We start from the raw sequence: 111,590 nt of genomic DNA, 5'->3' as shown, positions 1-111,590 counted from the left end.
TTGGTTAGATATTTTTCAAGTATAAACCAAGTGTATGATTAGTACATAGAATTCTTCAAAGTATTTAGAGCTACACATTAAGGAAGCTACACATTAAACCTGCATGTAAAATCTCGGGTTTTATTTATACTATGCTAGGGAGAAAGAGTGACATTGTTATACTAACATCTACAAAGCAACAAAATGAAACTCCAAAAGATGAAGATATTGTTAGGACCTAAAAAATACAGATGTACATCTAATGACTATATGCTTTGGCATGCACAAATGTCCTTTCAAGAACTTAGAGCCACATTATTTGAGTTACAAGTGGCAAGTTTCTTGTTAATGCTATACTATATACTATTCTATACTTTACTTATTTCAACTAAAGAGTTTAGTGCATGTTTTACAAAATGAATATTTTTCTGTAAGTAGCAGAGAAATGATTTGAAGAAGTAACTCAGCGTTTCATGTATAATTATTCATCACACATCATCATCATTACTGTGATAGCACCAGTCAACCTAGCACTTTATAGAATTAGCATGGAGCCGCACCCTACCTTCCTGGCCATTCATAACACAGCAAATGGCAAGCCAAAAATAACATTCCCATAAGACCCAGAATTCTCTCTCACGGACAGCTCTAGTGACCAGTTTACGGCCGTTGTTAACCAGTGAAGAACATCTCAACTGGCTCACACACTTTGCAAAGTGGTCAAAGGATTCTCCTACCTTTACGTTTTCAGAAAATAATAGAAACGGCATTTTTACAGGACTCTATGATTCATTCTTTCTAATGTGAGGATCTCAATGGAAGACAAGGGTCAAGCCCTTCGAACTCAGAATGCGGGGGTGAAGGAAAGGCAGATGGAGTTTGAAAACAAAGCAGTTTAATAAGCTTGACTCTGAAATTTGTGGTAAACAAGCCAACTCAGTGCTCACCTTGACATCACACAAAACAAAAATGTAATATATTCTAAGGCCAAAATAAACTTTTTTCTTCTAAAATTACCTTTGGTTTTACTTTTGTTAGTCACAACTTTTTAACTTACAATAAAATTTCAAAAGCATTAAAGACTCTTTAAAGAAGTTTATGGTTGTAAAAGAAGGTGTGCATAGTTATTTAGCTACTTTAGATGGAAATATTACTACTTCATGCTGAAATTATCAAGTCATTCATTCCACTGTTATCTGATTTAAATCTAGAGTTTTCATAACTTCCCTAATGTTTTCTTCTTGGGATTAGGATTATACAGGGGAGAATAAACCAATTCAGTGTTGTTAATTATACTACTGGCATATATTTGCACATGCTTTACATTTTTCAAACACTTTCACAAATAACTGGATACCAAAAAAAAAAAAAAAAATCCAGTGACAAGGGAAGAATGATTAATCCTATATCGCAAGTGATGAAACTTACATTTACAGATGTCAAGTGACTTGGTGCATAGATATTCGGTGGCAGGGCTAAGACTATAGTTTAAATACCATCTCTTAGTTTGGTACTCGTATCAATCAGGATGCGCTAGGTAATGCTGTAGTGACAAACAATCCCCAGATCCAGAGGCTCAAAACAACAAAGATGTATTTCTTGCTCCTAATATATGTCCATCAATAGATGTCTGTGGGTTCTCCAGTTCTCTCACTCCGAAACCCAGGATTTTGTACCATCCACTATCTTTTAGGTTGCCTGTCACTGGGACAGAGGGAAAGAAAATTATAGCAAATCACATACTTTCTCTTAAAGCTGCTGCACAGACACTTCTGCTCATGGTTCATCAGCCAAAGCATGGCTCATAGGCACAGTTAACTGCAAACAGGCAAACCTAGGAGCAAGGGAACCAAACCAAAAATATTTTGTGAATGTCACTGATTACAACAGTCAGTCCTGTTAGGCACTAAACATTCAATTCACTCTTCTTCCTATAGGCAATATGTACTCACCTGTCCCTGAAGGAGAAAACCCAGAAGTGCCTTTCAATGAGAACATCAAGTTCAAAGAGCAGAATCTATGGGTGATACAGTGTAGTCCCTACGTCAGGAAGAAACATGCTTCATGTCTGAGTGTGGCTCTGCTTGATCCAAAAAACTTATGAACTAAAAAGGCAAGTCATCAGTTCCCTAAACATCCAGTATACACTGGTAAACTTGTGTTCAGGGTAACCTCAATAACTATTCCCTGGAGAAAAATAGGAGACACAGCAGTTGCTGGTGTGTAGCAGGTGTGAAATCCCAGTAGGCAGATATTGTAAGGATCCTTTATCCCAAGACGAGAGAAATGTTCCTTGATTAGACCCGGAAGGGGCTTCCCAGTCCATTTATTCTCCATGGCTCTCTGTTCTAACCTTTGAAAAATGCTGTCTTTTCCATTTTCCGTTTTGGACACATTCAAAGTGAGCATCAGAATATGACCTTGTTAGGACACTGAGCAGCTTCTTCAGGTGGCTACATGTGCAGAAGGAGAAAAGCAAAGATAATATGGTGAGTTTTCCTTAAAATCAAGTATGTGCAATTTGACTGCTTTTTATTCTGTAATTATTTACTTCTTATATTTGTGGTGTTCAAATACACTTTCTTGTGGACTTCTATATCAGCAGCATGGTGGACTTCATGAATAATGGTTCCTCTCACTATTAAGTTTGCATGAAACATAAATTTTGCATAAAATATAACTTTTGTAGCATTGCTGAGATCTCCAGAAAGAAGAAAAATCTCTAAGGGACTAAAATTAGAATAACAACAAAAATAACCAACCAAACAAAAAAACCTTGAGTTGAAACCAGAGCTGTAAGCTATACGTGCACACATGCATATGCACACACACACAAAGGGTTTTGCTTTGTCACTGGCAAGTAGAAGGACCTGTACCTGAGAACCTTATATTAAACTTAAGAATCTGGCCTGACTGGTCTTAGGTACCTAGAGCCTTTTGGCTCCAAGCAGAAGCATAGGCAAATCCTCTCTGGAAAAAAGTCGAGATTAGCTGAATTTGAACACAATAAATACGACGATGGAATAAGGTTTAACCTCTGTCTAATTGTGGTCCCTGAATGACAGAATAGAGAGAACAGAGGAAAGGCAATTTTTGAAGAGTTAATGCTTAAGAATGGAGAAAATAAATCCAAAGTTACAAGCTGAACAATGTATACTTAGTGAGATAAAGAGTTAAACGTTTGAAACATTTCCTTTAAAATCGTGAAGAAAACAAATATGCCCACTATCACATCATTTAACACTATAATGGCTGCCTGTCTCAGCCACTGCACTAAGTCAGATAAAAAGAATAAGGAAAATTAGAAAACAAAGAAACAAAATTGTTATTATTCACAATGAGTCATTTACATAGAATACCCCCCCAAAACCTACAGACAATTTATTGGAAATAATAAGAGAATTTAGCAAGGCATCTGGATATAAAACCAGAAGATGAAAATCGGTTTTATTTCTATATACTAACCACAAATCGAAGACATATTTTTAAAGCATTATTTCCAATAGCAAGAAGAGATACATGGAATCCAGAAATGGAACAAAAGATATGCGAGGCCTATGTGGAAAAAACTGTAAAACTTTAGTGAAAGACATTAAAGAATCTAAATTTGCAACATATGTGATGTTCACGGATAGGAATGCCCAATAACCTAAATATATCATTTCCTTCTAAATTCAGTGCAATTCTAATAAAAATTCCAGTAGGCTTCTTTTTTATTTCTTTGGAACTTGAAAAGCTGATTCAAAATGTTTTGTGAGAGAGCACAGGCCTAGTATGTTGGCTGGATACTCTTGAGACGGAGAAAACAATGGTGCATATCCAGAAAGAGAACCTTAAAAGAACCAAAGCAGGAAGAGAAGGGTTTGTCTTTAACCTAACTGATGGCATTAATGCGCCTAAAGAAAATAGTTACCTAGAGAAGGAGCTGGGTTTGTTTTGGAAACTAGGGGTGCATATGAGAGACTGTGAGGGGAGGTGGGGAGTGGAAGAAGCAGAATTAGAAAAATTTGAGGAGGTGAGTCTGCAGGTATGCCCTCTGTTAAACATAGATGGGTCTGAGTATTGTAGCGTGATGCTATTAGATATGTAAGTCAGCAGTTTTCAAACATTTTCGTGCAAAACACGTAAAAGAATTTTTAAAAACTTTTTACCCCTTACATATTTTTTAAGGCGGCATCTGTTATGTTTTAGCATACATCTAAATAGTTACAAAAGATGTAATTGCTGATGTATTGAAAAAAATATAATTTAAAATTTAAAACATATTTATTTAGTGTATCCAGTGGAATCCAAAATGTCAAAGACCCAGCCACCATTTAAATATATGAACAACTTAATCTATAAGTTGGAAGTTTTAGTGTTCCTTTTCCTACTTGAACTTGTATTTTTATTCCACTTCCTCCACAGAATTTTATGCTCGTATAAAATATTTTTATGCTTGAGGGGTCTTTATTGCTCATCCTATCATGTTTCTCTGCAGCAAACATATGCATGTTAATTGGAATTTTATACATTTTTACATTTCATGTAAAAATAAGATTTAACTGTCAAGAGTTTTCTTTTGGGTTGCATTATTAAAATTATTAGTAGTACACAATTGATAAAAACAAAATAAGTATATTACAAATTATAATGGATCAATATTAAACATCAAAAGTGAAATTTTCCTGGCAATGAACCTCATAATGAGATGGATGAGCCTCTTCTTCCCTCCAATTAGTTTATGTATCCATGGGTGAATATTAAATAATGCTAGAGTGAGCCAGCTTTCAACATCAAGTCCACATCTGGTTTTCATTTTTATAAACGTAAGCCCTAAGCCTGTGGTTCATTGCTTATAGCAACATCAATACCAATAAATTTAATTGTCCCTTTGGCTCCCAGATGGCTTTTATACCCTGGGGCATGCAGTAGGAATGGGTAAAAGTGATGCCTTTCTTTTGTCAAGTGGGAACAGGTGGCTGTGAAAAGGGGCCTTATGTGAAGCCTAGAGAGCAGGCAGGTCGTTAGGATGGGGAACATAAGTTGAAGATGATGATGATGATTCCTTTAAAACTGCCCAAGCCTATATAAACCCTGAAAAGGTCTTTGTGTGCTATAGTTTGTGGTTCACTGATTCAAGTCCTAAAACCAATTCCTCTGGCTGATTTGCTTGCTCAGTATGGAGCCCTCTGATTTTAACGCCATTCGAATGTCCTTAGGCCTGTGTGTAATATGCATGTCACGTTAACAGTAATAACTCAAATTGCACCTAATTTCGTCCCCATCTGCTGACAGAACCTCTCATCCTTTGCACATTCCACCCACCCAACCCCCCACTCAAGCTCCTAAACAGCGGCTCTTAAGTGTTCACAGATAAATCCACATGGCCAGTTCTTGTCTCTCACTGGGCATGGGCACCAATGCGTTACGGTTGTACTTCTAACTTTCACGTAGTATAAAATGTACTGGAAATGAATTAAATGTAAATTAAATTTTGTAAGCCAAAAAATGTATTATTATTTTGTCAAGTAAGTATCTTTTAAAATACCATACATTATCACCATTGTTTAACTTGTACAAGAATATTTTAAATGTTTTAGAAGTATTTCTTATTATGAAATGTTTAAGACACACAAAAGAATATATGTAACATTTAGGTAAGTTACCAGGTAAACCTTAAAATGAATACATGTGAACCCATCACCCAACATAAGAATTAAAGCACTACCATTACTAAAGCATGCTCTGTTTCCATCCCATCCCACTGCCTTTCTCCCAGAGATAGTCACTATCCTGAGTTTTGTTTTTAGCACTCTCTTCCTTTTTAAATATAAACTTTAAATACATACATAACTATATGTATGTATTCCTAAACAATGTATTGTTTAGATTCTCTTATTCATCTTTATAAAAATTATGTATTTTATGTACTCTTCTTCAACTTGCTTTCTTCATTCAGTATTTCTAAGATTCAGCCATGTTGTTACATGTATCTATGGTTCATTCATTTTTGTTGATATATAATATTCCATTGGGTAAATCACCACAATTTTTTTACCCATTCTCCTGAAATGAGCATTCGGATTGTCTTAATATTTTTGTTATTACAAGCAGTGTTGCTGGTGCACATTTGCAAGAGTTTATCTAAGGATATATAGACCTAAGAGTGGAATTGCTGGGTATTCACATTTTCAACTCTGTAAGATAGTTCTGAATTTTTTTCCAAAGTGATTGAACAAAGTTACATCCCCTCTACCAGTGATAATATCTTCTTGATTTTCATTTTCACCAATCCTTAGTATTATCAAACTTATTATTTACCAATCTAGTGACTATAAAATATTATCTCAATTTTACAGATTAAAACTAATGATAAAGTTGAGCAACTTTTCACATTTTATTCGCCATTTGGATTTACTGTCCTGTAATATATGCCTACCATAACTTTTGATCATTTTCCACTTGGACTGTTTTTGATTTGTAGGAATTCTCCCTATATAATCTAGGTATTATTTTTCAGTGGTGGGTAATATATCTTGAATATATCCAACCCTATTCACATAAGCTTTTCTCATTCAGTTCTCAGTGTTCCTCAGGTCCTGTACATTTGCTCATAGGTACTGATGTTTTCTTCCTGCAGTAGCAATGCCTCATGTTTATGTGGGATAACCAGTTTACAAAGCACTCTCACAAATCTTATCTCATTTGAGTCTCTCAACAACTTCTAAAAGAGAAGTTGGGTATTATTATACTTGTTTTATAGATAAGGACACTGAGTGGCTTGCCCAAGGTCATAGGGCTAATAAGTCCTCAGACTCTGTACTCCATATCCTCCTTATGATTATATGATGCTTCAGCTGTTTATAGATTATGGCTTATTCATTTAAGCAAATACTGCACTTCTGCTTAGCATCTTTACTTCAGTTCCTTCTTTTTTATGTTTATAATTCAAGATACAGCTCTAGTCTTTGAAGTTCATTCTAAATTCATTACCTACAAGATAATGTCGGTATCCAGATGAGTAAAGGAAGCACCAAGATGATTTTTCAATAGGGTTTTTAAAAAAAGAATGTCCAGGAGGATACTAGAAACCACGACAGTTACCTGTTCTGGGGCAAATCACATTTTTGAAAGTAATGGGTCTATTATGTAAGAAAGCTGATTTCAAATTCAGTATTTTTCTTTCTTTTGGCCTTTTAGAGAGTTAAAAAGAGGAATACAGTGAATAAAGAGAAGAAAAATATACTTTAATATTTATTAGTATTATCTAAATTGGCTGTCCTATTTATGTCAAGTACTGATTTTCTATTTATTTATTAATTACTAAATACTATTTATTTGTTGTATTAGCTATAACTAATACTTATAATTAGTATTAAATGTTGAACTTCTAATGGGAAGTGATATTGATAGGATAGTAATTCCATCACTCAAGCTCTGGCTGAAGCTCCTACACCTGGGCAGTTGAGTGAGAATCCACCTACTGTGGGAGCCCAAGAGGGTGGGATGTTAGCTCTCAAAAGAGAGATGCCCAAGTGTTACCTGTCAAACATTTGAGATGGTGAAATGTAGTACTTCTTACTTTCTGGGAGTTGTTAAATTTGTTCATTCATTCACCCTCAAGCTGATCAAACTACTGCATGTGAAACCTTTAATCATTTGGTAGTTTTCATAGATTTTTCAATTTTTATGTACATCACATACACCAGAGAAAACTATGTTTGATGAAATTAGCAGTAATAAGAAAGGACCTGAGTATAAATAAAGAAATAGCATTCCTACTCTGAGGTATTTTAATCACCATATAATAGTTGTATCTTAAGCACTTCCTGGGTACATCCCTTGATGAATAATAGAGATAGAACCTCATTGTATCTTCTTCTCCAAAGAGAAAAGTTTTAATAGCAACTGTCTGTTCTACAGATAATGACTAAATATGACCTTTCCTAGGTCTCTTTTTTCTAGTGTAAATGCATCTCCAATTATATACCTAGTATTTACTCATCAAATATTCCTACATCAGTGTCCAATTTAAAATTTGTTGGCTTGCTATTTTATTTTTGATTAGTGGCATTTTTGCTACTTTAATTAGGGTACTGAGCATCACCGTCAGTACTAAGGTTCTTGTTTTTGTTTTTCTTGGGTCTTGCTTTTTTGGCACATGTGAATTTTGTTTCGTATAAAACAAAATGACTTTCTCGTGGTCTCTGATGATGGTCTCCTTTAAAATTAAAGGAGCATCTGGTTTTGGTGTGGGGATGATCCACGATTACGTTGTGACTGATCTATATTAGTTACTTGTACATTCTTTTTATTTTTTTTTTTGGAATTTCACAAGGGGAAAACTACAAGTAAGGAGTTTTATATAATTAAATTTGTTACAGATTTTCATGTTCAGGATAAACGATTTTTCAACCTTGGGTGAAAATACTTGCATCAGTTTAATGTGACTGTGTTTTACCTTAGGACAACTGTTGCATGCCAATTTGCGCGTGCACGCGCCTTTGTGTGTGTGTGTGTGTGTGTGCGTAAACACAGTTAAAACTGAGTTAAAAGATGTAAATTTAAAATTGGTTGTGTATCTAATCTGCCCCAGGTTCAGTAAATAAACAATTCTATAAAAACAAACAAACAAAAAAATGGTTGGCTTGGTCCTGTTTCCATGAAGTGATGGTTTCTCTAAGTATTTTGTTCTGAGTCTGAGAGCTGTGTATATGAGAAATAATATATGGCTGATAATGAGTACCCTGTGTGTATTTGAGTCAGGTACTATACTAGGCTCATAAGGCTCACTTTGAATAGGGGATAATTATACCACAAAGTGGTAAGCATAAGAGAAAGGTGTGCATAAGGGGAGAAGGGTACCTAATGACTCTAGAATTCAGATCTGTGTTTGGAGAGAATGAGTTGAACTCTGTATTGGTAGTTTTGAACTCTACATATTTTATAGTTGTGTGTAAGGATATGGGTCATCCCTAATGACCCATACATTCCCAATGTAAGGGGAGAGCCATTCTTAGATGGGCAGCTTCTAGTGTCACCTGGTCCAGGGCCTTGAAGAGGCAAATTACCCTTTTGAGAGAAAGGGCATTCTTTACATTTTCACAAGTTCATCGCCAAACTAACTGGTTTAAAAAAGCCTTGTGGATAATGTGACCACATAACTTAATATCCACTTTGCCTAGGACAAGACAAGATTTGTGGGACATTGGGACGACAGACCCAAACAAGGACTGTCTCAGGCAAATAAACAATCACTTTATATATGGAATGAAAAGTGACCTAGGCCTTTATGAGGTGAGCTGGGAGGGTTGATTTAATAGATTCTACCCTCAGGAGAAAAAAATGTCAGAAGCCAAAGAGATTTCTGTTGCCTTTTCAAGGGAAGGACTGTGGATTTTTTTGTTGTTGTTTTTAATAAATTTGTTTATTTATTTATTTTTGGCTGTGTCGGGTCTTTGTTGCTGTGCACGGGCTTTTTCTAGTTGCGGCGAGCAGGGGCTACTCTTCGTTGTGGTGCGTGGTCTTCTCATTGCAGTGGCTTGTCTTGTGGAGCAGAGGCTCCAGGCTTGTGGGCTTCAGTAGTTGTGGCACACGGGCTCAGTAGTTGTGGCTCATGGGCTCTAGAGCACAGGCTCAGCAGTTGTGGCGCACAGGTGTAGTTCCTCTGCAGCATGTGGGATTTTCCCTGACCAGGGCTCGAACCCGTGTCCCCTGCATTGGCAGGCAGATTCTTAACCACTGCGCCACCAGGGAAGTCCAGGACTGTGGATTTTTAAAGAGCTTACAAAGGCCTGAAATCTTTGGCACTTCAATTTTGATTTTTAAAGATTCCATGCTTTGCCATTATATTTAATTCCCAATAATTAGTTTCCCAATATGATTAAAAGGGTCTTTATATTGGTCTTTAGGGACAGCAAGAAATGGGACTCTGGGGAAATGATACCTCATTCAGCTGTCACTTTGGACGTTGGTGGGGAAAGAGTAATGAAAGAGGTTTTTTGCAAGAAATAACAGACAACCCGGCTGGGGGGAGGGGCATCTGGAATTACAAAGAAACACTGTGGACAAAAGAAAAGGGCTTGTGAAATGCCTGACACGGTGTCTCACCAGCCTGATTAATTAATAAGGCCATGATCTCTAAGTGACCCCGGGTGACAATCTGCGCTGTGTGTTAGAGTGATCGCTGAGGGCAGTGTCATTTGGTTCTCTGGGAGTGAGACCACGAGTTGTCTGTGGGAGTCCAGGGACTGCAGCCTTGGGTCAGCCCACCCCGAGCGCTTTGGAGGGCCTACGGTGGGATGCAGGCCGAAAGCTCCCCGCGCAAAAGGCTGGCCTTGAAAACCAGCAGCCGAAATCGTGCACCAGGTCAGGTGCGCTCAGTGACCAGTTCTTTCCCCACGACCCCGCCCACTCCTGTCCCAGGCCCGCCCACACCCCAAGCATTGCCTTAAGTCGGCCCACCGCTCCCTATTGTCCAGCGGGCACTGAGAACTCGGGTCTCTGCAACCTTCAGGCGTGGGCGGCGCGGAGCGCGCCCACTGCGCGTGCGCGCGCCGGCTCGCAGGCCCCCCCCCCCCCTCGCCCCCTCCCCTGCGCCGGGACTTGGTACGGCCGGGACGTCCCGGCGGTTGGCGTCCTCCGCTGTTCCAGCCAGGGGCGGGCTTTTCAAATCTTACCTTTGGAAGAGTGGCGGCGGCCCTGGCTGTGGCGCTGGTGATGGAGGGGCAGATCCTGAGGGGACCTGAGCTCCGCCCGGCGGGGCTTCCCGCCCAGCAGGTGAGTGAGGAAGGGAGCCGGCTTCAGGTCCTCAAGCGTTCGTTTTGCCTGGACGACGGGAAAACCCCCCCTTCGCGTCTCGTATTCCGCCGTGGCCAGGAACAAAGGACTAGGCGACTGCACTTTTGAGGCCCTAATGGAGCTTGGAAATCTCCCCGTTCCCGTCTCCCCACCCCCGCCCCCAATTTTCTTAGGGAGGAAACAGGCCTGGAATGGGGAAGCGACGCCGGAGTCTCGCAGCGCGTTTTGGGGCGCGCCTGTCCGCCGCCCCTCCTCCCAGGATTGGGACGCTTGTCTTTTTGCACGGGTGGGTGACGCAGGGGGAATGGGAGCCCCGGGATTTCCCGGAAGCCCACCCGAGCCCCGTGGAGGACACTTTGCTTATTACTAGATTCGATGCAAAGCACAATCACAGTAGGAGCTTTGTCTACACACAGTATAAACTTGGTGGAGCGGGGTGGAGAAGTAAACTGCAACCCCTGAACTTGAGAAAAAGTTGGTCTTATAGTGGATTCTTTTTGAATTGGATAGGAGAGAAGTTTGGTGTGTGGTATTTATCCGTGTAAAATGTGTGTTAGGAACCTTTCTACTTAATATAGTCCAACATTATTTCTTGGCAGTTATTAAAAGTTTATACTTTCCACTCTTAACCTTTAAAGAAAACTTAAAAGATGGGACTTCGAACTCTGATGTCTTTGAGCTGGATCTCCACTTCCAGTTTACTCTCCACCTTGTTTTACCTATTTTTAAAGTAGATTAAACCATATGAAATTCCGAGTTTTGTAGGTCAAAATTGGTAGAATATTAGCAATTTTGTATGGTCCCACCTATTATCTTTGCTTAGCAACCCATTTTCTTTTCTGTAAACCTTAGAACCCTCAGCAGATGCCAGACTGTTAGGAAGTCTCCATAATGCTGTGAAAAGGAAAGCAAGACCTTGAGTCGTTATGCAAAGAGGGCAGTAACTTTATCAGTAATTTATGCTGTGTTATGCCAGTATTTTCAAAAATTTCAAACATTTCGATGCAGAGTGTTTCTTTTCTGTTCTATCCTGTTATGTACTTTTGTTACCGAAATTGGGGCCCGGCTGCTGGCTGCCCAAAAGCCAATAAAGAGGCAAGACTGGTGGAAAGGAAAGTTTGCTTTGTTTTGGATGCCGGCAAAGGCCGGGGTGGGGTGGTGGGGTGCGGTGTTGGACGCCTGTCCAAAGGCTGACTCTCCCGCACTGACAACCGCTGGACATGAGCTTCTGTAGACAGAGGGAGGGGCCACATGTGGAAACGGCACAGCCAGCTCTGACAGCCGTCTTGAAATTGGTCTTGCAGTGGTCTGACCAGCGTCGTCGTGATTATTTTAAGCACAGTTAATCTTCAGTTCCAGGGTTGGTTGGTTCCCATTTCTTTGAGGCCAGTTCTCGGATTCTGGCAGCTTATGTCACGGCCGCAGTCTGGTCGCCATGTAGTTAACGGCCACCTGCTGAGGCTTTCAGTACCTATCAGACAGCTCCCAGGATGTGGCTCAGAATATTACCTATAGCCCTTGAGCAGGAACTGAAGGCCCGTGACTTGGCTTACTGACTAAATTATTATTGTTTTGTCCCGTTTGACTGCTTTTCTTTGCTTCTGCATATTCTCACTTCTCTGATTAAACTTATCGTTTGACTCAAGTTTTTCCACAGGCAAAAAGGCAGGCTGAGGACATGGGGGGCAAGGACCACAGGGTCCTGCTCCGTTTCCCTTTGATTGTACTAATTATTTTTTTAAATTTGGTTTCTAGTGAATTGGTGATCTTGAGGTTCTTGCACTTACCATGTAGGTGTTGGTGAGGCCGATGAAGTCTATTTCTTGAGCTGTGTGCACCAGTAAATGTTTTTGTATGGTACAAAAGAGATAAGAGGATAAGGTCATAAAAGAAGTTTAGCTACATGGAATGAAAAGAAATATTTAAATATACATAACTGCTGGATTATTTACATGTAGGAAAGTACATTACTTAAAGATTCTTAGGCAGCAACAAATTAAAATAATTGAGTTGTGGAATTCTTTCTGTTTGGATCTTGGAGAAAAATTGCAAACTAGTAATAGGTTTTAACCTAACAGGAATATTGAGGGTCAGTAAGAGAATTTTATACTTGACTAACACTGACTTTTTATTTGTGTTTCCTTTGATCCTAATGAACCTGCCATCAGATAGGGATAGCACCAAAGATTTTGAGATGGTCACTCACTAGTGTAACACCTCTACTCAAACCTTAGAGTCATCTGTGACTACTCACAGCATAGAATATTGGCTTTGGAGTCAGATTAAGGTAAAATCCAACTCTGTTTGTTGTGCAACCTTGAATAAGTTACCTGTCTTTTCTAAGTTGCAGTTTCTGCAGTTGTAGAATGGTAAACTGCTTATCACAGAAATTTGTCGGAATTTGAGAACCTCTTTAAAGTACTTACCACAGTACCTAGCACTCATACATGCTTGAGAGATGACTGTTTTTGTTATTATCTTTTGTCCCATTCATCTGAATGGTTGGGGCAGCCACCTACCTTTTCTTACAAATGTTTAAGCTTTTGAAATCTTTATAAAAATAAAATTCGAGAAATAATATTTTCTCATTGCAGAAAAGTAAACATAGAAACATGAATTTAAGAATTCTTTCTCCAGTTCCATTCCCCAGAATGAGCACTGTTAACAACGTCTAGACTTTTCTCTGTATGTAGACAATTCTTAAAATACACAAAATTTCTTTTGGAAAGAATGTATACTGTATATACTCTTCTGCAGTCTTTTTCATCTTGGTCTCTTAGCTAACATGGTTTAACTATACCCATTAGGTGGGTGATAGTTTCTATCTGGATTACTACAGTTTTCTTACCAGCAGCCCAACTTCTTTTTTTTTTTCTTCTTTTTTTTAGTCAGTGCTTAATTCCAACACTAAAGCCATTTTCTTCGTACTTCCTTTGTGCCATTCTAGCTCTTAAAATCTAGTATATTTCCATTTTCTACATTATCTAAGTTTGCACGTTTAAGTCATCTGTTTCATTCTTAGTCTTGCCCTATCCATTTATTTTTACCAGCCTGACTTTAAATACCTACGAGATAAGGCTTCTGTTTGACCTGATAGCAAGCCCTTATTTAGAAAATTGAAGAAGAAATAACAAAAGGAAGGCTCTCTCCCCATTCTCCACTCTTCTTGGAGGCTTGAATTCACACACTTCTAAGAGGGATGCATACAGGGAAGCATGCTTTTGTCACGGGCCCTAGTCAGTCTTGACTCTGCCATTATATGGTTGAGGCAGTGATGATTTTCGCTCCCTGCTCTTCCTCTTTGAGGTCAGTAAGCATCACCATTGAGTACCAGCCTCATTACATGATCACTGTTCTCACTGTGGTTCGCGCTAGACATCATCACTCCTAGCCTAGGAGCACTTTGTACCCCTTTTTAACTTAAAACAAGTCCTTTGACTCCATTATGTTTTTCTTGGTTAGAGTAGTTTGCTTGACCAGAGATGTTTTCTCTGCATGTAAAGTATAGATGTGTACTATATATTATAGTATATACTATACTAAAAGAACTTGTATGGGGGCTTCCCTGGTGGCGCAGTGGTTGAGAATCTGCCTGCCAATGCAGGGCACACGGGTTCGAGCCCTGGTCTGGGAAGATCCCACATGCCGCGGAGCAACTAGGCCCGTGAGCCACAATTACTGAGCCTGCGCATCTGGAGCCTGTGCTCCGCAACAAGAGAGTCCGCGATAATGAGAGGCCCGCGCGCCGCGATGAAAAGTGGCCCCCACTTGCCGCAACTAGAGAAAGCCCTCGCACAGAAACGAAGACCCAACACAGCCATAAATAAATAAATTAATTAATTAAAAAAAAAAAAAAAAAGAACTTGTATGGAGAACACAAAACTGGCTAATACAATGGTCTTTTTTTTCACCCTGAATGCGTTAAAAAAAGAAACTAGCACATTTTAAATCAACTATACTCCAATTAAAAAAAAAATGCATACACTTAATTTATCCCTCTTCTGTCAGCCCTCCCAGATCCACATCCACTCAGTGTAGAGCAGGGGAGGTAAGGTCATAGTTTACTAAGTATGTTCATTTGGCTGGGTTAGGGATCAGCAAACCACTTCTGTAAAAGGACAAATAGTAAATATTTTCAGCTTTGTGGGCCACAGTCTCTTTTGAAATTATTCAGCTCTGCCTTTGTAGCTTGAAAGTAGCCATAGACAATACAAATGGGCGTGACTGTGCTCCAGTACAACTTTATTTACAAAAACAGGCACTGGCCAGGCTATAGTTTGCTGCCCCCTGCTCTAAAGGACAGAATTCTAATATAATATGTGCTAGCTATAGCTCATTTCCTTACTGAATATTTAATCTTAAAAATACTGTAATTTTTTTTAAACCCTGACTTTACATTTCCTTTCTCCACTATATCCCAAACCTCTCTACTTTTATGAAGTCTTTATCAATAAGGGATGAAGAAAGACGATCTTCATTTACCAGATGGAAACCTTAGAAGTCCAAACTGATTCGTTAGTGTTGTCTCTGGCCACCTACTGGTTTCTACAGGTTGTTGCAACTTTCCAGATGGCTGGCGAATTTCAAGTAGTGCAGCCCTGGTTCTCTGCGGTGGCTGTGTACTGAATCACCAGAGGAACTTAAAAAAAAAGAGCAGGTTCCACCTCCAGAGATCCTAATTGTTTTGGGGGTAGGTCATAAGCTTAGGTACTTTTGTAAGGCCCTTCCTCTCTGCCTGAGGTGATTCTAATGTGCAGCCAGCTTTAAGAAGGACTGTGCTAGTCCTTCAACTGGCTGCCTGACTGTAGTATTTGAACTGGCTGCCTGACTAGTATTTAAAAAGCAAACTTGAATTTAATGGCACCAGATGGTATTCGTTTATATTTGAGTTGTGGGGTAAAGTTATTCATCCCACTTTCAAGTTTCTCCCTAAGTAGACTCTCCAGTACTAACCCGCCTGCCAGAGTTTATTTCTATAGACATATGGGTCACATAGATAATTCGTATAATTGATTACTAATTACATTAAAGAAGAATTTACTTTGGGACTGACAAGTCATAAAAAGATGAGATGGAGTTGTTGAAATTCAGTCGTGTAAAGAAGGAAAAGCAGCAAATGACTACATTTATATAGTACATGTTTTGAGTTATACTACAAAAGAAGGTTTTTATGTGGCGATTACATGATGTAATTACAGAAGGTAATTAAACAGATCTGTTTTCTGCGTGTGAATAGTACATTTGATTGATTTGGATAATCAAGTTAAATCATCTGCAGTTTTTCTTTTTGGGTAATCATAGACAATTGCTCTAACTTTCAGCTTTTCTTTTTGAAAAGATTGTCCTTTCAATATCTGGAAATTTTGTTATTAGATTCATTCAGATTTTTGATATAAATTTTATTCCAGTTAAAAGGTAAACTATAGCATTCATTTTTTTTTTTTAACTGCAGAAGCTAGGATGATCTCTTCATTTTTAGAAATAGACATACTGAAGCATTATTAGATGTTTGTAGTATATTGAAGAGTATCTAGTGATTTATAATTTTTAAAAAGTCACTGAATTTAAATCAGAACAGTACATTTCAGTTTATAGAATTTTGATGTTACATATGAAACTTGTTTATAGAGCCAGGCCATTTTAAGATCATTGTACAGAATGAAAGACTTTCAGAACTAAAATGATTTAGTAGTTTCATGGTGACTCTTAAAACTAAAATAAATATATCCAAAACTGTGTTCTAAATCTCTGTTCCAGGTAGCTAAAGCTTCTGACATTTTCTTAGCATAGTTCTTTCACTCTCTTGCTTCTGAGATTTTATTTACATTGCTAACCCTAACAAATAGCCTGTTACCTCTCTGCTGTTAAACCTTAGTTCCTTTATTCAGCATCTGTTCTTTGAGAAAGTTTTTCCTTGGTTAATTTAGTGTCATCAGTTACATCTTGCCATCTCACAGTGCAACGTACATAATACATGCATGTGCTGTATTGTTCACATTGGTTATTATATTCTTGTATTAGTTTCCTGAGGCTGCCATAACAAATTACCCAAACTGAGTGGCTTAAAACAACAGAAATTTGTTCTCTCAGAGTTTTGGAGTCCAGAAGTCTGAAATCAGGGTACCTGCAGGGCCATGTTCCTGCTGAAGGGACTAGAGAAGTATCTGACCTTGCCTTTTCCAGCTTCTGGTGGTTGCTAGCAATACTTGGTGTTCCGTGACTTGTAGGCTCATTACTCCAGTCTCTGCCTCCATCTTCACATGGAGTTCTCTGTGTGTCCCTCTGTGTCTTCACTTGGCTTTCCTATGAGGCCAGCAGTCATTGGATTTAGGGCCCACACTAATCCAGTATGACCTCATCTTAACTAATTACACCTGCAGAACTATGTCCAAATAAGGTTACATTCTACGGTTCTGGGAGGACAGGAATATGTGGGGGACACTATTCAACCTTGTACAGTTACAGTAAGAATATATAGTATTTCTCACGTTTGTTTCTGTTCTGTTTATCCAGTAGATTGTAAAGACTTCCTAATAAAGCAAGAAATTAAGATTTTGCACAGAGCCTTTAAAAGATTTTATACCATCATACACTAAAACTTTGTTACTTTCCCAATATGTTATAAAATTATAATACTAGATAGTACATTTGCCATCTATTAGGGGTAAAAAGAAATGTTATAATTTTGGGTTTTGCTACCTTTTAAAAATGCTTTTTCTCTCTCTTTTTTTTTAAGGACTGCAGCATTCAAGAAAAAATAGATTTAGAAATTCGAATACGAGAAGGGGTATGGAAACTCCTTTCTCTGAGCACTCAGAAAGACCAGATTTTGCATGCAGTTAAGAATCTCATGGTGTGCAATGCTCGAATAATGGCTTACACATTGGAGCTGCAGAAATTAGAAGAGCAGATTGCAAATCAAACTGGAAGATGGTTAGTGACATTGTTTACCTATGGCTTTTAATGTGCTTAAATATTTGCATTAAAAACACCATATAATTTAATCTTAAATTTAACCTGAAATGTCAAATCACCAAAGCTTTTAAAAAATACACTGAAGTAGCCTCTGATATCATAAACATTTTGACAGTAGGGCTCAGAGTAAACTTACTATTAAGGCAGTTTACTATTAAACTTACTATTAAGGCCAGTTTTGTTGTGTTCAGTACTTCCAGATTATAAAATGAAGTGGTTAAGAAGCAAGGAGTGAGGAAATATTTTAAGAAGAAGGACCAAGACTGATACCTGAGTGTATAGAAATGTAAATTAAAAAAAAAAAAAACTAATTGCTTACAAATAAGCTGATAGAAAGGTACTAGCTGAGAGTAATGGAAACTTAGAAATTGAAATGAGTGGGCAGCAAAATTAAAGATATAAATGGAATTAAAGCTATGAATGGGATGAAAGCTATGAATAGAATTAAAGATATGAATGGAAGGGAACTTAAAAATCTGCTAACACATTCCTTTCATATGTTGAGTGTAAGTTCCAGAGAAGCAAGTGACTTACTCAAGGACACTTGAGTGACACTAGTGACGCTAGAACACTAGTGAGTGTTCTAACTAGTGACAGAAGCTAATGAGAGGTTACTTACCATTTGCTAAGTAACTTCTGGTCCTTGTTCTCTCTGTCACTACATGCTGCCTTTTTGGATCAGGTCTAGATTTTGTGTATGAAATTTACATCCTATCCTATTTACAATGCCAAGTCTTATTTGAACCTTAGGATTGACTCAATTTAGTGGCTAGATATTGGTTTCCTTTTTAATATAAATGGTTTCACATTATCCATTGTTGATCAGTCTTAAAGCTGTAACACTAATTAAAAGTTTCTTTTTAGACATTAGTAGCCATTGATTGGGCTGTTCATGGTACACCTCCATGAAATTCTTGAAAAGTAAGGTAAAAACACAGGTCAGAGAAAGAGATTTTTGTAAAAATAGAATATTGATGAAATCGTATAATAAACACTTATGTACGAAGTGGCTAATATTTATTAGCTTTATTCCCTTGGGATAGCTATTTAATCTCTGTGCCTTATTTCCTTCATTACAGTTGACATAATAATATTTACATTTTGAAAATTAAGATGATATATATTAAAAACCTAATAATACCTTTTATGTAATTAGTACTCAACATATGTCAAACAATTTTCACTATTGTTTATCCCTGGCATTATAAAATGAAATTATTCCAGTATCATAATCCAGGAAAATATTTTTCAGATACACATACACTGGATTAAGTCAGTGCTTCACCAACTGTGTCAAATATATTACTTAGAGTAGATGATTTTGTATCACAAGATATGCAAAGCCAAAGAATAAATATAGCATATCTTTTTATAGCATGAATTTTTAAGATAAAGCATGAGAAATTTAGAATTGTGGCATGGTTTTGGATTATGCTACTTATCGGGATACATGTTCCTTCTCCCCAGCCTTTATAACAATATTTTGTCAAGGGGTGGGACTGTTTAAGTGGAAGAGTTTGAGAAGCACTGGTTTAAGTACAGTGTGGGATTAAACACTCAATATTATATCATTTCTCACAGTTATATGGAATGTTCCTCTGGGAATCATGTCTACCCTTCATATTAATGTTCTTTAAGTATTTATAATGAATTGTGAACTGGCCATTTTCTTTAACAACTTTCCTGCAACTTTCCTGAAGTTGCTGATTTAGAAAAATGTTAAATAAGCTTACTTCCTGTTGGATTTATATAACAAAGATAAGAAAAAATATCTGGGACTCTCAACTGAAGATGTGTACAATTTTCAGTTTCTTTACTGATTATCTTTGATAGATGAACATAGCTTTGACACTATATTTGTTTTATATTTGAACATTTATATTTGTTCATCATTCATTGCCTCCGTTAATTATTGAATTATTTCTTTAAAAAATCTGAATATTCTATATGAATTATTTTGTTTACAACTTCATTTTCTTATGTGCAGATATAACCTGAGGTTACTGATCAAACGTAACTGGAAATTACAGTACTTTCCTCTTACTACATAAAAATGATCTAAAGATAAAAGAGAATTCCATGATAGTTTTTTTAGTTCCTTGAAGAAAGTTAGGTAAATTATGCCATTTGATTAGTCAATCCAATATTTATTGAATATCTACTACTTGTAGAACACTTATTTAGTATTGTGCTACTGTATCCAAATTCAAAGAACAGAATTTGTCAAAATGTGAGTATATTTGTATATTCAGCAGTCAAATACCTTACCTTTAGAGACTCAGTAGTCTGTTCCTTAGCTTGGTTTTGATGGTCTTTAAGATAGAAAAGTGCTCCATTTTTACTTTGCTACCAGAATTAAAATAGCATTTTAACGAGTCTACTGCCTACCACTAGTCTACCTTCTCTAAAATTTTATGATAAAATGTAAAAAAAATTAATACAGACGATACATCTAGACTCTTTCAAAGAAGAATCAAATCAGTATGAAAAGGTAGAATCGAGGAAGGTCTAATGGAAGAATTGGGTCTGAATCTTCCAGATCATAAAGGATGGGTAGAGTTTGGTTTGCTGAGTAGAAAGAAAGCAGATTAAAAGTCAGAAAAATAGCAAAATAAAAGCTTAGGGTGAAAAATGAGCATGAATTCAAGAACATTGAAGAGATGTGTTTGGTTGAGGCTGAAGATCAAGCCAAAGTTGAAAAGGAAGTGGGTACCAAAATTCAAGGAAGTTTACAATGACATCAGGTTAACTGGTATTAACTGACAGCCTTTCCAGGTGCCAGATACTGTGCTAGGGTTTCACAAATACCACATCACAAACTGAGAGAGGTACAAACCTCTTTATTAAAGATTTGGGAACAGGAACTTAGAAAATATTAGATAACTGTTTCAAAGGGCACCCAGTGACTCTGTGGCTAGGATGTGAACCCAAATGACTTAAAAGCCTGAGCCTCACTTAACCCTCCCCAAAGAAGCCCATGTACTTTGTACTACCCCAGGCTGCCCTGGTAAGTTGTTATAGGGCTTTACATTTATTTCATTGTTTATCTTTTACCATTTTATTTTCAGTAAGAAAGAGGCATGATAAAATGGGTGTTTAGGAAGGTTATCTGGCAGTAGAGTATTGAAAAGGATGGTGAGACAAAATAATTGAAATAATAAATTTTTAAGGAAAATATTTAAGAACAGGCAGATGGAGAAGTGATCAAATAAGTAACTTTTGATGAGATAAATGAGATAAAAACTAGTGCATGAGTTTTGGGTTTTTCTAATAGATATTTACTCAAGGTCCTCTTGATACAGTAACAACCATTCTGCAAACAGTTTCACTTATTTCTCAATTTATTAGGAGTTTATTAAAGTAAGCAAATAGTGTTACTTCATTTTACAGCCTGTTTAAACTGGGGTTCCAGGAAAGAGTTAAGCCCTAATGCCCCAAGACATGCATTGTATACAATGACTTAACTTCCGTGTATTTAGAATAGTGCTAGTTTGGTACCATTCTTGGGGGAATTGAGAAAATAGTCATTCTCTGGTTTAGTTGAGGAACCCCACTTGAGAAATCAGTGATATAGTCATATCATTTATTCTTTTTTTAACCACCTATCTGAGAATATTGGTAATTGGTTAAATGTTCCATTACCATAATGTTCTAATAATGTAACAGAAGCTTTGTTCTCCTTAAATGTATGTAATTATGAAACACCTTCTGGTATACTATCTATTTTTTACATCTAAATATGTGAAAGATACCCAGGTTTGTGTAAAATTCATAATAGAGTTGTGTAAAATTCATAATTATGAAACACCTTCTGGTATACTATCTATTTTTTACATCTAAATATGCGAAAGATACCCAGGTTTGTGTAAAATTCATAATAGAGTCAGGGTGACTCAAAAAAAAAGTGGAATATGGAAAGTTTTCTGGGTTGAGTAGACAGTAGCTAGTGAGGGTACGGAGTGGAGCACGGACAGCTTACTGCCTTATTAGTTCAAAGGGTAGGATTGCTTGGTTACAGCAGTCTGTCAATATGCTAGTCTTCTAACTGGTAAACGAGACTATCTCCCTACCTTTTTCCTGCATGTTATAGCCATATATACCTACTTAAAAGACTTGCTTATATTGGTCCACTTCTTAAAAAACAGCTAATGGTTTCCGTTTACTAAAATTCCTTAGGTAGGCATCGCATTCCAGGATCTTCGTGGTCTGATCTCAAACTACTTTCATAGTAGTTTACAAATTAGTTCTTAACTTTCTACTTTACAGATTTATTTCAGCCAAATGCTTGATCTGTATCCCCAGAACAGTTCTTGAATTTTTCTGTCTCCAGTGCTTTTGCTTATACTGAAGTGCCCTATCTTCCATCCCCATTTCATAAGACCTCTTTTGTTCTGCAATACCCTACTTGCATCATCAAAGTTTCCTTTGAAATTGTATTCAGAAAAAGATCATTTCTTCCTTTATGCTCATAGTAAAGACTCAGAAAATGATTATTTGCCTCCTTTTAGTTCTAGTAGCATCTGAACCATGAATATCTCACTGTAGTATACTATATTCTAATATTCTATATTCCATTTATGAACATGTATTATCAATTAAATTATAAACTTTTAGGGGCAGGGACAATATTGGTTCTTACTTATTAGATGAAGAAATAGAGATGATATCACCACTCATTTCATAGGGTTATTTTTGAGGATTTAGTGCCTGGAGCTTGGAGGCAACTCAACTAATGCTGATTCTTTTCTCTTTCTTCTTTGTCTCCCCAGAACACCTAACAGTGCTGTATAACTATTTAAGAACAATTTAACTTGTGCTTCATAACGTTTTGCCTCATCCTCCCTTCCATGTGTATGATGAGCAAATAGGGCTTATAATTTAATAACAGTTAATTATGTGGCAGTTACTCATTTTTCTTCTTGTTACTTTCTTCCATGTTCTTAGGTTCTTCCTGTTTTTGTTGGCCTCTGTGCTTGACATGTTCCAGATTATCATTTATTATTCTCTACTTCGTTCACTTTTTTAAAACCAACTTTTTATTATGAAATTTCATATGTAAAAAGTTTAAGAATAGTATAGACATCATGTATATTCTCCACCTGGAAGGACCAGTTAATAGTTTGCCATATATGTTCATCCACTCTCCTTCTCTATCTTGGTACTCATACACACAGACACATGCTCACACACATATGCATGCATGCATGTACACACATACACATTTTTCTTTCTCTGTGTTGAACCATTTGAAAATAAGTTGCAGACAACATGGCATGTATATCTCAGTTCAGCGTATATCTTCTAAAAACAAGAACATTCTCCTACATAACCAAAATATGATTATCATATATAAAATACTGACAGTAACTCCATAATAGTCCACTAATATTCAGTCCATATTCAATTTTACCTAGTTGTCAAAGGAAAATTCTTTATAGTTGCTTTTCCAAAACCAGAATTCAGTCAAGATTCATTTGTTATGTTTCTTTAGTTTCTTTAATCATTTTACCTTTTTCTAAAAACTCCTTGCCATTGATGCTTTGAAGAGTATAGACTTTAAAAAATATCCTTTAAAAATATTCTGCACTGTATATTTGTCTATTTAGGGGAGGGAAGAATTTCTGCTCTACCCCTCTTGGTTCTTTTGACTGGTCTAATAATTAAATAGATACAAGACAGATTAATAGGAGAAAAACAAACAAATTTAATTTCGTACATATGGTGGTCCCATAGGTATAAGACTCAAGAGGTGACCAAAGCATGTTGTTTATATACCTTTTTAGACAAAGAGTAAGTTATTTGTGAAGATTTGACAAAACAAAAGGGTTTGGGCTTGGAGTAGTAAATTAATGAAGAAGTAATGAAGTTTGTTTATACAGCTTCCTCTGCCCCAAACTCTGTATCTCTGGTAATAAGGATGCCCTCCATCCTCCAGCATAGGGAGGATATCTTCCCATGGGAGCTTTGTTTCCTGCTTTCAGGGGAACAAAGGAGGGTTAGGGTGTTCTTCTTGCATGGGCTGTTTCTCAAGTGACTTTATTTCATTTTATTTTTAATAAATTTATTTATTTATTTTTGGCTGCATTGGGTCTTTGTTGCTGCACGTGGGCTTTCTCTAGTTGCGGCGAGCAGGGGCTATTCTTCATTGTGGTGCACAGGCTTCTCATTGCGGTGGCTTCTCTTGTTGTGGAGCACAGGCTGCAGGCACATGGGCTTCAGTAGTTGTGGCACACGGGCTCAGTAGTTGTGGCTCACAGGCTTAGTTGCACCATGGCATGTGGGATCTTTCCAGACCAGGGCTCGAACCCGTGTCCCCTGCATTGGCAGGCGGATTCTTAACCACTGCACCACCAGGGAAGTCTTTTCAAGTGACTTTAATTCAAAATAGTCAACATTCCACTTTGGCATATTTTGGGGTGGCCTCCCACAAGCCCCATCATCTAATTGTTTCTTTTGGTATTACTGAACCTTTTCTCATATTCCCTGTTTTTGCTGTAACTGGAAGTTGGATCAGACTTAATCAGACTCAGGTTAAACATTTTTTTGCAAGAATTTTTCTTGGTTAGGTTGGGTACTGTATACGCTGCCAATGTGGTACGATGTGATATTTGTTTTTACCGCTCTAAATGATGCTGAGTTTGATCCCTTGGTTTAGATGGCAATTGCCACATTTCTCCTCTGTGATATAATGGTTTTCCCTTTGCAATTCATAAGTAACCTTTGGGCTATTATACTGGGGCTGGGAGGATATTCTGTTATCCAACAAGCTTTCATTTAATGATTGTATCCATTTATGATCCTTGCCTAAATTATTAGGGCTTTACAAGACAGTGATTATCTAATTCTATTATTTTTTCTATACTTTTTAGCTAATATTCTTCTGTAAGGAAGGCCATTCCTCTTCTTTCTCTCTCCATAGATTTGTGGATTTTTATTTATTCAATGTGTTATCATTTATAGTCTTTAATCTTTTTGATAGATTAAATTTTCCCAATTGTGTTCAATGGAAGTTCCATCAAACTGGCTTCTTTTTTCTTTTGACCTGCTTCTATATAAGTCTTTAAGAACTTTCTTACTTTCTGGCACAAAAAGATGACCCAGGCTTGCCTTGTATTTTCTGTGCCTTAGACCTAGAGTCAGCCATTTCTCTAATGACTCCTGATTCCCTTTAATGGTGAATAGTACTTTGAAACCAAGATGTGGGCACTAGGTGTGCTCATTGCTATTGGGGATCACTTCTTTTAGGCCTTGAAAAGGACATAGCTATGGGAAAGACTTTTTTAAAAATCATGAGTTTATATTGATATTTATAGGCTTTGTTTTCTTGAATTACTTTATATTGTATCTCTTTTTCTTATGCTGAAAATCTTAATTGCTAACCAACAGTAATACATTTCCTTGTTTTATATGTTTCTTATTTGTTTTATACTATGATTATATAAAATAGTTTCATAATTATAGTACCAATATGATTGCTGACATAAACCTACCTGGGCAAGTTCAAGATGTCCTTTTCCAACGTACAGAAGTTATGAAAACTTTCCAATATACAGAAAAGTTGAAAGAATTGTACAGTGAAGACTGATATATCCATCACCTAGAGTCTGCAATTAATATTTTACTATATTTACTTTATCCTATATCTATCCTTTTATTTATCTGTCAATTCATCTTATTTTTTATGATGCAGTTCAAAGAAAGTTCCTTTTTGTGAGTGTGTATGTGTGTATACATACAAATATACATACATTCTTGTGGATAAAGGGTTAGGAGACTATGTTTAAAAGTTACTTAAAATGATCTTTTTCTCTCTGTATGGTTATGCTATCAGTTTCATAAACAGTCATTTGTAACTTGTGTCAGTTTGGGGTTGCCTTTTTTTCCCCTCTTTGAATAAATCATGCTTTCTGGATATGTTGTATTTCTTTTTCCCCAAAGCTGGATTAGTAGGACCTGCTTCTGTCCCCACTTCAAGAGGCAACCACTGTTCTGCTTTTCCCCCCCCAACTATATGTTTTGCCTGTTCTAGAACTTAATACAAATGGAATTGTCTAGTGTGTACCCTATCCTTTTCATCAGCATAATACTTTTGAGATTCTTCAGGTAGCTAGCATGTATCAGTGATTTGTTCCTCTTTATTGATAAGTAGTATTTCACTGTATGAATATACCATGGTGCCACTTCTTTCCTTTGGGGCTGACTTTTCTCTAATTTCTTCCTGGTTTTGGTTGCTTGCCAGTCCCTTCAGGTAGTTGTTTTTTAATAGTTTTTCCATATTTTATATTGTTTCCTATGGGAGAATTTCTCTGATATGAGCTATTCCAACATTACCAGAAGATAAATTCATTTTGTTGCATCTTGAGCAAATAAATTTTTAGTTTTTTCTACTTTATGAAATATTTTGAAATTTTCTTTCTGACTTAATATGGTCAATTTTCATGACTGTCATGGGCTTTTGAAGTTATATTTCTTTTTTCAGAGTATAAAGTTCGATATGTATATATATATTTATATATATGCAAAAGATCTATGTTATTGATTATGTTTTTATTTTTTGACCACTTGAACTATCTTGGACTGAAAGAGATAGGTTATGATTTTTGTTATTCAGGTTTTGCTGTCTTACCCTTGTATACCCTGTACTTAATGTTTTATGAAACATTTGGTACTTTAGTTCTTGTTATATATTTATTGCCAATTGTAGCCTTCAGCATTATAAAAGTGTCCTTTTGTTGTTGTTGTCCTATAATGCTTTTGGATCTGAGTTCTACAGTTTCCTGATAACAAGATCATATACCCTGATTTCTTATTGTTTGCATTTGTTTGGCATATCTTTGCCCATCTGTTTAGTTTATTAACCTTTATGAATTGTTTGGTTGAAGGTGTGTTTCTTGTATTCATCCCAGAGTTGGGTTTTACATTATGAGCCTATCTGAAAATCCTTTTACTAGAGGAGTTAAGCATACTTACTTATATATTACTGATATATTTGGTTTCAGCTTTGTCATATGTTCTTTTATGTTATGTTAACTTACGTGTATTATAATTATAGCTTGTCTTTTACCATGTGGTCTGTTTTCTTTTTTTTTCCTTTTTTTAAAATATTAATTAATTAATTTATTTTTGGCTGTGTTGGGTCTTCGTTGCTGTGTGCGGGCTTTCTGTAGTTGCGGCGAGCGGGGGTACTCTTTGTTGCGGTGCGTGGGCTTCTCATTGCGGTGGCTTCTCTTGTTGCGGAGCATGGGCTCTATCTAGGCGCATGGGCTTCAGTAGGTGTGGCTCGCAGGCTCTAGAGCGCAGGCTCAGTAGCTGTGACGCATGGGCTTAGTTGCTCCGCGGCGTGTGGGATCTTCCCGGACCAGGGCTCAAACCTGTGTCCCCTGCATTGGCAGGCGGATTCTTAATCACTGCGCCACCAGGGAAGCCCGCTCTGTTTTCTTTATTTAATTTAAGAAGAGTTTTATTGGTCATAGAAGTTACTAGAACTTTATATTTAAAAACTATATACTGATAACTTTATAATGACCTTAGTTCTTTTTTTCTTAGGCTTCTCCTATTTTGTTTTTCTGCTTTAAATGATATCATTTTGTTTCCACTTACTATTTTCTGTGTAAAAATCAATGAACTTATTCTATTTTCCCATTTCTTCCTTCTCTACCTTTCTATCTTTTTTTTTTTAGGGTGTATTTCTCCTTTGGTAGGTGGATAGTGTTTACATGCTAATCTTGTACTTGTAACTTCACCTTTGTTTTAGTCTTTGATCTGCAATTAAATATATATAATGTTCACTCCCTGTCCTTTTGTTGTACTTTCCAAAATTATCTCTTGTTTAGAGGAAACTCATGAGCTAGTAGATTCCACAACCTGAGTAGAGTTTTCTTCACATTCTTGCATGTTTAAAGTGCTTTCCTTTAGTGTTGGTACCTAAAGTGCAGCTTGGCTGGATACAAAATCCTTGGCCAACACTTTCTTTCCTTGAGCTTCTTGAATACCTTGCTCCATTGTTGTCGTGTTATCAACAAATCTAATGTCTAATTTTTTTTTCCTTTGTGGACTGATTTTTTTCCTTTGTAAATGACTTGGTCTTTTTATCTGGAAGCTGAAAGATGTTTTCTTTATCTTAAAGGCTGGTAATTTTACTGGAATGTGACTACGGCTGAGCATTTTAGCTCATTTAGTGCCTTTTAAATATGTAGATTCAGTTCTTTTATTTTCAGGTTTTCCTGGAGTTAAAGCCTCCAGAAAAAAAGCATTAATTCTATCCTATCTCATTATTTTATTTTTCTTATTTAAGGACTCCAGTTGCACACAAGTTGGATCTTCTTTGCCTGTCTTCTATGTCTTTCAGTTTTTCTTTGATGTTTTTAAACTCTTTATTTTATTTTTGTTCTTTTGGTTCTTTTGGTTCTCATCCACTGTGTTCCTTACTGTACTTTCAGTTTTATATTTTTGTCCTTGGGCACCTTGTATTTACTCTTCATTTTAGAGATGATTTTATTTTTTCCAGCTTCTTTCCTTGTTCTCTTATTTTTTTTTCTTCTTTTTGCATTATTTACCTGCTGTTTATCCTTTACTAATGTGAGGTGTTAGATTTCAGATTCATGGTTTCTCTTATATTTGCAATAGCTTATTTAGCTACACTTAATTCATTTTGGAGTATCATGTTACCTTTTTTGTTATTCTATATTTTTTGGAAAGTTTTTGGTGGGGTATTTTTATCAGCTGAAGCATTCTGATTCTTTCTACTTTCACTTTATAATAGCTTTCTATGAGTGTTTGGATCCTTTTTTTTTTGTTCCTAATGAAGCAAAATGAAATATGTAGGATGTAGCATTTTCCTGGGCCAAGTGATGGTGGTGGGGAGGGGGTTGGGTAAAAAGGCTTACTTGGTCTTAGTTCAAAAGTGTTTTCTATTATTGGAACTATGAAAAGTAGTTTCTTTAATAAATAGTTCCTTTTGGGATGTTGGTTGGTTGGTTTTCTGATACTTTGTTACTGTTTTGTTTCTTAGGGTTTTTAACTTCAGCTGCTTTCTTCTTCTTCTCCTCTTCCTCCTCCCCCTCCTTGGCCCTCCCCCCTTTTCCTCCTCCTCCCTTTTTTTTTTTTTCATGGCCAAGCCTTCAAAGGATACCTCCCCTATTGCATGTCTGTCTTCTCCACAAGACTAACAACTTCTGAACCAGAATTATTTTGGAGCCCCTACCAGTGCCATGGTAGCACTGGTTTTATATCCATTCTCTTTTCTTATGATCTTCTAGAGGACATCATAAGTTGATCTTATTTGCGTTTTGCAATACCTGACTCTTTACTTGGGTAAGGCCTCCAGGAACTGGTTTTGATGTTTTCAGTTGTTAATTTCCTCTCTTACATGTAAATTGAAGTTTGTGATAGTCTCTTTTCTAGTTATGCTGTTGCTGTGGGCTGTAGATGATTTTGCTTTCCTTGTTGACGTGAAACCTTTTGTAGGATTTCCTGAAGAGATTCCAATTTAGGCGGCTACCATTATTTTACACAAACTGGAAAGTCATACTCTGATCACTTTAACAAATGATTTAGTGCCTCTTCCACATAAGCTCCAAGTTAATACTGAAGCCAAAAATACAAACACTCACAAAGTAATCCTAGTATTTGTGTAGCATTTCTAAGAATGATGCAGAATACATTAAAAATATTATTTCATTCAGTAGCTGTGAGGTAAATAGATACTTCCCACATTTTACAGATGAGGTTGCTGAGGCTAAGAGGTTAACAGCAACTCATTAACTAGTTATTGATGGGTAAGAGTCATACCTAAGACTTTAGTCTAAATCTACTGCTTGCTCCACCAAAAAGACCATATCCTATTTTACTTCATTTAGTATTCACTAAGTCTCTACTGAGTGCCTTAGAATGTACTGAGCTGTATACCAGGCACTGGTGATTGAGCAGTGAACAGAATAGACCAAAAAATCCCTATTCTTGCAGAGCTTACATTTTAGCAATAATATTCTCCTCTGCCCCAATCCACTCGTCTTTCTCTTGCCTTAACTTCTTAAAACTGTATTTGGCTTTGTGAAAATAATACTAGTCAAAGACATTTATAGTACCTAATTTTAGGTATCATTCAACATAATTCTGATTTTAATAATGCCACAAAAACTAGTTTCTCATACTCCAATTGCCTAGTTTAATTGCTTATATACTATAACATAAACAAAAATAAAAATGTAGATTGCCAGTGAAAATTATGTACTCCTGGTATTTCTACAATAAAACATGGTATAGTTAAGACGTTACTGATTTTATTTTTTTAAACTTTATATTGTTTGGTGTCTGTTGAAAAGAGGTTGTTGTCTCAAGGTTTGAAATAGAAAACTCATCTTCCCAGCTTAACATACTTATATGAAGGTATTAATTTTATACCACATAGTTTTAGGATGGTTTAAAAGTCCACATTAAGCATGTCTGTGTGTTTTAGTTTTCACTTATTTGCACAAGAGGTGAAGAATTTTATAACCTGCTTTCAAATAATAGAATAGTATTTAGAATTCTTCTAAATGCTTTGTTAAGATAATATAAAATACTTTCATCATTGTGTTATTTCTCATTGTATCTTGTTAATTCTGGAAAAGAAATGCTATTTTAACTTCCCATATGGAACAACATAAAATAGGATAATCTGTATTTACTTGGCCAATTTTAATACAGAGTTTTGAGCAACAAAGTGGCTGATTGGCACCCTCTGTTGGTCATTTTATTTACCTACAGGCAGAAATATAAGTTAATAAAACAAAGTTAAAAGTTTGTATTTTATATTTTTATCTCTATCTTTTAAATTAGCTTTTACAAGTCTTACCAAAATAATGCTCTAAACCGGGTTCATAAGAATAAGGTACAAAAAAAAAAAAAGAATAAGGTACACTATTATTTAGCTGTGCTTTTGTTTGAATGATTTTGTGGTTATTTGCTTTTTCCTCAGACTGGCTCTCTAACTGTAGCATTTTGAATTGGCATTAACATTGCAGATTTTAAAACAACTCTTTATTTAACTGTAGCAAACTATTAGCTACAGTAGCACATTATTAAACAGATAATGTTTAACAATTTATTGTCAGTTTGGATTAATTAGAAAAACATCACATTTTAGCACCCTAAAAAGCAGTTGAAGAGTTACTTGAATTGAAAATAATTTAGGCTTCTGAAACATGAGTCTGGATTACTTTAGTTCATCTCTCAATTTTTTAAAGACAGAATCATTCTGTAAGATTATATGGTTAATTGGATTTATATTATAATTTGATAATATTTGTATATAATAAGTTTGTTGACAGGTCCTGAAAATGCCTATGCAAGTAATTTTATACTTATAGGGAAGAAAGCTGTACTCTGCCAGGTGGTTGAATAGTTTGGAGGGGAAAAATTTTTTTGGTAAATATTTAGCAAGTTTGCTTTTGGTGATTCTAGTATTTTAGAATTTCACTTGTCTGCCAAAGCCTCAAGTTTAATCCAATTTAATAATGCCTAATGGATTTCAATTTTAACATAATTTATGACCTATTCCATAATACTCAAGTTACTCACTGTATTAGAGCTTCCTTGTATTTTTTCACTGAAATAAATATTTTAAGAATTTATATTATGCATTGCTCATATAGAACGTGTTTTTAGAAGTATTACTTACAAATGCCAACCAACTGTATTTATATTGTATTTCTTGTACCAATTTGAGGAAATTGAGATTTGTGTTTGGTTTCTAGTGAGCCTTTCAGTATATTATTTTCACCACAACATAGTAGACTATTCAATTGAATTTTTCACTCTGATGAACTAATAAGCCAGCTAAAATTCTCCAACGTGACAAACTGAACTTGAGTATAAAATACTGAACTTGACTCTTTTTAAAATTTATGATTCAACCAAACATTATTTTGAAATAATGAGTACTTTTATTTTTCACTGAGTGAATTTCCTATTTTAACTTAAATACCAGTGTGACCATAAGGTAATTAGATAGGATCCTGAAAATTTATGGCTTTAAGTCTACTACATTACTTTAGTTACACCTAGTGCTTGATTCTGTAAATACCATATAAATGTCCCATATAAGCTTATCGACTTCAATACATCAGTAAATTCTTTTTGCTCCTTTGGAATATATTTCACCTGTAATACTTATGTGCTTAATCCACTAAGAGAGTAAAAAAAAGTGGGATGATATATTTTGTTTTCAAATTTGGATGCATGATAATGAATATATATGCAATCTTTTTAACAAGGCTACTGAAATGTGTTAAGGTGTGTCATACTCTCCTGAAACTTAGTTAGATACACTTCAAACTCCCACCCAGTCTTTCTCCAAAAGCCCTTATAGAATCAAAACAGTATTCAAATGAAAAGTTTCTATCTTACCACGTATTTGAAGTACCTAGTTAAATTAACTGGCAGTTAATTGGCTAACCAAATTAAACAGAGGCCAAAAAAGAGTGCAAAGAAGAATACTCCTGGATACATTGCTCTAGAAACGGAATGCTAATCTCTAAATGCAGGTTATTAGGAAGTAGGATATTGGATAACTATTCAGAGATGGGATTGATTTGGTCTAATAGAAGATAACTATTTTGAAAAAAAATGTTTTTTAATATTTAAGTACTTATTTATTTATTTGGTTGTGTTGGGTCTTAGTTGCAGCTCGTGGGATCCTTAGTTGCAGCTCGTGGGCTCCTTAGTTGCGGCTCACCAGCTTCTTAGTTGTGGTACGTGGGCTCCTTAGTTGTGGCATGCAAACTCTTAGTTGTGGCATGCACGTGGGATCCAGTTCCCATACCAGGGGTCGAACCCAGGCCCCCTGCATTGAGAGTGTGGAGTGTTAACCACTGCACCACCAGGGAAGTCCCTGAAAAAAATTTTTATGATAATAGTATAGTCTACAGTCAGACCTGGAAGTGTCTTATATCCCAAGAATTTCCTTTGAGACCTTTTCTATTGTCATGATAATGTTTTCCTCTCCACATTTTATTCTCTCTAGAGGGCTACTCCCTTCCTTTGCCAACTTAGTTCATTTATTGTTTCAGTGTATGCTTAGCTTTTTAGAACTTTAAGGAAATGAAATATGATATTACCACACATGAATATGTAGCAGAGAGTAATTTTTTAAATATTTGTTAGATTTTATAAGGATAAGATACTCTTGGGCAGCATGTTCATGGTTGGGAAGTTCATTAACTTTTTCAGGCAACTATAATCTGGTAAGCTAGAAATGTAATTTATGAAATGGTGACGCAAGGTATTATACTTCCTAGGACCTGTACAAATATTCCACATCTTGTTTTTAAATGTAAGAGGTCACAAAAGCCTTTCATTGTAGAGTAAGCCATTATATAATCATCAGGGAATGTAAAGCTTGTATGAAAAAATCAAAGAGAATGGCTCTATATATTTCTTTTAAAGCCAGCTAACTGTTGACTAAACATCATAAAGTTTGAGTCAAATAGTTTATGTTAACCGGAAGTCATTATTATTCAAGGATGTGTTTATTTTTAATATTTAGGCATTTGTGAAAGTTCGTTAAAACAATTGCTTATTAGAGAAGGTCTATTTTTCATTAGGGTGTTTTTTCTTTTGACAGTGATGTGAATTTTGAAAGTAAAGCACGAACAGCATGTAAGGGAAAGATTGCCATATCAGGTATGCTGTAATGGATCATTTTTCTATTGCTGAATAAATTCTATAAAGTAACTTCCTAGAGTTAGTGGGGCTTTTTAATTCCCTATGTCCATTTTCTTTTTTCATTTTATTTTGCATACCTCTATCAGAATATTTGTTCTAAAACACTGTTTTCATCATTATGCTCTACATTTGTGTAGAATTTTACAATTTGAGAAAACTGTTTCATGTATATTACATATATTATGAAGTTTTCTCCTCACTGCAACACTGTGTAATAGGTAGGGTAGTTCCCGTTTTCTATAGACAGAGGTTAAATGACTTTGGTTGAGCTGGGCTGCAAACTCAAGTCTTTTGACTCCCCATTCCTTTTTTGCTCAGAAGTTTCAGTACTGTGTTTAATGTTTGTCTACTCTAGAATTTCCATGAGGGTTGGAACCCTGTTTGCTTTGTTCATCACTATATACCCAGGAGCTAACACAGTGCTTGTACGTAGTTATTACTCAGTGAGTATTGATTGGATGGATGACTACACTCCATTACCCATAGGATAGAGACTAGACTTCCCCTTAGAGTTTTCTCTTCTGACCCAAATATTTTTCTAGTCATATCTTCCACTACTCCTACACATAAGCTGTCTGCTTTAGCCAGACATTTCTCTCCCTGTTCTGTCAACACACCCCATGTTCCTAATACCCAGTTAGCTCTAGAAATAACTATATTATCTTCAGGATCTATTTGCTCATCTATAAAGCCTTCCCTGTTCCCTGCTAGAAATATTTTTCCCTTCTCTGAATTCTTAATGCAGTTAGGAGACACTTTACCACTAGATGGCACTTATGCTGTGTTGTCTCAGTTTCTCCAAAGTGTTAAGGAAGCTAAAGACAATGGCTTGGAGATGCCACAGATTGAAGTGAATAAATACATGGCTGACTCATGTGTATGCTAGTTAGATAATGTACCTTTTATAAATATTATCTCATTGGTACGCTTTGGAAACAACAGACCTCCAGCGGTCCTTAAGTAATAACTAGTTTGTTTCATTGGCTAAAAGCCTTGTTCTCTTAGCTCCAGGGAGCCTGCTGCTGTATTTCAGGCCCTCTTACCCAAGGAACTGTTTGGTTGTTGTTTTTTTCCCAAGGAACTGTTTTTAAAAATGTCTTCATGTTAAAAATTCTCCTACAGGAAGGATATACCTGAATTTTACATATGACATAATTGTCCTAAACCAGAGGGATTACCCTCAGCAAAAATTCTTCAGAAAAATAACTGAGCTATATATAAAAATCCATTGCTTGTTTTATGTTATTTATATTTGTTTTCATCTTTCCAATTATGAATGGAATAAAACATGTTTTATATCTTATTTATCCTTTTGATGCCAAACATAGCACTTTTACATATTAGTTGTTCACTATGTTCAATACATTTTAATGTGAAAAAACAAAATATTATAGATCTTTAAAGGGGATTTTCTAAAAATACTTAAACATAATCCTCCATTCCTTGCTTCTGATGTAGTGCCACTCAGTACACAAATGAGATAAATTGCTGTTGAAGACTGAATGCCATGATAAAGTTAGCCTCTACTGTCATTTCATAATAGTTTATTGACTGCAGGAATCATGAAATTAGCATTAACTCTCCATTTAGAAGAGTGTTTAAATAAAAGCATTTAAAGTAGAGAAAAAACTATTTTCTTGACCATAAATACTCGAGTATAGAAATTAAACTTATTTCTGCATGTGTTTCTTCTTTTTAAAAGATAATTTTAAATTAAATTAAGGAGCCAAAATTCTCAGAAAATGGGATACATAGGTAATTTCTTTACATCTTTGCTTAGACTTAATTATATCTTGTCTGTAATGTTTGCGAAAGATAAAAACAAAGAACATTAAAAACTAATTCACCTTTATAAATCCATTTTCTTTTGACATGGGAATGAAAACGTGACTTTTGTTTTGATCAAAATGAATATTTGCAACAAAGTTTTATAATGTTTCTGAGATTACGTTGATTCCCAGGAGATACCTGGGATTTCTACTTCTAGCTTCACCACTCACTGGCCAGATCTTTATAAAAGTAAAAAGAATAATTGAGGTTTATCCCGATTGTTTCTGCTCAACACCAAATAATTGCATATGGTAATTGTCTCAGCCTATTCGCTAACTACTAATTCGATGACTAAAGCCAAATCAGTTCACAAAGTACCTCGGTTTTCGCTTTTGAAAATGATAGACTTCTAGGACCTGATAGCATCAAGTTAGCTATCCTATTATGGCTCTTTCACTTTACCATTAAAGTGTCAATTAAGACATTTTAAAAAAGACAAAGGTAAGAGTACTGTAAATTAAAACTGAGTCAACCATTTGCAAGAAGCTGGAAGGAATTTCTACTCTTTGAGACTGAATTTTAAAATTTAGCTAATGAGTTACACATCTTTTGCCATCTAAACAGTACATGACCACCTGGGAAATAGATAAGAAATGTCCATCTTCTCCTCTTGAGGATCTGACATAGCTAGGCATGGGAAAGGGCAAGACTGACCAATAGGCCATGGTTGTACAGCAAAGGAAGTAAGGGTCCATGTTCCTTCCAAGATAGTGTAAATAGTTAATACCACCCTACTAGAAAAAGAATAGTTGTGAAAAAGAACAGTTGTGAAATGCAGTGAGTCAGCAATTCTGGTCAAGCAAGAAGCAGGCCCTTTGACAGGACATCAGCCAAGTCATAATTATAAAACAATAAAGGTGATCCCATTAAAATCAAGAACAAAATAGCAATGTCTATTATATTAATATTACAACAGAGTTTTAGAAATTTTAGCTAAAATAGTAAGAATGAAAGATGAAACTACTGAAAAGAAATAGATAAATTGAGTACTATTTGAAGATAATAGATTGCAGACCTAGAAAATATAAGGAAATTTACTGAAACATTGTTTGAATTAATAAAGAATTCAGTAAAAGTGTCTAGATTCAAGATATATACATAAAAAGTTGTAGCTGCTCTCAACACCAGCAAGAACTAGTTACAATAAAAGCAGCAAAAAACAAAAACATTAAATACCCCATGAATAACCTTAATAAAAATATAAGGGTAACTGTATTACGCTACTCTATGTAAATAGTGTATTGTAAAGTTAACAGTTCCCAAGTTACTTTGGATACTAGAGTTCTAATAAAACATTGGAGGGGGAATTTTGACACATTATTTCTAAGATTTACTTAAAAAAATTAGCAAGAGAGAATAAGATGTTTTTGGAAGGATATATTTCTAACAGATGGTAAAGTATATTATAAAGTTTCAATGGTTATGATGGTATGGTATTGGTATCAGGATAGATAACGATTCAATTAGATCTATAAAGCATATAGCCAAGGAAAGGACACTTACTCAGAATGGCATATATGATAAAGATGGCATCATTCAATCAGTGAAGAAGAGAAGGCCTATTAAATATATAAATGGAGCTGGAACTGTTTTTATAAGAAGAATATTTATATGTTTACCTCACATACTCAAAAATCTTACAAAGATTAAATAATTAATTTTTTAAGATTCATTCATTCATTCATTTATTCATTTATTTGGGCTGCATTGGGTCTTCATTGCCGCGTGGGTTTTCTTTAGTTGCGGCGAGCGGGGGTTATTTGTTGTTGCCGTGCATGGGCTTCTCATTGCAGTGGCTTCTCTTGTTGCAGAGCATGGGCTCTAGGCTCACGGGCTTCAGTAGTTGTGGCACACAGGCTCAGTAGTTGTGGTTCACAGGCTCTAGAGCACGGGCTCAGTAGTTGTGGCTCACAGGCTCTAGAGTGCAGGCTCAGTAGTTGTGGCGCCTGGGCTTAGTTGCTCTACGGCATGTGGGATCTTCCTAGACCAGGGCTCCAACCCATGTCCCCTGCCTCTGCAGGCAGATTCTTAATCACTGCGCCACCAGAGAAGTCCCTAAATAATTAATTTTTAAAAGTACAAACCATAAATATGTTTTTAAAAAGAAAAAGAAAAATGGGCCATGGATACAAACATATTTACTGAACTGGCCAGTAAGTTTATTAACATTTTTCTTAGTCAAGAAAATGCAAATGTCCAGTGGCTAAGACTCCATGTTCCCAATACAGGGGGCCTGCCTTTGATCCCTGGTCAGGGAACTAGATCCCACATGCCACAACTAAAGATCCCACATGCAGCAATGAAGATCCCGCATGCTGCAACTAAGATCCAGTGCAGCCAAATAAATAAATAAATATTTTTAAAAAAGGAAAGAAAATGCAAATGTAAACAAATCCTGTCACTTGACTATTAAATTAGTAAATATATGTATATTTAATTGAAGTACAGTCAGTTTACAATGTTGTGTTACTTTCTGGCATACAGCAAAGTGATTCAGTTATACATATATGTGTGTGTATGTATATATATTCTATTTCATATTCTTCTCTATTATAGGTTATTACAAGATATGAATATAGTTCCCTGTGCTAAACAGTAGGACCTGTTATTTTATATATAGTAGCTTGTATCTGCTAATCCCAAACTCCTAATTTATCCCTCGCCCACCCCCTTTCCCCTTTGGTAACCGTAAGTTTGTTCTCTATGTCTGTGAGTCTATTTCTGTTTTGTAAATAAGTTCGTGTCAATTTTAGATCCCACATATAAATGATACCATGTGGTGTTTGTCTTTCTCTTTCTGACTTGCCTCACAGTATGATAATATCTAGGTCCATTCATATTGCTGCAAATGGCATTATTTCATTTTTTATGGTAGAGTAGTATTCCATTGTATTTATGTACCACATCTTTTTTATTCATTCATCTCTCAATGGACATTTAGGTTGCTTCCATGTCTTGGCTGTTGTAAATAGTGCTGCTATGAACATAGGTGTGCATGTATTTTTTCAAATTATGGTTTCATCCGGATATATGCCTGGGGTGGGATTGCTGGATCACATGGCAACTCTATTTTTAGCTTTTTGAGGAACTTCCATACTGTTCTCCACAGTGGCTGCACCAATTTACATTCCCACCAACAGTGTAGGAGGGTTCCCTTTTTTCCATACCCGCTCCAGCATTTGTTATTTGTAGACTTTTTAATGATGGCCATCCTGACCAGCATGAGATGGTACCTCACTGGTCAGGTAATTTTTGTAGTTTTGATTTGCATTTCTCTAAAAAATAGTGATGTTGAGCATCTTTATGTGCCTGTTGGCCATCTGTATGTCTTCTTTGGAGAAATGTCTATTTAGGATTTCTGCCCTTTTTTTTTTTTTTTTAAATTTATTTATTTAATTTATTTATTATTTTTGGCTGCGTTGAGTCTTTGTTGCTGTGCACGGGCTTTCTCTACTTGCGGTGAGTGGGGGCTACTCTTCGTTGCGGTGCGCGGGCTTCCCACTGCAGTGGCTTCTCTTGTTGCGGAGCACGGACTCTAGGCACGTGGGCTTCAGTAGTTGTGACTCGCGGGCTCTAGAGCGCAGGCTCAGTAGTTGTGCCTCGTGGGCTCTAGAGTGCAGGCTCAGTAGTTGTGGCGCACGGGCTTAGTTGCTCCGCGGCATGTGGGATCTTCCCGGACCAGGGCTCGAACCCGTGTCCCCTGCATTGGCAGGCGGATTCTTAACCACTGTGCCACCAGGGAAGCCCCACTGCCCATTTTTTGATTGACTTGTTTGTTTTTTTTGTTACTGAGTTGTATGAGCTGTTTATATGTTTTGGAAATTAAGGCCTCGTGGATCTCATCGTTTACAAATATCAATACTTTCTCCCAGTCCGTAGATTGTCTTTTCGCTTCGTTTATGATTTCCTTTGCTGTGCAAAAGCTTTTAAGTTTGATTAGGTCCCATTTGTTTGTTTTTGCTTTTATTTCTATTGCCTTGGGAGGCTGACCTAAGAAAACATTGGTATGATTTATGTCAGAGAATGTTTTGCCTGTGGTCTCTTCTAGGAGTTTTATGGTATCCTGTTTTATATTTAAGTCTTTAAGCCATTTTGAGTTTTTGTGTATGGTGTTGAGGGAGTGTTCTAACTTCACTGATTTACATGTAGCTGTCCAGCTTTCCCAACATCACTTGCCAAAGAGATTGTCTTTTTTCCATTGTATATTCTTGCCTCCTTTGTTGACAATTAATTGACCATTTGTGTGTGGGTTTATTTCTGGGCTCTTTTTTCTGTTCTGTTGATCCATATGTCTGTTTTTGTGCCAGTCCACGCTGTTTTGATTACTGTAGCTTTGAGGTATTGTCTGAAGTCTGGGAGAATTATGCCTCTAGCTTTGTTCTTTTTCCTCAGGATTGCTTTGGCAATTCTGGGTCTTTTATGGTTCTGTATAAATTTTAGGATTATTCAAGTTTGGTATAAAGTGACAGGGGTTAATGTGACAGGGATTGCATTAATTCTGTAGATTGCTTTGGGTAGTATGGCCATTTTAACAATATTAATTCTTCCAATCCAAGAGCATGGTATATCTTTCCATTTCTTTAAATCATCTTTAATTTCCTTTATCAGTGTTTTTATAGTTCTCAGCATATGTCACCTCCTTGGTCAGGTTTATTCCTAAACATTTTATTTTTTTGATGTGATTTTAAAAGTGATTTTTTTTTTAACTTTCCCTTTCTGGTATTTCATTGTTATCATAAATAAATGCAACAGATTTCTGTATGTTAATCTTGTATCCTGCTACCTTGCTGAATTTGTTTATCAGTTCTAATAGTTTTTGTGTGGAGTCTTTAGGGTTCTTTCTATGTACTATCATGTCGTCTGCATATAATGACAATGTAACCTATTGCCTTCCAATTTGGATACATTTTATTTCTTTTTTTCTTGTTTGATTGCTGTGGCTAGACTTCCAATGCTACGTTGAATAGAAGTGGTGAAGGAATTCCCTGGTGGTCCAGTGGTTAAGACTTTGTGCTTTCACTGCCGTGGGCCTGGGTTCAGTCCCTGGTTGGGGAACTAAGATCCCACAAACTATGTGGTGCGACCAAAAAAAAAAAAAAAAGTGGTTAGATTGGGCATCCTTGTCTTGTTCCAGAATTTAGTGAGAAGGCTTTCAACTTCTCACCATTGAGTATTATGTCAGCTGTAGGTTTGCCATAAATAGCTTTTATTATGTTGAGATATGTTCCCTCTATACTCACTTTGGTAAGAGTTTTTATCATGAATGGATGTTGAATTTTATCAAGTGCTGTTTTTGCATGATTGAGATAATCATGTGGTTTTTGTCCTTTCTTTTGTTGATGTGGTGTATCACATTGATTGATTTGCATATGTTGAACCATCCTTGTGACCCTGGGATAAATCCAACTTGATCATGGCATATGATCTTTTTTATGTGTTGTTGGATTTGGTTTGCTAATATTTTGTTGAGAATTTTTGCATCTGTATTCATCAAAGATATTGGCCTGTAATTTTCTTTTTTGGTAGTGCTTTTGTCTGATTTTGGTATCAGGGTGATGGTGGCTTCATAGAATAACTTTGGGAGTGTTCCCTCCTCTTCAGTGTTTTGGTATAGTTTGAGAAGGATTGGTCTGAGTTCTTTGTATGTTTGGTAGAATTCCACAGTGAAGCCATCCAGTCCTGGACTTTGTTTTGCAGGGAGTTTTTGTTTTCTTGTTTGTTTGTTTAATTAATTATTTTTTTGTTAAATTTTTGGCTGCGTTGGGTCTTTGTTGCTGGGCGCAGGCTTTCTCTAGTTGAGGCCAGCGGGGGCTACTCTTCGTTGTGGTGCGCAGGCTTCTCATTGCGGTGGCTTCTCTTGTCACGGAACACGGGCTCTAGGCATGTGGGCTTCAGTAGTTGTGGCACACAGGCTCAGTAGTTGTGGCTTGTGGGCTGTAGAGCACAGGTTCAGTAGTTGTGGCGCACGGGCTTAGTTGCTCCGCAGCATGTTGGATCTTCCCGGACCAGGGCTTGAACCCGTGTCCCCTGCGTTGGCAGGCGGATTCTCAACCACTGTACCACCAGGGAAGCCCCTGGAGTTTTTGTTTTTGTTTTTGGTTTTTTTTGGAGACTCTATTTCACTTCTAGTGATTGGTCTGTTCAAATTATCCATTTCTTCTTGATTCTTGATTCAATTTTGGTGGGCTGTATGTTTTTAGAAACTTGTCCATTTCTTTTAGGTTGTTCAGTTTGTTGGCATATAATTGTTCATAGTGTTCTCTTATGGTTTTTTGTATTTCTGCAGTATCCATTCTTACTTCTCCTCTTTCATTTCTCATTTTGTTTATTTGGGTCCTCTCTCTTCTAGCCTGTCTAGAGGTTTGTCCATTTTGTTTACCCTTGCAAAAAACCAGCTCTTGTTTTTATTGGTTTTTTAAAATAGTTTTTAAATCTCTATTTTATTTATTTCCTCTTTGATCTTTATTGTTTTCTTCCTTCTGCTGACTTTAGGTTTAGTTTGTTCTTTTTTTCCCTAATTCTTTCAGGTGGTAGGTTAGGTTGTTTATTTGAGATTTTTCTTGTTTTTTGAGGAAGGCCTGTATTGCTATGAACTTCCCTCTCAGGACTGCCTTTGCTGCATGCCACAGATTTTGAATGGTTGTATTTTGACAGTCATTTAAACTTAATTGATATTTTCAGGACATTATATCCAAAAAATCCAGAATATACATTCTTTTCAAGTGCACATGGAACACTCTCTAGGATAGACCCACATACTAGGACACAAAACAAGCCTCAGCAAATTTAAGAGGATAGAAAGTTTTTCAAGCATCTTTTCTGTGTACAACGGCATGAAACTGAAAATAAACCACACAAAGAGAAACAAGAAAAAACAATTACATGGAGACTAAACAACATGGTACTAAAAAACCAATGGGTCGGTGATGAAATCGAAGAGGGAATTAAAAAATACTTTGAGACAAATGACAATGAAAACACAACCATAAATTAGTAAATATATTTTAAAAATTATTGTTGGATGAAATGTATGTAAAGTGTTTAGCTTGGCACATGGGGAGAGCTCAATAAGTCATATTTTTATCAAAAGTGCTGAGGCAGCAGTGGGAAGAGCACTCATATATTTCTACCTGGTTGGGCAGGGTAGGGATGGAGTAATACAAAGATGTTCTAGAAAGGAAATTGGAAATAGGCACTAAGAACCTTAGAATTCTAAACAAATAAAAATGTAGACAAAAGATCATGGGATCTAAAAGTGAAGCACATCATAAAGGTAGCCAAATAGCTTATGTTCAGAAAGATTTATAATTATTTGAAAGTGGCATAATTAATAGGTATGAAAAATATGCAAATAAACTTCCTAAGTGTAATAAGGAAATGTCTTAAACAGAAATTTTCCAGAAAGGTTTGATATCGTTTTTGTACTGAGTACAAAATTAAAAATTAAAACTAACTTCACTTTATCATTGAGATTTCTACTGTGCTGTGTTATGCTGTAATCACACATCTTAATCTATTTGGTAATACCTTAATCCTCTAACTTTGAAACTATGCAGATAGCATAAGAATGTCAGAGGAAAATTGTTACTACATAATGTTAACCTAGTATTAAAAGTAAAGGGAAGAATGGAGAAAACTAGGAAGGCAAAATTTTGACTGTGTCAAAGCTCTAGATTAATTTCCGGAATAAAGATTGTTAACACAGTCACTTTGGAGTTTGAAGAATGTGTGAATGAGAGAAATATGTTTAGCTCACTTTTAGAACGTAGGCCCTTTTCTTGGCCTGAAAGAAGTAATACATTCCTCTTTTTAGTTTTCTTAAGGAAAATGCTACAGTTTGTAACATGAATATACAAAGATCTGCAAATTCTTTTGTAGACAAGTTAAATCTTCTTAATGGAGAGATCTTGGATTTGTTTGTCAAGAGCTGGGTCTCTCCCAGAAACCAATGATCTCAGACAAGTCAATCTTAGACAACTTAATTTTCTTCATCTTTAAAGTTTGCATAGTGGACAGAAGTTCTAAAGTCATTTCTACCTCTACTATTCTATGATTTTGAAATGTATTTAACTACATTTGCTGCTACTGCTTACCCAAAATAGAAATTGAGCACTAGGTTACCCAAATTTCACCTATTTCAAAAACATAAATCATGAAAAGAAAATTTTATGGCATAAGCTTATTACAGACCTGTCTTAATTAATTTCTTGAGTAGTAGTTGGTGGGGTTTTTTCGTAAAATAAATATAACAGATTTTATATTCCTAGTCTAAGCTGTTTTTAAGAGAAAACATTATTGTGTTTGAATATTTAAATAATAAATAAATATTGGCTTTAATGGTCAGAATCCATTATGGAATTCAGAGGTTTATTTCACTCTAAGAAATGAAATTTACCAAAATTATTACCTGTCATTTCTTTTCCCCCTCCTCTATAGATATTCGTATACCACTAATGTGGAAAGACTCTGATCACTTCAGCAATAAAGAACGTATGTATGATTTTAATTGTAATTGAAATATTTTCTGTAATATGTAGTAAATTTGAGATTATTAGGAGAAAAAACTGCTTCCCCACTGAAATAAATGGATGTCATTTGACAGAATAAGCAGAATCTTGTTGATAGGAACCTGTGCAAGGATGGTGAGTAACAGGTAATAGAGAAGGGAATTGTGCAATAAAAGGAAATATTTAAGGAGTCATGGTAAAGGCAACATTATTTGACCAGAGATCTTGGAGATCTTTCTGCTTTTTCTTACTTCAGATTATTTAACAGGATGTAAGAGGAAAAGATTTTTAGCTTGATCTGATTGTTTTCCCCTTCAGCATTTTATTGCTTCATATAGTCTTAACAAATCCATGCATTGTGGGTCATGGAAATTAACCTCAAATGATTTCTAGCTGTTAGAGGCAAAGCAGAAAAGATATGATAATCCTTTATCTTTCTTGTCTATTGTGATAGCTTTGTTCCTCATACTTTAAAAACTGAACCACACTGGGCACAATTAGTTTTATATGAAAAATTCAAAATCAGGTTAGTATATTTGTTATTCAATTAGGAAATATAAATTACTTTACAAAGGAATACATGCAGGTATTAAGTACATCTTTCTGATTACAGTAGAGAGTTAAGTTTTTCTGAAGAGGTACATTTTCTCAGTAATGAGGTTTCAGTCCTTTAATCACCTAATACTTTTTAAAAACATCATCAAATTAGAAGGCCCAGCAGCTATGGTTTTTGTGTTCACATGTCTACTTTTTATTGTTTTTGTGGTTTCCTCCCTTTCAGTTTGGTGGAAAATGTTTTGCTGTTAACGTGCTTGCTCCTAACCTCTCATAATAGAAAACTTATTTTTCTTAAAATATACTTGGAAACCAAATGACAGGGGTAATAGTATATACATAAAATAATAAATTTGCTATTAATTAAAGCTTAAAGAGTTTTCTAGGAATAAAATTTTTGAGTTTGGTGGTTACTTTAAGCTGCTGAGAGGCCTATATTTTTAACTTTATTTTTTGATACTCCCTACTTTAATTGTTGTGCTTTAGTTGGGCAAGCTATTAATATATATTGGCAAAACAGTCTCTATAAAAAGTTAAACGATTACAGTGTACAATGTATGAAAATAAGAATATTAGCAAATATTTAGGCTAATTATTTTCATTTTCAAGCAGATTTTAACATAATATAGGCATGATTCATCACATGAATCATAGTGTTATGTTGTTTTTCTTCTCTAGGATCACAGCACTATGCCATTTTTTGTTTATTCAAAATGGGAGCTGAAGTTTTTGATACTGACATGGTGATTGTGGATAAAACAATCACAGATATATGTTTTGAAAATGTGACCATATTGTAAGTATTTTTTAATCTTCATTGAATGAAAATAATCTAAAATTCTACCTTTTTCAAAGGAAGGCAAATTTATTGGATTATTTTTGAAGCATTAAAATCTTTAAATGTTTAAATTGATCTTGAACATTGTATTATTCAAAATAAGCCCATTTCTGCATTTGAGATTTTTCCATTATAAAATACAGTGGAAATCATGTAATATTAGTAGTAACACTATGAATACAATGGAATCTCATTATAACATTATTTTATGTAGAGTGAATTTGGGCATAAAAGAGGTTCTTACATCTCATATAGGAGATTTGGTTACAGAAATACCAAAATAGTATAACAACTTTATAAGACAGTTCTGAAATATGTACCATAGGCAAAGTACTTTAGTAAAATTTTGAGATGTTCTTTGTCTTATGGTGCACTTCTTTCATGTTTTCACTCCAAAACAATAAAACATTAGTTGATCCTCAGGGCTGTTTTTATTGCCCCTGCTCTTTTACAGGCTCATTTTATTGTGGTCATAATATAGAACCAGAAAGAACTCCTCAGGTAGCCATAGAAATCATTTTTAACTAACATAAGTTTTTCCTGGCCTTTTTTTCTATTGGCCTAAATCAGTATGTGATTTGTATTTCTTACAGGGTTTCAAAGACAGTATCTTTGTATCCAAATATTAATAACTACTTAGCTATTAAAATAAATATATATGTTTTTTCCATCTTTAGCTATGGAACTATATACAGTTGAGATTGAAAGTACTAGTTTTGCCACTCATGTAGCATTAAAAAAACTATTGCAAACCATGTTTTGTGGCTTTGGTTCAGTGTCCCATAAGTAATTGTACAGCACAGAAAAATATAATACATTTTTCTGAGTTATCAGCAGTAGTGCAGGCCATCTTATAAGCTCTATTGAACCAAAGGAATTTATTTAGGATGCCCCAAATATTGCCAAATGTTTACATAATTGAGACTTAAAAATAAATATTTATTATGTATCTAAATATACTTATTTCCATTATCAACTATTACTTGTGCATCTTTTCCTGCCAAAATCATCCTGTTAATGGACTCTTTTCTTCACATCACTTTGCTATTGTTTGTTTTTACCACAAAGACAAAAATCATAATTTTTTTCACAGAAAGAACAATGCAAGTTACTTGGGAAGACAACTCATGATTTATAATTTTTTTTAAATTCTGTAAATATTTTAAATTGTTCTAAAAATAACTGCTCACAGATGTTCTAAATGTTATTTTAAAATGTGCTTTTTGTTATGATTGTTTTAATAAGTATTCAATATTTATGAATCTCTGGTTTTTCTCTAAATATTGACATTTGTTAGTCATTACCAGGAGTACTGTATGTTTCAGAGTTGCCAAGTAATAAACTATAAAAATATTTGGAAGTTATTCCTTGGATTTATTCAAACTATAGTTTGGCTATTTAAATCTTAAAAAGTCTATGCTGCATTTTTAAAATCTCTGAGGCTGATGGATTGTCCTCTACAGACAACATCTACTGCTGATGGACCTCCTTTGCAATTTGAAGTATATTTTACTGTTAGTAACATCACCACAATCGTTTATAGTAAAGATAGTTCACTGTGTCTGAGAAAGAGCAAAGCCAATCTTGGCATTGCAGATTTTCTACATATTGGTTTAATAAATACATACTGAATATCTTTTATGCTAGATTAAGAATACAAAGATTACCAAGACATCACTCCCCCTCAAGGAGTTCACGCCTTGAAATATCTCTCTTTATATTCATTTTTTTTGTTTGTTTTCTCCTGTACAACTAAATAGTGGAATGTTATTTTAGAGCTATTAGGTACAAAGGTGGAGTGGGGAGGAGGGGCACGGTGCTGAGTGGACTGTGACTCTTCGTGAAAAAGGCATGAAAACTAAAGGTTTCAGCAGAAGAAACCTTCTGTTTCTTTTAATTTTCTTTGCATTTTTCGTTTTCAAATCTTTTTCCTTTGGAGGAATCGTGATTTCAGGAAATCATACATATAATGTAAATACCTTAAAAACAGCTATATTATAGGAATGAAAAGGAGAAATAGCATTGGCAACAAAATGACCAGGGCATTTTATTCTTTTCCTTTAAATAATTTGCCCGTAAATATTGGTTAAATTGAGTTAAGATTGCCCTACTTTAGAAGCTGGAAGCTCTAGAAGTTGCAGTGACTCTCTCAGGTCATTTAGATACTAAATAAACACAGGGATATTCTATCTCATTAACATAGATTAACATAATCCTGTTCCAAATGCTGCTTTTAAATGTTATGAAAACATCACAGGATGTTATTTTATTTTCTACTGAGTTAAATTTCTAACATTATGATTGTCTTTGTTTTTAGTAATGAAGCAGGGCCAGACTTTCAGATAAAGGTGGAAGTATATAGTTGCTGTACAGAAGACTCTTCTATAACCAACACACCAAAAAAATTAGCTAAGAAACTGAAGACCTCTATAAGCAAAGCTACAGGGAAGAAAATAAGTTCAGTGCTTCAAGAAGATCATGAAATGTGCTTGTCCTTCAGTTCTGCTATTTAGTAAGTTTTCTAATACGATATTTACAGCGATACAGTATAATTATGTATTTGTGACATTTTAAAGTATTGTATATGGAGAATATCTTTACATTTTAAATGGGAAAAAACATCCTGAGGCAGGAATATAACTTGGTTGTCTGACATTTACCCAGCTGAGTTATCCTTAATACCTTCCTTTGAACGTAGAAAGTTGGGGCTTCCCTGGTGGTGCAGTGGTTAAGAATCTGCCTGCCAATGCAGGGAACACGGGTTCGAGCTCTGGTCCCGGGAAGATCCCACATGCCGCGGAGCAACTAAGCCCATGTGCCACAACTACTGAGGCTGCGCTTTAGAGCCCACAAGCCAAAACTACTGAAGCCCGTGCATCTAGAACCTGTGCTCTGAAGCAAGAGAAGCCACCGCAATGAGAAGCCCCCTCACCGCAACAAGGAGTAGCCCCTGCTCGCCGCAACTAGAGAAAGCCCGCGTGCAGCAACGAAGACCCAATGCAGCCAAAAATAAATAAATAAATTAATTAATTAAAAAAAAGAAAGTAGAAAGTTGGGTGACAGTGTGCTTTTAGTGATTTGGAATTCCAGTATCTAGCAGAAAGATGAATTATATTTCTTGAAAAGGGACTATCTACATGTTAAGGTGTTTGCTACATATCAGTCTACTAATTGGATTTCTGCATATGTCATGCATTAGTCTTAAAGATTTTTTAAAATATTTTATTTCTTTATAACAAAACCACATTACCATTATCACATCTAACAAAATAAAAAATAAGTTCTGAATATCATCTGATGTCCAGTCTGTGTTCAAATTGCCCCAATTCTGAGGAAGTTCTCTTCTGATCTGTGCAAGTCAAGATGCAAACAAGGTCTACAACATTGCATTTAGGTGAGTCTTTTAAGTTTCTTTTAATCTTTAACAATTTCCCATCTACTTTTTTCCTTGCCATTATTTATTGAAGAAGCCAGATCTTTCAGATTTCCCATATTTTGAATTTATCTGATTACATCTTTGTGGTCTTTTTAAACATCTTTTTCTATCCCCTGTGTTTCCTACAACTTGTAGTCAGATCTAGAGGACTGATTAGTTTCAGGTTCTCTTTTAGGACAGTGTACTTTCTACTGTATCCCATTTGGAGGTCTTGTCTCACTTTTACTCATGTTAAAACTGATCAGTGGGTTCAGGTGTTGTCAGCCTGATCCATCCATTATAAAATTCCCTATCAATCTTTTATCTAACGGTGTTAGCAGCTATTGCAGGTCATTGCAGGTCATTCATTATATCATTAGGGGTTATAATTTGGTGACTTTCTAAATTTGTCCTTTATTTATTTATTTATTTATATTTTATCTTGATTCTTTTCTCTCTTTTTTTAAAAAAATTATTTATTTATTTATTTTTGGCTGCGCTGGGTCTTTGTTGTTGCGCACAGGCTTTCTCTAGTTGCAGAGAGCAGGGGCTACTCTTCGTTGCGGTGCATGGGCTTCTCATTGCGGTGGCTTCTCTTGTTGCGGAGCACGGGCTCTAGGTGCGCGCGCTTCAGTAGTTGTGGCTCGTGGGCTCTAGAGCACAGGCTCAGTAGTTGTGGCGCGTGGGCTTAGTTGCTCCACGGCATGTGGGATCTTCCCGGACCAGGGCTCTAACCCATGTCTCCTGCATTGGCAGGCGGATTCTTAACCACTGCGCCACCAGGGAAGTTCTGCATTTATTTTTAAACCTAGAATTCTCTCAAAGAAGAACTTTCTTTCGTTAACTCTCTGGATATAAATGCAAAAAAGTTGGTGGAGGATAAGGAGGAAAAAAATACTTGGTTCTTTTATTTCCCCAATTTTAGAATAATAAGTTGATGTTCTAGCATGGAAGTGATCAGTGTTTTATTTGAACTCTTGTATTTTTATATATTTGTGTTTCAGTCTATTACAGTTATTCTCTTTGAAGCCAGTTTGTCCCATCTTTGATCAGTGGAAAACCTTTAAGCTGACTCTGCGTCCTTTTGACACAACCTAATCTCTGATTAGCTTCTTTGCTTTCTGGCCAGGGAACATGTTCCATGTTCATCTTTTGTTTTTCTGCCCACACTTGGAATCACCATCTCTTCAAGGAGCCCTGGTTTCTTTCAGATACTTTCTTTAAACACTGTGTTTGTTTCTTTACAAGTATTTTTATCTTTATGTTTCTTGGGAAAACTGTTGTACAGGCTGCATTCCTAGAATTTCTTTTCATGTCTTGGTAGGGTTGGCTCTTCAGCATGTAAGTAATTTTACTGTAATTACAAAAAGCAAAATATTTCAGGTGTAGATCCTGGAAATATCAATCATCAAAATGTAACTAGGGCTTCCCTGGTGGCACAGTGGTTGAGAATCTGCCTGCCAATGCAGGGGACACGGGCTCGAGCCCTGGTCTGGGAAGATCCCACATGCCGCGGAGCAACTGGGCCCGTGAGCCACAAATACTGAGCCTGCGCGTCTGGAGCCTGTGCTCCGCAACAAGAGAGGCCGCGATAGTGAGAGGCCCGCGCACTGCGATGAAGAGTGGCCCCCGCTTGCCACAACTAGAGAAAGCCCTTGCACAGAAATGAAGACCCAACACAGCCATAAATAAATAAATAAATATCAAAAGTGATTGTTTAAAAAAAAAAAAAAAAAAATTTAAAAAAAAAAGAAAAAAAAAGGAACCGTGTGCTAAAAAAAAAAAAATGTAACTAAATAACTCTTCATATCAGATATATTACATGTGAAAGTGACTTGGGACTCTAGCATTGTGGCTTTCAGTTTATTTTGATTGAGACCCACAGTAAGAAATACATTTAAATTATTACTGAATGCACAGTAACATAAGCAGACAGATTTCGTGAAGCAATACTTAGCCCTTGCTATTTATAGTATAGTCACTTGACTTTTTTTATTCTAGTTATTTTCAGTTTCTTTTAATTCCGTTTATGAATCATTAAATTGATTTCATGATTGTTGAATGGGTCCCATCCACTGAAAGAAAGAAGGCATAGAAGATGTAAATCTTTGCTAATATAAATGTCGTTAAAAAGGAGGAAGGGAGACCCTTTAATTTTCTTCCTTTAGAATTAAGACCATCTTAAAACTTTCCTAGATTAAGATGATATCAAGTATTTGCTGGAAAATGCTTTAATTCAACTATAAGGTAATGGAACTCTGTCTTTTTGATGATTGAATGAACAATTGTATTTCTAGTTTGAAGCATAGATTTTAGAACTGAAAGAGATAATCACCAAGTTTAGTAGTTTTAAAACGTTTTTAAGCAGCAAAATTCTTTACTTAAAAAAAAAAAACAGGACCAACATAGGCAGAACACTCTATGACATAAATCACAGCAAGATCCTTTTTGACCCACCTCCTAGAGAAATGGAAACAAAAACAAAAATAAACAAATGGGACCTAATGAAACTTAAAAGCTTTTGCACAGCAAAGGAAAACATAAACAAGACAAAAAGATAACCCTCAGAATGGGAGAAAATATTTGCAACTGAAGCAACTGACAAAGGATTAATCTCCAGAATTTACAAGCAGCTCATGCAGCTCAATATCAAAAGAAACAAACAACCCAATCCAAAAATGGGCAGAAGACCTAAATAGACATTTCTCCAAAGAAGATATACAGATTGCCAACAAACACATGAAAGGATGCTCAACATCACTAATCATTAGAGAAATACAAGTCAAAACTACAATGAGGTATCACTTCACACTGATCATCAAAATATCTACAAACAGTAAATGCTGGAGAGGGTGTGGAGGAAAGGGAACCCTCTTGCACTGTTGGTGGGAATGTAAATTGATACAGCCACTATGGAGAACAGTATGGAGGTTCCTTAAAAAACTACAAATAGAACTACCATACGACCCAGCAATCCCACTACTGGGCATATACCCTGAGAAAACCATAATTCAAAAAGAGTCATGTACCACAATGTTCACTGCAGCTCTGTTTACAATAGCCAGGACATGGAAGCAACCTAAGTGTCCATCGACAGGTGAATGGATAAACAAGATGTGACACATATATACAATGGAATATCACTCAGCCATAAAAAGGAACGAAATTGAGTTATTTGTAGTGAGGTGGATGCACCTAGAGTCTGTCAGAGTGAAGTAAGTCAGAAAGAGAAAAACAAATACCGTATGCTAACACATATATATGGAATCTAAAAAAAAAGGTTCTGAAGAACCTAGGGGCAGGACAGGAATAAAGACGCAGACGTAGAGAATGGACTTGAGCACACGGGGAGGGGGAAGGGTAAGCTGGGACGAAGAGAGTGGCATGGACATATATACACTAACAAATGTAAAATAGCTAGTGGGAAGCAGCCACATAGACAGGGAGATCAGCTCGGTGCTTTGTGACCACCTAGAGGGGTGGGATAGGGAAGAGGCAAGAGGGAGGAGATATGGGGATATATGTATATGTATAGCTGATTCACTTTGTTATAAAGCAGAAACTAACACACCATTGTAAAGCAATTATACTCCAATAAAGATGTTAAAAAAAAAAAAAAAACAGGACCAGTAGTGTCCTGAACAAGTTACGTTATTTCCTGGGCCTCAGTTTTCTCATGAAAGGTAAGGATGCTTAGACATAATCATCTATTTTTAGAAGGCTCCTTAGAGACATTTTAGGGTTTTATATACCTTTCAAGCATATAAAAACAATGAGTGGGCTTCTCAAACAGTTTAAAATTTCATTGTTTGGCAGGGAATACTTGATTTTTTTATCCTGTCATTTATTATTTGTGTGACCCAAGACAGATTAATTTACTCTGGGTTTTTATTTTTCCCTCTGTAAAATGGGAATAATAATAATGTAATAATATCTAACTCCATTGGATTATTATGAGATTCAAAAAGGTAATTCATGAACTTGGTATGTAGTAAGCATTTAATAAATGTAGTTGTTACTATTATTGTTACTATTTTTACTGTTCTGAGACCAGTGCTTTTTCTGAAATTCTTTTTCAAATTCATGCTGAAGCACTTCAGTTTAGAAACCTTCATAGGATTATAAAATGTAGACAGATATTTTAAAACTGAAAAACCAATGTTTATCATTTCATAGAAGATACTCTAAGTGATGTTGGAACTTGTGTTTAACCTATACTCCTCTTCAAAGCCTAGAGGTGTTTTTGAGAATAACATTATTGCTATTAAGCTCTTTGTAATAGGGACTGACATATTTGTCTTGAAGTGTTCATTCTCCTATTCAGATTTGTCATTCTATTTGGTTTATTCCTGAATCCAAACACCAATTTTCCTTATCAACATTTCCCATGAAACTTGCATGCCATTTGCTTATTTATACCATTAAAGCTGATCAAAAGATAGGGTAAAACCTTTTATAACATTTCACTAAATTATATTCTTCTAATACCAGCATTCTTTTGAGCTTCTGGTGTGAATGCCAAGTATACTAGGTTAAACTCATAGCCCAGGACTACTCTTACCTGATACTTCCTTAACTGACCACTTCAGCACCCTGATAGGAGTTTGAGAATAGCATTAGTAATCACAATGCATAAGAGGATCAATTTTTATTTCTTTAATAGTGATCTAGTTCAATGAGAAGATTCCTAATATAGCTTTTAATTTTTAACCAAAATGGGCAAACTATATCTTCTCTAATAATATGGCATGTGCCCAAATATAGCTGTTCTTCCTGACAAAAGAGTGCATTTTTTTCAGACTACCGTTTAAGGTAGTCATTTATTTTTTCATAACATTTTTGGAACCCCCGCTCCATCAAATGTTACAACAATTGGCCTATTTGTTTTAAAAAAAATGTAGCTGATTAAACTTTTGGGAACTCAATATTAGGGTTGGCTAAGAAGAATGAGAGTAATGTTTTAGTAAGAAAACGTTATCCTGGCAAGAATGTTTTAAAACTGAGATCATTGTTGATTTTGGAAGCATTGGCATTGTAATTAGTCATGGTTTAAAAATGAAGTAACTTGAAATATCATCATAAAGTATTGTTTGATCTGAAAGAAGACAGTGAACATTTTTGGTAATTTTTAGCATGCTCCCTGGTGTGATTCATTTACTCATTTTATTTGTGGAATTTAGCTTACTGAAATTCCTGTAGCTAGATTTTCCCAGTGTTTCTAATAGCTGAATTAACTATTTTATGCTCCTTGAGAACCATTTAGTACATTATTCTTCATTGTATAAATTGTAATTTTAAACAATTGTGAAAACTAGTAAAATTGAGAGTGATTATTTACTGGACAAAAATGTGTATTAAAAAAAATAAGCCACTATACTACATTTTAAATTAGGTTGAAGTTACAAAGCAAATATCCTTGTGCAGAATAAGTGGATTATTTATGTTTTGAGGAACAGTGGTGTTAATGGTTTGGTAGTGTGAAAGATAATGCAGTGTTCAAAAATAACTAAGGAATTACTCACCTATTGGGTATAATTTTGTTTATTCATTCATTTAATCATCTTAGAAATGATAATTCAGCAGTTATGTCACGTGGTACTTTGGATTTAAACGTTAGTAAGTCATGTTTCCTGCACTCAAAATTCTTAAGGAAGTATGAAGGTAGTAAGTAAAGTATAGTGGGATTCTGTTTCCAGTGTACCACTTGCTAGTTACAGGCAAGTCAATTACATTCTCTGAACTTCAGTTTCATCATTTGAAAATATGGACCGAAATATCTGCCCTGCCTACCTTAAGTAGTTATTGTGAACTGTTAAAGATATTGCTTGTTAAAGCGCCTTAAACTGCACGTAGGTAGATGTAGTATTACAAAGCTTTGCATGTCTCTGATTTTGGGGGGAGGTTTTCATCCTACTACCACTTCACAAATCCTACGGCATTTATTATTTCATTACAAAAGTAATATAAACTTGAGTAATAGAATCTAGAAGAGAAAAAAATGTATTCATAGTTCACCCTAAATCAAATACTTTTTATAATTTTGAACTGATATTTTTCCTCCAGGTTTTAAAATTCCTAGCTTTGGGGGATAGATATTCATAATTACACTACACATTCATATACATGCATATATATACACACACACATTTTCTTCTTGAGTTATTACAGAGTCTTCACATGATCATTTTAATGACCACTATCTACCAACTGTCTCTCTCGTAGCTTATTCTTAGGGGAGGTTATCAATAATTTTTTTTGTATTGTTATTTTAAGATGTGTAATTCATTGGAAATAGAGGCAAATGTATTACATGTTTACCGTAAAGTAGTTGAGGAAAAGATGTCTTAGTTACAATTACTTTTTAAGGCCTGAGAAAAAAATTAAACATATACTTGGGTCATCACATAATTTTAGCCTCTTCTGCCACACAGGTTGTCACCTCTCCAGCGCACTCAGTGCAAATGAACAGCCTGTAACATAGCTACTTCCTGTGTGCACTAAAAGCAGTATTTCATACTGTACTGTGTATGGAAATGATGCTATTCCTGAAGTGACGCATACTCTAATGTTTTTAGTGGTCAGCGAGAATAAATTACATCACTGCTAAATATAAAACACAAAGTATCTTCATTCTCTTTCTCTCCCAGTCTCTGCCTCTCACTATTTCAGGTATTTTTCTTGTTGGATTTAAAATACATATAGACTGTCCATCTAATACCTTGACCTCTAAGTTTGATGACCTCCTTGCCTCCATTGATCTTGTTCTCGTACCTATTTTAGCCATCCACCCCACAATTGTACCCTAGATCTTGTCTGGTCTCTGTAGTAGTGTCCCACACTATCTACCACCTCCCACCTTTCCAGCTTTCTCCTTTCAGTACTCTGACTCCAACTTAGCTGAAGTTCCATGATTTACCATTTTGTTCTTTCCTAGCATTTCTCTCCTTTTGTCATACTTACCTTGGAAAAACTTCCACCTTGGTAAAATCCTGCCTTTAGCTCTTCTACCCCTGCACTCACAAGGAGTAGATGAGGAACCTGGAGAAAACAGTCATACTGACTGGTCTCACTTTAGAGGGATCACTAACCTTAAGTGAGTTCCAGTATGCGCAATCCTACTAAGTGTCTGTAGCCCTCCACTTTACCTCTCGTCAGAGTATTTCACATTGTGTCACTCTCTCTTATGAAACCTCCAATACCCACTCCTCTCCACTCATTATTCAAAGCTGATGACTTCATTTCCTATATCACTGATTCTGCTGAAGTAATCAGAAGAGAACTTGCATGTCCTCCATCAACCAAATCCATCAGCCTACCTGCATCTGTATCTTTATTTGCTGCTTTCCTTCCTTGTAACTGCCTTTGCTCCATCTGAGGCCACCTACCTGTACACTAGATCCCATCTTCTCAAGTACGCAGAAGTAGGCTCCTGCACGTCCCCCCCTCCTACTACATCTTCAGTTTTTCTTCTCCTGCATCATTTCCAAAAACATACAAACATGCTGAAATACCTCACATTTCTTCTGCCCCATTTCACAGCTATCCTTCACAGAAAAGTTTTTTATATTCTCTATCTCCACTTTTTGTCCTCCCATTCTCTCTTGAACCATTTCAGTCAAGTTTCATCCATCGTTCAGAAACTGCTCTTGCCAAGGTCAGCAGTGATCTACATGTTGCCAAATACCATGGTCATTTATCATTATTCCTCCTCCTGGACCTTTCAGCATTATTCAACACAACTGATCACTCTCCTGAAACACTTTTTGAACTTGGCTTCCAGGATACCACTTTCGGGGTTTCTCTTCTGCCTCAGTGACTGTCCCTTGCCTGTCTCCTTTGTTCATTGCTCTTCAACTTAATCTGAAATGATGGAGTACTTGTGTCCCAATATTCAGTTCACACATTTTATTTAACTAACTTTCATTAAATTTCATCTATATACTGGTAACTCCCAAATTTAATTTCTTGAATAGTTTTTCCTCTCCTAACTGCAGATTCATATATCCACCTGCCTACCCTACAGCCCATTCTCAAACTTAATCTGTTCAAAACTAAATTCTTACTTCCCATATCCGTTCTCTCAGTCAGCCTCCTTGCAGTTAATGACAATTCGCTTTTTCTAGTTGCTCAGGCCAAAAGCCTTGGAGTTGTCCTTGACTCTGTCCTTTCTTTGACCTCCCATGACCACATTGGGTCAACTTTAAGACTATATCAGGAATCTTACCACTTCTCACCACCCCATCAACTACCACCCTGTTCCGGGCCTGCATCAGCTCTGGACTGGTGAGGTGCAGTAGCTTTCTAGTTGGCATTACCATTTTCACTCTTGGCCTCTGTGGTCTGTTCTCAACATGGCAGCCAGAGGGATCATTTAAAAATACAAGTCATATCATAGCATATGCCTCTGCTCCAAATCTACCACTTGCTTCCCATCTCACTCAGAATAAAATCCAGGGTCCTTATCGTGCTCTACAGGGCATGCCCTACTGCAGTGTAGAGTGTCTGCCCCTTCTTACCTTTTAGACATCTTGTCTTACTCTCCCTCACTGTACTCCAGCCACACAGCCGTCTTGTTGTTTGTCAGATACACCTAGCATCACTTATCCACTTACTGTCAATAATCTGTTCCTGAAAATAACATATTTTGCACTAAAATGCTGATAGGGAGTCTATTTACCATTATTTTAAGTAGGAAAAATTGTAATGTAGTTGCATAAAACCTATGTATCAGTGACAAATTATCATGTTGAGATCATGTTTAACACATTGTGCCCTGATCACCAAACAACTCATATGATTGTTAATAGGCAGTTTTGTGTGTAGTAATATTTACTCTTCCATTCTAATTGCTGTTCTCAATTGCTCCTATTCTTTCTCCACAGTTTTTTAAAATACTTCCTCCACTTTGGGGGGGCACTTTTTATGTAACAGTAGGGAAAAATAAGAGCTAATTATGGAAGGCACTATAGAAATTTGTTCAGGATAAGTGAAAATAGCAGAGAATGGCCCACACTGAGAATGAGGCTAGTGCCTCTTAGCTCTAGCAACAGTGGAGATTTGTTGATACTTAGTGGACTTCCCCAGTAATCTACATAGGAGTCTGAATTATACCAATCATATTCAGAATGTAACTTAAAATTCTACTCATGCATTGTTTTGTTAAAATTTTTTTGTTGAGTTTTGGAGAAAGAAACATAAATTTTCCTGTGTAAACACTGACAAAAAACATTGGCTGGTGAGAGATATCTCTGGTCTATGTTGGTTGTATATTAAAAACTAAGATAAATCAAACCAATAAATCAAATGCTTTAAGCCTTAAACTTATACAGTAATGTATGGCAATTATTTCTCAATAAAACTGAAAAAAATACCCAAAACCAAGAGGCATTCTCCCAGGGAACAACATTCCGTCCGGTATAACATTGTTTATTAAAGAAGTGCGTGCATGCATTGCATTCTTGCTACATGTATATATATTTTTTGTGATAGAGATTTTATTACATATTTAGTAAGAGACAAAGAAGGTTAATGAAACATATCACCTGGCCCAATTAATAAAAATTCTCATCAGACTTTACATGGTAATTCTATTTTTAATTTTTTGAAGAATGACCACACTGTTTTCCATAGTGGTTGTACCATTTTACGTTTCCATCAGCAGTGCACAATGGTTCCAGTTTGTCCACATCCTGGCCAACACTCGTTGCTTTGTTTCTTTTTATTTATTTATTTTAATAATGGCCATCCTAATGGGTGTGAAGTGGTTTCTCACTGTGGTTTTGATTAGTGTTTTCCTAAGGATTAATGATCTTGAGTACCTCTTCATGTTTTTATTGGCCATTTGTATATTTTCTTTGGAGAAATGTCTGTTTAAGACCTTTGCCCGTTTTTTAATCGGGTTGTTTATTTTGTTGTTGTTGAACATCTAAATATTTTATGTAGTGGAAAATATACTAAAATACTTAAAACATGTCTTTTTTCTCACTATTAGTGGTGCAAAGTACAGTTTGCTAGCTCATACTACACTGAGCTTGGAAAGTGCTGAGAATAGCTTCAAGACCCATAATCTGTCTATTAATGGGGATGGTAAGTACAGTCTATATTTTACTTATTATACATGTTATGTCAATATGTGTGTGGTGACAGTAATAATTTCTAATTTTAATATGTTCCCCTGAAGTGGTTATTGGCTTAAATAATGTAGGCACGAGTGACTCTGTGGATTCTTGAAAATATGTCTGTCCCTTTTCCCCAAAAGCAGAAAGTTTATTTTTCTCTTTCTACTGTTTGCTAGAGATTTGTTTGTGAGGCTTGCTTGGAGAGAACAGAAAGGTTTTGCATATTCTGAATCCTTGTCTTTGACTTGAAATTGGTGACTTTACCACTCTTCTAGTTGTCAAAGATGTATCTTATTTTTAAATTTGAAATTGAGGAAGTCAGTAAAAGCATGAAGAGGTACTCAAGATCATTAATCCTTAGGAAAACACAAATCAAAACCACAATGAGAAACCACTTCACACCCATTAGGATGGCCATTATTAAAAATAAATAAATAAAAAGAAACAAAGCAACGAGTGTTGGCCAGGATGTGGACAAACTGGAACCATTGTGCACTGCTGATGGAAACGTAAAATGGTACAACCACTATGGAAAACAGTGTGGTCATTCTTCAAAAAATTAAAAATAGAATTACCATGTAAAGTCTGATGAGAATTTTTATTAATTGGGCCAGGTGATATGTTTCATTAACCTTCTTTGTCTCTTACTAAATATGTAATAAAATCTCTATCACAAAAAATATGTATACATGTAGCAAGAATGCAATGCATGCACGCACTTCTTTAATAAACAATGGCATACCGGACGGAATGTTGTTCCCTGGGAGAATGCCTCTTGGTTTTGGGTATTTTTTTCAGTTTTATTGAGAAATAATTGCCATACATTACTGTATAAGTTTAAGGCTTAAAGCATTTGATTTATTGGGGTTTGATTTATCTTAGTTTTTAACATACAACCAACATAGACCAGAGATATCTCTCACTAGCCAATATTTTTGTCAGTGTTTACACAGGAAAATTTATGTTTTTCTCCAAAACTTGACAAAAAAATTTTAACATACATAAAAAAATTTTGATGATGAGCAAAAAGTCACTAAGGAGACATAATATGATTCCATCTACATCAAGTTCAAACCAGTAAGAGCTAAATTATATTTTTTAGGGAAGCACACATAAGTGGTAAAACCATAAAGAACACAAGGAAGTGAATACCATACAACTTGGGTCATATTTACACCTAGGTAACTGAGGAGAGGTAGTGTTGCCAATGTTTTATTTCTTGACACAGAGATGGTTATGCACATATTCATCTCATAATTATTTGTTAAACCATACATTTATATTTTATGAACTTTCCTCTATTTTGAATGTAATTTTTTAGTGCGAAACTTAAAAAATGTACAGAGCCATCTATCTTTACAACAAATGGTATAAGGAAGGTAGTATATAATTTTATTTATTATACTTCAAAAAATGAAAAAGAATAAGTAACCCAAATCATATTTCCAAACCACTTTACCAACGCTACTCTATATTTTTCATCATAGGTAAAAATAATCTTGGAGCGTGGAGAGTGCTCCTGCTGTTTTACAAATCTTCTAATCACTTACCTCCCTTCTTCACCTTGCTATATATTTCTTTTTAATAAACTATAACTACAAATTATCATCTAGAGAAAAAGGTTTAAGATTAATTTAGCCCTACCTTCCCGTATATCCTCTGCTTGCTACCAACAGAAGGTAGGCAAGAGTGATTCTGTGGATCACTTGTTACGTCAGTATATGTTATGTCAATATATGTGTAAACACTGACAAAAACATTGACTAGAGAGAGATATCTCTGGTCTATGATGGTTGTATATTAAAAACCAATATAAATCAAACCAGTATTTTACATTCAATATCAAATAGTTTATAACCCATATTATATGATATTAAGTATTTGAGTTTAAATCCACCATCATATTCTGTTTTCTGTTTGTCTTACTTATTCCATGGTGGTTTTCTCTTTCTTGTGTCTTTAGGGATTGATAGTTTTATCATTTCAGTTTTTCCTTGTTCTAATTAAAGTTATAATTCTTTTTCTCATCTTTCAGACATTACCTCTAGAAATTTTATTAATCATACTTAAGTCTAAAATTAAAAGATAATTTTACCTTTTTCTCAGATCCTGCAAGGACTTTAGAATAAACTCCATTTCTTTGACCTATGTGCTATTGTTATATATTATAATTCTGTTTGGTTTTTAAATTTCACAAGATGTTTTATACACTTAATATTTATTTAGATTTGCCTGCATGTTTCCATGTACTGCTTGTGTCTTATACCTTATTACATCTGGGATTATTTTCCTGCTGCTTGAAGTGTAATCCTTAGAATTTATTTTAGTATGTTCTGCTAATATCATACTTCTTAGTTCTTTGTGTATGTCTGAAGATGACTTTGTTTAGCTTCATTCTTGAAAGATATTTTTTACATGCTGTAGAAGTTCGGCACTTTAATATTTTACTTTGTGAATATTAAAGATATAATTCCAGTACCTTCTGGCATCTTGTACTGGCTGTCGAAAATCATTTGTCAGTGTGTTGCTTCTGTGAAGGTAACTTTTCATTTTCTCTCTGTCTTTGGTTTTCTGAAGTTTCACCATGCTATAGGTGTAGAATTTAATTTTATTTATGCTGCTTTTGGAAATCCTTGAACTTCTTTAAATTGATGGATGTCTTTCGTTATTTCTGGACAAAATCTTACTTATCTATTCAGGCAGCCTCTGATCCATTCTCTTGCCTTTCTCCCTGTAACATTCCTAGTAAACCTATGTTAGTCTTTCTGACTGTATCCTCTATGTTTAGTACCCTTTATGATGTATTCCTCATCTTTTTGTCTGTCTTTGCTGCTTTTCTGGATTTTTAATGCACTATCTTCTATTTCCTTTATTCTCTTTGCAGCTCTGTCTGATCTGCTGATAAATCTGTATACCAAGTTCTTCATTTCACTTATTGTACTTCTTATTTCTAGAAGTTCTGTTTGACTTTTTCAAATCTGCTATGCTACTTTTCACTTTTTATTCTCTGCATATATTGTTAATATTATCTTTTAGGTTTTTATTAAAAGAGTAGGCATAGCTGTTTTATAGTCTATGGCTAATGATTCAGATATATAAAGTCTTTCTTGATCAGTTTCTCTTTTTTTTTTTTTTAACTGGTTCTCACTCATGATGTCTCAATTCCTTGCATGTCTAGTTATCTTCATGTGCTTGTCATTGTAATTGAAAGTCTACATAGAGGAATAAATTAATGCTCGGTGTCTCTGTTTGCTTCTCGCAGGCACCTGGGGAGACTATCATTCTGGGCTTACTTTATCCAAAGACCGTGTCTGAGTTTCTCTGCATCCCTTCATCCCTACCTCCAGGCAATGGGAATCCTGGGCAGTTAGGTTGGTTTGCTTATGGTTCACCACTACCCTGTTGGTGATTCCTTTGGGATATCAGTTTAATATGAGGAGAATCCTCCCATTAATCTGCCTACATTGTTCAGGTCCTAGACTGTGATTTCTGTTCTGCTTCCCTCGTCTTGCAGGATCATTAAGTCATAAATTGAGATTTGCTGGGATTGGCAAATGCTCTCAGGACAAACACAGCTTCTGTGCTCATTTAACTCACTGGTTCTCATTTATCAAATTTGTACTGGTAGTTTATTATAGTTTTGTTACCTCTTTGTTGCTCTGGGGAAAAGTTTTTAAATATATTTGGTTCAGCATTTTTAGTAGTTTTCAGTGGGAAGATTGGTCTGAACAATCTAATCAAGCCTTCTATCACCCAAAACTTGAAGTTTGCAATAGTATTAGCATTGTCAGTTTTATTGGAAAACTTGGCAAATTAAGTTTAATTCCATTTGTGTTAGTTCTCTAGAATTACCAATATTATCACCATATGTTGAGTGCCTATTATGTGCCAGACATTGTTCATTGAAATATTATTCAGCCTTGAAAAATGAAATTCTGCAATATGTGACAACATGAATGATCCTTGAGGACATTATGCTAACTGAAACAGCCAGTCACAGAAGGACAAATACTACCTGATTCCACTTATATGAGGTATCTAAAGTAGACAAACTATTAGAAGCAGAGAGTCGAATGGCAGTTCCTAGGGGCTAGGAGAAGGAGAAAGGAGGAGCTGCTAATAAACAGATCTAAAGCTTCAGTTATACAAGATGAATAAGTGCTAGAGATCTGCTGTACAACATTATAACATTTGTTAACTATACTGTATTGTACACTAAAAATCTGTTAAGAGAGTAGATCTCCTATTACATGTTCTTACCACAATAAAATATAAATAAATAAATGAACACTGTTGAAGCAGTTTTTATTCTTAGTCTCTGTGAGACGTAGTTATAAGGGAGCATCACAGTGAAGTGATTAATAGTGGAGACTGTGGAGCCATCAGCCTTTAGATTCGTATTCTAGTTCTAGCACTGGCTAGCTCTGTGCTTTCACAAGTTCCTCATTTTGTTATCATTTATATTTTACAAATGAGTAAAATACAGCTTAGAGAATTTATGTAGCTAGCCAGTGGTCGAGCCAGACTTTAAGTAATCCAGGAAAGGCTGTGCTCTTTCTGCACATTCCGGTTAGGCATGATTACTGATAAAGCACCTAAAGACTCAAAATACTATCGATGTGTGAATAATGGAATTGATGATGAAAGGTCCCATTCTTTCAACCAAGTCACCTGAGAGGTTGTGGAAAGGAATAAAATTCACAAAGAAATCATCGATTTTAGCAGTGTCACTTGTCTTCAGTGTTCTATAAGATATTACTAGATTCTCCTTTAATAAAATGCTCCTGAGCAAATAAGCATGGGAGCTATGTGGTATACTTCTTTCTTTGAGAAACACAATAAAGACTAGCATGTTAAAGACTGTGAAAAGACCTGTGCTTACAGCAATAACACCCAAAAACTGTTGACACTGGAACTTGTAGATTCCACAGAAAAAAATTTTAAGAACACTAACCTATATGCCTAACCCTTTTGATGTGATAGGTGTATCTCTAGAAATGTATGTAAATTAAAATCTTGTAAATCAATTATATTTGGAAAAAAAAAAGAAAGCTTGTAATTAAAAAGAAACAAAATTTTATACAGAAAAAAGCCACCCTCTGGTTTATTCATTAATAAATCTATGTTTAATAGGGTTTCCTAAATAAATTTATGTCAGTGTCTACCAAATACTATAAAATAAAGAGGAAATACAAGATTTTTGAAATTTATAACTCAACTTTATTACTTGTACTAGTTGAAGGAAAAAGCCAAAATGATATCTTAAGGCTTATATTTGTCATCAAGAAATTTTTATACTTTTTATAAAACAATGAAACCACATTGTAAAGATTGACTCACACAGAACTGAGATGTTATCGATTCTTTCTCTTGCCTGTGTTTTGTTTTTGTTGTTGCTGTCGTTTTTAAACTCCATTTTGCTCCCCATCTGAAACTACAGATGAATTAGATAAAATCTTTAAGTAATGAAAAGTCAAACTGCTCTTTCACTTCCTGTTTCATTTCATCTTGTCCTAATACCACCTTTGGTTAGAAAAGAAGAATTAAGTATTTTGATTAAATGTGTTGCACAAGGGCAGAAAGACAGCATTGAGAAATGGAAAGGATATGGTTTGGGGAGTGAGAGTGCCCTGGATATGAAATTATGAGAAGCATCTGTTACATGCCAGACACAGCGATAAATGTCATGCACACATTATCTTATGTGATTTCACAGCAACCGTAGTACTTAATAGGTAGTATTTTAAGAATGAGAAATTGATACTCGGGCAAGTTAAGTGAATAGCCTAGATGCTGTATTTCTTGTCAGAAGTAGGGAGAAGAAGCTGTGACTCTGCTTTATTCCACAGTGGTCATGAGCTGTAGAGAAACCTATGTAGGAAGTAAGAGGTGATTGCAGTGTATGTGGCACGTGATCTGTAGAGCAAAGAATTTTACATCCAGTATCCCTTTTCAAGGTTTGCAATGAGGAAGGAATTATTTTTCTTGGTGTGCCATGAAATCTGATCTTATTTTACTAGAGAAGCACACTGTTACATGTGGTATTTAGGTTCCAGATACATTATTGATTGTGACTGGTCTGAAAAACTAATCATTTATGATTCTGTTTCTTTAGGAGGTGGATCCTAACTTAAAAACAAGCCATTCATAAATCTGGGTTCGCTATGTAAAGAAATTCGCTTTCAAACTTTAAACTCATAAATCACAAGGGTAATTTCAATTGTATTACGTAGATGCATGCTTTTATAGAATTTTTATTTCGTTTCCTGCCTATTTTAGAAAAGGAGATTCTCATTTATTTATTTATGTCTGCATTTTTAAATCATTGACTGTATTGTATTTATACACTTATTTCTCTCAGATCAAACCCTTTGTTTCTAAAAGACAGCAGCTTTAACAAAGAGTTGAATAGTCCCAGACAATTTGTGGTATGCTATTCTTTAGTAGAATGTTGAGCAGGTAAATTGTTAAAAAACTGTTTTTGTTTTAACTTTGTGCTCTTCATTTACGCTGGTCTTTTTCATTTAACTGATGTGTCAAGCCTTGGCTACACTGCCTCTATATATTAAATAATTGTATTTTTACAAAAAATGTTTTATTTTCTGGACTTACTAAGACCTTTTGGTCAATGATAGTAACAGCCAATGGTTAGTCATTTAATAGGCACTTACCAACATGGGTGCAGTGAAAACTTTACAGATATTTTTTGTGTGGTGGTCCAGTGTGAACATAGGACCGTATGTTGCATTTTTATTTACACCCCGATACACAGAATAAATTATGCAGTGCTTTCCTTCCATACAGTTATAAAGGTTGTATACCTACCTGCACACTACATTAAAGGACTATCTTAATGTTTTTTGAAAGAACTTTTTTAAACAATTGCAGACTTACAGAACAGTTAAAAGTTGAATATCAAGATTTTTTTCCCCAAAAAATATATGAGAACAAGTTGCTTACCTGATGCTTCATTACTCCCAAATATGTTAATACCTGTTCCTACTAAAAGACATCTGGCTACATCACTACAGCTATTCAAGTCAGCATTAATACATTACTATTGTTTCTACTAATACAGACACCATTCAAATGTTACTCCAATAATGTCCCTTATGACAAAAGGATCCAGTGCAGATTCACGCATTGCATTTAATCATCATGCTTCTTTAGTTTCTTTCCATTTAGATCAGTTCTCCAGTCATTCCTTGGCTTTCATAACCTTGACATTTGTAAACATCATAGTTATTTTGTAGAAGTTCCCTCAGTTTGGGTTCATCTGATGTTTTCTTGGGCTGAGACTCAGGGTATGCATCTTTGGCAGAAATACCACAGAGGTGATGCTGCGTTCTCATTACGTTCCATCAGGTGGCATCTTTTTTTTTTTTTTTTTTTTAAAGGGCAGTTTAATATGGATACATGGGAGCCATTTTTTTTTAAGTATTTATTTATTTATTTATGGCTGTGTTGGGTCTTCGTTTCTGTGCGAGGGCTTTCTCTAGTTGTGGCAAGCGGGGGCCACTCTTCATCGCGGTGCGCGGGCCTCTCACTATCGCGGCCTCTCCTGTTGCGGAGCACAGGCTCCAGAAGCGCAGGCTCAGTAATTGTGGCTCACGGGCCCAGTTGCTCCGCGGCATGTGGGATCTTCCCAGACCAGGGCTCGAACCCGTGTCCCCTGCATTATTGGCAGGCAGATTCTCAACCACTGCGCCACCAGGGAAGCCCCAGGTGGCATCTTTTGATTCACCCCATTACTGATGATGTTCACTTGATTAGGGCGGTGGCTGTCAAGCTTCTCTACTGTTAAGTTTCTCTTTTTGTTTTCCTCTTTGTAATTAATACATGTTTTGTGTGTGGCAGGGGGATACTTTGAAACTATCTAAGTATATTTATTAGACTTTCAACTTATTCATTGATTTATTTATATCAACATGGACTCATGTTTTACAGTTTTATTCAGTGCATTATAATCTGCTAATATCTTGTTTAAGATTCAGATTGTCTCCATTTTGGCCAATGGGAGCACATTCAAGATGGCTTCTGTGTCTTTTTACATGTCCTCCTCATTCACTGAGTACTTCCTTGCTTAAGGCATAACAAGATATTTCAGGCTTATCATGTACTTTCCCTGCCCCAGTCCTGGAGTCATCCATTTCTCCAAGGAAGACTGGTTCTTTTTAATAGAAATAATATTTAGAAGACATGATCTGAGCTATAGGTATATTCATTGCTATTAGACTGTCACTATTAGGTGTCACTTTTCCTAAGCCCTCTCAGTGGACATACATGTATATATATTTTGTCATGCATTTCTTTTTTAAAATTAATTAATTTATTTATTTTTGGCTGTGTTGGGTCTTCGTTGCAGTGCACGGGCTTCTCATTGTGGTGGCTTCTCTTGTTGCAGAGCATGGGCTCTAGGTGCGTGGTCTTCAGTAGCTGTGGCATGCAGGCTCAGTAGTTGTGGCTCATAGGCTCCAGAGCTCAGGCTCAGTAGTTGTGGCACACGGGCTTAGTTGCTCCTCGGCATGTGGGATCTTCCTGGACCAGGGCTCGAACCCACGTCCCCTGCATCGGCAGGCGGATTCTTAACCACTGCGCCACCAGGGAAGTCCTGTCATGCATTTGTTCTTTTTTTTTTTTTTTAACATCTTTATTGGAGTATAATTGCTTTACAATGGTGTGTTAGTTTCTGCTGTATAACAAAGTGAATCAGCTATACATATACATATATCCCCATATCCCCTCCTTGTTGCGTCTCCCTCCCACCCTCCCTATCCCACCCCTCTAGGTCGTCACAAAGCACCAAGCTGATCTCCCTGTGCTATGCGGCTGCTTCCCACTAGCTATCTAGTTTACATTTGGTAGTGTATATATGTCCATGCCACACTCTCACTTCATCCCAGCTTACCCTTCCCCCTCCCTGTGTCCTCAAGTCCATTCGCTATGTCTGCATCTTTATTCCTGTCCTGCCCCTACGTTCTTCAGAACCATCTTTTTTTTTTTTTTTTTAGATTCCATATATGTATGTTAGCATACGGTATTTGTTTTTCTCTTTCTGACTCACTTCACTCTGTATGTCATGCATTTCTTAATCTCTGTATGTTGAAAACCATGAGTTCACACCAGTATATCTAGTTCTAATCCAATACCAAAGAGTTCATTCTGCACATTTGTAATTCCTTTCTCTGACAGTGAGAAACCTGTCTTCTATTATCTTTAATGCTTTTTATTCTTTGGTCAGTCTCCTTAAAGGCAACCATTTTTCCATCTTTCTCACATAACTGCTTTTCTCTCCTTGCTGGGGCTCTGACTCCCCTTCTGGGCTGCACCTTGCCCCACGTGGATACTCCTTACCTTGCTCAGGCTCATACAGCCCACCCAGGGCTGCCCTCCTCAGCCCATGTGAACACCGTCCTCAGCCTGCCTGTGCTCTGACACCCCATACCCGGCTGTCCCTCTGCTTGCATTTCCATCTCCCCGTGCTCTGACACACTGTTCTGGGTCACCAACTGTGTGAATGGTCCCCTCGCTACTCTCAAACTGACTCCTGTGGCTGGACCACCCCCCACACTCTTCTTAATTTCCCTGGACTCTGACACCTCACTTGGGCAGCACTGCACACAGATACCCTCCTTACTGTACCTGGGCCCCTCCTCCCCACGCCAGGCTGGCCACTGAGCAGAGACCCCTTTTGGGTTCTATATTCCCCATGTGATCCGTCCTCCTCAGCCCCTTCAGGCTCTGATTCCTCATGCCAGGCAGCTCTCCCACTCACCCTCCTTATCCTGACTGCCCCCAGCACCCAGCTCTGGCACACTACTGCTTCCCGCCCGCCCCCTGCCCAACTCCTGGCACAGATACCCATTGTGGTGGACTCCACATAATGGCTTACACCTGAGTTGTTCAGTAAGGGAAGGGACAAGGGGAAAGGTCGAAAGAGTTATTATTAAATTCTTATCATAAAGTTGTGCCCTGAAGTGTTTTATTCAGAGCATCACTTTGCTAATTATTATAATGAAAATCAGAGCAAAAAGTAGAATTTGACAAACAAAAATCACTTTATTAGGATGTTTTTTAAATTACATGAGTTTACTTATGTGCCCTGAACTACCTCCATTGATGAATTACTTTAAGATCAAACAAGAGATCAAGAGACTAAAAGTTCCATGTCTACTCCAGGTGATAGCATGCTGTAAACTGTCAGTTTAATATCCTACTGTCCTGACTGCTTTCTTTTATTTGATTTTGTCATTGAATACAGTAATTTGAGCAGGATGAACCTTTACATATGTTCTTATATAAAGCAAAAAAAATTGTAAAAATAATCAAAATGTATAATGACCTTAAATAAACATATATTTATAACTTGATTTTTTTCTCATTTAAATAGAAGAGTCTTCGTTTTGGCTTCCCTTATATGGTAACATGTGCTGCCGATTAGTCGCCCAACCAGCTTGTATGGCTGAGGATGCGTTTGCAGGATTTCTTAATCAGCAGGTTAGAGAACTTTAAATATCCTGCAACAATTATAGCTCTAATTTTGATCTTAATATCCTGGCAGTTGTTTGGCATTCTGATATTGTGAAGTATTTTTTTTTTAATAAAGTCTTCTCTTAAATGACAGTTTTCTCCTTGTTAGACATCAAATGTGGGGGGAGGGTGCAGCTGGGAGTGAGAAGGTAGGGAAGGGGAGGGGTCTGATGCAGTTTTGATGGCTAAGGGGCTACCTCTTCCAGGTTCCTCTGCTTCATTAATAGCAGTAACAGGATAATCAGTACCAGAGGACTCCTTGTGGAAACTGATGAGGGCTGCTCAACACCTTTCACATGAAGGCCTTTCTGGCAGACAGCTTTTGGCACAGTTTAGGCCTCTGGGCTTCCAAAGCTGCCTCTGTGCCACCTACTCCTAATTTATTTATAACCATAGTTATTTATATTCAGTAAATAATTAATTATGGGCTTCAATGAATCAATAGCTTTTTAAAAAAGATTCCATTAAGAGGAAAGAAAATTTGCATTCTTACAGGGAAGTCAACATTTTCCAGTGTTCTGAGAACAGTAAGGGAATATTTTGAATATTCAATTATTTTGAATATTCAGTTATTTTTATACTTTTCCTGAGTCATTACGTGAATTGCTGTGGAATTCCAATCACTAATTTTTAATAGACTAGCTTCTCTAAAACTGCATTGATTTATGATTTTATGTATATAAAAGTTATGTGATAATTATTACCTCTATTTTGCTTAATGCTTTTGAGAATTCCAAACCTTTCTTCTCTGATACGAACTTACTTTTTTACTTTGGGCTATTGACTTATTGTATAGTAAATTAATGGGTAACTCGTATCACATTAAAACATTTCAAAAAACTAACTTTGCTAATTCAAGTATTTTGTTGAATTTAGAGTTAAGATGATAAATAATGATTTAAAGTTGAGAGTTTCTTGATTTTTCTTTTTCAGCAAATGGTAGAAGGTCTGATTAGTTGGAGAAGGTTGTATTGTGTTTTAAGAGGGTGTAAACTCTATTGTTTTTACACTCCAGAAGAAATCGAAGGTAAAGTGGAACCAGCTTTGGTAGTGTCCATTAACAAGGTAAATAAAATGCTATTTTGAAAATAAAGGTATAACATTTTATGAAGTTTGTTCTTTTCTATTACAATTCACACTGTTGTCCTCTTATTTACAAAAAGGGAAGGACTGCTAAAACTAGGTTAGTTCGTAAAGATATTCTTATTTTTCTTTCTGTTTATAGAGCTTATCTGGTAAAGGAAATACTATATATTTCCTACGAAAACATAGTAATTGGAAATCTATACTAGCAAATAGATTTTAAAGCAGAGAATGTAACTCCACATTAACAGGGTATTTAAATTTTTTAGGAATTTATTTAATTAAGAGACTATAAAAACATAAATTGTTAGCTCATGTTACAATGATGCTCTTTCTAGTTAATACTTAAATGAACCCATAAAAAGAAATTCCTGAGTATACTTTCTGATTTCTTATGTGGTTAATGGGCAGTTGTTCAACCTTCTGCCAGAACAAGAAAGCCTCACATTCTGTTTAGAATACCACATACACATAAATATACTGGTTTGATACAAAGGAGATTATAAAATTTTAGTTAGAAAGTTTTCACCCAAAAATCTGTAGGAGAAGTTTTCAGTCTAAGGCAGGCTTATTTTCTTTATCTCACAATCTTAAATTTGTTTTCATCTATCATCCAAGTCTAGTGTTTATTAGAGGGTTTTTCCCCCTCTTTTTATAGCATTCCTACTCTAGAGTTAAAATGGCATTTCTAGAGTTGAATGTCATGTTTTCTGCCTATGGACTGCAATTAATCGTTTTAGTTTTTTTACTTTGCTTGCCTTCAGAGTGGTTGAAGTGAAGTATATGATAAAATATGAGCCATCACATCTGTTAACTGTAAGATACATGTTCTACTTGCCTTTAAGTTATCTTTTGAGGAAAAATGTAAAGTTATATGTCCTGAAAAAACATGTAGATACTGGTCTGCTAATGTATAAGGATTTAGTTAATTTCTATGATCTTTGCAATAGTAACATTTGATCTGTTTCTATCCTGCTTTTAGAAATGATACTACTTTTTACTCAAAGGAAATTCTTCAGTGAGACCTTTTACTATGTAATTAAGTCCACTTAATTTATCTGTTTTGTGTATAAGAAAGATTAATGTTGCTCTTAAATAATATACCTCAATATTATAACATAGTGAATTTATTTTCATTTAGAAAATTAGGTTAATGAAAGTATAATTTTATTATTGGAAAATTGATACAATTTTTTCATTGTTTTGTTTTGTTTATGCAGTGTTCACTCCCCCCCATAGTCTTTTGAAAATTTCAAATGTACAGAAAAATTGAAAGAATAGAAAAGTAAAACCTGATACCCATCACCTGATTCTTCAGCTATTAACATTTTGCCACATTTACTTTCTCTCTAGTTAGTTAAAAAAAATTTTTTTCCGAACCACTTGAAAGTAAGCAGCACACAGCATAATATTTCTTTCCTAGAATATGTCAGCGTGTTTCTCCTGAAAACAAGGACATTTCTTTCATAACCATAATATTATTATCACACTCAATAAATTTATTGTTGATAAAATAATATTATCTAAGATACAGAGCAAATTGTCCCAGTTATTCCCAAAATATTCTTTCTGATTTTTATTTTTTGTTTTATCCAAGACCCCATCAAGGGTCACAGATTGCATCTGATCACTATGTCTTTTGTTTCCCTTTTACCTAAATTGTGCCCTTCTCTTGCCTTTTTTTTTTTTTTGGTTTTTATTACACTGACATTTTTGAAAAGTCCAGGCAAGTCCCCAAATCTGTTTTTGACTAATTGTTTCGCTAGATTCATGTTAAATATTTTTGGCTGGAGTTCTACATAGATGATTTTGTCTAACCTTATTTTCACTAGGTAGTAAAAATGGAATCCTACCAATTTTTTTCTTGCATGATGTACAATGGAATATGGATAGCTATAAACCAAATTAAAACGTAATCTAAGCAAATGATATTTTAAAAGTTTGATTTGAAAGCAGTCTTCAAAGTATTCATTTTACCTATCTCAGCCCTTTAAGGGAGGCAGAGCGTGTAGGTCAGCCCTGATTTACAGGTATCTTATTTCTGTTTTACAAGTGACAAAACATACTCAGAGATCAGATAGAAATTGTTTAGCTAGTAAGTAAAATTATATGGCTTACTCTTTCCTAATGGGTAGAAAAAAATAGATAAAAATTCATGGATTGTTTTTCTGTTTCTTCATAGACATACTGCAAGACTAGATTTGGAAGGCAAAATTAGACTTTTCCCTATCTCCATATCCACTTTGAATCAGTTTTGAAAGTAAAAAGTAGCTCTGAAATGAAGTTCTGAGTCCAAAGGCAAGTTACCTGTAGGCAAGGACTTAGGCATGTACTGAATCTTTACCATTTAAATTTAAGAGGACAGTTATAATAGAACTCCTCTGTTATTGTAGTCAGTGCATCTGTATTTTCTTATTTGATGACAAGAGTCTAATTCCAGAAAAGTAGTTAACAGGATCTACATGGCCTGACTAAATTGACCTTTTTCAATTGACTCATTTTTCCTTGTGGTAATAAAAGCCGATGGCCTGGCAACCGATGGGATTCTGTAGTTAATCAACTCCATTATTAAGATGACTGAAATCAGCGTACCTAGAAATCCCAGTGGTGGCTCCACTATTGAGCTATACAAATTCACAGGAAAATGGTTTGTCTAGTAATGTGTATAGACTCGACCTTAGACTTGGGGGGACAGCGTGGGCTGTATTTGACCCTGAGGACTGATGACATAAATATCTCTTCCATCGAATATGACTTTTGTCTAAACTACCAAAAAGAATTTTAATATTAAACCATGAGGTAAGGTTAAGGTTGGGAAGAATAATATAATTTAGTTGCTTATCTCAAAGATTAAACTGATGACAAAGTGTTACATTCTGTAGCTTTGCAATATTTCTGTCTTAATTTTCTCCAGTGCCAATTCCAGCACTGATTCCTGCCCTTTCTCTTTAGAAACTTTTCCCTTTGCATTTCCTACTTCTTTTTTTGTTTTTAATTTTTATTGGAGTATAGTTGATTCACAATGTTGTGTTTCTGCTGTACAGCAAAGTGAGTCAGTTATACATATACATATATCCACTCTTTTTAGATTCTTTTCCCATATAGGTCATTACAGAGTATTGAGTAGAGTCACCTGTGCTAGCCCATTTTTTGATTGGGTTGTTTGTTTTTTTGTTATTGAGCTGCATGAGCTATTTGTATATTTTGGAGATTAATACTTTGTCAGTCACGTTGTTTGCAAATATTTTCTCCCATTCTGTAGGTTGTCTTTTTGTTTATGGTTTCCTTTGCTGTACAAAAGCTTTTAAGTTTCATTAGGTCCCATTTGTTTATTTTTATTTTTATTTTCATTACTCTAGGAGGTTGTTCAAAAAAGATCTTGCTTTGATTTATGTCAGAGAGTGTTCTGTCTATGTTTTCCTCTAAGAGTTTTATAGTATCTAGCCTTACATTTAGGTCTTTAATCCGTTTTGAGTTTATTTTTGTATATGGTTTAGGGAGTGTTCTAATTTTATTCTTTTACATGTAGCTGTCCAGTTTTCCCAGCACCACTTATTGAAGGGACTGTCCTTTCACCATTGTATATCCTTGCCTGCTTTGTCATAGATTAGTTGACCATAAGTGTGTGGGTTTATCTCTGGACTTTCTATCCTGTTCCATTGCTGTATATTTCTGGTTTGGGGGGCAGTACCGTGCTGTTTTGATGACTGTAGCTTTGTAGTATAGTCTGAAGTCAGGGAACCTGATTCCTCCAGCTCCATTTTTATTTCTCAAGATTTCTTTGGCTAGTCAGGGCCTTTTGTGTTTCCATACAAATTGTACAATTTTTTTGTTCTAATTCTGTGAAAAATGCCATTGGTAATTTGATAGGGATTACACTGAATCTGTAGATTGCTTTGGGTAGTATAGTCATTTTGATAATGTTGATTCTTCCAATCCAAGAACATGGTATATCGTCCATCTGTTTGTGTCATCTTTGATTTCTTTCATCAGTATCTTATAGTTTTCTGAGTACAGGTCTTTTGCCTCCTTAGGTAGGTTTATTCCTAGGTATTTTATTCTTTTTGATGCAATGGTCATTGGGATTGTTTCCTTATTTCTCTTTCTGATCTTTCGTTGTTAGTGTATAAGAATGCAAGAGATTTCTGTGTATTAATTTTATATCCTGCAACTTTACCACATTCATTGATGAACTCTGGTAGTTTTCTGGTAGCATCTTTAGGATTTTCTATGTAGAGTATCATGTCATCTGCAAACTGTGACAGTTTTAACTCTTCTTTTCCAATTTGGATTCCTTCTATTTCTTTTTCTTCTCTTATTGCCGTGGCTAGAACTTCCAAAACTGTGTTGGATAAAAGTGGCGAGTGTGGACATCCTTATCTTGTTTGTGATCTTAGAGGAAATGCTTTCAGTTTTTCACTGTTGAGGGTGATGTTTGCTGTGGGTTTGTCGTATATGGCCCTCATTATGCTGAGGTAGGTTCCCTCTATGCCCACTTTCTGGAGAGTTTTTTTTAATCATAAATGGGTGTTGAATTTTGTCAAAAGCTTTTTCCACATCTATTGAGATGATCATATGGTATTCTTCAATTTGTTAATGTGGTGTATCACATTGATTGATTTGTGTATATTGAAGAATCCTTGCATCCCTCAGATAAATCCCACTTGATCATAGTGTATGATCCTTTTAATGTGTTGTTGGAGCATTTCCTACTTTTATCTCAGGTTTCCTTTGAGCCCTTCCATTCACCTGAAAACTTCACTCTTAATAGTAAATGCCACTGGTCTCGTTATTTAACTATGTCAAACACCATCTCAGTCAAGAAATCTATTTGTTACTTCTAAAAACATGACTGTTATCTAATTATATCTTCTATTAAAGTAATTTTTACTTATTTTTCTCAGCTTATAAGATTATTCAAATTTATAGAAAAGTTGAAAAAAATACTACAGTGAACACTTGTATACCACCCAGATTCAACTGTTAACATTTTGTCATATTTGCTTTATCTATTTTTCTTTTTTGGGAGGGGTTTAAGCACTTTATATTTTATTTAATTTTTTAATCAGCTGTTACGGTGGTATGGTTTACATAAAATAAAATTCACCAGTTTTAAGGGTACAGTTTGATAACTTTGACAAATAATATACAGTTGTGTAATCATTACTATAATCATTATTGGATTATAGTTTTTTTAATCTTTTTTATGAGAACATTAAGTCTACTCTCTTAGCAAATGTCACTTATTCAATAGTGTTATCAACTGTAGTCACCATGTTTTATGTTAGATCTTTGGACCTTATTTATCTTATAGCTGAAAGTTTTGTTTTGTTTAGCTGAAAGTTTATAAAGTCTCTTATCTATATTTTTTGCTGAGCCATTTGAACGTAAGTCTCCAACATTGATAATTCATCCCTGAATACTTCAACATCTACCTTTTAAAAATAGGAGCCTCTCAGATTATATAAATTTATATGTGTATATAAAATTATGTATATGTGTGTCTATATATATATAATTACAATACCATTATCACAGCTAAGCAAATTAACAGTAATTCTCTTATATCATCTAATATCCAGTCCATAGTCAAGTTTCCCCATTGTCTCCAAAATGTCCTTTTAGCTCTTGTTTTCAATCTAGGACTATTCAAAGCTTGTGCATCCTTTGTACTTCTTCTAAACATGTAAGTTAGGTCTAGGGGCTTGATTAAATTAATTTTAAACATTATTATGAGAATATTTCATGGATAATAACAAATACTTTATGAAGAATTCTGTTCAGAGGCATATGATGTCAAGTGTCTTACTATTGGCAATGCCAGGTTTAATGACTTGGTTAACGTGGTTACCACTAGCTCTCTCCACTATAAAGGTAAATTTTTGTCTTTACAATTAGCAAGTAGTCAATGAGATGATGCTTAGACACAGTGTGACTATCTTTATTGTCCAACAATCTTTCACATAATGGTTTTAGTGAACTGATTGCCCTTACCTGAATCGGTCATTACATTGGAGATTGCACATGTTTTTCTACTACTGTCCTTCCTTCTGTATGTGTTAGCCGGCATTCTTTTGTAAAGGACTTTTTCTTATCAACTAGGAATGAATTACAGTCTTTCCTGAAAAGGCTGGGTAAATGTTTAATGTTAATGACCAAATTTCAGAGTAAGGAGTTGTGTTATTACATGTTGACATTGTATTGTTATTGGCAATATGTATTGGAGTGGAGTTACCCCCTGCAGAAGTAGCACATGAGTGTCGTTTCTCTTGTCCCACACCACCTCCAATATTATGATAAACTCATAGATTTTAATCTATTCAGTCTATTCAGTGTTTTAAATTACTTGGTTTTTAAATATAAGGTAGATGTTTTAATTATTTTGCTTACTTTGTAAATTTCTAAGGGACATGTACTATTAGAGTATTCTTAAATAAAGGGGATCATTGATAAATGCCAACTTGGTTGGATAGTGTTTTTGTTTCCGTTTTTAGTGTATTTCCAGTGCTGGGTCTCTAAGATCTTTTTATGCTTAATAATGTTAAATATTAGATACAAAGTTTCTTTCTTTTGGTTGTCTTTCTCCTCTCATGATTTAGAAAATAATAATTTTGCTTAATGCTGCTTTAAAAATTATGTGAAAACATGAATTTTACAGTTGCTAAGGTATATAAATAGTAGTTCTGCTATTTTGATCACAGGATCTGTTCTCTGACTATAATTCTTGTCCTTCTAAATGGCATTTCCTGTAAGGCTAAGTCAGTTCATTAATTTTCAGAGGGAGCCATCTGTGGAAATAGTCACATTAAGGAAAGAAAAGCCTAAAAGCTATCCCCCTCCTCTTTTCAATCCAAATTTGAAAGGATGATTTACTTCAAAGTGATTGCTTCAACTTCAAAAAACTTCCCTATGAATGTTGTTGAGCTAGACATTCTCAATAAGGGGTACTTAACTGGAGCCACTGAATCTCCTATACATTGTAGAAAGCATTTTATTAGCCAAAGTTTTATCCATTGTCAGTGGGGTGGGGAGTGGAATGGAAAAGAAATGTGGGTCTTTGAGATCAATAGTCTTTTCTTGATCTAAATAATATGCATCACTTCATTTTAATGAATAATAAAATCTGTACCAAACAAGTCAATAACACTAGTTGGTGTGATAGTCAGTCCTTTGTTAAATTGTCTTGAAATTGTTTTTAACCATTACATTTATCATGGACCCTAGCAAGTAAAATTACCATGAAGCACATGAGATTTTCTTCATATTATGTTAGTCCTCTTAATGCATGTATCACCTATTCAGGTTGTCCCTTATTAAATACAGCAAAAAGAATATTTTAAGCAGTCTTTTCCTTTAAGAGTTTACATCTGATTTCATTGACATAAATTGAAAATAATTATATCGCTAATACTAATCAGACCTAATGCTTGGTTTAATTTATGGTTATGCTTTATATATTTCAAACATTCCTTGATATATATTGTAGAAGGTATGCTTTCTTTGTCATTAGAATACATATAAGGTCTAAAGCTTGTTTTTAGCCATCAATAATTTTGTCTTCATCCCTGATTAACAAGACTTTAGACCAGACACCTTTCAAAGAACTCATTTATCTTTACAACATGTTTGTGAGGAAGGTGTGAGTGAAATATTATCCCTGCATTATAGATAAGAAAGCAGGCTCTTAGTTTTTTGTACTTGTATTTTATATTTTAATTGTTTTTTTGAAAAATTTCAAGATAATCTGTAGAAAGAATAGTATAAATGAACCCATCTGTACCATCACACATTTCCTCCACCGTCGGATTATTTTGAAGCAGATCCTAGCAATCATATCATTTTACTTGTAAATATTACAACTGCCATACTTAAGAAAATTTATAGCCGTACATAAAGTCAATATATCATCAAAAATCCAGACAGTGTTCAAATGTCTCAGTCTTGTAATTTTTTAAACAACTTTTTGAATCAGGATCCAAATAAGGACCATACATTGCAGTTGATTGATTAGTTCTCTTAAATCTCTTAATCTGTTGGCTTTTATTCTACCCGCCTCTTTCTCTCGCTCTCTCTCTCCCCTACACATACACACACACAATTACACACAATTTGTTTGTTGAAGGAATTTGGTCATTTATCCTACAGAGTTTTTCAGTCTAGAATTTGCTGATTGCATCTTCAAGTTATCTTTTTTCTTCTATTTTTGAATCAGATTTAAGTTTGTTTGTTGGTTGGTTAGTAAGAATATGTCTTTGTACTTTTATCAGGAGGCGTATAATAACGTCTGGGTCTTCCACTCATGTTAACATCCACTGATGAACATTGCTTAGATTCTTTATTTCATTAGGGACTGCAAACTGGTGCTATTTTAACATTCTTTCTTCATTTATTAGCTGGGACACCTCTACTTCATCAGCTATTAGGTTGAAGGACAGTTTTTACAAGAAAGCCAGGATAAAGGCTTGATTTTTTGCATTTATATTCTAGTTACCAAAACTATGAGGTGGTTCCCTAGCATCCTTCAGAGGTGACCAATTAGTTAATTTTTAAATATCATTATGAATTTGTGGATTTAAAGACTTTTCATGCATCAGTCCATTACCATTGTAATTCTTATTGATGTTCAGATTGTCCCATCCTTGGCTACTGGAAGCCTCTTCAAGTTTACTTTTGAGTCCTTTTGGTACAACCCTAGTAATCTTTGATTTCTGGTAGGACAAGATGTTCCAGGCTCATCCTATATATTTCCTGGCCCAGGCTGGGGATAAGCCATTTCTCTAAAGAGCTCTGATTCCTTTTAGTAGGAAAGAGTATTTAGAAACTATAATCTGGGTATGTAGTAGACATTTTTAAAGTCATAGAGTCAAAAGTAAAGTAGGAAACAATTTATAAATCTAGTTCTGATCTGGTAATTTTCCATTACCACAGAAATGGAGAGGTTGAAGTACAGTTTTAATTCAAAAATAATGAAAAACCTAGAAGAAACTTTCCTTTGACTTCAGAGTTAATTATATTTTGTTACAAAATTGACTTCTCAGATTGTATTTTTCTTGACTTCACTTGGCCTTCTCGGGGTAACCATCGTCTCATGCAGTGGAAAGTTGTAGTTCAATATGTGCCGATTGACAAAAGTAGAGCCAGCCAAGGATGAAAATTTCATAGTGAATAATCTCAAATCTATCTACATATCAATAGGAGTTGATTTTAAAGCCTCCCAAATCAACTAAAAAGGTTTGGAATTAACAAAAGCAAAACAAGAAGCTGACCTTGGAGAGAACGCTTATCTCAGAACACGTTTCCTCATCTATAATTTAAAGAGTGGACTGTGGATTATCTCTAGGATCTGAGTCTATCAGTGTAAAACTTTTTATCATTATCTGAGTTATTCTTTTGTTATTCATTTATTCATCAAATATTTTGCAGTCACTTAGTGGGTACCAGGCAGTATTTTAGTTGGTGTAAATAATGGGGGCAAGAATACCAAGTTGCTTGCTTTCATACCCTGCTGAGAGGAGATACTTATCTCATCTATACATTGTGTGAGCCCATAATGATAACAGTCCTAAAATTCATCTTGTGTTTTCTAATCCATTCCTTGTTTGGGAAGTGAAGTCCTGAGCACTATTATTGATACTTTGCCCACAGTGAAAAAAAAATTGCACGAACTTTCTGACATTATCAGAAATTTTGTTTACTCACTTTTTCTTTGACATGCAGTTTTTTTGGTTGAAAAAATTTCCCATTAGTTAAATTATTTTGGATGATAAAATATAGAAGTTAATTCAGATGATCTGTGTTTCATTTGCACCTTTTAAAAACCTCTCGTGTTGTAAAAATTTAGCGGTATTTATGGTTACCAGAGTTAACGGAGTGTACAGTATTTATATACTATTGTATTATTTTCTATTAGAAGGATATAAATGACCCAGTTTGTCAGATTTTCTACATAGCTATTTTTGTTTGAAATGGTATCCTGGTATTATTAATAATTGTACCTATTCATCTGTAAAAATTTCAACTTATTTAAAAGTTGAATCCATTTTAATTCTATATACAAAAGGTAGTCAGAAATTTGTATTAAAATGGATTTGGGTGGAGGGAATCACAATTTCAGCAACAAGAATACTTCATATTTTATCATTTAGGTGTTTTTTTTTTTTTAATACTAACAGCAATAGAGGGTTGTCCCCCCAGCCCTCCATCTCTGAGTCAGCTTTCATTTAGTCTGAAAGAAGCATATCAAAGATGCTTCTGAGAGCTTAAGTCATTCTCTGCTAGTGATAATAAACTTTATATTTAAAGAGGTTGATTACATGTTATCAGGCTCCAAAGATGCCATTTAGGCAGCATTTTTAAATACTGTATAAGTAATTACTTTAAAAAGTTAATTCACAAAGTTTATTACCAAGGAGTATAAAGTATAAAGGAGTATAAAAAGACCCTATTATGATAAAATTACAGCGTTGGCCATAAGTGTTAACAATCCTCTGAAGACACTCACATTCCTGCTTTTTAAAAAATGACAGGATAGACTGTCTCTAAGTTATCAATCCTTATATTTTGGGATACTTGAAAATTTCAAAGTTATGTTGCTACTTTATATAGCATACATTTTTTCTCAAGTGATTTTTGAATAAGAGTTACTTCCTTCAGATAAGAACTTCTTATGTAATGTCTGTATGGTGTTCACCTGCCCATATTTACCTGGTTTTCAGGGAATGAACAGCTTTTCTTCCAAACTCTTTCCTACTTCTATAATGTCCACATAGACATCATTAAATGTGTATTTTGGTGTGTGTATCTGCACACAGACTTTCTTCACGCTAGACTCAATGAAGTGAAGAATTTCTTCCCACTCTGAATCAGCTTTTGTAACTGCTAGCCAAGTATTCTTCTACACGCATTACAGTAAGCTTAACCATACTGCTCTAGAGCTGCTCTACCCAATACAGTAGCCACTAGCCACCAGTGGCTGTTAGGCACTTAGGATGTGCGTAAGTTGGCACCAAGTTGAGATATGTTGTAAGTATAAAATACAGACTGGTTTTTGCGGCGTAGTGTGAAAAAAGAATGTAAAATATCTCAAATTTTTCTTATCAATTACATGTTAAAATAATACTTTGAATATATATGGGTTACAAAAAATACATTATTGGGCTTCCTGGTGGCACAGTGGTTGAGAATCTGTCTGCCAATGCAGGGGACACGGGTTCAAGCCCTGGTCTGGGAAGATCCCACATGCTGCGGAGCAACTAGGCCCGTGAGCCACAACTACTGAGCCTGCATGTCCGGAGCCTGTGCTCCGCAACAAGAGAGGCCGCGATAGTGAGAGGCCCGCGCACCGCAATGAAGAGTGGCCCCCACTTGCCGCAACTAGAGAAAGCCCTCGCACAGAAACGAAGACCCAACACAGCCAAAAATAAATTAAAAAAAAAAAACAAACATTATTTTAAAATAATATATTAATTAATTATTACATAATTATTTTCACCAGTTTCATTTTACCTTTTTTAGTGTGGTTACTAGAAAATCTTAAGTTACTTACATGGCTCACATTATATTTCTAACGAACAGCATTGCTGTAGAAAATGTCATGTCAATCATTATCCAGGCAGCCAAATCACTATCTTTGCTTAATAGATAGGTCTATTCCAGACTTTCTTTTCCACGATTCCTTGGAAACTACATGTAGTTGCTCGCTTATCATGTGACTTAGCAAGTGCCTGTGTGTGACTTGGGAATAGTCTCTTTTGCACATAGACACAAGAAGGATCACACAATGTCATAACGAGTGCCACTCAGAAAAAAGGTTTAGACTATCAACGTGTATGAAACCATTGCCTTTGTTGTAAAATGTTGCATTCATCATTTTAAAAAATAATTTTTACCATTATAAAGGTTATATTACTTTGTGGATCTTTACCTATGAGCTTTGTAAATGAATGTTACATATGAAATAAGTGTTAATGATGAAAGCCTAACTGTTTGCTGTAGTAAACATTAAGTTATGGTTTTACTGCTTTAACTGATAACACTGTATACTATGCATGAGTATTAGAATAAGAAACATACTTTACTGATTCTTCTATTTTATTACTGTTGAAATAGTTAACATAACTCAAGAGTTATAACATGCTGTACTTGTTTTATTGCAAATTTTAAGACGTATATAAAAGACAGCAAACTCCTACTTAAACTAAGAGATCAACACAGAGATTATGTTTTAATCTCATGTAATTTAACATAAGTGCTATATGTCGTATACTTTGAAATATTACTCAGTATTTTTAATATCAAGCATTTTTAAAATAACCTTCTAGATATGAGCTTGAATATTGAAAATTCTCAAAATTACATATTTTAAATTTCAGACGATCAGCAATAAGATGGTAATTGCATCTGGTATAAATATGGTAGCTAAGCAATAAAACATTTATTCGATCATTACAGAAATAGTCTCTTGTAAAACAACAGTTTTGTCTTAATATTTAGGAAACCAGAATTCGGGCAATGGATAAGGATAAAAAGAAAAGAATCCATAATTTCTCTGTCATCAACCCTGTTGCTGGACAAGCTACAACTCATATTTTTGCGGCTGACAACAGAGAAGATCTTCAGAAGTGGATGGAAGCCTTCTGGCAGCATCTCTTTGATCTTAGTAAGTTGACGTTTGGATTTTCTAGTAGTATATTCATGTAGCATGAAAGGACGTACATAGCAATCCAAATATTAAGATTATATTATAATTGTATAGTTTGTATCAAGAATTTGTTATGCTCTTGAATAAAATGGTGGTATATCATCAACGCCTTGATGCTTTTTTCTCTCCATCTTTCCCCAGTGCATGACTGATTATAGTATAGTATACCTTTGAATTCCTAGTATACTTACCTGTTACTTTTAAGTTCTTCTGGTCCCTAAAACAACTAGACCACATTTTTTCAAAATATTCGGTCAAACTACTTAAGGCAGTGTGTTTGATCAAATGGATAGTAAGCTACATGAGGAGTAAAAGACTTCTCTAGAGTAGTGATGATCATAAAATATTGAAATGTTCAAAAGGAGATTCATTTTTATGTAGGCTTCTGTTAACTCTCAATTCATTATTATATCATTTTGGACATTATCCAAAGAGATTTTTTTTTTAACTGCACATATGGTTTTTCAGTTTCAATAATACAGTTCAATGGCATGGATTATAAAAACAATGTGATAGTAACGTAATAGAGTCCTAGTATGTAAAATATGTGAAGTTCTAATATTCTCAATTTAAGGAGGAATTTTATCAACAGGAAAATATTGAAATTGTATATTGAAGATGTAGACTATTGATAATGGCTGTTTCTAAGCAAACTAAGCCTACTGTAGATTCAATCAGAATTTTATGTCTTTAGAATACTTTTCTACAGAACTGAAAAGTAGAGCCATTTCCAAACAATAGAAAGTTATTTCTGCAACTCCTAGAAATAATCCTGGAGATATTTTAGGACATCTTAGGAGCTGTTACCGAGAACTCTAAAAACAGTTAATATCTGCAGTCCTCAGATTAATTTTTATAAGTCTTCTCTGATCAATGGCCTGGTCAGTTATTACACTGATGGTTGAGGAGGGGGAAGAAAAGGGATCTAAATTTATTGATTACCTTCCACATACCATATGGCTTCATTTATTTTTCATAACAACCCAGTGAGGTAGAAGTTTTTTCCCACTGCTCTAAAGATGAGAAAATTGAGGCCTGAAAAGGTTACAGGTTTATTGCAGGGAACCAGAGGACTCCCTCCATGGCTTTCTTGGATTCTTTAGAACTTGTTTTACTTAAGTACTATCCTTTGGCACTCAGTAGATATTTAAATATTTGTTCCAGGCTTATTAGCATGAGCTACATTTCTTTATTTTAAAATTTCAGCTGATCTTAGGTGTGTAACTTAAAAGACAACAACTTCCTTTCATTTGCTGATCACAGCTAAAATTTTAACTGCTTTCCTAAATGCTCTGATTTAGAGAGTCTGTCTTATAAAAGACTGTGTTACTTTTAGAAATGATTCTGGCATTTTATAATTTTTATGTAGATAAAAACAGGAAGGAGGAGTAAAGGAAGGTAAAAATGCCAGAATATTATAGTCTGGATATCAACTACTATTAGATGATCTCATGTTTTCATTCCCCAAATTATGTAAAATTATCATGCTAAAAGAGGGACTTAGAGGGATAAGAAGCTCATGACATTTTTATACTGTCAAAGTAATAAGAAAGTGATGACGACTAGTTTCTCAGGTCTGGCTACTTTTTTAGTATTTAATGCTTTGGGGATAAAATCTGCCAATCTATCTAATTTTTAAAGTATACGTTCTATTACATTTGCTGTTTAGAATTCATTGTGTAAGATATGAAGGTATGAAGCAAAGATGGAAGGGTTTATACTATCCTGAAGATTGACTTGTACTTTAAAATTTTTACCCTCCTAGTGATAAGTGTAGCCTCTTGTGATCTGAGGTGAAATATGATCTGTAGAACAAAGAGGATAGATATCCAGGGCAGAATAAAGTAACAGTAATTTAATACTTAGAACAAATTTCAATTACTTGACTTAGCTTAAGAGTATAAAACCATGAGGGTGAGATAATTGGAAATCATGAGAAAACACTAATGGAACTCGGTGTGTTTAGCCTGTGGAAGAACAGCCTAAGGAGTGAGGGTTGGGAGGCAAGGGGGAGGGAATAGCTAATTTTTAATATTTGAGAGCTAACAAACATGTAAAAGAGGAATGACACTTGCTTTGGACGATCAAATAGGGTAGAGCTAGGAATGGTGAGTCAAAGATAAATTTTTTTCAATTATTTAATAATATAAATACTGAGTTAAATAAGCAGCTTAACATGACTGGGAACATTGTAACAATAAATATGGTGGGAAACATCTTCAATATACAGATTTTATGTGAACAAAATGTATCCATTTAATATTTCATATTGGGCCTTTATTTTTATGTTAGCATATTAGTATTACATTTACCTGTGCATGGTAAAATTTATTTACTGGTAAAATAAATGCTTAATTGTAACATCTTGACCAGTGAACATACCACATTTATACCTATGACTCTGTAATACATGGGATAATGTGGCTTTATATTCCAGTTTTCAACATGATTAGTATTCTGCTATCAGTTTAACAATGAAAAGCTTTCATCTATCAATATAGAAAAAAATACTGCACTATATAACTTGTCTAAGGTTTGACAGAGAATTGTTTGCTGGTTTAGTGTTTCATTACTTTCCCAGTAGATAAGGCCTTTTTTTCCTGCCCCCAAGAAGGAAAGGCTGGCTTTTACATATTCATCTAAAAAAGTAGAAAGGAGGAATAAGTTATCAGATCTCAGATCCTACTAGATTTAAATTCTACAGAACAACCTTTGAAGCCTCAAACTCAAGATTTTATTCCCTTTATAAATTGCTGTGTGAGTTATTTTGAAATTTTCACCATATTCTATACTTAGCATTGTAATAAAACATACTGAAAGTTTTTTTTCATGTTTCTTAACTATTTTTTATGTTTCTAAGCATAGTGAAAGGTTTTTTTTATGTTTCTTAACTGTTAGGTGGTGGATTTTAAATTTATGCATGTATTACCTTATTAACATGACAGTAAATTAGACTTAAAACAACAAAAATAGATAATTTGACTAAACATGAAGTGTCTTTAATTTTTAAGCCATGGAAAATAAGTTGGATATTGAATATGGAGGTTGAGAATTAATAAGAGAGAAATATAGATCATAAATCAGTATTAAAAGGCACGTGTATATTACATTTACTTTTCTGCTAATGTAAGATAGAATATAAGAATGGTAAACCTCCATAACTTACTTTTATAATGAATATATAGACACATAGTTTATAGCACAGCTGTTACCCAGCATGCAGGTCCACAATAAAGACAGAAAGGTTAAATTTTTTTTACACCCACTCAGGAGAAATAAATCTGAGAATTTTATTTTGAGATGAACATAGTAAAACATAATTACAAGAAAAATTAATGTTGTCCACACTTTTAAATTTTAACTTAATAACTGAAACAACTTATTCAAGAGTATTTTTATTATTCTGAATGCCTAATGGCTTTATTTAAAGTGTCCTTCCTAAAACAGATTAGATCCAGTTAGAATTTTGAGTGATCTGTCTTTATAGTAACAGGTTTTTATATACCCTAACTAAAATGAAAATACAGCATTTTTCTAGTTTCCTGATTTTTGAAAGGGCATGATAATCATCTTAAGAGATCATTTTTATATAAGCAATTCTTATTTCTTAATTAAAATTTTCAAAGTTAAAATCATTTTTGAGAACCACTACTCCTTACGTTTTTTTCTACTTCCTTCTAGGTAACTATATTTCAGTTAATTTTTACCTTTCAACTGTCTTAAATACTGGATGTTTTTATTTAATGTTTAAAATGGGAGAATTTATACAAACCTTGCGGTAAACAGAGATTTTAGTTATTGACCATCTAGTGAAGTAGTGTAGTATTTAATAGCCTACAGATCTTAGCTTAATATCTGTTCATAGAGATTTATATTTAAAATAGAGTACTTTTATGCCTAGACTTAGACTTTGAAATTATGGGAAGTACTAGGATTTTATAGCTTCTTTAAGATAATGCTTTATAAATTCACTTACTTTTCAAAGCAAAAAATGTGTTAATATCTGTTGAAAATTAAATATACATCTTCACATTTATGTTTTAAACTAGCCTGCCTTTTTCTGTCTTTCTTAGGCCAATGGAAGCATTGTTGTGAAGAACTTATGAAAATTGAGAGTATGTCACCACGGAAACCACCTTTGTTCTTGACAAAAGAGGCAACCTCAGTCTACCATGATATGAGTAAGTGGGGTTTGTCTTTTCTAAGCTGCAGGGTAACAAAAACAACATTGTCCTTACTCAAGCAGCTTATTCTGTTGACATTAAAATGCTAAAATTTTCAGGGCACAGTCAAAATGAATGAAAAAAGACTATGATTATAGTCTAAGGAACTCATGTTTAATAGATGAATTAATACAAAATTAATGAATACACATTTTTCATAGTTTGAATGCTTAAGGTCAAACAAAAATGTTAAGCCTTCAAAATGAATAAGGGTGCACTGAAAATAAATATTAGCTGAGTAGCTGATGAAAATTCTGAAATGTAAACTTGAGATTCTAAAATATAATTATGTTCAGTAATTTTTTCCGTATTTTATTAAATTTGTTTTAAAGTAGCATTGATAAATGAATATTAATAAATGGACCCTTTCATCTCAGGCCAAAAAATTGATTAAGTTTAATACTTTGGAAAATTTAAAATTTCTAGACTCATTAATATTCCATTTTCCCACACTTTGAAGGGTATTTGTCTTTGTGGGACTGCCTCAGTGAATAGTGTTGTGAACAAGCACAAGTCAGAGCTAAATTCTAGTGTATTTTTCCACCAGTGTCCCTGCACTTACATATACCTTAAAATGTTGGATTTAAAATGAAACATTTGAGTTTACACATTTGAATATATCATGTAATAGATGTTTATCTGTGTTCTGTTTTTCCCAAGGATGATAACCAAAGTGGTATTAGGGCTTCACTCTGTTTCCATGGGTTTTTTGTTTTGGATTTTTCCCCTATTACAGAGACTGCTGGTCTACTTGAAAGAATACTAATCCAGTTACATTTTCCCAGTTTACATATCAGGGTTTTATAAAAGGGAATCCACTCTTACCTAGAAGTCAGAATAGATTTTAAATCCAACAAAAGATATTTTAGAAATACTTAACCTGTAGAATTCAAAAAAATTCTGATGTAGCTCCACTCCTTTGAAAGCTGGATTTTACACATTTGTTTAGGAATATCTTTAAGTGTGTGTGTGCGTGTGCAGTGCACAGTACATGATCTCCTTATTTTTTGGTTCCATTAGTTTGGTTAGTTTTACAAGTAAACACATTAAAAAAAAAAAACACTTGCTTATCCTAGTCTGTTTTTGATAACTATTTTAGATAACATATTGTAATAACTTTCTTGGGCAAAGCATATACTGCTTTTGAATTTTTTTCCATGTATTTTTTTCTTAAAATTATTACAGGCATTGATTCACCTATAAAACTTGAAAGTTTAACTGATATAATACAAAAAAAAATTGAACAGACAAATGGAGAGTTCCTTATTGGTCAGCATGAAGAATCCTCACCACCTCCTTGGGCCACACTCTTTGATGGTAATCACCAAGTTGTCATCAAGAAAAAGGTATTATCTCCTGCAAGCAAGCAGTTACATGATGGGAAAGGGAAAAAGAGACGAGCTCCCCTTCCTCCTTCTGGTAAAGCTGCATTCAGCTTAAAAACACAGAGCAACACGGATCAATTGGTTAAGGACAACTGGGAAAAAACAAGTGTATCTCAGACCTCGCCTTTGGATACCAAATTATCAACCCTAATGCATCACTTACAGAAACCAATGGCTGCTCCTCGAAAACTTCTTCCTGCCAGGAAAAGTAGTTTAACTGATGGTGAGCACACAGACACTAAAACCAATTTTGAAGCCAAGCCAGTGCCAGCTCCACGGCAGAAATCTATCAAAGACATTTTGGACCCTAGATCATGGTTGCAGGCACACGTGTAGAAAACCCTTAATGTCTAAGACATTTAACAAAATCTGTAACTGTGAGGCTTAATTCAGAAGCACTATAGATGTAGTAATATGTAATTATGTAGGTAAATATGACAGTGATTTACATCAATAATTAATAAGCTATTAGGTGTAAAAAATGTTTTATAATGAAGAAATGGATTTCTCTAGCAGAGTGCAGGAGGCAGTTTCTAGACAATATCCCAATTGTTGGAAGGGTTAATTTATTCCTAAGTTAGTACCAGGCAGTGAACAAGCACTAGGCAGAAGAAAGCATTAAAATTTCTTTGGGGAGGGATTGTCTAGTAATTTAAAATGTGTTAAATAAGAGCCATATTCTCATTGTGAGGATTTTAATACTAATGGAATGTTTCAAAAGTTTTATTCAAACCACAAATTATAGAATCCACCCAAGAAAATTTCTTCTTAGCATTCTGGAATTCTCATCTAATGGTCCACTGGCTCTCATCTATTGTTTAACTCACTAGTTAACTCAGTGACCTTTCAGATTCCTGAGATAAATTTTGGAATATTAAATTCTTCATTTTTAAAGGGAATATGTAATGTGCTGTTCAAAGTTGTTTCCTTGATGAGCCCTGAAATCCTATTGACATTAACTCTCATAAGTAAAGCAAAACATTTTTTAGTTTAAGGAACAGGTAGATGAAATGTACTTTACTTCCGCTTTTCTATGCATGGTACTAATTTCTATTGTGACATTGGCATTTGGGGAAGTGAGTAGCTGATTAACACCTTAAGATTCATTCAGTACTTATATAAAAAGCAGATGGCTGATTCAAAATATCAGAAAAGTTGGCCATGATAATAATTTTCAGAATTAATCCATCTAAAAGATTTTAATTAGATTTCCTTTTTCTTGTAAGGGTTCATGTCTGCTACTGATATTTGTCATTAAAAGTCATACTCTTACAATAATGACATTGGAATCATTTCCATAGGAGGTAATTTCCATAGCAACTAATCATAGTGACACAAACAAGATTATGAAATCAAGTGATGAATAAATAGCAACAGAATGAATACCTCAAAGGAACAAAAAAATCCATTTTCTTAATAATTATGCTTCTTATAAACAACAGCTAGACAATTTAAAAAATCTAATCAGAATTTCCAAGTAAAATAAAGCAGTTTCCATAAGGTGTCAGCAACAGCACTAAAAATCTCAAATCACACTGAACCCTAAATGTCATTGCAACAAATGAAAATATAAGAATTAAATTACTGCCCTGTGTATAATCTCTAGAGATCTTTTTAAAGCTTGTAAGAACTCTATTTGGGTCAGAACTACATTATTTCAAAGTAAAATGAACACTTGACAAAAAATAACATTAATTTAAATGGAGCCTTTCATTATTTTTAGATAGCAGAGTCTTTTTTCATTTATGTAGAATGATGTAACTGCCAGGTTACTTTTGTGTTTACCCAGGACTCCTAGTAAGAATTGGGACTCAAGGGAGTAATGATACAAAAGGTCTCTTGTGGCTGGCGACACCAGGATAGACATAGCATTTGATGAGAAGGAAATCCTATATGCTTGCCTGATAGAATTTAGAGACAATCAAGTGTATGAAAACCTAAAAAGGTAGGATTAATTTGTTTTTTCTAACTAGAAGGCTCTCGTAAATCTCAGTTGTGATTGCCAATTCAGTAAATGACATTAAAAATCTAATGGATATTATTTTTGTTTATTTTGTAAACCTCACTGCTGTTTTTGACAGCATTTTGACTGTCATTGCCACTAAATTATTGAGCTAGAAGATGCTGCAGGAAAAATTGTTTCTGAAACTGGCATCTAAGCATTCTTGTTTTGTTTTTTTCGTTTTTTTTAGTTAAAGCCTTCCTTAGAACAAACCAGTGTTAAAACTTCCAAATTATATTCTTGTCATTTCTCCTTATGCGTATTATATCAAGAAGGATTTAAGTTGTACAGGAAACAGAATTTGTTCTTAGAGAAATTACCTAGCAGTTGTGCCCTTAGTGGGCACTTTGAAACAAGCCTGAAGCCCATCTTCCTAGAAACATTTAGGCGAAGCCTGACCAAGGACCACCTCCCCCCAAAATTATTTAGGCTGTTTCTGGGGTCCCATCTTACTGTATGTTACAAAGCCTTTAAAATCTGACTGTAGTCTTCAGCTGTACTTCTTTTGACACGGTACTCATTAGATGTTAGTTCTCCCCGCTCTCCACTCCCCGCGAAAGGTATAATAAAAAGTTAAGGATCCTTCCCTCCTTCCCTCCCTCCCTCTCTCTCTTCCTTTCTTCCTTCCACAGTTAAACAAAAATCTAAAAATACTGAGTTAAACACTTTGTCAAGGAGTTTGTCAAAAGAACGATTTGTTTTCTCATTTCCTAAACCGGAAGTTTATGACAGAGAAAAATATACCATGTAATAAAAACATTTCAGCTTTTTATGAGCTGGCTTTTTACATTCCTTGTTTGTCCTTTTCATTTGTTTCTTGATATATGAAGACTATAAACTTGAAACAAGGAGTTAGCTGTCAGATCTTGATAATAATGTTATAATTGGAGATACGTAATAGAAAGAATAGGTATTTTATTATAATTCAGATGATCTGATAATAATATCTTAGAAAATTACATTTCAAGCTCTGGGATATAAATTACTTAAAACATCATTAAGATAGTATTTTAATTGCTACAAAGTAGTGAGCTTTTTATTTAAACATCTTGCAAGGACAGAGAAAGCATTTTGTTATTATAAATGCACACCTCCTAAGGTAAACAGTCTTTAAAAATATCAGGCATGCCAACTCTTGGTTAGTTTTGTTAAATCCTCCCTAACTGTCTGCAGTGGCCCCCTGACTTCTTTTAAATGGACGTGCATGTACGTGGGAAAACTAAATCCATTTATTATAAATGCCTTATCTTTACCCTTTAGGTTCCTACTAAATGTATTTTACCGGCTACTGTTTATTAAAATGGAAGCTGCCTTGATTTAGAGACAATTCATGTAAGGTAGGTTAAGCAGTCAAGTATTTCTTTAGACTTATGTTCAGCTCCTCAGCCACCTACTGAGAAGTTAATTAATTCAGTACAAAATGAAATTATAGGGCAGTTTGGTGTAGTTTATGTTAAATGCCATTTGAATGTAATCACCTGTGTTACCTTGAACGAGGAACAACCGTACTAGATAGAGATAGAATGCTGCACCATGAGCAAGAGAAGTGCTTTGGCAGGAAAAATATCTGTACCTGTGGTTAGAATTTATCAAAACTCGTTGTCTTTTTAAAGAGTGAATTATTGAACAGTAATTAAACTTTAACTGATGACCATTTATATTCTCATAGTTGTCTTTGGTGTTCTATTACTCTTAAACTACAATGTAGATAGAGTTGACTTTTTGCATTTACATTTCAAAGACATTACTATTTGTAAATGTTTACATGTTTATGTGTAACTGCTTCATTGCTAATAATAGTTATAATGAAAATGGTTTATTCTGTATCATGCATATTTTAAGTTAATACTAGAAAAGTGTTACCTTTGAATTTTTAAGAGACGAGATTTCAGTTGAAAATATGGTCAGGTATGTTATTTTCTATGACATACTTGTATCATTGGCATTGTTTATAATTTTTATTTTTTAATTAAATGCGGGTCAAGCTTCTGCATTAAAAAGTATTATATCATGGATACATATATATTTTTTTTTAAGTATTAGAGATTGATAAGGAAGCCAAGGTCATGTGATTAAAACGTCTATATTTTAGAAGAAGTGATTCATGAAAACATTTTCTAGATTTTTCCTTTAGGTACCCCCTCTGGGCTATAGACTGATAGACGTAAACAGTGTTGTGAAATCAGGTTAAACAGAGAAAGACATACTACCCAGCAGCTGGTGCTAATTATTGTAAGACTAATATTCAATAGCCTTGGTATAACTTACATTTATTACAATGTTGTATATAATCCTCTTACACTGTACTCTTCTGAAAATCCATTGATGTAACCTTAGTTTTTAGGTTAGTGGTGCATAATTTCCCCAGAGCTTAAGTTACTCTGATAATAAATTAGGGACCTAGGATACTCAGCTGCTGTTAGCCACAAGGAGACTCATTTTAATGCACCTCCCTCAGTACTTAATTTATTCCCATGGAGCACCTCAGGGAAGAGGGAGAGAAATGAGCAATCCTGGCTCAAATATATTATTTCAGCATTTTACTTCTAAATCTGTAGTGTGACCAGAAATATTTAACATTCCTTTTTAGAAGAAACGTCCCTTTCTCTAAGGAGAGAGGACTGCTAATCAGTGTGCTCAGATAAGCAAAATACCTTAAGGTTCAAATAACATAAATTTAACTATTAAAGAAATATTAACATTTTTATTTATCTCAAGATAGGAAAAAATACCAATCCTGGCATGTTTGATAGGCAAAGTCATTCCAAATCTTGCTAAAATTGTGTTTTAAATTGCAGCAATTTGCTTTGAGAGATGTGGTAATCTCTTAATGTAACTACTAAAGGAGAGATAGATTGAAAAGATCTTATATATATACATAATTATGCTGTATCATAAACATGTTGCAAGATATCAAAATAGATCATTTTGCTGAAAATGAATACTTTTCTGAGTGTTGTATCAAGATATATTTTTGTTTACTCAAAAGAAGACAAATTTTTTTTGTGTGAATGGATATATTTTTGTTGAATTTAGCCAACTGAAAACATATTTTCAACTTAATTAGTTGCAGCAATTTTAATTTTACCTTAAAGGGGAGAAAAAGTATCAAGAGTTATCCATCTATTCACCTTAAGTATTAAAACATATGTCTTATATTTATTACATATAAAAGTAGAAGTATATACATACATATACATACATGTACCCTGTCAAATCTTCAATCCAGATATTTTCAATTAATTTTAAAAGATTCTTTCAAAATCTGCTGCCAGTGCTAGCAGAGTCAAAGTCCAAACTGCTTTCCACAGTTTACAGGAAACATCACAACCCAGCTTCGACTGCCATTACCTTCTAGGCACTTTCCTCTTGTGCTCTCATCTTTTGGACATTGCCTCAACAATCTGTGCTGTTTCTACTTGCTCTTCATTTCTTATGCTGTCCTCTCTTTGCCTAGAATACCTTTTCTGCTCCTCTTCTTCATGCATTCTCCTCTCAACCCACAGTCAGCAAATTTTATTCATTCTTCAAAATGGTAGCACCACTAAATTCACAAAGACTTTGTACCCTCCTCAACCTCCCCATCTAGGTGGAGTTATACTCCTTCCTCGTGCTTTATACGTACCTCTATTTATAGCCTAAGTCCTTGTTTGTATTTCTGTATTCCCCTATGTATTAATTTTATGAATTTGTTGCTCCTACATAACAAATTACCATCAACTTAGAACAACACCCTTTCATTATCTCACATTTCTTTGGAATAGAAGTCTGGATGGGCTTCAATGGGTTCTCTGCTTAGGATCCCACAAGGCTTATATCACGGTGTCAGCCAGGCTAGGCTCTAATCTGGAGGCTCTGGGAAAATCCACTTCCAGTCTTTTTTAGGTTGTCAGCAAAATTCAGTTTCTCATGCTTGTTGATTGGCCAAGGGTCACTCTCCTAGAGACCACCCTCCAGTCCTTGTACGTGGCCCCCTCAGTCTTCAAAGCCAGCAACAGCTCATTAAACCTGACACATCCAAATTCTCCTTAAGGAGGATTTGAATCTGTCTGACTTTCCTATCCACAATCAACTGGAGAAAACTGCCTTTTAAGGGCTCATGTGATTAGATGTAGCCCACCAGGATAACCTCCCTTTTGATTAATTCAAGGTCCACTGATTAGTAACCTTAATTACATCTGGAAAAATCTCTTTTGACTATAATGTAACATAGTCGTAGGCATGATATCATATTCATAGGGCAGGAAATCTTGGGGGCCATTTAAAAATTCTGCCACCTACCGCAAGTTAGATTTTTCAAGGGTAGGGAGCATGTCTTATTTGACTTTTAACCCTGTCATAATAGTAATGAGGGAGGATTATTGTGTTTTTATTATGTGTAAGGTATTGTGCTAAGCACATGAATTAACTCATTTAATCCTTAAAATAGTCCTCCTAGTAACCCCACTAAACAAATGTAATGTAGGAGACTTGCCCTGGGTCACACTGCATGGTAGTTAAGAGTGTGATTTCTGGAATTAGACCTTGATTAAATTCTAGCTCTGCCATGACCTAGCTGTGTGATGGGGCTGGGTTTTTTTTAACCTCATCTAAGTTTGGGGATTTTTTTTGTTTTTGTTTTTAATCTTTAAGCTAGAAATAGTACTTACCTCATAGGATAGTTGTGATTACTCAATAAGATAATGTATGTAACACATAGCCCAGGGCCTTCAGTTGTTTTTACGACCTTACATGTAGAGTGAAACAAATGTAGAAAGAAAGGAATGAAAAGATACAGCTGATATATATGTGTGTGATATGTGTATATACATACATATATATTCTTTTTTTTTTTAATATTTTAGGTTACAAATACAAATTGACTCTTTTTTTAAATTTTATTTATTTATTTATTTTTGGCTGCGTTGGGTCTTCATTTCTGTGCGAGGGCTCTCTCCAGCTGCGGCAAGTGGGGGCCACTCTTCATCGCGGTGCGCGGGCCTCTCACCATCGCGGCCTCTCTTGTTGCGGAGCACAGGCTCCAGACGCGCAGGCTCAGCAATTGTGGCTCACGGGCCCAGTTGCTCCGCGGCATGTGGGATCCTCCCAGACCAGGGCTCGAACCCATGTCCCCTGTATTGGCAGGCAGACTCTCAACCACTGCGCCACCAAGGAAGCCCCAATACATATATATTCTTAAAAGAAATTATAACCCTTGTCCCATTTTTATTTTTTGCTTGATGAGAACATACTGGAATTACAGTACATAAGAATTTAAGAGATACGTAAAATATGTCCATATACTCACTGTCCTAATATAAGAACCCTATGTTATGCACTCTTGGAGTTTATAAGATTAAGAAGAATACTTATTCCGGAGAAGTTCACATTGTTGTTGGTGGGATCAACTGTATTAGAGAATATCAATATAGATTACTGCTTAAACTTGCCTCTTGTGTATATAACATAAATATATCTGTATACAGACATTTAAAACAATCCATACCTACCATCAGTGAACTTAAAAAATTAGTTGAAAAGATTAAATAATACATAAAATAACAGTGGGCAATATAAAAGAACAGTCAGTGTAACACAATTAAGCATCTGATTTTAAGTGCTATGAGAGATCCGTGAGGGGTATGAGAACTTTTACACAGCAATTTTTCGACAAGTGCAAAAGGCCTTGTATCTTTTTACTACTAAAATGATGAATTAAGCAGTGCAAAATTATATACTATGAATATCTTTGCTGTGAGAACAAGTCATAATAGGCAGATTTTTCAAATCTAGGGGAAATAAGTGGAATAGAAGTCAATTTATCCAACAGGCTCCTGGAGGAGTTTAATTTTATACCATTCAAATTTAAGGGAGATTAGTTGTCATGGAAGTTTGTGGAAAGGAATGGATTGGATAGGCAGTTAGCCTGTTGTTAAGAATCAACCAGCAGATTAGCATGGCTGAAGTAAAAGTGGCAGTAGGGGAAAGGTAGGGTATGTTGGACCACAGGCAGGACCTTAATGCCAGTTCAAAAAAATAAGTTAAACTAAGTAGGAGTAGTTGACAACAGGACTAGAGTTGGCAGAGTTAGTGGAAAGAGCACACAGCTTATGAATTGGGAGAATTGGATTCTAGTCACTGGTTTACAATTAACTAGCCATCTTGCCTTGGGTAAGCTATTATTTACCAGTTCAACTTCATTATCAGTAGAACCACTGAAATGGCTGTTGGTGTTTGTCTCAAGCTAATCTAGAGAGCCCTAGGTTCCTGAGGTGATGCCCTTAGAGGCTGCAACCAGTGGGGGTGACGCCAAGTGAGTGAGTCTCTGGTGCTCCCTCTCCTAAATCAGCTAGAGCAGCTCCAAGTTGATCTGTTTAATTTTAAACCCCATGAGGTAGTATTATAATAGCCACCGCTTTACAGGTGAGCAATTTGAGGCACAGAACAGTTAAGTAACTTGCCCAAGGTCTCATGGTGAATGAGACAGAATTTGAAAGTAATCAGTCATCATTCCAAAGTGAGTGAACAACCTCCTCATTGTACTACAACCTCTAATAAACGTGAAATAACAAAAAATCATTGAGAGCAAGTTTTGCCAGACTAGCCTGAAAACTCTTTTTCCCTAGTGATGTGATCACTTGGAGTATCTCTTTGTATTAAAGCCCCCAATGAAAATCGATTTCATTCACAGTTACATCCAGCCTGTACTATTCTGGGCATCATGTCTGGCCCTGGGAGGCATTTGGGAGGGGAGGTTTGGGTATATGTAAACCTGACTCTACTAGCAGGCCGTGGAGAGCATTATAATAGAAATATGAAAGGGAGGAAAAGATAAATTCCATCCAGGAACATCTGGCAGGATGGGTATTTGAGCCAGGCTTGAAGTATGAGTTGGTTTTCATTAATTACATTTCCTTTTGGTAAAAAAGCAACAGGTGATAACTTAAGCAAAAGCAACAACAGCAAGACTGGTGGGGGACTTTATTGAAAGGCTATTAGAATCATCCAGAGGAATGAAGGGGGCCTAAGGAAGGTTGGACAGGACAAGTCAGGGTCCTCAGCAACATAAAGATTGAAAGAATAAAGTTTTATTCTCCTAGAGTAGTGACTACATCAACATATTAAAACTTTTTAATATTGGGGTGAAAAAATGAATCACAGAACTTAACATCTAGAACTGTGGTTCTAAATCAGGAGTAATTTGTGTTCACCATGGAATATTTGGCAGTGTCTGGAGACATTTTTGATTGCCCCGACGGAGGTTCAGGGTGCTGCTTGAATCTGGTAGGAAGGGACCAGGGATGCTGCTAAGTGTTGTAGGATTGGGCTCTGCAGATACGGGAAGGGGCCTTCCGCACAGGGAACAGAAGGAACAGTGGGGCAGGAGGATCATGGTGGCTTAAAATGTGTCCACAGATTCGTTCACACTTCTTCAAAGGTAGAATGTAATTCTCCTCCCCTTGAATTTGGGCTTAGGGATTCACTTCCAGTGACTAGAGGACGGTGGAAGTGATGCTGTGTGACCTGTGAGGCTAGGATATGAAGGAGGGCTTATACCTAAGCACTCTGTCGTGCATCACTGACTTTGAGGGAAGCCGGCAACTACGCTCCATCAGTCCTGGAAGAGATCCATGTAGAGAGAAACTGAGACCTCTGCCCCACAACCAGCACCAGCTTTCGAATGAGCACTCAGAAGCGGATCCACAAACCTAGGCCTGATGGCAGCCTCCGGAGAAATTCCAAGCCAGAACCACCCAGCTAAGCATCTCCTAAATTCTTGACCTGCAGAAATTTGATAATAAGATAATAAATATTTATTATTATTTTTTTTTAACATCTTTATTGGAGTATAATTGCTTTACAATGGTGTGTTAGTTTCTGCTTTATAACAAAGTGAATCAGCTATACATATACATATATCCCCATATCTCCTCCCTCTTGCATCTCCCTCCCACCCCCCCCTATCCCACCCCTCTAGGTGGTCACAAAGCACAGAGCTGATCTCCCTGTGCTATGTGGCTGCTTCCCACTAGCTATCTGTTTTACATTTGGTAGTGTGTATATGTCCAAGCCACTCTCTCACTTCATCCCAGCTTACCCTTCCCCCTCCCCATGTCCTCAAGTCCACTCTCTACATCTGCGTCTTTATTCCTGTCCTGCCCTTAGGTTCTCCAGAACCATATTTTTTTTAGATTCCATATATATATGTGTTAGCATACGTTATTTGTTTTTCTCTTTCTGACTTACTTCACTCTGTATAACAGTCTCTAGGTCCACCCACCTCATTACAAATAACTCAATTTCGTTTCTTTTTATGGCTGAGTAATAGTCCATTGTATATATGTGCCACATCTTCTTTATCCATTCATCTGTTGATGGACACTTAGGTTGCTTCCATGTCTTGGCTATTGTAAATAGAGCTGCAATGAACATTGTGGTACATGACTCTTTTTGAATTATGGTTTTCTCAGGGTATAAGCCCAGTAGTGGGATTGCTGGATCGTATGGTAGTTCTATTTTTAGTTTTTTAAGGAACCTCCATACTGTTCTCCATAGTGGCTCTATCAATTTACATTCCTACCAACAGTGCAAGAGGGTTCCCTTTTCTCCACACCCTCTCCAGCATTTATTGTTTGTAGATTTTTGATGATGGCCATTCTGACTGGTGTGAGGTGATACCTCATTGTAGTTTTGATTTGCCTTTCTCTAATGATTAGTGATGTTGAGCATCCTTTCATGTGTTTGTTGGCCATCTGTATATCTTTTTTGGAGAAATGTCTATTTAGGTCTTTTGCCCATTTTTGGATTGGGTTGTTTGTTTTTTTGATATTGAGCTGCATGCCCTGCTTGTAAATTTTGGAGATTAATCCTTTGTCCGTTGCTTCGTTTGCAAATATTTTCTCCCATTCTGAGGGTGGTCTTTTCGTCTTGTTTATGCTTTCCTTTGCTGTGCAAGAGCTTTTAAGTTTCATTAGGTCCCATTTTTTTATTTTTGTTTTTATTTCCATTTCTCTAGGAGGTGGGTCAAAAAGGATCTTTCTGTGATTTATGTCATAGAGTGTTCTGCCTATGTTTTCCTCTAACAGTTTTATAGTGTCTGGCTTTACATTTAGGTCTTTAATCCATTTTGAGTGTATTTTTGTGTATGGTGTTAGGGAGTGTTCTAATTTCATTCTTTTACATGTAGCTGTCCAGTTTTCCCAGCACCACTTATGGAAGGGGCTGTCTTTTCTTCATTGTGTATTCTCGCCTTCTTTATCAAAAATAAGGTGACCATAGGTGTGTGAGTTTATCTCTGGGCTTTCTATCCTGTTCCATTGATCTCTGTTTCTGTTTTTTGTGCCAGTACCATACTGTCTTGATTACTGTAGCTTTGTAGTATAGTCTGAAGTCTGGGAGCCTGATTCCTCCATCTCCGTTTTTCTTTCTCAAGATTGCTTTGGCTATTCGGGGTCTTTTGTGTTTCCATACAAATTGTGAAAATTTTTGTTCTAGTTCTGTGAAAAATGCCATTGGTAGTTTGATAGGGATTGCATTGAATCTGTAGATTGCTTTGGGTAGTGTAGCCATTTTCACAATATTGATTCTTCCAATCCAAGAACATGGTATATCTCTCCATCTGTTTGTATCATCTTTAATTTCTTTCATCAGTGTCTTATAATTTTCTGCATACAGGTCTTTCGTCTCCTTAGGTAGGTTTATTCCTAGGTATTTGATTCTTTTTGTTGCAATGGTAAATGAGAGTGTTTCCTTAATTTCTCTTTTAGATTTTTCATCATTAGTGTATAGGAATGCAAGAGATTTCTGTGCATTAATTTTGTATCCTGCTACTTTACCAAATTCATGGATTCGCTCTAGTAGTTTTCTGGTAGCAACTTTAGGATTCTCTACAGTTAGTATCATGTCATCTGCAAACAGAGACAGCTTTACTTCTTCTTTTCTGATTTGGATTCCTTTTATTTCTTTTTCTTCTCTGATTGCTGTCACTAAAACTTCCAAAACTATGTTGGATAATAGTGGTGAGAGTGGACAACCTTGTCTTGTTCCTGATCTCAGAGGAAATGGTTTCAGTTTTTCACCATTGAGAACGATGTTGCATGTGGGTTTGTCATATATGGCCTTTATTATGTTGAGGTAAGTTCCCTCTATGCCTACTTTCTGCAGGGCTTTTATCATAAATGGGTGTTGAATTTTGTCAAAAGCTTTCTCTGCATGTATTGAGATGATCATATGTTTTTTCTCCTTCAATTTGTTAATATGTTGTATCACATTGATTGATTTGCATATATTGAAGAATCCTTGCATTCCTGGGATAAACCCCACTTGATCCTGGTGTATGATCCTTTTAATGTGCTGTTGGATTCTGTTTGCTAGTATTGTGTTGAGGATTTTTGCATCTATGTTCATCAGTGATATTGGCCTGTAGTTTTCTTTCTTTGTGACATCTTTGTCTGGTTTTGGTATCAGGGTGATGGTGGCCTCGTAGAATGAGTTTGGGAGTGTTCCTCCCTCTGCTATATTTTGAAAGAGTTTGAGAAGGATGGGTGTTAGCTCTTCTCTAAATGTTTGATAGAATTCGCCTGTGAAGCCATCTGGTCCTGGGCTTTTGTTTGTTGTAAGATTTTGAATCACAGTTTTAATTTCAGTGCTTGTGATTTGTCTGTTTATATTTTCTATTTCTTCCTGGTTCAGTTGCAGAAGTTGTGCTTTTCTAAGAATTTGTCCATTTCTTCCAGGTTGTCCATTTTATTGGCATATAGTTGCTTGTAGTAATCTCTCATGATCTGGCTAATGGTTTATCAATTTTGTTTATCTTCTCAAAGAACCAGCTTTTAGTTTTATTGATCTTTGCTATTGTTTCCTTCATTTCTTTTTCATTTATTTCTGATCTGATCTTTATGATTTCTTTCCTTCTGTGAACTTTGGGGTTTTTTTGTTCTTCTTTCTCTAATTGCTTTAGGTGTAAGGTTAGGTTGTTTATTTGAGATATTTCTTGTTTCTTGAGGTAGGATTGTATTGCTATAAACTTCCCTCTGAGAACTGCTTTTGCTGAGTCCCATAGGTTTTAGGTCATCGTGTTTTCATTGTCATTTGTTTCTAGGTATTTTTTGATCTCCTCTTTGATTTCTTCAGTGATCTCTTGGTTATTTAGTAGCGTATTGTTTAGCCTCCATGTGTTTGTATTTTTTATAGATTTTTTCCTGTAATTGATATCTAGTCGTATAGCATTGTGGTCAGAAAAGATACTTGATATGATTTCAATTTTCTTAAGTTTACCAAGGCTTGATTTGTGACCCAAGATATGATCTATTCTGGAGAATGTTCCATGAGCACTTGAGAAGAAAGTGTATTCTGTTATTTTTGGATGGAATGTCCTATAAATATCAATTAAGTCCATCTTGTTTAATGTATCATTTAAAGCTTGTGTTTCCTTATTTATTTTCATTTTGGATGATCTGTCCATTGGTGAAAGTGGGGTGTTAAAGTCCCCTACTATGATTGTGTTACTATTGATTTCCCCTTTTATGGCTGTTAGCATTTGCCGTACGTATTGAGGTGCTCCTATGTTGGGTGCATAAATATTTACAATTGTTATATCTTCTTCTTGGATTGATCCCTTGATCATTATGTAGTGTCCTTCTTTGTCTCTTGTCGTAGTCTTTATTTTAAAGTCTATTTTATCTGCTATGAGAATTGCTACTCCAGCTTTCTTTTGATTTCCATTTGCATGGAATACCTTTTTCCATCCCCTCACTTTCAATCTGTATGTGTCCCTAGGTCTGAAGTGGGTCTCTTGTAGACAGCATATGTACGGGTCTTGTTTTTGTATTCATTCAGCCAGTCTGTGTCTTTTGGTTGGAGCATTTAATCCATTTACATTTAAGTCAGTTATTGATATGTATGTTCCTATTACCATTTTTTTAATTGTTTTGGGTTTGTTATTATAGGCCTTTTCCTCCTCTTGTGTTTCCTGCCTGGGGAAGTTCCTTTAGCATTTGTTGTAAAGGTGGTTTGGTGGTGCTGAATTCTCTTACCTTTTGCTTGTCTGTAAAGGTTTTGATTTCTCTGTCGAATCTGAATGAGATCCTTTCTGGGTAGACTAATCTTGGTTGTAGGTTTTTCCCTTTCATCACTTTAAGTATGTCCTGCCACTCTCTTCTGGCTTGCAGAGTTTCTGCTGAAAGATCAGCTGTTAACCTTATGGGGATTCCCTTGTATGTTATTTGTTGCTTTTCTCTTGCTGCTTTTAATGCTTTTTTCTTTGTATTTAATTTTTGATAGTTTGATTGTTATGTGTCTTGGCATGTTTCTCCTTGGATTTATCCTGTATGGGACTCTCTGTGCTTCCTGGACTTGATTGACTGTTTCCTTTCCCATGTTAGGGAAGTTTTCTACTATAATCTCTTCAAATATTTTCTCAGACCCTTTCTTTTTCTCTTCTTCTGGGACCCCTATAATTCTAATGTTGGTGCATTTAATGTTGTCCCAGAGGTCTCTGAGACTGTCCTCAATTCTTCTCATTCTTTTTTCTTTATTCTGCTCTGCGGTAGTTATTTCCACTACTTTATCTTCCAGGTCACTTATCTGTTCTTCTGCCTCAGTTATTCTGCTGTTGCTTCCTTCTAGAGAATTTTTAATTTCATTTATTGTGTTGTTCATCATTGTTTGTTTGCTCTTTAGTTCTTCTGGGTCCTTGTTAAACGTTTCTTGTATTTTCTCCATTCTATTTCCAAGATTTTGGATCATCTTTACTATCATTACTCTGAATTCTTTTTCAGGTAGATTGCCTATTTACTCTTCATTTGTTTGGTCTGGTGGGTTTTTGCCTTGCTCCTTCATCTGCTGTGTGTTTCTCTGTCTTCTCATTTTGCTTAACTTACTGTGTTTGGGGTCTCCTTTTCACAGGCTCTAGGTTCATAGTTCCCGTTTGTTTTTGGTGTCTGCCCCCAGTGGGTAAGGTTGGTTCAGTGGGTTGTGTAGGCTTCCTGGTCGAGGGTACTGGTGCCTGTGTTCTGGTGGATGAGGCTGGATCTTGTCTTTCTGGTGGGCAGGACTATGTCCCTTGGTATGTTTTGGGGTGTCTGTGGCCTTATTATGATTTTAGGCAGCCTCTCTGCTAATGGGTGGGGTTGTGTTCCTGTCTTGCTCATTGTTTGGCGTAGGGTGTCCAGCGCTATAGCTTGCTGGTTGTTGAGTGGAGCTGGGTTTAGCATTGAGATGGAGATCTCTGGGAGAGCTTTCGCTGTTTGATATTACATGGAGCCGGGAGGTCTCTGGTGGACCAGTGTCCTAAACTCGGCTCTCCCACCTCAGAGGCACAGGCCTGACACCCAGCTGGAGCACCAAGACCCTGTCAGCCACACGGCTCTGAAGAAAAGGGAGAAAGAAGGAAGGAGGGAGGAAGGAAGGAAGGAAGGGAAAATTAATAAAATAAAAAAATTATTAAAAATTAAAAAAAATTGAAAAGTAATTTTAAAAAAAAGGAAAGAAAGAAGAGATCAACCAAACCAAAAAAACAAATCCACCAATGATAACAAGCGCTAAAAAACTATACCAAAAAAACCAGACAGACAGAACCCTAGGACAAATGGTAAAAGCAAAGCTATACAGACAAAATCACAAGAAAGTCCATCGCCTCAACTTCTGGATGATTCCTTGTCTATTCAGGTATTACAGAGATGCAGGGTACATCAGTCAAGTTGATTGTGGAGATTTAATCTGCTGCTCCTGAGGCTGCTGGGAGAGATTTCCTTTTCTCTTCTTTGTTCGCACAGCTCCTGGGGTTCAACTTTGGATTGGCCCCACCTCTGCGTGTAGGTCGCCTTAGGGCATCTGTTCCCGCTCAGACAGGGCGGGGTTAAAGGAGCAGCTGATTAGGGGGCTCTGGCTCACTCAGGCCGTGGGGAGGGAGGAGTACGGATGCGGGGCGAGCCTGCAGCGGCAGAGGCTGGCGTGATGTTGCTGCAGCCTGAGACCGCCATGTGTTCTCCCGGGGAAGTTGTCCCTGGATCATGGGACCCTGGCAGTGGCGGGCTGCACAGGCTCCCAGGAGGGGAGGTGTGGAGAGTGACCTGTGCTTGCACACAGGCTTCTTGGTGGCTGCAGCAGCAGCCTTAGTGTCTCATGCCCGTCTCTGGGTCCGCGCTGATAGCCGCGGCTCGTGTCCGTCTCTGGAGCTCGTTTAGGTGGTGCTCTGAATCCCCTCTCCTCGCGCACAGCGAAACAATGGGCAGCTCTAGACTTTTTCCTGGACTCCCTCCCGGCTAGCCGTGGTGCACTAACCCCTTCAGGCTGTGTTCACGCCGCCAACCCCAGTCCTCTCCCTGCGATCCGACCTCCGAAGCCCGAGCCTCAGCTCCCAGCCCCCGCCCGCCCGGCGGGTGAGTAGACGAGCCGTGGGCTGGTGAGCGCTGGTCGGCACCGATCCTCTGTGCAGGAATCTCTCTGCTTTGCCCTCCGCACCCCTGTTGCTGCACTCTCCTCCGTGGCTCCGAAGCTTCCCCTCCTCCCACCCCCACACCCCATCTCCGCCAGTGAAGGGGCTTCCTAGTGTGTGGAAACCTTTCCTCCTTCACAGCTCCTTCCCAGAGGTGCAGATCCCGTCCCTATTCTTTTGTCTCTGTTTTTTCTTTTTTCTTTTGCCCTACCCAGGTATGTGGGGAGTTTCTTGCCTTTTGGGAAGTCTGAGGTCTTCTGCCAGCATTCAGTAGGTGTTCTGTAGGAGTTGTTCAACATGTAGATGTATTTCTGATGTATTTGTGGGGAGGAAGGTGATCTCCACGTCTTACTCCTCTGCCATCTTGAAGGTCTCTCAAATGTTTATTATCTTAACCAGTAGGTTTTGGGGTATTGGTTTCCATGGCAGTATATATTTTTAAAAAGCATAAAAATATAGGGTATGCCAAGGGCTTGAAATGGTTTAATTGTGTATGGTTGGGAATTAGTGAGAAATAAGGTTGACTAGGCAGGTGAACTCAGGTCATGGAAGGCCTTGAATGTCAGGCTGAAGCATTTACCTTTTATTTGGTAGCTGAAGAAATCTGCCATATGGGCTTAGTATATCCAGATCACATCTGGCTTATTCTCTGTTAGAGTAGCAAGGTCAGAAGTAACTACAATTAGTATTGGGGTTCATGCACATCATTAAATTGTCTCTAGAAGAAGAAAAACAACCTATAAATGTCACCACTACGTGTTAAGTTCATGGAGGGCAGGGGCCATTTTATCTGTCATGCTTTGTCAATATAAAGGTGCTGAGAAGATCAAGCCTCCCCTGGCTTTATAAGAAAATTTTTGAAGAAGAGAGAAACCTCTCACAGGTGTCCAGGTCACTAATGTGACACCACTGAGTTGACTTTTCTTACCTGCCAGCCTTTTTGCAAGGGGAGGGTGACACATTAAATTGCTTCCACCTGCAGCATCTTAGCGTGACTGGGTTTATCAAGTTCTCTTTTCAGTAGGCAAGAAGGAAGGAGAGGCCTGAAGGGCTGTGAAGAGTGACACAGAAGGTGAACAGATTGAAAGGAGGAAACATGCAGGGGCCCAGAGCAAACCTCATTGACATGCGTCCACACCAAGGGGTTTGAGTGGATTCCATGATTCCTGCTCCCTGCTGGGGGAAATTCAACTGTGTATTTTGTTTGGTTTGGGTGGGGTTTTGTTTGCTTGTTTTTATCATTTGTAATACCAAAAGTGTTTTTTAAATAGTCAATTATGAGAGCGGAGATCTTATCATCCCAAAATCAATCACTCAGAGTTTCTCAGGGAAGTTAGAATAGCATGCCCGGTGTACTTCAACACCTTTACTATGTCATGTAGCAAACATCCCAAGAAATTAAATTCAGTGAAAATTTGGAGATATGATTACCCTTGAGATTGATTTCAACCCAAATCAATTACTAAAATTAAAAACTTAGACTGGAGAACTCAGAAAGTATAGGACTAAATGTACCACAAGTCTTATCAACTGCAGTGTAAATAGTCTGTTTAATTTTCTGCGTGAACTTCCTGGGAAGTTGTTCTGATAACTTGTTCTGTTTATATATTATTTTGGGGAGAAAAACAACATGTATTCAGCCAACACTTTGCTAATCGCCATCATAGGTAGGACTCTGCTAGCTGCCTGGGCATATGAAGATGAGGATGAAGGCTAGTCTCTGTCCTCTCAGAGTGTATAGATTAGTTGGATTGATTCATGGGGTTTAGTTCCAGTGTCAGAAAAAAACAAGTGTTTTTCTGATCAGTAACCAGCATTGAAATGACAATAGTACAATGGTTTACTTTTGTTTCAGCAGCAGAGCCCTGTTTCCAAATAAAATTTTATGTAGGCCTTTTAATACATAAAACAGGTCGAAGTGGAACTAGTCTGGAGTGGAAAGGGAGTGAGGAGCCCTTGGCTTCCTATCCTACTTCATCACCCATTTCACCTCCTAGCAGTCCCAGAATCTTCTCTGTAGGACCTTGGGGTTTCCCAGAACAGTTTGAAAACTGCTGACCTAGTGCATTGCTTGAGTCTTGGTGAAGTATTGCTAGACATTCAGTTTAGAAGCTGATGAACTATAGATTAACTCTTCTTTCTTTTTGCAATTAATTGGCCTTTTAGAACCTTACATTTTGACTGCTCAGTACTGGATTACTCAGTAGGCAAAAATAAACAACGCTCAATCCAACAAAACACACACACACACACACACACACACACACACACACTAGGAAGAAAGAGACCAGATTTTTTAATAAGAAAAAAAGAAACTATATTAATTCCATCACAAGTATAACATTTATATTTTATGGGTTGGTATAGTATTGTTTTTTAATTATATAGGGTGGAGGGAAGAGGGCACCAAAATTTTCAGTGCTTGAAGTCTTCCAAAGGCTTCCTTCCCCACTCAGTAGCCGTCAACTGATTCCCGGGGCCATGAATCAAGGAGAGAACATATCTCCTTAAACAACACGTGTCCTTCTCTGTCGGGGCTGGTAGCCACATTCCCTGTTGTACCAATGCCCATTCCAGTTAGCAGACAGAAGAATGCAAAGATGTTCACTGTGCCCTGTCTGCCTCCATGGTTGCAAAGTCTCCATATTTGTCCCCTTCAAGTCAAGAACAGTTTCCCTCATCAATTCTGTTTCTCGTAAATCACTCATTTAACTTGTCCTTTAAGCAAAACTTTACATGGGTTTGTAGAGAGGAACCTTTTGGGGAACTTTCAATATCTAGATGCATTAAGTAGAAACTTTAACTGAATTATAGAATATTTCCCCAATGTAAAATAAAACAAGCACAAAATAAAAGTTTATATGTTAAGAACAGGTGAGAGTGAGATCCCCTAGGCAGGGCAGTGAGGCATGGAGGGGAGAAAAGCAAAGGTGTGATGGCCCAGCTCCCTCCTGTGGTTAGTCACATTTTACAGTCTCCTTCCATTGCGGTGCTAAAAGTGCACCAGCCTGGGTTCCAGTCCCAAAGGTGCTGCCTTCACTGACCGGCTTTAGGTCAGCACCTAACTCTGCTAAGCCTCAGACCCTGTAAAATGGTAATACTAGAACCTTCCTCAGAGTGTCGTTGCAAGGATTCAATGAGAAATTGTATATAAAGCTATCTGTAAAGTTCCAGGAAAATAGTAAGTGTCCAATAAATGTTAGCTACTAAGGCTATTATTAGTATGCCAGCCACTGAGGTGCTTCTGAGCACGAGAAATACCTGATACACTGTGTAGGAAACAACACAGCTTGGGGTGGCTGCAAGGTGAGGAGCCACTGGTCAGGTACCATGGCTTCTCATGTTAGGTTCACCTGGACTCCTCCTTGAAAACCAACCCAAGGGCTCGTCCTTTGAAGTCTCACTACAGTTTGAAAGTGAGGCAAGTCTTTACCAAAAGCATTTTTTTAAATTGAAGTATAGTTGATTTACAATGTTGTATTAATTTCTGCTGTACAGCAAAGTGATTCATTTATAAACGTATATAAATTCGTTGTTATATTCTTTTCCATTATGGTTTATCCCGGAATATTGAATATAGTTCCCTGTGCTCTACTGTAAGACCTAGTTGTTTATCTATTCTATATATAATAGTTTGTATCTGCTAACCCCAAACTCCCAATTCATCCCTCCTCCACCCTCTCTCCTCCATGGCAACCACAAGTCTGTTCTCTGTGTCTGTGAGTCTGTTCCTATTTCGTAGATAGGTTCATTTGTGTCATGTTTTAGATTCCACATATAAGTGATATCATATGGCATTTGTCTTTCTCTTTCTGACTTACTTCACTTAGTATGATCATCTCTGGGTCCATCCATGTTGCTGCAAATGGCAGTATTTCATTCTTTTTTATGGCTGAGTAGTATTCCATTGTATATATGTACCACCTCTTCCTTATCCATTCATCCATTGATGGACATTTAGCTTGTTTCCATGTCTTGGCTGTTGTGAATAGTGCTGCTATGAACATAGGGGTGCATGTATCTTATTGAGTTATAGTTTTGTTTGGATATATGCCCAGGAGTGGGATTGCTGGATCACATGGCAACTCTATTTTTAGTTTTTTGAGGATCCGCCATACTGTTTTCCATAGTGGCTGCACCAATTTACATTCCCACCAACAGTGTAGGAGGGTTCCCTTTTCTCCACACCCTCTCCAGCATTTGTTATTTGTAGACTTTTTAATAATGGCCATTCTGACGAATGTGAGGTGATACCTCATTGTTGTTTTGATTTGCATTTCTCTAATAGCAGTTTGAAGCATCTTTTCATGTGCCTGTTGGCCATCTGTATGTCTTCTTTGGAGAAATGTCTGTTTATGTCTTCTGCCCATTTTTTGATTGGGTTGTTTGTCTTTTGTTATTGTTGAGTTGTATAAGCTGTTTGTATATTTTGGAAATTAAGCCCTAGTTGGTCTCATCATTTGCAAATACTTTCTCCCAGTCTGTAGGTTGTCTTTTCGTTTTGTTTATGGTATGTTTCCTTTGCTGTACAAAAGCTTGTAAGCTTGATTAGGTCCCATTTGTTTATTTTTGCTCCAAAAGCAGTGTTTGAATCAGAGGTGGAGGAACTGATGCAATCAAATGCTTATTAGCTTAGGACTCAGTGCCTAAGTGCCAGTCAACTTGGAGAGGCTGCCACTCAAACATGTGAGTTTTTATTTTTACTTTGGAGGTCATATTTATGATAACTTCTAGAAGCAAGAAATGGCAAGTTAAATTATCATAAGACAAAACAAGAGTCATCTGAAGTTGACACTTAAATCAGATATGTGGGTGGCAAAATTAATTAGAACATGGAGGCAAAAGCGATGGGAAAGATTTTAGCAAGATTTCTGGGGAGTTGGAGATGGTGATGGTGGGGGAGCCTGGACTGACCATTGACCAGTGGTTTACCTGTTAAATCTGACAGGCGTTTGGCCAGTGAATGGTAAGATTCCTTATGAGGCAAGAGAATATCTGGTAAAACCTATACTTTTATTCTCTCTTCAGTAATTAACAAGGCCTATTTGTTTTCTTTACTCATCTCTGGTTTGAGATCATTGTTAAATAATTATAAAATATAAACAGAGTGCTAGCATCTTGGGTGTCTTTGGTTGTTGAGGAATCTTTCTCTAGAGAATATATAACTTCACAATCGCTGTACTTATTTTAAGTTCCTTAGGCTGGAAAGGAACCTCAAAGGCAATCTACTCCAACCTCCTTCCCAAGGCAGAAGCACTCCCCTAGCCCATAATATCCATGTGTGCCAGCTTCTAGTTGACATGATTTTTTTGTTTTTAACTTTTTAGATTGTTTGTGTTTAGAACATTCAGACTGATTTCTTATAAGTTCCACTTCTAAGAAAGGTCGTCTTACATATTTTGATGGCTCATTTTTCTTGAAACTTGCAGCTTTCCTCTGACTCCCCTTTGTGATTCTGACTGGCAGTGACTGTCTGGTTTTCTCCTCACCTTTGTGGGAGTAAAGGTGATTTTTTTCAAAATATTAGTAATCAACTACATAATCTCCAGAAACAGATACTGCCAGCAGTCTTCAAATTCCTCTTCACATAGCATCTCAAATACTATATTAAAACTGCTGCACAAAATTTAAAATACAATATGGCATTTCTCTGGCAGAATATAATCTTCATGAGGGAAAAGACATGTGTTTTCTTCTTGTATTCTTAGCACCTAATACAGTACCTGACACATAATAATGGCTTTAGAACAATTCTCAAGAGGCATTGAATGAACGTTTTATAGAGCTGCCGCTGTTTATTATTTTCCATTCAGCGTTTACAGGTAACTTCCTTTTCAAGACGTCTGCTATTTACACAGTCACTTCATTGTTCATTAGTACATGACTCTGGTAAGCGTATCTCCTGTGAAGAGAAATATTATAACAAACTATTACGGCATTCAATACTGGTATTTCAGTTACTCAACTAATCCACCCACTGATAGAGTGAACTTTGAATTAAATGCTTTGAAGAATAAACTCAGGTAAATCTTGATAAAAATCAAAGGCTGAGGAAATCTTGTTTGACAGAAGTCATGAACAAAAATGCTAAAATGAATACTGTTTAGGAAGAAATCCTCATTCTACGGCAGACTAAATGAAGAGTAATAGTTCAAGAGTATCAAAATGCCTATGTGATCAAAAGGCAGAGACAGCTTCTTTCTACTATGTCTTTTAATATTCCAGGACTCATAGTATCCTGCCTGCACGAGCACCTGTCTTTGTGGTAACTCAAAGTATTTGAACACCTTATCTAATCCAACCTCAAATTTCCTGTGAGGTAGGTAAGCGCTGAGAGCTCTTGGTACTGTTTTCAAGATGAGGCAAGTGAATTAGAGAGACTGTTTACACAGGTTTACAGGTTACTCCGGGTTTCACGGAAGCTTAAGGAGGAAGTGAGGGTAAGAATTAGCAGTTAATTCCCAGTCGTAGAAATCAATATCAGAGCTTGAAAGGACATTGTTGATAACCTGGTCCGACGTGGGCTTTCCTGATGATACTTACTTGT

The 111,590-nt window shown here is 35.8% G+C and overlaps 1 protein-coding gene across 1 annotated transcript; it reads left to right on the top strand.

Moving 5' to 3' along the window:
• The first annotated feature begins 10,678 nt into the window (after positions 1-10,678).
• RTKN2 (rhotekin 2) lies at positions 10,679-89,026 on the top strand. Its single transcript, XM_059899913.1, has 12 exons — positions 10,679-10,740; positions 17,498-17,694; positions 33,341-33,399; positions 43,708-43,761; positions 45,012-45,129; positions 47,489-47,683; positions 58,578-58,672; positions 69,095-69,201; positions 70,168-70,299; positions 82,810-82,975; positions 87,091-87,198; positions 88,426-89,026. The coding sequence occupies exons 1-12, from the start codon at positions 10,681-10,683 to the stop codon at positions 88,959-88,961; spliced, it is 1,827 nt and encodes a 608-aa protein (XP_059755896.1). The 5' UTR covers positions 10,679-10,680; the 3' UTR covers positions 88,962-89,026.
• The last annotated feature ends 22,564 nt before the right edge of the window (positions 89,027-111,590 follow it).

Source organism: Balaenoptera ricei, chromosome 16 (assembly GCF_028023285.1).
Source record: "Balaenoptera ricei isolate mBalRic1 chromosome 16, mBalRic1.hap2, whole genome shotgun sequence".
Taxonomy (NCBI): Eukaryota; Metazoa; Chordata; class Mammalia; order Artiodactyla; family Balaenopteridae; genus Balaenoptera; species Balaenoptera ricei.
This window is presented reverse-complemented; position numbering and strand designations above follow the sequence as displayed.

Bases quoted from the DNA above. Each gene is read 5' to 3' on its own strand.
- RTKN2 (XM_059899913.1), top strand. From the start codon at position 10,681: ATGGAGGGGCAGATCCTGAGGGGACCTGAGCTCCGCCCGGCGGGGCTT. The intron at 33,400-43,707 runs GTATGCTGTAAT...CCTCCTCTATAG, and splicing joins GGGAAAGATTGCCATATCAG to ATATTCGTATACCACTAATG. The intron at 87,199-88,425 runs GTAAGTGGGGTT...AAATTATTACAG, and splicing joins CTCAGTCTACCATGATATGA to GCATTGATTCACCTATAAAA.